Here is a 105,371-nt window from a genome sequence, read left to right as displayed (position 1 = left end):
ACTGTCGCAAAGGGTGAATCAAATACTGCACGATGTCACTCATATGTGGAATCTGATGAACAAACTGAACTAACAAGGAAAACAGACACAGACTCATAGATGGACAGCTAACCGGTCGGTGCAGGGAGGTCAGGGGTGGAAGGATCAAGTGAAAAGGAAAAAGGACTCGTGGACATGGACAACAGTGTGGCGATTGCAGGAAGGAAGGGGTATAAGGGGACTAAATGGTAATGGGAAAAAAATACAATAAAAAATTTTTAAGTTAAACACACAGCCGCCATATGACCCAGCCATTCTGCTCCTCCGTGTTGACCCCGGGGAAAAGAGCAGTGGGAAGGAGAATAAAGCCCCCCATAGGCCCACGCCCTTACTCCAGAGCCTGGAACACATTACATTACACGGCAAAAGGAACTTTGCAGGTGATTAAGTTGCACATCTTGAGATGGGGAGATCGTCCTGGGTCATCTGGGCGACCTAATGAGATTACAGGGATCACTGCCAGTGGAAGAGAAGGGCAAAAGAGAGGCATTGAGGCCACTTGACCAGCCATTGCTGCCTTTGAAGACGGAGGAAGGACCCTGAGCCAAAAAACTCGGGCGGCTTCCAGAAGCTGGAAAAAGCAAGGACACCCTCACCCGCACCCCTAAGAGCCTCCAGAAGGAACTCAGATGTGCTGGCAGCTTGATCCTGGCCCAGTGGGAACCATCTGGGGACTCTGACCCCGGAACCACAGCAGGGTAACAAATCTGTGTTGCTTTAAGCCGCTGCACTGGTGGTGGTTGTCACGGCGACTCTAGGAAACTATGATACAAAGCACACGGGGCCCGGTGGAAGTGAGGCCTGCTTGAGGGTGGTCGGTAAGGTAATAACATGGGTGTGACAATTTATAGTTTTAATTTGACCATTTCACCTAAAGTGTCAGATGGTGTTTTTGAGTGAGATAGTGTTGTTACAGAATTACATGCTTATGAAATAAAGAGCGTTTTCTGTGCCAGACCCCGTACGTCCATACACAGACTTCTGTGCGGGAGTCCACAGCCCAATATCCATCAGCAGGTGGATGAATACACACATTACGGACGGCCATGCGGTGGAACCCTCCTGCTCACCATGCGTACTGTGTAGATGCACCAGCTTGCAGTGTCCGCGTCATTATGGATGAAATGAGACATTCACACGGACTACCGAGTCCTGTGGAGGAAAGGGACAGCGTGGCTTTTCTCTCAGGGAGGCAGGAGCCGGGGCCCTTGCTGCGACTGGTCACGATCGGGTTTCTCTACACATTCCAGGATGGTCCGCATTTACTAGGCACAGGTTGCTTTAGGTGGTTACCTTTTACAGAAAACAAAGGAGCCAGTGCTGCTAGTCACATCACAAAAGAAGAATATTTGCAAATGAAAAGGGCAAAAATGGTTGAACCAGTTACACTCATCCTTAGAAGGTTTACATGGATTTTAGAAAGTTACTGTGCAGTAAATGTTTGCCACTGGGGGCTGGGCCCACGCCACGCAGAATGGTCTCCACACTGTGAGGTTCTCCTTACACGGCATCTGGAAAAGGCAGAGCTAGAGGGACAGGAGATGAAAGGAGGATTTCAGCAGGTAATGGAAATGGCTACAAAGGGGTACAAGAGAACTTTGGGGGGGGGGGTGATAGAAATTCCACACTTAAATTGTAGTGGTAGTTACACAATTGTAGGCATTTGTTAGGACTTATAGAACTGTACCCCTAGAAGGGTGAATTTTACTATAAACTGTACCTAAATAAATTTGACTTAGTAAAAGAAGAGGTGAGGGGAAAAGAGAGAAAGAGAAGAGGAAGGAGGGGAGGGAGAAAGAGGGAGCCCTAACTCAGTTGGTCCCACAAAGCAACAGGTTGTGGTTTGATTCCCAATCAGGGCACATGCCTGGGTGGCGGGCTAGTTCCCGATTGGGGGGGGCTCAAGGAGCACCCGATTGATGGTGCTGTGATGCAAACTGATGTTTCTCTCTCCGTCTTTCTCCCTCCCTACCCCTCTCTCTAAAAACAAATAAATAAAACCTAAAAGGAAAGAATGAGAGGGAGGGAGGGAGGGACACCAGGAGGACCCAAGGCAGCACCTTACAGACCCCACCGAGGAGACAAAAGCCCCTTAGAAGGATCTAAAAGCCGTGCCTCACAAATACTTCCTATTGTGCCATGAGGCTTCTAAGAATCTGAAAGGCATTGTTCCACTGTAGCCTTAGTAGGAGCCCAAGATAGAGAAGGGCTTGTGTTGAAGAGATTTGTTATTTTGACTTTAATGGTGTGAACCTCAATAAGATTCGTAGAAAACCCACAAAGGTTTAACAGACTGGTTCCATGAAAGCAGAGCCAGCTGGGACTAAAAGGAACAGAGATGGCAGTGAAGGAAGTGAGGCCTCTGAGTCCCCGGACTCCGAAAAATAGGAAGCCCGCCCAGAAAACCACTCAGCTGCAGCCAGGCCATATCCAGTGGGAAAAGGAGCTGGCTCAGAACCAAACCCAGGGAGCAATACTGGCTCCTCACCAAGAAACCCGGCAACACCTTCTGACTCTGATTCAGCTGGATTCAGGATTGCTGTCGGTCAGTGACTGCCGCGTAGTTCCCACTCCCTCCTCCTCCGAACGGGGAGTGTCCGCATCAGTTGTCCTCTGCCTGTCTCCCTAGGGCGTTGCACGTGACAGGCAGACAACTTGCACTTTAGTTCACAAGTCCTCAGGCCAAGAAGAAAAGCACTCAAGGAGCTGTATCCAAGGCATTGTATCCGAGAAGCCTCATCTGTACATGGACCAGGTTTAAATAACGTCCGGAGTTTTGATATGAGCCTAATCCTGTAACCATTACAGTGTAGTGGGATAAACCTTTTGGGAGGTCCTGAAGGGGTGTATTTTGCCTTTGAGAGGGATGTAAACTGTGGCCAGAGAGCAGACTTGGAAGAGTGTATTTTCCCAAAATGGTGGCAACAATATTTCCCATTTCATTTGTTCTTCTAGAACTTTGCAACTTTTCCATCAAGAGGTGGAATCTATGTCCCATCCCCTTGAACTTCAGCTGGCCTTTCTGACTGCCTGGATCCTACTGAGTACAGCAAACATGTGACTTCTGAGACTAAGTCTCAAAAATACTCTTGAAACCCAGCCACCATAGTACGAGGAAGCCCAAGCAGCTCTTGAAGAGGTGAACACGGAGAGGAACCAGAATCCTGTCTAGTGCCCCAGCTGAGCGCCTTGCCAACAGTTGGCACCCAGACACCAGCCGCGTGAGTCTTAGAAGTGGACCTTCCCACCCCTGGGTAAGTGGCCTCAGCCGTCCTGCAGCAGAGACAAGCTGTCCCTACTGAGGTCCTGTTCAAATTGCTGATGCTTGCGCCGAATAAACAATTATCGTGTTTTCAAGCCACTAAGTTATGGGTGGTTCGCTTCACTGGAATGAGTAAACAGAGCCCCTATGGAGAGATATTTTGGGATAATATAAAAATGACCCCAGAGCCAAAGCAATAAGAAAAGATTAGTAAATATTTCAAATTGCAAAACTTCTGCATCTGGAAAAGTCATAAACAAAGTTAAAAGGCAACGTTAAAAGTTAAGGACATTGACTTCTGGGACTATTCACTCCTCAAGTCCTCCACAACCTGGTGCTCAAGGAGGTCAAGTCCCAAGGGATCCAGATCTCAGCCACTGTCTGCTCCTTGCTTTGCCCTCCCAGCCCTGGGCTCCTCCTTCACTGTTTACTGTTGTTTCTTCGTGCCTCCAGCTGGTGGCGCAACTGCCCTGAGTAGAAATGGTCAAATCGTGCCGACGGATGCTAACCTTCTCGGAGCAGAGTCTGACTCCGTTCTTCGGATACGGGAATGCTGACTCCCCGTGGGGAAGCTGGGAGTTATCATCCTGAATATCCGGGCTGTCTCCTCAAGGCAAGGGAGGGTGCCCTGGGAGACGCTAAGGTGGGGGAGCTGGGGAACCAGGGGCATCCCTGAACGAGTTCCTGTGTGCCACGTGTGGGTTAAGGATTATGTTACCCGACTGGTGGTCTTTTCCTTCAACTTCTTTACCTGTAAAATGGGAACTTTGGACTTCTCTCTAGCTGCTCGTACAGGTGAAATAACAACACTGATAGAAATAACCAACAGGAATTCTATTACCCACTACTTCCCGAGAGCCTACTGTGTGCCCAGCCCTGCAGGTTTGCAGACATTGGTCACTCAGTCTTTTCACACTGCCATGAGGTGGAAACTGAGTGGATGCATTTGACGTAGAGGAACCTGAGGCCAGGTGGACTGGCCAGCCTCGGGGCTCGGAGAGGTGCGCAGTGGTTTCTAGCCCAGGCGGGGGCTGCAGCTCTGCTCTGCCCTTCCTCTCCCTCCCGGCTCCCGGCTCCCGTCTCACACCCTCCTCCAGGTTGTTTCTTCCTCTTGTCCCCGCTCCTAGGCGAGTCCTCAGTGAAGTTCTGTGCTAGGCATTCGGGGACCACGGAGAGAGGGCCTGTTCAAGTCTGTGCGCCCTCCCAGCCCCGCTCAGTCTGACCCTGCCCCCGAGGAGCCCACAGACTAGCTCGGCCATGGTCCACAAATCTGTTTATAACAGCAAACAACAGGTGGTCCTTCATCTATAGGGGGCCAAATACTAACTCATCCAACTTCTACGCAAGGGAAACCTCTGCACCCGCTGCAGAGAATGAAGCAGCCCCACAGAGCACCAGTGTTCAACCTGTTTTCTCACCGCACATGTACACTAATTACTAAAAATCTGCAGCACACCAAAATATGGTTTTTTGCCAATCTGACAAAAAAAAAAAACAACAGGTTCAGTTTTGATTCAGTAATACCAGACGGCTATTGTGTTGGCTGTTGTCATTGTTTTATTTTTTTTAATTTTTTTATTGATTATGCTGTTACAGTTGTTCTATTCCCCCCTTCATTCCCTTCCACCCTACCCACCCGTGCCCACCATTACTCCCCCCTTTAGTTTATGACCATGTGTCTCAAGTCCTTTAGATTCTATATTTCCCATACTATTCTTGCCCCCCCATCTATTTTCTATCTACTGTCTATGCTACTTATTTTCTGTACCTTCTCCCCCCTTCTCCTCCTCCCACTCCCCTGTTGCTAACCCTCCTTGAGATCTTCATTTTTATGTTTCCACTCCTGTTCTAGCTGTCCTTTTAGTTTGCTTTCGTTTTAGGTGTGGTTGTTAATAACTGTGAGTTTGTTGTCCTTTCACTGTTCATGTTTCTTTAACTTCTTTTTCTTAGGTAAGTCCCTTTAACATTTCATATAATAAGGGCTTGGTGATGATGAACTCCTTGAATTTGATCTTATCTGAGAAGCACTTTATCTGTCCTTCCATTCTAAATGAAAGTTTTGCTGGATAGAGCAATCTTGGTTGTAGGTCTTTAGATTTCATGACTTGGAATACCTCTTTCCAGCCCCTTCTTGCCTGTAAGGTCTCTTTTGAGAAATCCGCTGACAGTCTGATGGGGACTCCTTTGTAGGTGACTGGCCCCTTAGCTCTTGCTGCTTCTAGGATTCTCTCCTTCCTTTTAATCTTGGCTAATGTAATGATGATGTGCCTTGGTGTGTTTCTTCTTGGGTCCAACTTCTTTGGTACTCTCTGAGCTTCCTGGATTTCCTGGAAGTCTATTTCCTTTGCCAGATTGGGGAAATTCTCCTTTATTATTTGTTCAAATAAGTTTTCCACTGGTGGCTGTGCCTTTCCCCCTTCTGGTACCCCTATAATTCGGATGTTGGAGCGTTTAAAGATGTCCTGGAGGTTCCTACGACTCTCCTCATTTCTTTGAATTCTTGCTTCTTGACTCTTTTCTGTTTGGCCATTATTTGCTTTCTTCTGGTCCACTCCATTGATTTGAGTCCCAGTTTCCTTTTCATTGCTATTGGTGTCCTGTGCAGTTCCATTCATTTCAATTAGTTTCGCCTTCATATATTTGTCTAATTTGTCAGTATAATCAACCAGTTCTGTGAGGATCCTGATGACCAGTGTTTTAAACTGTGCGTCTGAGAGTTTTGCTATTTCTTCATCGCTTAGATCTATAGGCTCTGGGGCTTTGAGATCTTCTTGAGCCATTTTTTTGGTCTGTTCTGGCCCTTTAAGTGTGAGAAGCGGCGCCTTGGACTCCCAGGTCGCTGGGTTGTGACGCTGCTGTATTTGGGGGCGTGGTCAGAGCGGGGAAATGGCGGCCCCCTCTGCTGTTTCTCACAGCTGGGTGAAGAGCAGAGCCTTAGGTTGTTCACGGGGCAGGGCCACTCAGAGTCGCTGGGTTATGACGCTGTATGTGGAGGTGGGGTCAGAGCAGGGAAATGGTGGCGCCCTCTGCTGCCTCTTGCTGTGGGGACCCGCTGGGTTCCGGTCCAATTGCCCACTCCCTCGCTTGTCTATCCGCGCACAAATGCTGGACCACAGTCAACCCACAGCCCTGCTCCCTCACTGTTTCCCCCACGGTCGCTCACTTGGTCACTCGCTCGGTCGCTCCCTAGGTCCAACCCTGCGTCTGGATTCCATGCGCCTGAGTCCGTCTGACAGAGTTTTCCTGTGCAACCCCACTCCACCAGCTGCTGGTTTTGCTCCTTACCGGTCAGGCTGAAGAATTTGTTGTTAACGGACTTTAAAAAAGTTCAATTTTCCGTGTTCTGGCTGTGTTTTCTGTTGCTAATATTTAGTTGTCTCTAAACTTGGTTGTGTGAGAAGGCACGGCACATCCACCTATGCCTCCGTCTTGGCGGAAGTCCTCGTCATTGTTTTATTTGACAATCCAAGGGAAGGGAGGTCAGGGCCCCTGACCAAATGGTCAGGCATTGCATGTTTTAAAAACTCTTGTGGCGCACCTGTTGGAAATCACTTCTCTACGCTCCCCCAACTCCATCCTCCCTCTGACCCCACCCTGGCCTCGAGAGGCCATGAGTGTTTGCATCCAGCAAGGCTCTGGAATGAGGGCTCTGTCGGTCCCTCTGGGTGGTCCTTCCCTGTAGTCTGGGGTGAGGGAGGGGGGTATCACTGGGCAGTGCAATGACAGTGCCAACTGTAAAGTTGAAACCATCAGGACCACTTTCTGGTGGCCAGACCTGGGCTCGTATAGATGTGCTTGCAAAGAAGTGCACGCACACCCCTTTTTCTGTCCTCTCCCTCCTCCCCTCCCCACGCACGGAAGCAGGTATCAGCCTAGGAGGTAGGGACACCACTGCCAAAGGTCAGGTTGGCCGTGCCTGCTTTGGCTTTATTTTGGGGCCACCTGCTTTGCAACATCCCGTCTGCAATGTTCATAAACATGTCTGTTCCAATGGGAATCTGCCTGCCCGTCTCTGAGTCTGTCCATGGACTTCACACGTGGACGTCACCATCCGAGTGTGTTAGTCCTCAGGAGAGGGCAGGTGTGTCTGTCTGCCTCTCCATCTATTTCGAGGGTGCCGTTGTGTGTGGAGGTGGCACTGTTTTAGGGGTGTTTCTGTGCCCCTGGAGATTGGTGGCACAGGTGTGAATCTTGGTCACGGCCCTGAAACATACATATAAAGCTGGTTGGGTGTTAAATTTTGTGTCTTTCACCACAATTTAAAAAATATAAGTCTTAACAGAATAGGTCAGGGTCCCCTGGGGGGAGGGGAAGAGTTGGGTGGGAAAGTAGGATGTTAAACGCAGAGGTGGGTGTGTCCCTGTATCCTGCCAGCCCACCCCCCACCCCCCCACCCCCGTCCAACTGGCTTCAGGGTGACGTGAAGGAATGTTTCCCGGGGCATGGATCCCAGGCTATCGAAAGCTCTCCAGGGCTTCCCCACACCTCACACATGCTGGCATCCACTGTGGAGAGAGGGCTGCAGAGGGGGAAGCATGCAGTCTATTCTTGGGGAGAGCGTAGCAGGCCCTGTCGGCACCCCACTTGCAGCTCCCGGCTCTGATGACATCCATGCAGGCCACTGGCTCCCAAAAGGCCTGTGGTTCTCCGGCCACCAGGCCGGGCACTGCCTGCCTATAAGCATCTCTTAAGCAATGACTGATGGAAGCTGGGGAACAACGACCCCAGCTCCCATACCCTCAACTCTCAGGCACATGCTACACCGACTCCCAGGGTCCCCAACAGGACTGAGCCCCCATTGCCCGCAGCTGTCACCTGCTCATCTGTGCTTCTGTATCGGCCCCTTCACTTCCTCATCTGCTTCACTCCCTTCTGGGTGCTTCCTGGGATCACCTTGCAGATAAACTTTGCCACCCCTCCCCCAAACCCAAATCCTTGTCTCAGGCTCTGCTCTGCAAAAGCCCAACCTAAGACAGCGATGATATAACTCATCATCCCAACCAGGACACTTTGCAGAATGAAAATGATTGAGATTAATAACCACACTGGAGCAATAGCCAGGATGTAGAATCATCCTACCCAACAATTAAGGAAAAAACAGCCAGATGTCTTGGATATGCTCAGAGGGATGTGGAAGACACAGAGGAACAGCAAGTGAGGCAGACAAGTGACATCTCAGCAGGTGGCAGGGTGACAGAAGATAACCACCGGGCCCCAGCGGTCTCCCCAACACCCCAGGGCCAAATCCCCAACATGATCCCAGGGAGAAGTGACAAAGGACACCCAGAGCCAACTCAGACAAGGTGTCTGCTGCTCAGCAGAATTAGAGGGGCTCCAACCAGTAACTGAGTTCTATCTATTATAGAAAAAGCAAATGAGTTACGTTTCTGTGATTGAGAACCTGCTACCTGGGGTCCATTTCCTTCTTCATATGTTAAGTGGCAGCAAAAGGTGGTAAAGCTGAATAGCAGGTTTCGGTGGGTGGGTCTGTCTGTGCCCCCGGCACCCCTCCCCCTCCCTCCCCTTCCAGCGCCTCTGAACAACACCAGTCCCTCCATCCATCCTTTTATTCAAAGCCGTTGCCTTGAGCCCCGCCTTCCTAAGGAGGCCCAAGGGGAAATAGGTGTGTCATAAATTAACCACGGCAGGGCATCACCCCAGGAGCCTGAGCAACTGGATGCAGGCCCTCCACAGTCCATCTCGGATTCTCAGCCTGCTGGGACCTGTCATAGTCCCTGGCCACGCAGCCTGCTCATCCTGGGGTCACAGCCTGCAGTTCCTTGTCGTTCTGTCAGTACTCCAGAGCTCAGCAGTATTCCGAATAATCCTCCTCCACGTAGTTAGAGGGGAACCAGCCAACCTAGAAAGAGATGAGAAAGGAGTCAGGGCAGTCTCTACGCTGTTCCTCAGCAGACCAGGCAGGTTTCCTCCCACCTCAGGGCCTTTGCACCTGCCATACCTTCCACCCCCAGAAATATACCCCTCCGACATACACCCGGCTGACACCTCCCGACTCCTACAGTTCCTACTCACATATCACCTTCTCAGTAAGGACTTCCCAGCCACCCTTTCAAACTGCAAACCCCACTCACCCCAACACTCCTTAGCCCTTTTTCCACTTTAGTTTCTCCACACATTTATTGCCATTTATTTGATGGTCCTGGTTATCATTTATGGGCTTCTTATTGGCCTCACAAACACACACAAAACACAAACACACTACAAGAGCTCCACAAGGCAGGGATTTTGTGTCTTATTCACCACTGAGTGCCCAGAGCCTAGAACAGTTCCTGACACAGAGTAGATACTTGATATTTGTTGAAAGGATGCATGGATAAATGAGTGGATGGAATGATAGATGGATGGAATGGTTGACGGATGGGTGCATGCATGGATAAATGCATGGATGAATAGAATGATGGATGGATGGATGCTTTACAGTTCAGACTTTCCTGAACACACCCAAAGGCTCCCTGAAACCTACTGGTCTTCTAATGCACACTAACCTTACCCTCCACGGTCCTTAACAAACTCCTCACCTATGCAATTACCTGGGTCACTTTTTCACATATGTTTTCCCTCAGTAGAATGTAAGCTCTTAACCCATTTCTTTGTCTTTATTCAATAATTATTTCTGAGAAACCATTGCAAGTGAGGCAGTATTCTAGAGGCTAGGAACTCATCAGCAGTAAAATAAAGAAGACATTCTGCCTTTGTAGGACAAAAATAAAATCAGGCAGGAACACAGTTTTGAGAAATCTTGAGGTCTCTCCTGACAGTCTGAATTCGAGCAGGTGAAAGAGCACAAAAGGAACAAGTGGGCTGGTCCCAGCCCTACCTCTTCCTGCACTGAACATCTAACGAGCACCTACTATGTGCCGGGGCCTGTTCCAAGCACTAGTGATATTACAGTGAACAAGACAGGCACGAAAGCCTCAACGATCAGCTTGCCCTTCCATAAGGTGTCCTGACCTGCTCCTGGGGGTGCATCGGGGTCCCCCTGGGCTCTCAAGCTGCCCTGTGACTCCCCATCACAATTCTGACCACTCAGCATGGCAACTGCTTGGTTACAGGCTTGTCCTCTTCAGGAGACTGGGTGCCATGACAGCAGTGATTGTGCTCTGCTCGTTTTTGCCTCCTCAGCACCCAGCACATAGCAGGTGCTCAAAAAATAATGCAAGTTGCACCAATGAATGAAACCCCTATGCCCCTCCCTCCCCTTAACCAGCAAAGACCACCTCCAGCCCACAGTTCCAGTGCAGCGTCACTAAGCCCAGGCCGCCTGGGTGCCAACTCCGCCCTGACTCACCCGACCATAGATCTCCCCTCGCCACCAGCCTTGTTGCCCCTTCTTGTTAAGGATCTTGACAATGTCACCCTCCTTGAGGTTCAGCTCCGATCGGTCCCGGGCACAGAAGTCGTAGCGGACCTTGGCTGTGCCGAAATACTTGGTGCTCCCTGCTGTGTAGGGGAGAACAGAGGTGGCAGGAAGGCCTGGGGTGGACGCCAGCCCAGCGCGCAAGGGGCAGTGGGAGGACAACGCTCTCAGGAAAGTGATGCCAGGATGAAGGGCCCGTGCTTCTGTATGTAGGGCGCTGGGCACCCTGCGCTCTGCGGGGTCACAGTTGTGCTCCCCAAATCATGCTTGCAGCCCAACCAGCATCCATACTTAGAGTACCATTTATAATTTTTTTTAATGGTTTGTATATATTTATAGTAAAAGAAACAGAGGAATGATGTGGAAAAATTCATTCTAAGTTGCAAAATATTAATAATTTTAAGAAGGACCAAGAGTTGAAAAAAGAGAGGAAATGGGAGAAAGACAAGCAGTGGGGAAAAAAGACATAAAAAATATTTTCACAGTACAGTATAAATGATACTGTAATTAATTTGTAGTATTTCTGCAAACATGCTAAGATGGAACACCATATCTATGCCAGGGCACCTCAGTAATATGCAGCTAGAGAGCACATTCATTCAATTTGGTGAGTGACTAGCAGCAATTATTGTCTTGGGGTCCTGATGTTATGTTAGTTTCGTTTTTCAGTAATAAAACAGCTTAATAATTAATTTTTAATACTTCTTTTAAAAAATTCAGACACTACACAACCCATGTGACTTTTCTGAAAAACATATTTTAGAATGTGCACAAGAAAAATGAAATTTAAATCAAAAAAAGGAATTTCGAAAATAAAGAAAAACATGGAGATAAGAAATATAGTCTAAATAATTCTTGATACTATATTTGCAAGTTAATGCAATTGTAATGAAAGGATTTCCAAAATACATGTGATAATTACTTTAATTCACAGCAAACTATATTCGACATTGCAGATAATCACATCAAGCGCAGTGAGTGAGAGATACGAAGAGAAGAGGAAGTTAGGTGAACTGAAGGACTTGCCTTTTCTGCAGGAAAAGGCTGTAGATAATCCTTGATATTGTCACAAAAATATAGGCTTAAAAGCTACAGGTGAGGATTGTTCTGGCCCCTGGTGTCCTCATCTTCCCAAATACAAAAAATTACCCCTGACTCACCTTCCATGCAAGCAAATGAGGATGCCAACCACTCAAGAGCAAAGCGACAGACAAGAGCAGAAAGGGTCCCTGTTGATTCCCAGATACGACCTCTGCATGCCCACTGGAAGCAATGCCCGTGGTATTCCCAAACGTCCCCTCCATGACAGGAAGGAGCCAGGGCTGCAGGTCTCCAGCCTGAGGCATCCTACCTGCTGGTTTGCTGATGGTTCTCCTCTCTGGCTCCTTGAAGGGGAACTGCAGGGTGGTGTCCAGTGACTTGAAGCAGTCCTTTAGGGAATTCTGCTGGTAAAACTCCACCAACTCCTGGACAGGAGACAGCGGGACAGACGCTATCCTAGCAGGCCAACCCGAGAAGGCAGACTTGGAAGGAGACACCTCCATCCCTCATGTCAAGCAAGCCCCACTTCTGGTCACCCTCAAGTGATTCCTTGAATGCTCCTCATGATGGGAACCTCATTCTCTTTTTGCACAGCCAGGACCATTTTATGGGAAAGAGACCACATTGCCTAAAGCCAGCGCCTCTAATAACCAATTTGCTTCATGATAAATTTATATGACAATCTACTTGCCTAATGACCAGCTCACCAAAATCAAACCTACCTGCCCCCAGTGGGTGCCAGGAGCCTTATTTTTATAATTAATTATAATAGTAAATGCCATTAAGCACCTAATATGTGCTGTCCAGGGTGCAACCACACATCATCAAAATCTAATAATTGTGAGAGGTGAATATGGTCATGGTACCCTCACTTTATAAATGAAATAACTGACTCACAAAGAAGCCTAGTTCCTTGCCCTAGGTCCCATAGCTATAAAAGGGAGAGTCCAGAATCCCCCGGGGGGCAGGCAGTGCAGTAGAGCAAGTAAGAGCTGGCTCCTGAAACATGACTGATCTGAATTCAAGCCCCAGATTCACTGCACTCATGAGTATTGATTACGCAAACGCTCAAGCTGAATCTAATAATAAGTAAACAACCACACAAGTCATAACTAAGGGACATTCTGTAAAACAAATGTTTGCATTTTAGAGTTACTAGACTCTGAAGTTGCCAGTGTGGACCCTGAGAACAAAGATACCTACTAAGGACTCCTGGTGGCTAAATGGACTCAAATTTGAAAAAAAAAAAAGATCTTAGCAACCATTTCTGCACAAGGGACTCTCTCACAAACTGCACTCACGGAGAAGCCCACACTAAACTACCTACGTCTGCACTGAACTGCCTGCCTTAACAGTGTTTCTGTCATCTAAGCCAGCCCTTATAAAGGAGTTTCTGGACTCCTATATCAACCGATAAGACTGAGGCTTTTCCCATCCAATCAGATCTGTGCAGATCTGACCAATCAGAGCAGCTCTACCCTGACCAATCAGGACAGTGCCTTTTGAACCAATCAAACTGTGAGAATCAGGAGCCCTTATTTACATGAGGACAGACCAATCAGAGACCAGGGATAGGGGCTTCTGTCTATATAAGCCTGCTCCCCGTGCCTCTTGGAATACACTCTCTGTTTCCAATAAGATATGAAGGCTGCCTTGCTCTGGCAGAACTGAAACCCTGAAGATCGGCTTGGAGTAGAGCAGAGCTGTTAGCCAGAGAGTGAGTGACCTAGTGAGGGGTCTCTTGGTCCAAGGGCTACCTTACAGCCATGCCATTTTCCCAGCTATACTATTCCTCTTGGTGTTGCATTATCACCAAGGATAATCAGCTGACACCAGTATCAGGAAAGACCAAAAATAAAGACTGGGGAACTATGGCAAACTAAAAGAGACTAAGAAGATGAAAACTGAATGTAATGTGTAATCTGTGATTATAACCTAGGGAAAAAATAGCTATGAAAGACATAACCAGGGCAATCAAAGAGTTTGGAAAAGTGGACTGTATACTAGATAATTTTGCATCAATGTTCAACTTCCCAAGTGTGATGATGGTAGTGTGGTGAAGTATGAGTGTGTTTTGTCCGTCCAGATACTCAGGCCAAAGTGTCTGTGGGTGAAGGACCTTGATATCTGCAAGTTACTCTTAAGTAAAGTTCAGATAAATATGAGTGTGTATGTGTAGATGGAGAAAGCAAACCAGAATATTAACAATAAGTGTAGGTGAAAGGCTTACAGGTGTCCATTACATTTTTCCAATCACTTTCCAGAAATTTTCTCAGAAATCAAAAATGAAGATGGGTGAAATTTTTAAGAATAAAAGTTGGAGGAGAAAAAAAAATTGTGGAATAAATTAACACTCTCTAACCCTCTGGGGACGGAGGTTCCCTGTGAGGTTGAAGTGAAATCTGAGATACCTCCCTCCAAAAAAAATGGCAAGTATGTGCATGATTCTGGATTTTCTTGATTTTGAGAATGCACAGACCATGGGTAAGATCCACGCACCTTAAACCAATGGGCTGAAACACCTAAGTGACAGTCCAAAGCTGCAGGACTCCGAACGGAGACAAAACCACTTGAAAGGCACTGGAATTCTCAAATGATCATTAAACAGATTAGGAAGGGCTAAGTCTTCGAGTCTGAGAGAAATGGGGAACTCTGCTCTTTTGTGACACTAGATGACATCTAAACTTGCTGCCGCAAAGGCAAGGACCTGCATCCAGGATTGCTCTATCCGGCAACGCTATCATTTAGATTAGGACAGATAAAGTGCTTCCCGAATAAGGTCAGGTTCAAGGAGTTCATCATCACCAAGCCCTTATTATATGAAATGTTAGACTTATCTAAGAAAAAGAAGAACACAACTATGAACTGTAAAGTGACTACTAACTCACAACTATCAACAACCAAAACTAAAAAACAAAAACTAAGCAAACAACTAGAACAGGAGCAGAATCACAGAAATGGAGATCACAAAGAGGGTTATCAGTGGGGAGGGGCAGGGAGAATGGGGGAAAAGGAACAGGCAATAAGAAGCATAAATGGTGGGTACAAAATACATAGGGGGGAGTTGAAAATAGTATGGGAAATAGAGAAGCCAAAGACCTTATATGTACAACCCATGGACATGAAGTAAGTGAGGAGGGATGCAGGGGGGTGGGGGATGCAGAGCAGAGGGGGATAAAGAGGAGAAAAGAAGAAAAGAAGAAACAAAATCCTGTTTCACCCGTCTGTGAAATAGAAACTCAAGAGAGTGAGTTGAGGGGATTAACTGGGATTTTATCTATTACAGGTCCGGCACTCAGTAAGTCCTCTGTAACTGCTCTCTGTTCTTCTTATTATTATTAATCACTACCACTACATCATCATTGGTCATTAGGGTAATGAATTTAAGGTCAGTTGGTCTCAAGTGCCCTTGAAGGGGCCACTGTGCATATGGACAGATGAGCAGGAGGCAGTCCCACGATGGCGCTTCAGGGAGGGTCCTGCTCGGATTCTGGGGGGCTAGAGTTAGGGGGAGACTGGCCCTTACCGCCAGCCCCCGGAAAGCCTTCTTCTCTGTGATCCGGTATAGTCCTTCTGCCGTCATGATTTTAATGTGCTTGACTTCAACATTATACCTGGATGCAGTGAGAGAGAGGGTCAGATGGTCACTGAGCCCTGAGGCCGGGGACCCAGGCTCATCTGGGCCAAGCCTCCGCCCCAGGCTCCACCCCAGCCACAGAAATAGCCGTCTTGGCTACTTCAGGGAGGAGGCCACTGGAGCCCAGGGACTGAGCTACCTCCTCCTGTCCCTTCCCTGTGCTCAGCCTACACTTCTTCACTTCCTCCTCTAAGGCTTCCGATCTTCTCAGACAATAGGAATGATCTTTCTGGACTCACAGGGTTGTTGAGAAGTCAGAGGGACCTTGTAAAGAAGGGGATGTCCTAGAGCAGCAATTTTCAACCACAAGAGGCACACTGGTGGACCGTGAGGATTTTCAAAGCCTGCGACACCTGACTGTCGAGTCAGGGGCACTGGCCTCGTTTCCCTTCAACTGCCAAGTAAAAGAATGACGACAACCAACACAACAATAGCTGTCCATGTGACTGAGTCAAAATTAGACCTATTTTTTTGTCAGATTGGCAAAAGATATATTTTTTTGGTGTGCTGCCGAATTTTACTGATGAGTTTATGTGCGCCATGAGATGAAAGAGGCTGAAAACCGCTGTTCTAGAGGAGACAGGAGGAGACCGCGCTGTCCCAACACAGTGGGCCACAGAGACGTAAGGACGGGGAAGAGGTGGTCACGTCTGCCAGGATGGAGAACTAGAAAACAAAACCGTCTTCTACTGCAGAAAACCCATGGAAATGCTGAGGAAAAAAGTGCTGAGACCTCAAAAAACAGGGTAAGGGAAATGCCCAGACACCAAAAATAAGGACAAAACTGAAAACTAAGCAGTAAGCATGAACTGCCACCCCAAGGAGTTTGCTGACCTTGGCAACCAAGAAGCTTCTGTCCCCAAGTTCACAGAGACAGGAGAAGAGTTACCTCTAAGGTGGAGGGTTGGCCTGAGACCCGCCCATACCCGGTAAGGCTGGGCTGCCAAAAAGCTACGCCTGCGGAAAAAGAGGTGGGCTAGAAGAACGCCACCCGTCAGCACAGCCCGGGACAATGAGAAGCTTGTCTGTCTCGGCCCCAAAACAGAAAGTCACCCTTGCAAATTCATAACCTCAGTCTGCCCTCATGTAGGTTTGGGGTGTCAGCCAAGGAGGGGATCAGGCTCCCCTCCTTGGGCAAAGAACAAAAGGCATTTTTGGGCAAAAAATAAAGAACAAAAGGCATTTATTTGGGCAAAAAGTTGCAGCCCTGGAGACACAGATTATTCAGGTACCAACCAAAAATTGTGCTCCAGGGGAGGAAGAAGCAAGGCAGGGTCTGTAAAGGCAAAAACCCCAAAGCCTAATTCTTTCTTTCCTGCAAATGAAGGACTGCGGGCTAGGATACCAGGACTTCCTGAGTTTAAACGTGCAACCCGAGGGGGTGAAAACTACAAGGAGGAAGTCAGGTCCACACGTGTGCAGGCAGCAGCCGCTGTGCCGGGACGTTTATGGCTCACTGGAGCTGCGTGGGGCAGCGGGGCAGCAACTCAGCAGCAGCTCTGGGACTCAGGCCCAAGTGGTGCAGAGGCCGCACTTCCCCGAGAGCCTCCTGACTCTGTTTCAGTGAATCTCTTAGCAATGCTTGTTCCATTTTCTTTTTCCATTATCAGAGGTTTTAAAACCATCCATGGGGTCTGAGAAAGTAAGGAATTAACCTAAAATTTTTTTTTAACTAAAAAAGGAATTAATCTGCTGGTGAGTCCCACAGAAACAAATGCAAACTCTCTGGAGGTCCAGGCAGTGAAAGGTTCCCACAGGGGAAGCCCCACTGGAAATGCCAAACTTAGAAAACCTGGGAGGAAATGCGGCACCACGAGAGGGAAACTGCACTCCGCGAACAGGGAAGCATGAGAGACGGGGGCTGCGAGATGCCGGTTCAGGGGACGTTCTGCCTCTTCCCAGGGCAACACCTTTTGGAGGCTCCCTGGGAAGTCTCTCTCTTTCTTGTGGGGTGTCAGTCATTTAAAGGAAATAATTTCTTTAAAGTGCCCAGGACCCCAGGGGTTAAAGGTGGCTCTCATGACTACATCCCCTTCCTGCCAGGCACCTCAATCCCACAGGTCACTGGGGAGGCGGGGAGGGAGGGAGGGAGGAGTTACTTAATGCTGATGGCATATTCCGCTGCGTCCTTCACCCTCTGCCGCACCAAGAACGTCCCGTCTGAGCGGTTGGTGAGGATGCTTTCTGCTCCGGCCCGTTCCATGGGGCCCGCGTACCTGCCAAGACACACGGAGGAGAGAAGTCCACACAGCCCCCATGCCTGGCCCTCCACACAGAGCCACTTTTTCTCCTAAGCCTTGTTATCTTTTTTTAAGTTGGTGACAACCTGGGTCAACAGCACTTAGACACCAACAGAAGCACTGAGGAGGCAATGACCAGAGTCCAGAGGTGGGCAATTTAAACAAGGGGCCAAAAACTCAGCCATCAAGATAAATAACACATAAGTAATATTTCACATTGTTGAAAGAAACTGAAGAAGCCACAAAGAAATGGACAAATACTCCATGTTCATGAATTGGAAGACCAGGCATAGTTAAAATGGCCACATTACTTAGAGCAATATACAGATTGAATGCAGTCCTCATCAAAATTGCAATGACATTTTTTCAAAGAAATAGAACAAAAAATTATCAGATTTGTATAGAACCACAAGAGCCCAACTTGCCAAAGCAATCCTGAGAAAAAAAAGACAAAGTCAGAGGTATCAGCCTCCCTGATTTCAAAGTATACTACAAAGCTACAATAATCAAAACAGTATGGTACTGACAGAAAAAGGCACAGAGAGCAATGGAACAAAACTGAGAGCCCAGAAATGAACCCACATGTATATGAGCAACTAATTTTTGACAAAGGAGCCAAAAACATACAACAGAGAAAAGCAAGCCACTTTGGTGATGGTGTCAGGGGAACAGGAAAGCTTCAGGCGAAAGAATGAAGCTGGACCGCTGTCCGAGAACACGCACCAAAATTAACTCTGAGTGGGCCAAAGACTGAAATGGAAGGCCTAAAACAATGAAAGCACAAAGAAGAAAACATAGGTCCTAAACTGAATGGAACTTGGTCTCAGAGAAGATTTTATTAACTTAACCCTAAAGGAAATGGAAGTAAAAACAAAAATGAATGAATGGGACTATATCGAACTAAAAAGTTTCTGCACACAAAAGAAACCATCAACAAAAGAAAAAGGCAGCCAACCGGATGGGAGATATTTGCAAACAATACCTCTGATAAGGAGCCAATACGCAAAATATATACAGAATTCCTACAACTCAACAACAACAAAGAACAAACGATCTTATTTTTAAAATGGGCAAAGGGCCTGAATGGACATTTTTCCCAAGCAGACATACAAATGGCCAACAGATCTGGGAAAAGTTGTTCAACTTCACTAGCTATCAGGGAAATGCCGATCAAAACCACAGAAGGGTATCACCTCACACCCGTTAGAAGGGCTTTATCAACACGACAAAAAACAACAAGTGTGGAGAGGATGTGGAGAAAAGGGAACCCTTGCGCACTGCTGGTGGGAATGTAAACTGGCGCAGCCGCTATGGAAACAGTATGGACGCTCCTCAAAACATTTAGAATAGAGCTGTCGTACGACCCAGCAATCCCTCTTCTGGGTACCCATTCAAAAAATGTGAAAACATTTATTGGTAAAGTTATATCTACCCTAGTCACACTGACGTACTATGGACACTGACCAAGACATGGAGACAACCAAAGTGCCCTTCCATGGATGACTGGATGAAGAAGATGTGGGACATACATGCAGCGGAATACTACTCGGTCATCATAAAGGATGACTACTGCCACCTGCGACAACGTGGATGGATCCTGAGAGTAATCATGCGAAGGGAAATAAGTCAGATGGAAAAGGACAAGAACCATGTGATTTCACTCGTACACGACGTATGAAACAGAAAGCGGCAGATGAACAAACAAAACAAACGAGCAAAGTCCTAGGCACAGACGACAGGATGGTGGTCACCAGAGGGAAAGGGGGTTGGGAGGGGCGGCTGGAGAGGTGAAGGGGGTGGAATATATGGCGATGGAGGGAGACCACACTTTCAGTGGTGAGCACACAACACAATATACCGATGATGTATCACAGAATTATACACATGAAATTAATGTTATTAACCAAGGTCACTCCAATAAATTCAATTTTAAAAAGTAGCATTTTAACGTAACATTTGTAAAAATCAAGTTGACTACGAAAGCAGTCATGAAAAGGAGCAAAGCTCTGACCCCCACTACAACACAATGAGCCGTGAGCACACGGTGCTGCGCGAGCAGCCAGACATGGAAGGCCACACAGCGTGTGGCTCCACCTGTGGGACACGTCCAGGACAGGCAAGGCCAGCGACAGGAAGTGGGTCGTAGCTGCCAGGGGCTGGGGCAGGGGACGGGGGACTGCTAATGGGGGTGGGGCTTCTTTGTCGAGTGATGAAGATGTTTTTGAGAAAGACAGAAATAATGGTGCACATCACTGTGAATGTATTAAACGCCACTGAATATGATTGTCAATATGAATATACTTCTGTTGTAAATGTAAATATGCAACAAATATGTTAATTACAGATTACATATAATTACAAATAATATATACATGTAAATATTAATATATTTGCTATACATGTGAATATGTAACATAAGTGTTCATTATAGATACATAATTATAGATAATGTATAAGTATGAATATGAATATATGCTATGTAAATGTAAATATATAACATGTATATAGTAGGTACAGATGATATAATTATCCATGACAAATATGCAACATAAATGTAAATATTAATTTACATTTATTAAATTGCACTTAAAATGGTTAATTTTGTTATGCGAATTTCACCTCAATTTAAAAAATGAATGCACCCTGGCTGGTATGGCTCAGTGGACTGAGTGCCCGCCAGCGAACCAGAAGGTCACAGTTTATTCCCAGAGCACGTGCCTGGGTTGCAGGCCAGGTGCCCAGTAGGGGGCGCACAAACCACACATTGGTGTTCCTCTCCCAGTCTTTCTTCCTCCATTCCCCTCTCTCTAAAAATAAATAAATTAAAACCTTTAAAATATATAAATAAATAACTTCCAGCCAAGATGGAAGTGTAGGTAGATACATTTTGCCTCCTCACACAACCAAAAGAAGGACAAAAACAAATTTAAAAACAAAAAATAACCAAAGCTGCCAGAAAACGGAACTGTACGGAAGTCTGACAACCAGGGAATTAAAGAAAAACCTTCATCCAGACCAGTAGGAGGGGTGGAGATGGGCAGCCAGGGTGGAGAGGAGTCGCAGCAAGACGGTGGCTAGAGGACCAGGGTGGGCAGTCCCACGTTTGCATGTGGATAAACCAAGAGGAACAACTGGGGAACCAGACAGACCATGCAACCCAGGGTTCCCGCACAGGGAAATAAAGCCTCAAAACCTCTGCAAAAAAAAAAACCTGTGGAGGTTGAGGGAGCAGGAAGAAACTCCTAGACTCATAGGAGAGTTTGTTGGAGCGACTCACAGGGTTGCAGGATGTACACAAACCCACCCACCCAGGAATCAGCACCAGAGGGGCCCAGTTTGCTTGTGGGTAGTGGGGGACGTGCCTGAAAGCCATCGGAGAGCTAAGCAAGTGGCACTGTTCCCTGTTGGACCCCTCCCCCACAGACGGCATCACAACACAGAGATGTGGGTTGTCCCACCCTGGTGAATATCTAAGGCTCCACCCGTTACTACATAACAGGTGCTCTGAGACAAAAAAAAAAAAAAAATATGGCCCAAATGAAAAACAGATCAAGGCTCCAGAAAAAATACAACTAAGTGATAAAGAGATGGCCAATCTATCAGATGCACCATTCAAAACACTGCTAATCAGGATGCTCACAGAATTGGATGAGTATGGTTGCAAAATAGAGGAAAAAGTGAAGGCTATGGAAAGTGAAATAAAGGAAAATGTATAGGGAACCAACATTGAAGGGAAGGAAACTGGGACTCAAATCAATGGTTTGGAGCAGAAGGAAGAAATAAATATTCAACCAGAACAGAATGATGAACTAAGAATTAAAAAAAGTGAGGAGAGGCTCAGGAACCTCCAGGACAACTTTAAACATTCCAACATCCAAATCTTAGGGGTGCCAGAAGAAGAAGAGAAAGAGCAAGAAATTGTAAACTTATTCGAATAAATAATTAAGGAGAACTTCCCCAATCTGGCAAAGGAAATAGTGTTCCAGGAAGCTCAGGAAGGTCAGAGAGTCCTAAAAATATTGGATCCAAGGAAGTACATACCAAGGCACAACATCATTACATTATCCAAGATTAAAGATAAGGAGAGAATCTTAAAAGCAGCAAGAGAAAAGGAGAAAGTTACCTACAAAGGAGTTCCCATAAGACTCTTAGCTGATTTCTAAAAAGAAACCTTACAGGCAAGAAGGGGCTGGAAAGAAATATTCCAAATCATGAAAGGCAAGGACCTACATCCAAGATGACTCTATCCAGCAAAGTAATCCTTTAGAATGAAAGGGCAGATAAAGTGCTTCCCAGATAAGGTCAAGTTAAAGAAGTTCATCATCATCAAGCCCTTATTATATGAAAGACTAAAGGAACTCATCTAAGAAAAAGAAGATCAAAAATATGAACAGTAAAATGACAACCAACTTAACTATCAACAACTAATCTTTAAAAAAAAACAGAAACAAAAGCAAAAATGAACTAAGCAAACAACTAGAACAGGAACGGAATCACACAAATGGAGGGTTATCAGTGGGGAGGGAGCAGTAGGGAAGGGGGGAAACTACAGGGAATAAGAAGCACAAATGGTAGGTGCAAAACAGACAACGGGGAGGTTAAGAATAGCATGGGAACTGGAGAAGCCAAAGAACTTACATGTACGACCCATGGACATGAACTAAGGTGCGGAAATGTGAGTGGGAGGGGGCTGCAGAATGGAGGGGGGTGCAGGGGGAGGAAAAAATGGGGCACCTGTAATAGCATGATCAATAAAATATATTTTAAAATAATAAAAAAATGGATGCAAAAACACCCATGATGAAGAAAATGTCAAAATTTTAAATAAAGACAAGATCCGATCTGCACTTGATTTAACACAATTCACCTGCTCCTACTCCCAGACGTGTCACATCCTGTCTTTATTTATAATTTTGATGTTTTGTTCATTGTGGACATTTTTTTTGCATCGCATTTGATCTTTTAAAATACTGCACTAAAATGGATCTCAATGTCTGAGTTTTGGTCAGAGAGTCCTAAAAATAGGACTCTCTGTGGATCTCAATGCCTGCGTTTTGGGCACCTCCTTAAGTTTTGCACCCACAGCGAGCGCCTCACTCTCCTCACCCACCGGGGCCCTGGTGATCACTTCCCGGCAGGGGAGGGCAGAGTGAGCACAGCCCACAGAGACTGTGGTTTGAAGCCTGGCTTGGCCACTTAGTTGCTCTGTGACCTCAAGAGCTGATTTTTCCACTCTCAGCCCCAATTTCTCTTGTAAAAGGAGGGGGATAGGATTTGACAAATGGTGATAATGCAGTTGAAGCACCTCACGTGGGAAGACAAGGGCATTATATGCCCATTGCATTATTATGACTTGCAAGAGGCAGTCCAGCCCGGCTGTGGAGTCAGGCCGCCCTGGGCTAGAATCCCATCTCTCTCACTTCTTCACTGTGCGCCACTGAACAGAGTGCTTCTCCTCTCTGAGCCTCTGTTTTCTCCTCTGCAAGCAGGGAGTTAGGAAAAGCACCTACTTGAACGGGCTATTGTGAGAATTAAATGTGCTGACGTAACGCTGTGTTACATCACGTCTAAGATGCCGATGGTTGTAAAGTGTTCTCTCGTGGGCCATCACAAGACACAAATCACTACCCCTAAGATTAGGCAAGGAATGAGACTCCATTGACTGTAAAATGTTAAAATGTGTGTGGGGAGGATACGAACACTTCAGGATTGATGAAATGTGACCAGAAGAGCTCATGGCAATAACGATAGATAATCGAGTGCTTATTGTTTGCCAGCTATGAAGCTTCATGACGACCCTGAAGGAAATATTGGTATGAATCCATTTTCCAGAGAGAAATGCTGAAGCACAGAGAAGCTGATTTACCAGCCAAGGTCACACAGCTGGGAAATGTTGGAGTCAGCATTTGAACCCAGGCCAGTGCACTCCAGAAGCAACACTGTAACCCTCCCCCGCTCACTGCTCTATGTGCAGTAGGTGCTCAGGAAGTATGGGGATCACCATTACCGTAGCCACTATCATGTTCCTGCCAGTGAGACCACATCCTCCATAGTTTGGGACCCTCTTCTATCTGCTCTCTCCTGGCAGCCCCGGATGTAGGGCTGGGCCCAGCCATCAACGCCCAGGGTTCAAAGGATAGATAACGGATGGGTTTGGAGGCCCCTCCCATGGCCAGCACAGGTACCCACCCCAGAGGGACCCCAACTTGAAAGTAAAGAAAGGCGGCTCTACTCACCAGAGGTGAACGGACAGGTCCTGAGGAGGGCCCTGGGGACACAGAGACGGAGACTTAGGGCACAGAGGCGAGGTTGGCAACAGACCGCAGGGCCCTTCGTCCACCCACCCACCCACCGTCATTCACTGAGTGCCCGTCACGGGCTGTCCACTGGGAAGGCAGCCCCAGCACCTAGTGGGAGAGGCTGGTCCCCGATCAGACGGGGCAGGGATTGTCCAAACACTTGTTTTAGCGTGGCCCCCAAGCTAAGAAAGGTTTTTACATTTTTTTAATGGTTGACAAAAGTATTTAAAAGACTAATGCTTTCTGGAATGTGAAGATAATATGAACTTCGTAAGGCAGGGGCCCTAAGTTTGGTTTTATTGGAAATGGCCATGTCCCTCCTTTATAGCTGAGGAAAAGTGTGCCAGTCTCTGACCCGAATGAATGTAAAAGGGGGGGTGGCCCACCCTTCTCCCACCTCAGGCCCATGTGGAGGGCTACGCCCACAGAGACAATGAGAGTGGGGGGGACAGGGGAGAGAGGGAGGCAGACAATGAGAGGGAGAGAGAAGGAGGGAGAGACAAGGAAAGAAAGGGACGACAAGGCAGGGGAATGAGAAAGAGGACAGAGAGAGAAAGAAAAAGGAAGGGAAGAAGGAGAAATGGAGAGAGGTGAGGGAAGGAAGGAGAGAGTGAAAGAAAGGGTTCATGAGGATATGGGTAAATGGGAACTCTAATTGCATTACTGGCAAGTTGGAAAATGGTTCCACCTCTACGGAAAATAGATGGCAGTTCCTCAAAAAGGTAAAAAATAGAATTACCACATGACACAGCAATTCCTCTTCTGGATGTATAGACCCAAAAGAATTGAAAATGGACTCAGATAGGTACTTGTATACCCATATACACGGCAGCATTATTCACAGTAGCCAAAAGGTGGAAATAGCCCTGGCTGGTGAGGCTCAGCGCACTGAGTGCCGGCCTGTGAACCAAAGGGTCACCAGTTCAATTCCCAGTCAGGGCATATGGCTGGGTTGTGGGTCAGGTCCCCAGTGCGGGGGCATGCAAGAGGCAACCACACATTGATGTTTCTCTCCTTGTCTTTCTCCCTCCCTTCCCCTCTGTCTAAAAATAAGTAAATAAAATATTTTTTAAGTGGAAACAACCTGGGTATCTAACCACGAATGAACGGTTAAACAAAATGTGGTCAATCAGACAATGGAATATTAATCGGCCTTGAAAAGAAAGGGAGTTCTGACGGCTGCTGCAGCGTGGACGAACCTTGAAGACACCACACTGAGTGAGAGAAGCCAGACCTGCACAGGAGGCTCCTACAGGAGGCGGAGCCACAGAGACAGGAAGGAGATGGTGGGGGCTGGGGCCTGGGGCAGGGAAGTGGGGAGTCAGTGATTAATGGGGGCAAGGTGGTCAGAACCTGGAGTTTCAGAATGGCCTGCCTTGACGGGCAGCCTGTCCCTATCTCAAGGGCCTCCCCAAGCCTGCCTGCCCCTCAGAGTCCCCCCGGGACTCCCAGACGTGAGGTACTCACATGCACATAGGGCTTGACCCTGTTACAGGGAAACCAGCCAACTTCATTGGTAGCTGTATTCCTGCCCTAAAAAGCCAGGAGGGACAAACACGGAGAGAGAGGTTACAGGCATCTGCCCCTGTGTGTGTCCACCATTCTACCTAATGGCCGCTCTGGCTGCCATCTCTGCCTCCATGGCCTGGATGACCCAAAGACGTGCCAAGCAGTATCAGCTTCCTGGGAAAACAGCCAGCTCGGAAGGGCCAGGCCAGCCCCAGGAATGTCCACCTATAGTCCCCTCCCCAGGTACCTCCTCCAGACCAGCCTTCCCTCTCCGGGGCCCAGTGGGGCCATAACCCCACTTCCCAGGGTCGCCTATACCCATGACCCCGCACTGGGGTCCTTCTCCATCACTCCCACAGCCCAAGCCCGTACCTCCCACCAGTTCTGTTCTGCCTCAGCCTTGGTGAGCTCCACGATGTCTCCAGGGTTGAGCCGTAGAAAAGGGCCAATGGCTCCCGGGGGAGGAGGAATCCCATAGTACTCCTGACAAACCTCCATCTTGGGCAGCCCTGGGGGGAGGGAAAAAACCGCCATCTGTCTCCACAGTGCGCGTGGTACCCAGGGGTTTTGGAACCCAAGTCTCACCACCCACCGGGATAGTAAAAGTTAAAAAGACTGACAAGTGGTGGCCAGGATGGCGAGCACCTGGGACTCTCTTACATTGCTGGTGGGAATCCACTTTGGAAAACTGTTTGGCAGTATCTATTAAAACTAAACTGAACTCTTCCCTGGTGATCCAGCAGTTTCCCAAGAGAAACGAAAACACATGTCCGCTGAAAGTCATAACAAAAATGTTCACTGCAGCCTTGTCCCCAAAAGTCAAAAACTGGCAACAAACCAAATGTCCTCAAGAAAATGGATACACAGAGTATGATATAACCATATGATGGAATACTACACAGCAATGAAAAGGAACGAGCTATTGCTACAAGCAACCACATCAGTGAATCTCACCAGCATTGTGTGGAATAAAAGAAGCCAGATGCAGTAAGAGTACATACTGTATGACTTCACTTTCATGAAGTTCAAGGACAAGCAAAACTAATCTGTGGTGACAGAGTCAGATAGTGGCTCCCTCCGGGAGTAGGTAGGCACTGACTACCGGTGCTGTCCCATCAAACCTTCTGTGATGAAGAAAATGGACCCTAATCTGTGCGGTAACCACTGGCCACTGAGTACTTGAAAGGTGGCTAGTGTGACTGAGTAAAAGAATGTTTAAGGTTATTTAAATTAATTCCTATTTGTACTGGACAGTGCAGGTCTAGAGTGATAGTCATGTTCTACACCTTGATCTGAGTGTTGGTCCCACGGGTGGAAATTTATTGATGCGTGTACAGTTGAGATTAGTCACTTCGTATACCGTGCGGTGTATGTTTTCCCAGTAAGAGTGTACATGTGACGTGTACGAGCATGCGCAGAGGGTATGTGTGCACATGGACACCTACACACACTCGTATATATGGAGATGCGTCAGTGGAAGCAGGGAAACAGACATGAAATCTGAGCCTTCACACCGACTCTGTAGGACTGTTAGCAAAGCCGTTTGCCTCAGCCTCTCCAAGTCCTTCCCACCTCCTCCATAGCACTGTGCCCTCCTGCCCTCCTGCCCTGATGCCTGCACTCCCCTCGCCCGGGACCCCCCTGCCCTCCCCTTCACCTAACTCCTCCTCACCCCACGAGTGTCCACTTAAATGTCTCCACCTCTGAGAAGCCTTCCCTAAAGGCTCAGATTCGTGGGGTCCCCCAGTTTTATGCTCCAGAAAACCCTGTAGTTTACTCGCCATAACTGTAACAGCTTAACCAAAGTCTGTCTCCCACCAACAGCCTGGGATTTGGGAGGGTGAGAAGCACAACCATTGAGTCACTATTTGCCCCAAATGGGACAATAGATGCTGAAAAAAAGTCGCCCATCCCTGCTGTGATTCCACCGAAACCACTGACTGGTGAATGGCTCCAGCCTTCTCTCCCTGTCATTGAACTAAAAAAAATTCTGGCCAAACTGTCTCCCATCCCCGTCCTCCAGGTGGAGGACACTCGGCCGGCACCATCGTGTTACAGCGCGATTTCGTGGCGCAGAATCAGTAGAAGAGGGGATGAAAGGAACTACACAGGCGTGCTAGTCAGCTAAGACTACGGCAGTTTGTCAGCAAGAGACAAAAAAGAGACCGTGAATAAGAAAGGTGGATGGCAGGGCAAGAAAATCTTATCAAGGATTGCTGCATTCCAAGCATTCCCTTCACAGTGTTTGCACAAAGCAGGTAAAGTATTTGAGTTCGTTATATTTACATTCCATTCGGGTTTCTAGGGTGGACACAAATGCTTTATCAGCAGGACAGTACGTGGTCATTGACATAAATGTTGAGATCTGTCCCTGGGCCAGCATCCCTGAAACGAAGACCAGATTTCCTCCTGCCCCACACAGCGCTCCCTGCTGACTCACCCAGCTCATTCCTCTTTTTGTCCTGCGTCCGACGATGTAGCCTATCCTGGAGGGAGACACCAAGAAAGCCAGCATGGCTACCTGTGCCCAACCTGGGCACTCCTCGGCCCCCATCTGAGCACCCGGGGAAGGGCCATGCCCCCTTCGGGGGTCTCCCAGGGCCTCCCGTCATTACCCACCCCCCATGATTTCCAGGCACAGAAAGAAGTATGGAGTCTTACCTTCTTCATAGTTCCAGAAAAATCTATGGGAGAGAAAAGGAAACTTAGGATGGGAACTGCTCCTCACAGAACAAAGCCCACCTCCGCCCTCTCTCCCATGGCACCTTGAGCATGGCGGCCACAGGGCGGGACTCTCCCCAGACACTCTTTGTGTGCAGGCGCCCGGCACCGGTGACAACGGTAGCCCTGATAGAAAGTCCCTCTGACATGCAGAAGGTGAGATAAAGAAGAGTCAGTGACACTGATGGACGCAGCCAATCATTTTACCAGCAAAGTGAAGGGCTGGGTTCTCTCAGAGCAGGAGAGAGATGGAGAAGCTTAAGCTCGTAGGGAGCCTCCGACCTCCCAGCCGCAGGAGCCCATGCAGAGAGGGAGTGCTGGCCAAGCCCAGGACCCGGCCCGTCCTCCCAGACCCCCCACCTCAGCAGCATCTGGCAAGCCTTGCAGGACGTCGTCTCCTCGAAGGAGAACATCTGGAAGTCATGCCCGTTGGCCGTCGCATTCTCTGGGTAGATGTTGGAGCTGGAGAGGGAAGACAATTTCACGCAACGGGTTAGTATTTGACCATGAAAAGGAATGAAGTGCTCGTACATGTTGCAACTTAGATACATCAGTAATTTCTTCGTTTTCATGGCTGATACCATTCCATTGCATGGATGCATCCAATTGCGCGTATCCTTTCACCCACTGATAGACATTTGGGTTGCTGCCACCTTTTGGCCATTGTGAGTACTTCTTGCCAGTGCTGCTATGACATGAGAGGAGCCAGGGACCAGGAGGGGAAGTGGGGAGTAACTGCTTCATGGGTACGGGGTCTCCTTTTGCAGGGGCGGGTGCGAATATGCTTTGGAAGTACAGGTCATGGTTGCCCAACAATGTGATGTACTAAATGCCACTGAAATGTACACTTTCAATTGGCTAATTTTTTGTTATGTGAATTTCACTTCAAGGTGGGGGGGGAACCAAACAAAGGAGGAAGAGGAGGGAAAGGTTCTACCTGGTAACCCAGGCCTGCACCGAACCTTGGCATTCTGGTGATGCCGACCGCCTTAAGCCTGTCTCTCCCATTTCCCAAACGATGACACTGAGGTCCAGAGTGGGCCCACAGAATGTCAGAGCAGATGGGAGACTAGAGCACAGAACTGCCTCCCAGCCCCCGCACCCGTGTGACAGTCCTTTGAAGACATAAACGTGGAGGAGGAGGGAGTCTCACATGGCCATCTCAAACTGTTCCATCCACTTCTTCTTCAATTCTCGTGTCTTGAAGAACAGCTCATAGCCCTGAGCACCTTGGTCCTCAATCAGGAGAAACATGTGAGTCCACTGCGGAGAAGCAGGTTCAGAATGAAGGTACCCACCCTGCAGAGGGTGGGGCCACATGCCCACTAACCCCTGTCCCTATAAGGAGAAAAGGGTGGGGCCACTAACAGCCTCTCTGCCCCTGGAGAATCACACACTCACCACTGTAAAGGGTTGCCCAGGACAACCGAATACACATCCATAAATCTAAAACCACACACACACACACAGAGGCATTCATTCCAAAGGCCAAGTGGAGTGTCTTAAGCACTGAGGTTTTCCAGCAATGGGGTCCCCAGTTCTGGCCTCAGAGTCCCACCTTCTTGTTGTCACGGTCTCCTGAAGAGTCATCTCGAACCTGGAAGCTGTGCAGGTTCACAAAGTCCTTGAGTTCGTAGGAGTCCCCTCGGCGCTTACAGATGAGCAGAGCTTTGTCCAGCAGGAAGGCATACCTGGGAGCAGCAGGGTCGGGTGCCTCTGTCTGGCTCCTCCCCACAGTCCCTGCCCGCTCATTGCCTGATTCCTTCCACCTTCAGGGTCCACCCTGCTGTCCATCTAGGACTCTTACCTTCTCTTCCCAAGTGGCGAACGTGGCCACGCCCACCTGCCCATCTCGACCCAGCCCATATGCAAGCTAGTCTTGCCACCTTCTGGTCTCGGCTCAACCCACACAACCATGCTGGCTTTGTCCTGTACATCTAGACTCCACCTGCTGGTCGGGGTGGCCCCACCCACATGTCTATTTAGAAACCTGGCTCCACCCACACCTAGGCTCTGCCTGGATTTGTGTTGGCTCCACTCACCTGCCTGTCTAAGAACCTGGGCCCGCCCCCCACCCAGGTTCCACCCACCTGTCCATCTTGGAGCGGCGCTCCACAGTGGTGATCTTCAGTTCCCCATCGATCTTGGGCCGGCCATAGTGGGCCAGAGACTGGTCCTAGGTAGTAGGCAGAGGATCTGGCAAGGGGCCACCAAGAAGGAGACCAAACACCCTCCCCACATGGGTACACACCTGGCCCTCCCTGCCCCACACCCTCACCAGGTTCTCAATAGACAGCTGGAAGTTGGTGATCTGCCGCAGGGTCTCATTGTCCCTCTTGACCTCATTCACGCACTGGGCCAGGTCCTAGGGGTTAGCCAGATGTGAGCCTGGAGCACCCCCAAATGACCTGGGTTGGGAGGTCAGCACCTACCAGGGGCTTTCAAGAATCGTAAAGAGGTGTCCACAGCATGTCACAGTCCTTAAGGGGGATGCATGTCACCCTGTGGTGGGGGAGGTGTTGCCCATGTGTGTGTGACTGTGTGTCCAGGTGGCAGTGTGCAGCACTGCCCCAAATGTGTGACTGCCTTCCCTGTGTGTGACCACTCACCCTCATTGCGTCCAGGGCCAGCCGTAGGTTCTCCTTCTCCATTGCGTCCTGCGTGTGTTTCACCAGCTCCTGCACGACCCATGGAGACAGACATCACCTAGGCCTGTCTTTTCCTCCTGGGGATCTTTCCAAACAATCCTGACCCACCAGCTTCTCCTTCCTCCTCCTGCTGTCCCAGGAAGCCAGGGCATGGCTCCAGTGAACCCTCCAGAAGCCAGCCCCACCCCTACTCCTGTGACACAGGGAGGTAGGCATGCCAAGGCCGTAGTCACTGAACCCAGGAGGCCCCCCCACTTGTGCACCTGGAGAAGAAGGTGGTACTTGAGCACCCGCTGCATCGGCACCATCAGCAGGTCCCGCAAGGTGAACCTCCCATTGTTTGCTCGCTGAGAACATTCCTGGGAGATCAGAGAACAAGTAAGCAAGGTGAGGCTGGGGCAGATGTGTATTTTTCTAGAACCAGAAGCATCCAATCTCCCCTGAAGAAATAAAGAAGGAAAAATGCCACGGGGAGAGGGATGGTTGAAGACCCAGCTGGGAGACGGCCTGACTAGGGCTGGAGAAAGAGAGAGACAGAGGGTCCCCACCATGCAGGCAAAGAGGCTGGATGTACAGTGCACACAGGTGATTCCTCACCATCGCTGCCCTATTTATGCCATACCCACTTGACACATGGGTCCCAGTGGGGGTTCAGTCCTGGATCAGGCTCAGTAAGAATCTGGAGCTCAGCCCAGACTTGGTGCACAGCCAGGACTGGGGCTCAGCCCAGGGCAGAGATTCAGTCTGGAGTCAGAGTTGAGTTTAGGGTCATGACCTCAGCCTGGCTCAGCTAGAACCAGGTTCAGGTGGGGTCAGGGCTCAGGGCTTCAGCCCATTTCCTCCTGCTCCACTACCTCCCTTCCCAAACCTCCGATGGGCAGACCCGTGGCTGGGCTGACGCAGAAAGCGATGCCATCTCCAACTCAGTGTCCTCCCCGCTGTCCCCAGGGCCTGTGAAGGAGTGAAAGAGCCCTCCAGGTGGGGTCTGGCCCCAACCTCTAGCTTCATTTGCACGTCCTCCCGGGCGCTAGCCACGCGGTCCAGGTGCTTGCTGGCTGACTCCACCTGGCTGCAGTAGCGGCCATAGATGAGGAACCTGTGGGAGAGGAGGGGTAGCAGTGGCGGGACGGGTAACCGTGGCCGGAGCTGGGGGCAGGCAGTGCTGGGCATCAGTCTGGTGCCCCGTCTTCCCAGCTGAGTGATGCTGAGCCTCCCTCCCCCCATTAAAAGAACAGCGTTTCCCATGGGGGTTATTATAACATTAAATGAAACAACGCACAAGAGGCTCTTAGCACTGGGCCTATCATCGCCGCTCAATGTTCATTTACTTAACAAACTCACTGAGTACACACTGTGTGCCAGGCTCTGTGCTAAGAACCGTAGGCGTTAATGTTTTCCGACCTCACCACAACCCTGGTAGGTACACCCTGTACCACACTGACTTTATAGAGGTGGAAGCAGAAGCACAGAGAAGTTAAGTGGCCTCCCAGAGCCATACTCAGCTTGCAAAAGCCAAAGCTGGGGAGGTGTGTAGCCCCTCGCCCGTGAGCAAAGAAGGAGAATCCCTTCCTGCCTGATGGCCTCCAAGGGCGAGGTCTCTCAAATGCCCGCCTGGGTGTAGGGCTCTAGGCTGGCCAGCTGGGTCTCACCTCTCCTTGTATTTGATGAAGACCTGGTAGAGGGTTGGTGCACTGGCGGTGGCCAGGGCTTCCTTCATCTCCTTTAGGAAGTGAGTGTGCACACGAAGCAGGTCCTAGTCAGAGAGAGGGGTGAGGGCGGGCGGTAGCCTGGGGCTCAGGAGAAGGGTCAGCCACTCGCCCTCTGCTGCCTAACTCTCAATCGCCACCCTCCAGAGACAGATGGGTCCAGCAGATGGCCCAGGGGTGGGTGGAGGAGAGGCCAGGACAGCAAGGTGAGATGGGGGCCGGGGCCGGGCTGGCTCACCTCGATGTTTATGAAGATGGTCTCTATGTCGTCAGGTTTGAGAAACCGTTGCAGGGGCTTCATGAAGTGCTGCAGGGAGGGGAGAGGAGGATGGAGGAAGGTGAGGCCCCTGCCTCCCGCCCAGGCCCAGAGAGACAGGGGCAGGGAGACAGAGGTGGAAAGAGGCAAACACACAGAGAGACTAAGAGAGAAAGAGACAGAGGTATGGAGAGAAAAAAGAGAAAGACAGAGACAAGGAGACAAACACAGGCAGGAAAGGAGATGGAGAAAGCATGTCCACGAGCAAACCTGTACAGGACTGCTCACAGCAACATTATTCACAACAGCCAGAAAGTGGAAACGACCCAAGTGCCCATTGATGGATAACAAAGTGTGGTCCGTCCACGCAGTGGAATATTACTCAGCCATGAAAAAGGGAGACGCTCTGACACACTCACTACGACATGGAAGGACCTTGAAAACATGATGCTCGGTGAGAAAAGCCAGACACCGAAGGCCACACGTTGTTTGATCCCATATATGACACACCCAAAACAGGCAAATTCAAAGAGACAGAAAGTAAACTAGTGGCTGCCAGGAGCTAGGGATGATGGATGATGAAGGGGGGATGGATAAAGAGTATGGGGTTTCTTTGCAGGATGATGAAGATGTTCTAAAATTAAAAGGTGGCGGTGGCACAACCTTGAGTATAGGCCTAGAGCCAGTGAACTGTATGCGTGAAATGGGTGAATTGTATGCTATAGTAATTAAATCTCAGCGAAGCTGTTAGAAAAACAAAGGCCAAAGGAGATAGAGAAAAGAGAAAGTCAAAGACAATAGTAGAGACACACAGAGAGGAGACAGAGGGAAAAAGACACACAAAGAGAGCAAGCAAGACAGGGTGAAGGACACAGAAAACCAGGGAGGAGGAGGGACAAGCAAACACAAAGCGAAGGGAACAGTGGGGCCTCTCGGCAGGGCCCCACAGGCGCGGGACAGGTGGACACGCACCTGCCGGCCCGCTCCCACGCATGCGCCTGGCAGGGGCTGGGCGGGAGCATCGCACCTGTTGGATGGAGCCCAGCGTGTCCGTGTACTTCTCCTCCGTCTGCTGGATCTCTCGCAGGCAGCAGCATCGCTTGTCATACTCTGTCATCTTGGGCTGAAATCAGGGAGGAGAGGCGGGTGTTGGGGTCCCCAGGGCTGCCCCTGCCCCTGCCCCCACCCAGGCCCAGCCCTTCGTCCCCACACACCGGCATGGGCACGGGCTCCGAGCGCATGAGGTCCTCGTAGATCTCGTCGCCCTCCGCCTCCTCGTTCTCCACACAGTCGTATAGGTCCTCATCCTCCTCCACTGTGTCGCTGCAGGATGCGGAGTCAGGCGGGGCCACAGCAGCCCCCAGCCCAGGGACCCCTCAGAGCCATCCCAGATCGAAGTTGTGTCCCCTCAGATCCCAAGGGCAGGATCATGTCTCCTCAGACCCCCAGGGCATAGTCTTGACCCCTGAGGCCCCCAGGGCAGGGCTATGTCCCCAGACACTCACTCAATCTGGTCAGACAGGCCACTGTAGATGTCTTCATCCCCCACACTCTCCTCCTCAGTGGGGAAGGGCCTGGGGGGACCAGGACGGTGTGAGCCAGAGGGCCAGGTGGGGAGGGGGTTTCAATGACCGGGAGGATGGGGTCAGCCCAAAGCTGTCTGTCACCTCAACGGTTACTCACATGATCCCCTTGTTCTGTGCAATCGGGGTCCAGGACAGGGCTGACAGGGTGTAGATGACCTGTGACAAGGGCAGTGTTTTGCTCAGCAAGCGCCTCGCCCACGCAGATGCCAGAACACAGCCTTGGACTCCAAGGTGCTGAGACTGCACCTTAGGGTTAGATTCCCTCACGCCTCTGGGAAACTCAGGATTTCTCCACCTTCCCATCGCCCCACATCAGCATGCCTGTGTTCCCTTCGCTGAGCAGCCGCCACTTGGTCCTGTTGTCCTACTTAATCCTCAGAACTGCTCCAAGAGAATGGGATATTACTCCCTGGAACTCAGAGAGGCATGGCCACATGTCTAAGGTCACACAGCAAGTGGTGAAGCAGGGGCTCGAACCCAATTCCTCACGTCCTAAGCCAGGCTCTTTGCACTCGGTGGCAGCCCGGTACAGCACGTCAGTCCTTTCCCCTAACAGCTCCTACCCTGCCTGGTGTAGACATTCATGGAAATAAATTAAAAACCAGTCTTTGGACTCTATGTACCCAGCTCACCTTCCCAAAATCCTGCACATCGAAGAGGTCAAAGGCCTCAAAGAGCTCACTCCTCTTGAGGCCAAACTTCTCACAGCAGGTAGACAAGAAGGTGCGGATGTTCTTAAGGCACAGGAACTGTGGACAGAACAGAAATGAGGGTGAAACGTAATGGGATGGGGTGAAGCGGAGCCCTGGCAGGCTCACTGGGGGACCGGCACAGAAAGGGACAAGCACAGCCCCCTCCGGAAACCACACCCTCTTTCTGTACCTGTAAAGGTGTACCTGACCAGATCCACCCCTCAGTTTTTGTATTGAAGTAGAATTCACATAACGTAAAGTTAACCACTAACCAGTAACGGAAGGTGCTGTAATACATGCACTGGAATGTTATTCAGCCATTAAAAAGGAATGAGATTTTGATTTATGCTACAACATGGATGAATCTGGAAAACTATGCTCAGTGAAATCAGCCAGACACATTAGGGCAAACACTGTGCGAGTTCACTTATACGAGATCCCTGGCGGAGTCGGATCCACAGAGACAGGCAGTAGATGGTGGGGGGCGGGGGGCTGGGGGAGGGGTGGGGAGTCAGCGTTTAGTGGGAAGAGTGCTTCGGTGTTGGATAAAAAACATCAGGTCTGGATACAGGCATGACAGTTACATAACAATGTGGAAGTATTTAATGGCATTGAATGTATACCTACAAATGGTTAAACAATAAATGTGATCATTTTATTTATATATTATTAACATATCTTCATATACATTTATTTATATTTATAAAACATAGCTCTGACTGGTGTGGTTCAGTAGACTGAGTGCTGGCCTACAAACTGAAAGGTCACCAGTTCGATTCCCAGTCAGGGCACATGCCTGGGTTGTGGGCCAGGTCCCCAGTGGGGACACGCAAGAGGCAACCACACATTGATGTTTTCCTCTCTTTCTCCCTCCTTCCTCCCTCTCTAAAAACAAATAAAGTCTTAAAAAAGGAATAATTAAAAAACATATCATTTTACTTAGACATATATAAGATAAGTGTTACATGTACTTTACCACAATGAAAAAGTTCAAGCATGTTGAAGTGTACACTTCAGTGACATTTAGTACATTCAAAACACTACGCAGTTATCACCCCATCTAGTTCCAAGACATTTTCGCCACCCCAAAAGGAAACCCTACACCCATTAAGTGTTTACTTTCCATGGTTACTCTTCTCCCTTCCCCCTGACAACCACTGATTTTCTCTCTGACTCTATGAATTTACCAGTGTCCATCCACTGGTAAACGGATGAACAAAATGAGGTGTATCCATACAATGGAATATCATTCAGCCATAAAAGGGGCAAAGTACTGATTGGTACACAAAGTGCACACCCTCAAAAACATGATGCTGAGTGAAAGAAGCCAGACACAAATGATCGTATGTTGTATGTTTCCATTTACATGGAATACCCCTGAACTTTTCCATTTCATAGGCCAACACACTCCTTTTTGCTGAAATCAGTCTGGGTTGGTTTGCTGTGACTTGCAACCAAAAGACATCGATAGTCAGACATACAGGATGTTGTGCGGGTTTGGGCGGTATTCGGCTCTGATATGAACAGGCCCTCGCATCCACGCATTTGCCCCATATCAGCTCATTCAAATGTCCCGGTGAGCTCAGCGCTCTCTAAGGTCCCTGAGATCATAAAGAAGTCTAACCAGCCTTCCCACCAACAGCCTCCCACCACAGGCAGAACTGGCCTCTCCCATGGCCCCCGGCACTCTCCACACAGTCGATGTTGACCAAGATTTCTGGAGCAGGTTCGTCAGGAGTCCTGGCTAAAACGCATCTCCCAAAGCCACATACTGCATGATTGCATTCATACAACATGTCCAGAACAGGCAAATCCATGCCCCGGAATATCACTCAGCCATGAAGAAGAGTGAAGCAGACACTCACTACGACATGGATGGACCCTGAAGATATGATGATCAGTGAGAGAAACCACAGAGTGTGCTTCCGTTTATGTGAAATGTCCAGAACAGACAACTCTAGAGATAGGAAGTAGATTAGTGGTTGCCAGGAGCTGGGGAGGGGAGCATTGGGAGTGACTGCTAATAGAGATGGCGCTTCCTTTGAGGATGGTGAAGATTCTATCATTAGATAGTCGTGACTGCTGTGCAATTTTGTGAATATATTAAAAACCACTGAGCTTCCAGTCAAGATGGCAGCGTAGGCAAGACACAGCTCAATTCTTCACACAACCACATCAAAATTACAACCGCCACCACTCAGAACCATCAGAAATCAAGTTGAATAGAAGACTGACAACTATGGAATTAAAGAAACCACACCCATCCAGACTGGTAGGAGGGGCAAAGGCTCAGAACGCTGGTCCCACACCCACGTGTGGTGGATGAAAATTTGGGAGGGATGTGTTGGGAGTGAGGAGTCCCAGTCCCACACCAGACGCCCCCAGCCCAGGGTTCCAGTGACAGGAAGATAAGTCCCCACAACTTCTGGCTGCAAAAACCAGTGGGGATTGATACGGTGGAAGAAGCTGCTGGAACCGAAAGCAGCTTCTCTTAACGAACCGACCTACTCAGAACACAGACTCACCTTCTCGGACTCACTCCCTCTGAGCTCCAGCACCAGGGTGACAGCTTGAAAGGCACCAGTGGCATACGGGGTGAAACCAAAGTGTCTGGCATCAAGGTGCACAGATGCCATTGTCCCTTTTCTAAACCCTCACCCCACAGAGCCGGCAAGCTGGTGCCATATCTGAGACTCCATCAAACTGGCTAACATGGTTTGACTCTCCTTGGAGATCCCTAGAGACTCTGCCCCACCCAACTCACGGGCCCACCCAAGCTGCTTTTCATATGAATGGCTGGTTATAGCTCATGCTTCACAACTTCCTAAATCCTCTCAAACAAGCAACAGCAGGCCTCAGTGAGCCCTGGGCCCAGCACCAGCAGCAGCCAGCCTAGATTCACAGCTTGGCTTCCCCTGGGAATCTCCAAGCCCGGCACAAGTAGCAGCCATCTCAGATTGCTTTGTAGCTTGGGTAGGGTGGTCCCGCGTAAAACACAAGCAGGGGCTGACCTTGGCCTGCACCACCAGGGAAATCCTGGGGCCAGCACACCCAGTTGACAGCTACAGACCAAGTCAGAGCACCACCACTCTGCCCCCGCACAGCTGATCCTCCCCGGAAAGTAGAGGTTGGTGGTAAGTGGTCATAGCCGATCCTTGCAGGTGACTGGCCTGAGTAGGTCCTTTCCATTGATCTGCCAACAGCAACCAAGGCTCAACTACAAGAGGAGGGTGTACGCAGCCCACACAAAGGGCACACCTCGAATACCCAGCTTGGGTGACAGGGGAGGCTGTGTCACTGGACCCTACAGGACAGCTACTACATTAGGATGCGCTACCAAGACACGGAGTCAAAGCTGCTCTACCTAATACATAGAAACAAACACAGGGAGGCTGCCGAAATGAGGAGACGAAGACACATGGCCCAAATGAAAGAATAGATAAAAACTCCAGAAAAAGGAGCTAAACAAAATGGAGATAAGCAACCTGTCAGATGCAGAGTTCAAAACACTGGTTATAGGATGCTCAAGGGACTTACTGAGGACCTCAGAAGCATAAAAAAGATACAATCAGAAAGGAAAGACACACTAACTGAAATTTTAAAAAATTTACAGGGGGACAACAGTAGAGTGGATGAAGCCAAGAATCAAATCAATGATTTGGAATATAAGGAAGCAAAAACAACCAATCAGAACAAAAAGAAAGAAAGAATAAAATAAAAATGAGTATAGTATAAGCAACCTCTGGGATAAATTCAAGACGCCCAACACTGACATCATAGAGGGACCAGAAGAAGAAAAGAGAAAGCAAGAAATTGGAAATCGAGTTGAAAAAATAGTGAAAGAAAATTTCTCTGACTTCATGAAGGAAATAGACATATAAGTCCAGAAAGCACAGACAGTCCCAAACAAGATGGATGTAAAGGGACCCGCTCCAAGACGCATCATAACTAAAATGCCAAAGGTTAAAGATAAAGAGAGAATCTTAAAAGCAGCAAAAGAAAGAAGTTAGTTACCAGGTGGTTGGTTGCCAGAGGGGAGGGTGGTACAGAAGAATGGGGTGAAGAAGTGAGGGGAGTAAGAAGTACAAATAGGCAGTTACAGAACAACCATGGGGATGTAAAGTACAGTATAGGAAAGGGAGCAGCCAAAGGACTTATTCATACGACCCATGGACATGAACGATGGTGGGGGGATTGCCTGAGGGAGTGGGGGTGCTGGGTGGAGAGGGAGAAAGGGAGAAAAATCAGGACAACTGTAATAGCATAATCAATAAAATATAATTAAAAAGAAAAAACATTGAATTGAAGTCTTTAAAACAGTCAATTTTATGGTCTACGAATTATATCTCAATTTTTAAAAATGCATTTTCCAGGTCCTTCCCCCTCAAACCGCCTCAGTCGGTGGGTACCAGAGTTAGGTCCAGTCTCTCCTCTGCCCACAACCCCCCAGGGCTCCCACCTCCCACAGGATAAAAGCCTAAGTCCTCCCTGAGGCCCACAAGGCCCTGCAGGACCTGCCCCCATCCCCTCCCTGCCCTCACCTCCTCCTTCTCTCCACCTCCCCACACCCACCTCCTCTCTGTGCCTCCAACACTCCAGGCTCCATCCTGCCCCAGGGCCTTTTTGCTAGTTACACTCGCTTCTTGAAAAGCACTGTTCCCTGTGTTATGGAGAAATTGTGTCCCTGCCAAAATCCATATGTTGAAGTCCTAACCCCCAGGACATCAGAATGGGACTGTGTTTGGAGACAGGGCCTTGAAAGAGGTGATTGAAGTAAAATGAGGTGGCTATGATCCAATATGATTGATGTCCTTACAGGAGGAGATGAGGACACAGACATGCACAGAGAAAACATCATGTCAGGCAACAGGGAGAAGGCGGCCATCTGCAAGCCAAGGAGAGAGGCCTGAACTTGGACTACCAGCCTGCAGAAGTGTAAGATACAGATTTCTGCTGTTGAAGCCCTGAGTCTGTGGGACTTTGCAATGGCAGCCCTGGCAAACTCAGATCCCTCGATGTCCACAAGTGTCCTTGCCACCTTCTCCAGGTCTTTGCTCAAAGATCACCTTCGCCATGAGGCCCCCTCTGAGCACCATATTTAACATTGCAACCACCCCCCCACTCCGACATTTTCTATTCTCTCTACCTCTCCCAAATAAAAAAGTCACTGATAGGAGGGCAGGGCCACTGCTCTGTTGCTTGGTGGGTGTCCAGCACCTAGAAAGTGGAGTAGACCCCCACAACGTGTTTGTCGACGAAGCCTGGAGGTCTGCCTTCCAGCAAGCTCTCCAGGTGATTCGGTCCACTAACCCTGCTCTCTGACTCTCCAATAACAACATTTGCATGTTTAGCTTCCTGCTCCCTGTGGTGGGGCGCTCAGGTTTATTCTGTTCTCATGACAGCCCTGTGAGTTTTGAATGCCCATTTTCCCTATGAAGAAGCAGGTTCGGAGGGGGAAGGAAAGCTGCCCACGAGGAAAACCGTGGGAGAGCTGGAATTGAACTCCAGGGTGCTGTGAATCTCGAGCCAACTTTCTGGGCCACGGCACGTAGCTGCTTGCGTGAGCGCCAGCTTGTATGTGCTCAACCCCCAGCACTCTGTCTACGTATCTTTAACATATATATACTTCAAGATAAAAACTGTCTCGTATACTGAAGGTATACAACATGAGGACTGGATATCCACAGTGAAATGACTACAGTTGAGCTAATTCGTACACCAGCTCACAGTCACCGCGTTCTGGGTATGGTTTGTGCCCCTGAAACCTGTGCTCTTAGCGTATGCCCCATGTTATCAGTAGTGTTTCCAAGGGCGGTCAACACACCCGGACATGACATCTCTGGACTGACTCACCCTCCATCACTGCCAGTGCACAGCTTTCCATACCTCCTCAGTTCCTCCACCGCCCTGCCCCTGCCAACCACCATTCCACTCTCTGCTTCTGAGTCTGTCTGTCTGTCTACCTGTCTCCATATACCTATCTACCTATCCACTGATAGATGACATGGAATCCTGCAAGGTAAGTACCACTATTATCCTCATTTGCAGATAAGGAAACTGAGGCAGAACCAGGCAGCTCAGACACAAGCCCAGGCAGCGGGACTTCAAGCACTGGGCCTAACAGCATGTATGAATCACTCAGTACACGTTGCTTCTTGGGCTGTGTGTCACAGTCCCCCTCAAATTGCATCTTCCTGATCACTGCCACATCCGCAGTCTACAGAGCATATTCTCTGCAGAGCACAGACTTTTAATGAACTTTAAGGCAAATAGATGTACTTAAGAGAGAACGCAGCATTCTACTGGCAAAGGAAACTAGGACCATTTGCTGTAAACCAAAACCAGTGTAAAATAAATATGATATGAACAGTGTTGCTACACTCTAGCTGGATCCTTTCTCTCTCCGTCAATGCGAGACTGGCCATCGTGAGACACACAGGGACAGCGCAGCAATTCCACATCCATTCCCGGTAAACAGAGAGAGAAAAACCACTCTTGACAGAGTGGGAATGGAAAGGGACGTCCGAAACTGATATAAGGCATCTTTAAAACACCTTCAGCCTTTGTTTTAAATAAAAAGTGAAACATTATACTTAAGAGTAAAATGTTAAAAAGATTGCCTGCAGAATCAGAACCGAGCTAAGGGTGCCCACTATGACCATTTCTATTCGCCAGTGTATTGAAGATCTTTGCCTGTACTGCAGGGCAGGACAGGGAAGGAAGAGGAAGAAATACAATGGTCATTTTTTGCAGGTGACATTGCCAATTGTCAACATAAAAAGCCCCAAAAATGTACAGATAAATAACTATCATTAACAAAATTATTTTGCTATTATGCTAAGTGAAGTAAGTCAGAGAAAGACAAATGCCACATGATTTCAATTATATGTGGAATCTAAAAAACAAAATAAATGAATAAAACAAAAAGAAACTCGTAAACACAGAGAACAGACTGATGGTTGCCAGAGAGAAGGGGATTGGGGGGCTGAGTGAAGGGCTTGTGGGGCTAGGTGGAAAAGGTAAAGGGATTAAGAAGTACAGACTGGGCCCTGGCTGGTGTAGCTCAGTGGATTGAGCATAGGCCTGTGAAGCAAAGGGTCACTGGTTCGATTCCCAGTCAGGGCACATGCCTGGACACAACCTAGTAAGGGACATATGAGAAGCAACCACACATTGATGTTTCTCTCTCACTCTTTCTCCTCACGGTGCCCTCTCTCTAAAAATAAATAAATAAATATTTTTTAAAAAGAAGAAGTACAGATTGGTAGTCACAAAACAGTCATGGGCATGTAAAGTACAGCATAGGGAATATAGCCAATAATAGTGTAATAACTGCGTGTGCTGCCAGGTGGGTTCAAGACTTATTGTGGCGATCACTACATAAGTTACATAAACCTCTAACCACTATGCCATACACCTGAAACTAATATAACATTGTATGCCAGCTATAACTGAAAAAATTTTAATTATTAAATAAATTTTGCAATGTGACTGAATACACTATCAATACATGAAGTTTACTGTGTGTTGGTACATCAGCAATAATCAATCAGGAAAAAAAGTTTTAAGTTAACATTTGTGAAATCCTAGAATAAGCAAAACCAACCTACGGTGATAAAAATCAGATCAGTGGTTGCCCCTGGGGTGGGGAGGGCGGCGGAGATTGACTGAGAAATCCCACAAGTGACGAAAATGTTCTGCGTCTTGATAAGGGTGTGGGCAGCAGAGCGGCCAACAGGTGCTGGGACTGACTGACTGGCAGACCTCAGCATCTCGCCGTGTGAAAATGGGGCTTCGATTTTGAAAGGGTACCATTTACCCGAATCTTAAAAGTCTACAACGAACAAATTTTAAAAGCTGGCAATCTTAACAAATTTAACAAAGAGAAGTGTAAATCCTTTATAGAGAAAATTATAAAATGCTATTGAAAGAAAAGAAAATCTAAATAAATAGAGTGAAATATATACTAATTCTTATCTGGAAAGACTCAATATTGAAAAGTTTTACATTCTCTCCAAAACTGAGCTGTGGATTCAAAGCAATTTCAATTAAAATCCCAAAATGTTGTTTTTTAAAAGTAAGATTTATTCTAAGCCAGATCAAAACTTCATTTTGAAGTTTAAGGATTTTGCTTGTTTTGTTGTTTTTGTTACTTATTAAGTTTATTGGGGTTTTCAATGAACTTGACATGTGAATGTTAAAATCTGTATGAAAGAGCACAGAGTCACAAAGAGCCAAAAGAATTTTGTAAAGAAAAAAGTAAAATTCGGGTACTAGTCCTACCAGATATCAACTTATAAATCTATAGTAATTAAGACACCGTCATTACAGTAGTTGGCCTCCAAGACGACCCCCAGTGGCCACAACCCCCAGTAGCCAGGCCCTGTTTATAACCCCCCCTCGCACTGACCCAACGCTGTCCCTGTGAACTGACTAACAGAGTCTGGTAGAAATACCATCACGTGACTACCATTTAAGGCCAAGGACTAAAAGTAATGGCAGGTTCCACATTGGCCTCTTGAATTGCTACCTGGCTGCCACCTTGAGAGGCCGCGCAGTCGGTCCCAGGCAGAGGCCCACGTGGAGAGGAAGCGAGGTCCGACCTGAGTGAGCTGCCGAGGAAGTGTCCCCCAAGCCCCCCATCAACGGGGGAGGTGGGGGGCTCACCTGGGCTGCAGGCGTCAGGAATCCTGATGCAGAGCATTGGCGAGCATAATGGCTAATCTACATGCCTGGGTTGTGGAGTACGTCGTTGCTACTCAGCAACAGGTAAGTAATGCAGAGGTGAAGACACCCTCACTAGAGGGCCCAGCTATCCTGAAGCAATAAATCGTAAAGGAAAAGATTCAGCTGCATGAAAATAAAGTTCTAGTCATCAAAAAGTTTCATGAAAGGAAGGAAAAGACCACTACAAAGTGATAGTGGACATTTGTTACACATTTGTATCCAAAATATATTGAGATCTCCTAGTGACTCAATGAAGAGACAATGCAACGAGAAAACGGGAGCAACGTGAACAGGCGTTTCACTGAAGAATTACGACGGCTTCCAAACCCATGAAGAGATCACCGACCTCAGGAGTTATCCAAAAATGCTAATTAAAATCACAAATACAGTTTCCTGCCCACCCAATACGCAAAATATTTTCAGTCGGGCAAATACCAAGTATTGGCGAAGAGTTAGGACCCCAGAAACATACACCACTTCCTGGAGCATGAAATGGTTTAAAAACTTTGGAAAACAGCTTGGCGTTATCTGTCTGTTGACCCCAAGATTCCTAGGTGTAAATCATAAAGAAACACTTGCGAATGCACCAAGAGCTGGGTTCCGGGGTTTCCAGAACGAGACTGCTTTGAGAATCAGTCCCACTGCAGCCAACTTTCCAGATGGCCCCAGGGACCCCGCCTCCTGATATTCACACCCTTGCGTGTCTGCTTGAATGTGATAGGACTTCGACTTGCTTCTAATAAATAGAATAAGTGGGAATGACAATGTGGGACTCGAAGCTTCATGCAGGCAGTGGGGCCTCCCTCTCTCTCGCTCCTCGGGGTGAAGCCACGCTGTCAGCAGCTGCATGGAGAGGCCCACACAGCACAGAGCTGAGGTCTTTTGCAGAAAGGAGAATAAGCCGACTTGGAAACTACTCTTCCAGCTCTAAACGGAAGACGGCGGCCCAGACCAGCACCTTGACAAGCCTCATGAGACGCCCTGAGCCAGCACCACCCATCCAAGCTGTTCCCAGATTCTCTTCCTTTTCCATTCCTACCTCCTGGCCCCCAAATGTTCACACTTGGAATGAGTAACACTAATTATAAACTCGATATGGAGGCATGGGGAGTAACTCAAGTTCTTAGTGCAGAGAGCTTTTCAAACACAGAGAGCAGGTATTTTTAAACTAAAGGAAAATAAAACAACAACCCCAAAGGTGCCGAAGGATGGAGGGCAGGAAAGGAAGGGAAAGCAACCGTGAGTCTAAATTTAGTGCTTGTATATTTCTATCTGCGAAATCTCCACACCAAAGGCCAGGAGGGCAGCGATGGGGAGGTACAAGTAAGAGCAGGTAGAATCTAAAATCTAGTAAACAAGGAGAATGTAAAATCTAGGGAAAATTTAGTAAAAGCAGGTGAAAGTGTTATGAATTCTGAATTTAAAACGACTGCAAGTTATCTGTTCTTTATTTTCTTGATGCGTGAGCACGTGGGAATTTAAAAGCCATGCCCCGGTGCATCCTCGCTGCTACCTGGAGGCAGAGGCTAGGCCAGCCAGCACAGAGTTTTCTGTGCGTGAGAATCACCTGGGGGCTTTGGTTTAAAATGCAGGTCCCTGGACTCCAAGCCCGAGAAATTCTGACTCAGCTGGAGTGGTAGGGAAGCCAGGAATCTTCTTCATTTTGCCTGGTCCTCCACATAATTCTGATGCATGCTGGGCTCTGAGGGGAAAGTGGGCTATACATTCCAGGGCACTCTCAAATCAAGGTGTGAAAATTTGACGCTTAAGAAGTCATTTTAGGGCTTCCAGTCAAACTGGCAGAGTAGGGAAATGGTGTACTTGCCTCCTCTATGACCACTTCAAAACTACAACTGAACTACAGAACCATCATTCAGAACCACCTGAAGACTAGCTGAACAGAAGTCCTCTAACTAAGGATGTACAGAAGTCACGTCCAGACCAGAGGAGGGGTGGAGACACAGAACGGGCTGGTCCCACTGCCTCACATGGTGGATAAAAATCAGGAGAAATGTCTTGCCTACAGAGGTCCCCCCTGAGGAGTGAGGGTTCCCAGACCCACGCCAGGCCCCCCAGCCCAGGGTTCCAGTGCCAGGAAGAGAAGTCCCCATAACTTCTGGCTGTGGAAACCAGTGAAGATTGTGGCTGAGTGAGACGGAGGGCTTCCGGAGTCCCAGGCATCCCTCTTAAAGGGCCCACCTGCAGACTTCCTCCCTGATGGTCTCACTTACTTGGAGCTCCAGCACTGTGCGGTAGCTCGAGAGGCACAGGGACTTACAGGGAGGCCTGACTGGTCTGGCTTCAAGGCAAGGGCTGGATGGGCAGCTTTCTGTCAGACGGAAGTGCTGGCACAGGCCATTGTTCCTTTGCTGAGCCCTCCCCCGTTTCTAGATTCTTGACCTTTAGTAACTGTATGAGACAATAAATCTTCGTTTGTTCTTAAATCTTGGGGTAATTTGTTACACGGCTGTAGCTAATGCAAGCCCTGTAATGGAAATGCCCCTAATATCCATCGAGCGTGGAATGAATAAGTAAATTGGGGTAATTCACATAGTAAAACCCTATACCATGTTACAAAAGAATTAACTGCAGCCATAAACATAAACATGAATAATCTCAAAAGCATCATGTTAAATAAAAAAGCAATTCTCATACATATATTATAATTCCATTTATATCAAGTATTGACTTTGGCAAAATTAAGCAGTTAAATGCTTAGGAACATATATATAGCAAAACAATGAAAAAATATCAAGGAATTCATTGCCCAAAAGTTCAGGACAGTGAGTATTTTCGGGGAGCTGGGGAAGCGGGGCGGGAGTGTGTGATCAAGGAAAGGCAAACAGGTTTGTAAGGCCGTTTTTCAAACTGTGAACCATTAGCAGGTCACAGAGTGAGCTTAGCAGATTCCCTTACAATGGCATAAAATATGTTACAATGTTCTCAATGTAGAAAAGATTAGGGATGAAAAGCTTTCATTTCAGTCGTATGTGCTCTTGCTGCGGTGGGCTGGTGGGGTCATGGGGAGCAATGCATTTCTTACTAAAATTATAGTAAAAGAAAAAAAAAAAGGCCTGAGAAACATTGTTTTAAAGATTCCCGAGGAATGGTAATGTTCTAACTCCACACCAGAGCAATGGGTACATTATTATTCTTTAAACATTTCCCACAGGCCCTCCACATCCTCGTGCATATTAACAGTGTTGTGGACCGCTCTGCCTGGTTCTAGGAAGTGTATCTCTACCCCCTGTGGCTAAGGATGAACGAGTGACCTCTGGAATGCCAGCCGTAGGAGACAAAGCCTGTCTCTGGTAGCATATGCTGCCTCAGTTTCCTCCCTGCCCCCAAAGCATGGCCGAAGTCCTTGACGAGTAAGACCCCTCAGAGGAGGGGCAACCTAGGCCAGACATGACCAACTGGGAGGCCATCATGGAAGGACTCCGGGGAGGCTGTGACAAAGAGGGAACAATGGACCCTCATCCCAAGCCCGAGTCCCCATGTTCTCTGGGAGAAGCACTTCCTGGCTCTAATCCCCTTAAGCCTGAATACCTGATGGGGAGGGGTGCAGCTCCTTGCCTGGCCAGAGCGTGTCCTGGGGAACAATCTGGCATCACAAAGACTTCCTCAAAAACCTATGAAACCTGCTCTGCTAAGAGTGCTTTCATTCATATGTTAAGGGTTTGAGCAGGAAACCCTAAAACTCTGTTCCTCACAGACTCTGACTCAAACTAAGCCCTCAGATTTCTTTGAAATATTATCTACTGTTTGATCCTTGCCGCCCTGTGTTCCTGTGTATTACAACCCAATAAAAGCTGTTGGAGGAAGGGACTCGAGGCCTTTTTCCTCTGGGAAACTGGCCACCTCTCCTCCAAGCAGATCACATCATGTCTCAGTCGTGTTTACTCTCATCCGTGACACACAGGAGGACGTGTGGGAAAAGCTGCCCCCACGTGACAGATTTCACGTTAAGAAGAGTATGTGGCAACAGAGCTGAACTGAGACTCAGCATCATGAAACGAGAAGGGCCGGAAAAGAGCCCAGGGAGCCTGGCCTGCACCGCCGTGTGAGTGATGCTCTTCACGAAGTGTGTCCACAGTCGGCCTAAAATCACCCCAGGTGTCCCCTGTAGAAACCGGGGCCACCGTGGGGATAAAAATTACTTACATCACCCTCAGGTTTGTTCTTTGTACAAAATGTCACAGTTGTCTGGGGTTTTACAATACTTATCTTACAAATTGAGCAGCATGCTAAGGTTGCATCCCTATTCTAGTTTGGGGGGTTCCTGGAAGAAGCCCCTGAAAGGAGACTTTGGGGTACATGTAGTATAGCTGAGAGGTGATCGGAGAAGGACTCAGGCAGCAGGGACGTGGGACAGGGAGGGCGAATCAACCCAGGTGGTGTCCCCTAGGACCTGCTGACATCAGCTGGGGCTCGGCCCTTGGGGGTCTCTGATAGATGAGGTCGACATAGCCCAGAACCAATCCATCCGAGACGTAAGAACAGCAGGTACTGATCCCTGAGCCCTGCTCCAGCACCGACTGTGGGTGCCTTGCAGGGTAACTTTGATGCTAAGGATCCTCCTATGGCCAGAGAACATCCTCAGTCAGAGAAACTCAGGGAGCCGTCAAGAACCCTCTCTAGGTGACTGCGGGGGGCCGGGGGGGAGGGCTTCCAAAGAGGTGGGGCACCCACATTGTCTGCCGGAGTCCCGAACTATTCTCCCTGGCCTGCCCCTACCCTCTCATCTGCCAGAGTTTCCTGTTATGTTCCCTGCAGGACTGCCACAGCCCTGGCCAGGTGGCTCCCTGGTTGGAGCATCGTCCCCTGCACCAAAGGGCTGCAGGTTTGACTCCCAGTCAGAACCTATATTTAGGTTGCCTGTTGGGGTGGGCACATCAGGAGGCAACTGGTCAATGTCCTCTCCCTCTCTCTCTCCCCACTCCCTCGCCCGCCCCACCTTCCATTCTCTCTAAAATCATTTTTTTAAATGTCGTCGGGTGAGGACAACCAACAGAAAAAGAATGACTGCCACACAAATGCTGGAAGAAACTGGGATTTCGCAAAGAGCCTGTGTGAGAAATACGGGGTGAGACATTCGGAATCGGGAAGCCTTCCCAGGAGTGTTGGGACAGGGCAACAGTGAGGGGCTGAAGGAGGTCCAAGCACATTTCTCCCGTCAGCAAATTCACTCGGGACCAGGGTCACTGCACCTGTGCTGTGACCCCCACTGGGTTTCAGAGCTTTCTCCCCTCCCACTCCTCCTCAGCGCCTGGAGTCAGGAGGGGCCCCGGGGTGGGAAGGTAGGGAACAGGGCGGAGGACAAACCCAGACAGGCTCCTAATCCAAAAGGACACAGGAAGACCCCGCCTCCTGTGTGTCTCAGGACAAGTCACCTCCCCTCTCTCAACTTGTTTTCTTACCTACCAATGGGGACCGTCAAAACGCCTACTGTGTCCTGCTGCTGTGATTCAACACAGTAGTAACTCGTGTAAAGGGCCGGCGTGGTGTGAGCCCCCAATACCTGAAAATGATCATTATCAGTTTCGCCAGTCATCACCACCATCGCCATGGCCGCCATCACAGTGATCAAGCCCATCGGCACTGGGATTATCGCCGCTACCGTCCTCATCTTCATCATCATCACATCAGTACCACCAACACCTACAGTTTCACCATCAAGACCCCCCCAGCCCTTTGGGCGGAGGCCCCGTTTATTGAGAACTTAGCCTTTTTTAAGTCTTATAAGAAGAGCCTGCTGGGCAGAGCTGTGTCTAACTTTCCCAAAAGAGTTGCTACGCCACCATCTAGGAGATAAGCTCTATTAAGATCTGTCCTTCCTGTCATTTGGACCCGAAACGTTGGAGTCTCCTTTTCTCTATCCTCTGTTTCTCTATGACTCCACTTCCAATCCATCGGCAAATCCTGTTGGCTCCACCTTCAAAGTATATCCAGAACCCCACCCCTCCTCCCCACCTCCACTGCCAGCCCCTGGTTCAAGGCACCGTCATCACTCACCCAGGTCATTGTAACGACCTCCTCACTGGACTCCTTGCTCCTGCCCCTGAACTCCTACCCTTTATTTTAAATGCAGCAGCAGCCAGAGCAATATTGTCAAAACCCTCCCGGGACTCTCATCCCACCCAGATGCAACCCCAGGTTCTCCCCGCAGCCCACAGGTACTGCCCAGCCTGCCCCATCCCCTGCCTCCCTGCACCTCACTTGCTCTGCTCCAGCTACATGGGTCTCCTCACTCTTCCTAAAACATGTCAAGCACGATTCAGCGTCAGGATCTTTGCACTAGCTGTTCCTTTCTGCTTAGGACGTCACTCCCACAATTAACATGGTGCCTCCCTTGCTTGTCTCTTTCACACCTTGGATGAAATGTCCCTTCTCAGTGAGACCTTCCCGATCACTCTAAAACTGCAACATATGCACTCGCGCACACACAGCACTCCCCCTCCTCCTTGTCTTCGTTGTTTCTCCCCTCCTGCAACTTACTGTCTGGAGCGCTATATGTCACTTACTTATTTTGTTATTGTCCGTCTGTCCTCCACCCACTACACACTAGAACATCAGCTCCACAACAATAGGATTCGCCTTGCATTTTGTTCACTGCTGTGACCTCAGCACTTAGTACAATGACTTGCACATAGTCAAGTCATTGGTGGATGAATGAATGAATCACCTTTTGACAGATGAGACACCTGAGGTTCATAGTGGAGACATCACCTGCCCTGGCCACAGAGGTAGGAATGAGGAGCCACACACCGGCCCTCTGGCCTCAGAGGCCGTGGCCCTAACTACTGCGCCATCCTGTCTTTGAACCACACCAGGCTTCCCCCTGGGGCCATGCAGGACCATGATGAGGGGTTCGGCATGTGACAAGAACCACATGTACCGCTTTCCAGCCCAGCTGTCTTTGCAGGACTGTCTTTGCAGTCCTCCCTTTGTGGACTGACTCCAGACAGGACTTGCAGATCACCAAGGGCAAAAGAACAGATGGTCTCATCTGGCCTGTGGGAGGAAGTTCCTTCCAGACTTCAGGGAGATCAGCTGAGCCTTGAGACTCTTTCCCCCCAGTCATGTGACACCGCAAATGGTGGTGGTGGTGGGGGTATGACTCATCAGCCCTCTGGGCTGGAGTGGGGCCAGCTGAAGAAAGGGACTACCTCAGACAGCAAGAGTGACAGAGGTTAGACCACCAGAAGAACTTCCAGGTAGCCTGTGGCGTGGGAGAAGGTGGCAAAGAACAAAAAGCCCTTTAAACAAACATAGGCAGGGTACAAAAGGGCATTTCCTCCTTGTTGGGGGGCAACCCCTTCAGCTCCCCTCCTCCTTTCACCAGAGTATCAGAGTTCAGCTGGCATCTTACCCACATGCAAATCAGCACCCTGGCACTTCCCCTTTGTCTGCAGGCCCCCCCATCAGCACAGCCCCTGTCCCAGACAAAGAAAGAGCTGGAAAGGTTAGCTATTCACTGCCCTTCTTCAGGGTACCAGTGGGCAGGGACAAACCCCTTTTGGTGGCTCCTGCGGGCAGGCGGAGAGCAGGAGAGGGGACCCACAGCTGAGCACACTGCTGTAATCAGCTCCCCCACCCCCCACCCCTGCCCCAGGGAGCGGCCGGAAACAGGAAATGCCTGTTACCAGGGTTTGCTGGGGAGACAGAGAAAGGGGGGCCCTCTGCCTTCAGCCCTTGCAGCCCCTTAATCTTGAGGCTGCAAGACTGCATTGTGCAGACCAGAGAGGGTGAGTGTGCTATGAACCCTCTGCAAAGCCTGTAAGCAGAGGTGCAAAGCATCAGCTCCTCATCCTGGCCTTCTACAGCCCCCCTGCACCAGCCTCTCTTCTCCCCTCTCCCCACCCAAACACATGCCCAACACCTCAGTGTCAACTGAGGGTGTCCAGACAGACTCCTGGCCCAGCTGATGCAGGTTGAGGGACCTTGGATAGATCTCTGTCCCTTCCTGTGCCCAGTTTCCTCACCTAACATTGGGGATGAAAATACCCATCAAATGAATTTCCCCTCTAGCACCTGGGCCTCTAGGCAGGGTTATACATTCATTCAGCAAGTGTGCGCCTACTGTGCACCAAACCCTGGCCCTGGTGGCGGCCAAGACAGAACCCTGTCCTCACAGAGCTTACATGGTCTAGTGAGGAGACAGATGCGGGGCAGGTTTCACCACAGTGGTGAGGAAGTGTGAGTGAAAACAGAGAGCGTGAGACTGGTTCAGTGGGAGCTGTGCCTGATAAAGCCAAAGATTAAGAGCCGGTGAAACAAAGCAAAGAAGCATTCCAGGCAACCCTCCTCACACGCTCCTGGAGGGGACACCAGATGGTGCAAGCACTTTGGGAAAACAGTTCGGCAGTTTCTTAAAAAGTTAAACGTGCTCTACCCTGCCACCTGGTCCATCCCCAGGGAAAACTCAAGAGAAATGAAAGCGAGCGTTCACGTGGAGACCTGCACACAGAAGTTCCCGCCACTTTATCTGTGAGAGCCAGCACGCGGGAGCAGCCCAAGTGCCCATCAACAGAATGGGGAGTGTGTTCCAGGCCAAGGGAACAGCACACGAGAGGACTCTGGCCTTCCAGCCAGCCCTGCATGGATTCAATCAACAGTACCTACTATGTCCAGGGACTGGTCCCAGTGCTGTGGATACAGTTGTGAGCAAAACACGTAGAGATCTCTGCCCCTGCGAGGCTGATATTCTGCAAGAAGGCCACAAACAACCTACTACGTGCATGTGACTACGGCTTGTTAGGAGGTGGTGGGCATGAAGAGAGGGCAAACTGTATACGTCTGCAGAACGGACGACTACTCAGTGATCTTAAGGAGTGAAGAGCTGATACACACCACAGTACAATGAATTGCAAAAGAATGGCGCCGAGTGAATGAACTAGACTTAAAAAGCATTAATACTGTATGATTCCATTTACATAAAACTCTAGAAGATGCACATGCATCCGCAGTGACCCAGAGAGGATTGGGAGTCGCCTGGGGATGGTAGGTGGAGGGACCCAGAGGGTTGGGAGGAAGAAATTTCAAAAGGGTAGGAGGAAACTTCGGGGGGTGAAATGTTCACTCTGGATTATGGGGTTGGTTTCACATGTATGTCACGATTTATCAAATTGTATATTTTAAATATGTCATTGATTGTATTTGAATAGAGCTGTTTATTTCAAGCCAGTGGGAGAGCAGATACCTGCTGTGTCTTTCCCCCAAAACTAGGAGCTTTGGGGGGAGCTTGTAGAGGATGGTGGGGGTGGGGAGAAAGAACGATGGAAACCATCATCGGTCAAAAATGCAAAAGGCGCTCTCCTGTCACATTATCGTCTCTTTGGTCTGAATAAGACAAATATGTGGTCTTTGTCTGAATAAATCTTGGAGGGGGAGGGGGAGAAAATGTTCCAGGCAGCGGGAACAGCATGCCACGGGGCTCTGACATCCGACCCCTCCATGGATTCAGTCAGCAGTTACAGACCGTCTGCTGCGCTCCAGGCTCTTGTCCAAGTGCTGCGGGTGCAGCTGTGATCGGAAGAGGTACACATCTCTGCCCTAGAGAGGCTGACAGTCTAGCAGAAGGAGGCGAAGGAAGTGTTACATGGATAGGAATACAGCTTGCTAGAAGGTGGTGTTAAGGGACAAAAATAAGTAGGAAGAGGGGGTGGGGAATGCCATAAGGGGGCGCAATACTAAATAAGGAGGTCCAAGAAACCTCACTGAAAGAGTAACACTGAATAAAGGAAGGAAGGATCCAGGTGTATATCTGGAGGAACAAGCATTCCGGACAGAGGGAACAGCCAGTGCAAAGGTCCTGAGTCTGGACCCTGCCTGGTGTGATTGAGGAAGAGGTTGGAGGCCAGAACGGGAAAGAGGGAGTGGGAGGGAGGGAGGGAATCCGGGTGGTCTCAGGTGCATATTTATCAAAACAGCTCATGTGATCAAAAGGGCAAGTGGTTGTCACCCTAAACACCCCACCGTTCTACCATATCTCCCAGAGCCCTTGCAAGGGAAGAGTAAATGGTTGACATCTCAGGAAGCATTTTCTCCAACTTCCCCCGGTGACATGTGAATCATAGATCAGACTGAACTCAACAGCCCCACACTGCTTAGGGTGCTTGGATGCTGTGCCTACCTGAGGGTCATGCTAGGTCCCCAGAGAAGATGAGCACAAGACACCCACCCCAAGGTGGAGTTCTGGAAGCACTGTCCACTGAGGAGCCATGAAGGGGCTGCGGTGTTCAGCTTGCTCTAGGGGTGACTTGGGGCAAGCCAGGGACATAATCATGGTCAGCAGATCTCTGCTGGGCTGTATAGAAAGCTGATTAGCTGTGTGTTGGTGGCCCATGACAAGGCGAGTCCTAAGAAAGATCTGGGTTTGATATAAGAGTGAGCTAAACTTCAAAACCAACAGAGCCAGTAAAGCTAAGGAGGGCGCTCACACAGGCAATAAAACCATTGCATATCATCAGTTTTCAGGCAAAGAGCAGTAACAGCAGTGCCCTTTAATTGAGGTAACACACTGAGCTCAAAGAGGCAGTGACTAGCTCAAGGTCTACAAGGGTCATTAGCCTGCTTACTCTGAGCTCCACTCCAAACCCTTCTTCGCCTTTGTTCTGTAGCAAAGGGAACTACATTTCCCAGGCTCCTTTGCGTCTTGGCTTCCAGCCAATGGGAGACCCTTTCAGGAGACCAGAGGACAGAAGGGAGTGAAGTCAGGTTGTTTCTCCCTCTCTTTCTGTGTCTTCCAGCAGCAAATGTGTCTATTCCATGGTCCCTGTTCCCTAAAGACAGCTATTGCCCCAGGTTCTAGCTCACTGAACGGCACTGGGCCCTGGTCACACCACTCCCTTCTGCTGTTCCACCAGCCCAGTGGCTCCTCTCTTCGTATCCCCCATCTGTCTTCTCAGCTCCCCCCTCACCCATTAGCCAATTATCTCAGTTAAATTCTCTCTGAGAGACATAAGATTATTTCTGCCTTCTTGGCTGAACCCTGACAAAACCAGAAATCTGAACCCAAGACTATCTCCATAACCATCTAAAAGGCTCCATATGCCCCTTCAAAGAGGCAAAATCCATATAGTGTATATGGTCACAAGTTTTGGGGGCCTGGACTTGGATTCAAACCCCAGCATAGCTACTTATTCATTCAGGCAATTTACTTAAACTTTCCGTGTTTCCGTTTCCTCATCTGCAAAATTAGGATAATAACATGTAACAGGTTGTGCTTTCCAACGATGACCACAAAAGTATCAGCCATCCTGCACGCTCTTTGAGACTCCCCTGGGAGGTGGAGTCTGACTCTCCTCTCCTCCAATCTAGAGTGGTCTTGCTGGCTTGCTTAGTCACTAAGAATGCAACAAAGTAACACTGCATGATCTCGAAGTAGGTCAGAAGAAACTTTGCAGCGTCTGTCTGGGTCTTTTGAGAAACAAGTATACTCTCTCTCCACCTTCTTCCTCAAAACCCACCATATTGCGAGGAAGCGCAAGCCACACAGAGAGGCCACATGCCCAGGCCGCAGTCAGCAGCCCAGCCCAGGCACCCACCGAGCCAGTGAACAGTTCTCCAGATGATCCCAGCCCCCAGACTGCCAAGGTTTCTCATTACAGAGACAACCAACCGTCACCACCACGTCCTGTCGGAATCCCTGACAGAATCTGCCAGTTATAAAACAGTTTCGTCTGACAACACCATGTCTGGGGCAGTGTTTCATTGTACAGAAGTTCCCTTTACCTACAGTTTCACTTTCTGTGGTTTCAGTTACCCGTGGTCAATCACAGTCCAAAAGTATTAAACAGAAAATTCCACAAGGAAACAATTCCTAAGTTTTTTTTAAAGATTTTATTTATTTTTAGAAGGCAAGGGATGGAGAAAGAGAGGGAGAGAAACATCAGTGTGGGGTTGCCTTTCACACACCCCCTACTGGAGACCTGGCCTGCAACCCAGGCATGTGCCCTGACTCGGAATCGAACCAGCGACCCTTTGGTTCGCAGGCCAGCACTGAATCCACCTGAGCCACACCAGCCAGGGTTACAATTCCCAAGTTTTAAATTACATGCCATTCTGAGTTGTGTGATGAAATCTCATGCTGTCTGGTTCCATCCCACTGGGACGTAAATCATCCTTTGGTCTAGCATATTCACACCGTACATACACTACAAAAGATACTTCGAGAGAAAGAGAGACCATGTTCACTTAACTTTTATTAGAGTACACTGTTCTAATTGTTGTGTTATTATTAGTTATTGTTGTTAATCTCTTACTTTGCCTAACTTAAAAATTAACTTTTATTATAGGTATGTATATAATATGAAAAACATATATAGAATTTGGTTCTCTCCACAGTTTCAAGCATTCACTGAGGATCTTGGAACACACACTTCACAGACAAGGTGGGGAACAATTTTAATAGAAAACTGAGACATAATAGTCCCTACTCCATGGGTTTGTTGGGCAAATAAAATGAGTTAATAAGTACTTAGAACACTTGCACATAGTAAGTGATCAATAAATGGAACCCGTGTTTGTTGTTATTCATTTGTACTTTCTGAACTGCTGATTCCTGTCCTTGATGTGGATACACTTTCCTCTTTGGACCTCTTGACCCTACACCCTCCTGGTTTTACTCCTAAGTCCCTGGACTCTCCTCTGACTTCCTGCTTCTCCTCCCTTCTCTCCCTTACCCCTCGGTGCTGCTGCTCCCAGGGGCTCAACCCTCAAGTCTCTGTCCTCTGTCTCTTGCCTGGCGCCGAGAATTTGTTTCCCACACTAACAGATCCTGCCTGCAGTGCTTTACAACTTCACGTCTATCGACTCTAAGTCCTTGTCACAGCCCGATAAGGCGCGGGTGTCTATCCATCCACCCGTTTGAAGGTGGGAAACCGAGTTATACAGAGGTTCAGTTACCCGTCCAAGATCCCACCGTCGGTACTGGAGCCCAGACACCCATGCAGCTGGATTCCCTGCCCCTCAAGTAAGAAGTCTCGGCCTCTGCCCTCTGCACTACTGACACTGGGAGGGCTGTCCTGGGCGTTACAGAATATTTAGCAGCATCCCTGGTCCCTTCCCACTAAGATGCCAGTGGCACATCTCTCAGTGGTGACAATAGAAAACATTTCCAGGCATTGTCAAATGTCCCCTAGAAAGGCAATGTCTCTCTCCGCCACCCCCCACCTCCGTCCTGGCAACCTCGGTGCTGACTGTTCTGAGCTACCTTCCATTTCCAGTGCAACGCGGCTGAGCAGAACTCTCCAAAACTTGTCCCCCACCCCCTCCGCCTTCCAGCAGTAAATGGTAGCCGTCATGCAGGTCCCTAAGCCCCAGACTTAGAAACCATCTTGTGTCCTTTCATACACCCCACCCTCTCCCTCACCCAATCTGTCGGCAAGTCTGGTCGGCTCAACCACCAAAATGTGAGCTGGACCCACTGTTTCCCACTGCTGGTCCAGGCCACCGCCACTTCTTGCAACTTCCTCCTCCTAGGTCTCCTTGCCGCCACCTCCGTTGCCACTAAAGTGTAGTCCCCAGAGAGCAGCTAGGGGAACCTCTTTAAACCACCAACCTGCTTACACCGCCAAGAATTTACCATCACACTTAAGTTCTGCACACACCCCACAACCACTCCCAAACCTCATCCCCCATCACTCTCCCTTCACGCACTTTCCATCAGCAGATCCTTCATTCAGATCCTACCACAGGGCCTTTGCATGGCCTTTGTCCTCCCTGCCCCATTCTTCCCAGAAGTAGCTCCTCCTCCTTCAGCCCTCAGATTTCCTTGACCACCCTTTGGAAAGCATGCCCCTTCCATTTATCTTCATCTTGACTCCTGGTTTTTGTCTGTGGCATTTATTACAACATCACCGACTTGCCTGTTTACTGTCTGTCATGGATTGAGTGGCAGCCCCCCCGCTCCCCCCTCCAAAAAAAGGTATGTCCATATCAAATCCCTGGAACCTGAGAATGTGATGTTACTTGAAATAAAAGGACTTTGCAAGATGTCATTAATAATTAAGTTAAGGATCCCAAGGTGAAGACATCATTCTGGATTACCCAGGTGGGCCCTAAACCCATTGAGATGTGTTTTCACAAGTGACACACACAGACACGGAGGGACAACCGTGTGAAGACAGAGACAGAGGTTTCCGTGACGCAGCCACACACTAGGGGTGCCTGGAGTCACCAGGACCTGAAAGAGGCAAAGAACGATTCTCCCTTTAGCCTCCTGAGGGAGAGCAGCCCTGCCAACATTTTGATTTCAGTCCTCTGGCCTCCAGAACTGCGAGACAATGCATTTCTGTTGCTTTTATTAAACTCCCCAGTTTGTGGTACTTTGTTACAGCAGCCACAGGAAACAAACACACTCCCCTTGCCCCCTGCAAGGCCGTGAACTCAGGGGAGCGGAGAGTTAATCTCTTGTGTTCTTTCCCATGCCCAGCAGTCAGCATAGTGCCTGCTGCTGATAATAACACAAATGAATATTCTAACTCGAAGAAGCATTCAATCTCTTTTGGACGGTCACCAGTTAGTAAGTGTTTATATTTCTTTGAGGCCCCCTGAGATAGAAAACTTACTCTTCCAAAACAGGGTTTCTCTCACCCAGGGGTGATTCCGCTCCCCGGGGTGACATTTGGCAATGTCTGGGAACATTTTGTTGTCACAATTCTGGAGGGCAGAGTGCCACAGCATCGAGAGAGTAGAGGCCAGGGATGTTACTCAACATCCTACAATGCACAGGGCAGTCCCCAGGACAGGGAGGGAGGAACTCTGGACTAAATTTGGTACTTAATGCTAATATAAACATCAGTTGCTCCTCACATCTATGACCCCTGCTTCGGCTAACAGTCTCTCAGTTTCCCCTTTGTAACTGCCCCCGCTCTTCACTCAGTCTAATTCTTTTGGGTAGAGTCCAATAGGCCTCCAACTCCAGAAGTGGGCAGGTGACCTCAGGCCTGACCAATCAGAGCATCATATTCTCCTAACCACAGCAATTGGTTCAAAAAAGGTCATGTGACTCCACCCTAAAAAATTATGTCCAACCAAAAATAGATCTTGGCTTCAGAGGCCTTTAAAGCGACCCTCCCAATGATACATGGAATTGTGGGAATACAAATCTGTAGCAGCTGGGCACCCCTGTCTGGCTCCATTAAGGGAAAGAATGATTGAAAAAAGAGAAAAACACCCAAAAGGGCCAAGTGAAGAAATGACAGATGGGGCAAGGTAAGGAGAGGGTGGTTTTACTGATATAATAATGCCTGAGTCCCCAGATCCAGCCAGACCTGAAGGCATTTTTCTTCCAAATATTTTTAGTCATACAAGCCAATATTAAGCCAGTTTGATTTGCATATTCTTGTCACAAGATCTAAGATATTTGGTTAAAACTTCTGCAGACTAAGCTCAGAATTGCCTCAAACCTTAAACTTCTCCAACAGAACATCCTTTCTTTCTTCCACTATTGCCCAAGGGACCCGACTCTCAAGTTCTTCCTAAAACCCAGGTCACAAAACACCATCCCTGATATCGAAGTGGAATTGTTCGCCTCAGCCATGTGGAAAGATCTCCGGAAGGCCAGCTATGGTCATCCAACACCTAACTTGGGTCCTGCTCTCTTCCTGGCACTATTAGTACTAGCAAGGGAGACAAAAAGAACTCCTTTTGTCTCCTTTAATATGCCCCAACTTTTCACACTCAATTAGCATGCCGCCTCCTCCGGGAAGCCTACTCTGACTTCTTCTCTCCCCTCTGCTCCCAGTGTCCTGGGCTCCACCCACCCATCACTGACTGTGTTGTGACCACCTGTCTCTTCATTTATTTCCATAAGCTGCATGAGAATCTGTGTCTCATTTATCATGGGATTCTCCATCACTCACAGCATAGCCTAATACAGAGGAATGTCTATGAGGTGGGTGGTATTAACCTTTTTATTACTGTTATTGTTATTTTTACTATTATCTTCACAATTTCCCCCATTTTACAGATGAGAAAACCTAGACCCTTGCTGAAAATCACATAACTAGGAACTCGTAGAGGAGGAATTGATCCAAGGCACTTCACACTCAACCACTAATCAATAATCAGTAAGCACTCAACAAAGGCCAATACCTTAGGGTTCAGTCAGCAAACTCTATAAAGAGCCAGATAGGAATTTTTCTGGCCTGGCAGGTCATAGGGGGGGTCTATGGACAATATGTCAGCCGGTGGAGGTGACCATGTGTCAACTAAATTTTGTTTGCAAAAAGAAGCAGCCAGCTCATGAGTTATAGTATGCTGATCCATATATTAAATGAACGATGAATGGTCAATGAATGAAGTGAATAGTTAAATATTTATTGAGCAGCTACTTATTGTACAGGGCACTGGAGATACAGTCTGTGAACCAAATAGACAAAAAGCCTTGCCCTGACATTCCCGTGGGGAAAACAGATAATAAGCAAATAAAAACTGTGGCAGGTCAGAGGGTGTTAAGTGCTTTGGAGAAAATTTAAATAAGGAAGAGAATGAAAATTGCATGTGTGCAGGGAGGGAAAAAGATGTGATTTTTGATACAGAAACCAGGGAAGAGCTCTCCAACGAGAAAGAGCCCTGCAGGTAAGAGAACAATCACAGTGTACGTGTGGGGAAAGAGGGACCCGTGGAGACAGAGCGGCATGGGCAAAGGCCCCAAGGCTAGACTGCACCTGGAGGGTTCTAGAAACAGTGAGGAGGCCCGTCTGGCTGTAGTAGAGTGAGTGAGATGGAGAGAGGAAGGAGATTAGAGCTGAGAGGTACACAGAGGCCGAATCTTCTGGGGTCGTGGTGAGGACTCCTTATATTGCTCCAAGGGCAATGGGGAGCCATGGGAGGAAGGGGGCAGAGGAGGGGCAGGGCTTTCTAGGATCCTCTGTGAAAGCCTGAAGAGTAACATTCCCCAGTACTGGGCCCAAGAGGAGGTCAGCGAACAGAGCAGAATGGAACAAAAAAGAAGGAACAGAGCCGAATGGTGACCCTCCCCGGCGTCCATCCCCATCAACACAGCAGACGCGTTCAGATGAAGTCTTCTAACCAACACAGCCCGACCCACTTTCGTTTGCTTGTACCCAGGCCCTCCATCCCTAACTAAACCCACTCTGCATGGCTTTTTCAGGTCCTCCTCAGTCCTCATCCCAGCAAAGTTTCCTCCAAACCAGCTCCCTCCAGACCTGCATCTGCAAAGCCAGCCAGGTTTCACCCTGGGGGCATTATATATCCACCCAACCCATCCTCCTTGGCTTCCTGCTAAACTACATTCCCAGCCTCTCTTGCAGTCAGATGGGACCGTGTGACTGAGTTCTAGCCAGTGGAACAAGGATGGAGGTGATGGCACCATTTCTGAGACACAGTGGGCTCCCATGGTTTCCTTTCTCACCCTCCTTCCTTGCCTTCTGGATGAATGGGGAGAGCGGGGCCAGGAGACAGAAGGAGCTGGGGTCCTGGAGAAACCATAAAGAAGGGCCATCCTCTCAACCCCTTAACTGACTCTAATGGGATTGTTATGGAAGCAAAAAGTAAATTCCTATTATCACTGAAGCAATGCCATTTGTCACAGGGCTAGCATCACGTACCCTAACTATACCACATCCCACAGCCAACTTAGACCCATTAGTTTAGCACTTGCTATGCATCAATCACCATGCCAGGCATTCAACGTACTTTATCACATTTGGTCTTCCCGTAACCCAGAGGTAAAGATGCTATCCACATCCCCATTTTGTAGATAAGATAATCAGAGCTCAGATAGGTTAAATAATTTTCTTTCTCCAAGGTCACAATGCTATTAAATACCTGACTTGAAATTCAAAATTAGCCTAATATATAAAGAGCTCCAGGAAATCAATAAGAATAAAAAGGCCAAGAGTACTAGAAGGAAAAAAATAATTGGCAAGTAATATAAAAATTTTTCCAAAAAATTTCACTGAAAGTAAAAATAGCTCTTAAACATAGGAAAAGAGGATCTACTTTACTCACAAAAAGAATAATAGAAATTGAATCATTATGAGCTCCCTTTATCCCCCAAGTTGGCAACCCCAAAAGCTGAGCAACAGAAGTCCATTGGCAAGGCGATGGAGCACCAGCACTCTGACACATTGCTAGTGGCAGGGTAACTGGAACGATCCACCTGGGAATGACCCCATGTGGAGAACAATTTCCCCATATCCAAAACACACACGCATTCTCCTTGAGCAGCAAACTCTTCTGAGAATGTATTCCTTGGATATGCTTGCTCTTATGTGAGGCAGCAAGAGTAACATTTACCTACCTGTAGCCCAGCATTTTTCTAGGTTCTTTACAGTAACTCATTTATCCCTCACAACAATGCTTTAAGATGGAGATGCATTATACCCCTTCTACAGATGATGGGACTGAAGCACAGAGAGGTTAAGTAGCATGCCCAAGGTCACACAGTACAAGAGCTCAAAAATGATTCATGGACAAGGTTATTGATTGCAGTAAGCTTGTAAGAACAAAAGCCAGGCATCCATTGATGGGGATGGAGGTTGGGGAGTGGTAAAATAAATGACCCCCAGCCATGCACTGAAATAGAGGCAGTTCAGAGTAACTGTTAAGAATAAGGGCCCTGGGGCCAGACGCCTGGGTTCAAATTCCCAACTCTGCCACTTTCAAGTTGGGTGCCCTGAAGCAAATTATTTAACATCCTCAGTTTTCCCATATGAAAAATGAGGGTAATAATAGTATCCACCTCATAGGTTCTTGTGGCAATAAAATGAGTTAAGGTATATAAGGCATTTAGACCAGGGATCAGTGTGAGCTTTTTCTACAAAGATCTGGAGAGTAAATACCTTCAGCTCCTCACGCCACACAGTCTCTATGGTAACTACTCAACTCTACAGTTGTAGCTAGAAATCAGCCATAGACAGTACATAAATGAATGTGTGTGGCTGTGTGCCAATAAAACTTTATTTGTAAAAAACATGCTGTGGACAGATTTAGTCCTCTGATTGTAGTTTGCTCTCTGTCCCCTGGGTTACACTCAAGCCTCACACAGAGCACAATATAAGTGGTTTGTTAAATAAATGAACAATCTGGAACATCACGTGGCCATTTTCAAAAAGGAATGAAAACAATCTCTACGTATTGATTTGGTAAAACTCCTGAGGCAATTATTAAAATTAGGAAAGCCACGTACAAAGCAGTGGATAACTAGGGTATGTTCTATCTTTCGTGCTAAGGGAGAAGTGTAGTAAGAACATAAATCCCTATTTGCTTATGTTTGCATAAAGAAATCCTGGAAGAATATACAGTCGACTTTTTTAAAATGTGGTCACTTATGGGGCAAGGCAAGAACTGGGTATCTGAGGGACAGGACTAGAAGTTAAAATTTTCCCCGGATGCCTTTTTATGCATTTTAATACTGGAATTATATGAATGTATTATTTGACCAAGTGGTTAAATAATTTAAGACTCTATTGGGCTCCAGATCTGTCCTCTAGCACGGAGTCCTTAACCTCAGCCCTGTGGACATTTAGGGCAGGATAACTGTCTGCTGCGTGTGGCATCTGTAGGCTGCCGGGCGGAATCCCTGGCCTCTGTCCACTAGATGCCAGTAGCGTCTCCTAGATGTGACAACCAGAAATATCTCCAGAATTTGCCAAATGTCCCCCGGGGGAGGCAAAATCAGCCCAGCTAAGAACTACTACCCTAACCCAATTCCTACTTGTGCGGTAATGCCACACACCCTCTGGTTACCCCAAATTCTTTCTAAAAAGACTTTTTAGTGAGGGTTTATCAGGTACCTGACCCTGTGCCAAGCAGCACTAAAATATGACAAGAAGCCACCCCCCAAAAGTTGCCATTTTTATTTACAGTTCACTGAGGGGAAACTGAGGCTCGGGAGGGGAAGCCAGGGTGGTGGCGCCCGCGCCAAGCTGCCGCCCCAGCCCACCCTCCTGCCCTAACTTGCCTGCCCGCGCCCTTTCCTGCCTCCGCCAGTGGCACCAGCACTCACGGAACTGGGGACCTCGACATCATCTTGGACCCAGTGCCTGTCCCCGCCCCACGTCTAATCAGCTCCCACGTCCTGGTGGATCTTCCCCACAATGACTGTCATATTCGTCCCTTCCTCTTCATGTCATTCGCCTTAAAGTTTCATCTCTGCAACCCAGAATTTGAAGCCTTTGAACGCAGTGGAAGAGAGCTGGGGTGTCTGGCTGTCGCTGCAGCCGCCTCTTAACTCTCTCTAAGACCCAGAGCCCAGGGAACTTCCAGCTTGAAGAGTCTTCCAATCTGACCCCACCCATGAACCATTCCTACCAACCAGGCCCCCTACTGCCCTGCAGGAGTGAAGCACAGCCTGTGTGCACACTCACCATTCCGACCCCAGGGTCTTTGCACTGGGAGTACCCCCAACCAGGCTTCCCCAGATCCACATGGCTCATTCCCCCACTTTCCCTGGGTCTCTGCTCAAATGTCACCTTGTCAGTGGGGCTTCCCAGACACCCCATTCAAAAGTGCAGCCCCCACACTGCGGAGTCCCCTTTCTTGCTTTGTTTTCTGCACAGCACGTACCACCTCCTGACAATTTATTGGTTTCCTTCCTATTTGCTCATGTCAGTCTCTCCCACCAGAATGCAGGCCCCACGACAACAGGAGCTTGCGTGAGCCTTGTTCCCACTGTCTTGGCCTCAAAAAGAGTCTGGCATACATCCTAATTGTTGACAAATGAATGAATATTTCAACATGCTCTTCCCACCCTCTTCCCTGGGAACAACTGAGCAAAAGAAGAGGAGCTATGAGAAGGAAATGAGAGTAACCGGGAAGCCTCCGCACCTTCATTTATGCTGTGGCCCCCGCCCTGGCCCACACCCTTCGGAAGCACCCTCCCTTTCCTCGCCGTGCCCTTCCACATCTCATGGCCCTCGCTCACGTCTGTTGACTGACAGGGACTTGCAAACCTAGAGAGGTTGTTCTTGTGGGACGTCGCTCTGGCTTAATGTTTTAGCTTCCTGCACACATCCCCACTGTGAACGGGGCTGAGCTTCGAATAGACACGGAAGGGGCAGGGGCAGAAGGGAGCAGAGCTCCTAGTGGGAAGGATCAGGTAAGACCTGCAAGGCCTGGGACCTGACACAGCTGGATGCAGGAAGCAGGAACAGTGAGAAAACTCCTACTCACTCTTCAAAACCCTGCACAAATGTCCCCTCTTGTAAAAAGCCAGACTCCCTCAGGAAATGTCTTACCTTTGCCTCAGGACCCCCAGAGATTTGTTCCTCCACCACAGTCCTGACAAGGGGCAGGGGTATTGGTTCTGTCTCCCCCGAGTCTGGGAGCATCTTGAGGGCTAGACCTGGGCCTGGGTCCATGGCATTGCCCAGCACATAGAATTACGATGGTCCCTGGAGTCCCTGCAGCTGCCCTCCTAGACATGAATGCCACACCCCCTTGCTTTTCATCAGAGAACCAGCTTTAGGCAAGATGCATGCAGAGGTGAAAGTTCATCCTTAAATCTATCCACTTTTTTAAAAAGATTTGTATTTATTGATAGTTTAGAGGGAGGGAGATGGAAAGGAAACACCGGGTGCATGGCCCAAAACCCAGGTATGTGTCCTGACCAGGGACTGAACCAGCAACCTTTGGGTTGGCAAGCAGGCACTCCACCCACTGAGCCACATCAGCCAGGGCTATCCGCTTTTTCATTAGCTGCTATTGAAGCCTCACTGGGGTCCTTGCCTCCCTGCAGATCTGGGACCTAACAGGTCCTACAGCTACTTCCTCAAGTGCTGGAAGCCAGAGGAAACAAGCAAATGTAGGCAAATTTAGGATGCCCTGGGGGTGGGGAGGGGTGCAGTGAGGGGTCTCTCGAGCTCCTTCATTCCATCAACAAACCCTGCTTAGGCTAGGAAGAGGGGGGCCACTCACCTCTCTACCCATGGCTCTGCCCCCAGGAAATGTCTCCAGGGAGCCCCTCCATGGACCCCTCCCCCTGAGCAGTCACTTCCCCTCCCCCCACATGCACATGGCACCTCAGACCAGAGAGGCTATGGATGCCCCAACCGTCCGCCGCCCCACCAGCCTGCAGCTCCTCTGGACCAAGGCTTTCACCCTGGCATAGAGCCTAAGGTCTGGCCTGTGGGCCCCCTCAGACCACCGAGGCAGGCAGGGCGCCCCCAACCCCCACCCAGCAGCATGCACCACTTCCACCCAGCACCCATTCAGCCAGAGGGAACCAGAGAAGGTGCTGCAGACAGAGCATCCAGTCCTGTTACCTCCCCCACCCCAACCACATTCAAATGGGGACTTGAATGTATTTCCTGAACTGGGGGCGGTCACAGTCAAATCCGCCTCCTTCTGGACCCTGTGCCCATACAGAAATTGCTACTGAGAAAGAGCAGCTATTTCTAGACTCCCAAACCCCAGAACCCACTCTCGAGGGCTCAGGACCAGGTCCTCAATGTCCCCCAGGGGATGAAGGGAGCTAGGAAGAAGAGAGCCCTGGGTCACAGCCCCCCACCTGCCCAGACTGCCCCAGGCCCAGGCAGGAAGCCAAGGGGAAGGAGATGTGAGGGGAAGGAAGGGGCCCAGGGCCCAGAGGAGGAGACACATGTGGGGAAGGAGGCAGAGGAGGCCCCTCCCCCATAGCTAGAATCTGGGGGTAGAGGGTCAAAAAAACCCTTAGGCACCCTGTTGGCCATCCAAGGGGTTCCTAGGTACCCCCTTAAGCCTCTCAGAGAATGGCACCTGGGGCCTTGAACCCCAGTGAAGTCAGCCTGGGGCTCAGGAGTGGTTAACCTCCAGCTTGCCAGTTCTCAACTTAGAATTGGACTCACTTTGTGCCTATGAACGCATTCCTGTTAACCTGGGGTGGGTCACCCGAGAATCTCTGTGTTGCCATCCACACATCCCCCTGTCCCCTAAGCCAGCAGCGAAGTTTGCATATACCCCTCTACCTTGCCAGCCCAGAGGTTCAGTGCACTAACCCAGCCTGGAATACCCCCACTTCCAACTTTCCGCCCGACAGCCTGCAGTGGGCTCACCTGGGACATCTGGGGGCGCAGGTTGACCTCGCGTAAGTTGATGGCGTGGGGCAGCAGGTTGTTGAGCAGCTGGCAGAGAAGGACCCCATCCCGAAGGGCCTGTGCCAGCTCGCACACCTGGGCCCCGTCCCAGGTCACGCGGTGGCTGGGCGGCAGGACCCGGCACTGGATCAGCCAGTGGGTACACTGTCGCCACAGCTCCATGGCTGCTGCCTTCCCCTGTCGGCCCGCGCTCCCCTCGCAGCTTCCACCACCCGCCCTCTCGCCTGCCTGTGCTACTAGCTACCACTTCCTCTTCTTTGCCTGTAACTGTCGCCGGGAGAGGGGGTGGAGGAGGAGGAGTCGGGGGGTGGGGTGGGGGCGGGGGTAGCACCTGCAGTCCAGCCCTGCCTAGCCCAGCCCCTTCCACGAGGGACCTGACCTGTCTTTCCCCCATTAACACAACGCCTGGGCACTTGGGTGGACGAAGTGGCTGCGGGTGGTCAGGCTAAGTTGACTGAGACCGGCTGCCTGTCTCCATATTCAACCTTTGAGCAGTAACACTTGAAAGTACTCAAAATCCGCTCTCTGCCTCCACACTGGTCCAGCCCCATCACCGCCTGCCTGGACCAGTGCAGTCTCCTCCGCCGTGGTCCCTACATTCCCGCCCTCTTCCACGGGACAACAGCCAGAGGGCGCCTGGGAGCACCCGAGTCAAGTCAGGATGTCCCTCCTCCTGTCACATACCTTCCTCTTTGGGGGGAAAGTCTTCCCAGCAACCGGAAAGGCCCTTTCTGACCTGCCTCCTCTTTGCCCTCACCGCCCCCAACTGCCCATTAATTCACTTGCCACGAAGGCCTCCTGCTGTTCCTCCAACAAGCCAGGCCTGGTCCTGCCCCAGGGCCCTTGCACATGCTTCTCCTCTGATTTGGGCAACTTTATAGCTAGCTGCCTCACCACCTACAAGTCCTTGCTCAATGTCACCTTCTCATGAAGTCTTCCCAAACCGCCCTATTTCAAATCACAGCCTTTTATCCTATTTCATCACACCCTACCCCTACTTTAAGCCCTGATCATCAAACCTAATCTTATACTGATTTATTTATTGTCTATTTAGGCATTTCTCTCTTATGTACTGCTGGGCCCAACCCCTCAGCACCTAGCACATATACATGCTCCATAAATATTTGTTGACTGAATGAATAAACAAGCAAATAAATGGTTGAAAGCTCTACTGGCACCAACTCTGACATTTATCCCAAATCCATGTATTTATCCCCATGGCCCTGGTAACTACCATCTCTCTCCCTAAAGACTTCGCTAGTGTCATTCATTAACTGATTTGTTTAGCAAATATTTACTGTCTTCGTAGCCCTTATTGCCACCTGAAATCATCTATGTGGTCTCTTGCCTACTAGGTTGTGAATAGCCTCCCTGTCCCCCTCAAGCTCACTAACACCACTTGCATTTTTAATGTTTGCAACCACTAGGGGGCGCTAGGCCACTTCACTGGACAAACCCCCTACCTACCCTCTGGCTGTACCAAAAGTAGGCTGGAGGCAGGGTGTCAAGGAAAAGATACTCCCCTGACTGAGCCCCTCTTCCACATGAGGGCGGAAAGTGTAGCCCAGCCTGGAAATTTGCAGCTTTGAGATCCTATAGGTACCAGAACTTTTCATTCCCAAGCATGCTTGGCTCTCTATGCGTCAGTTTCCTCATCTGTAAAATGGGTAACCCTTTAGCGTTATGGTAGGGATCAGAGATGGTGGGACTGCCACACAAAAGAAAGGAAGACAGGATGGCCTTCGGGGCTCTACATTTGAATCGACCACTCACAAACCGGCTCTGTTTGGGCATATGGCTTAGCTGTCCGGCGCCTCTGTTTCTGTGTCTGGAAAATGGGGGTGATGAAAGTAGTACCTACCTCATTGAGTGACCTAGGTAAAAATTAAATGCGTCGAAACAGGACAAGCAAGCAATACAGTCCTGGCATACAGCCAGTGCTCATAAACGTTCACTGCGACCACTGCTCTTTCCTCCCTCCCTCCCTGCCTTCCTCTCTTCCCCCTCTCCCCCAATGTGGCCAGGGCGGTCTCTCCTGTTCCCGACCCCCCCCCCCCCAGCTTTCTCATGCTTGTCTCCAAGCATCATGATGGAAGCTCCACCATCTCCTTCCTCCCACTTGGAAAACTACCTGAATGTTCCCCCACCCTCTCTGTGTCTCTTCAGAGTCTAGCTTGACTCCATCGTGCTTGTCACTGGGGGAGGCGGTCGTGTTTTCCCGCATCTCTCTAGGAAACCCAACACTCAGCTGGGGTTCCATTCCCGGAAACTTCCTCCTGCACGTCACAGCCGCTGCCACTCCCCGCCAAGCGAGAAAACTCGAGGTTCCGGGGTTTCGTCCCGGAACCCCGAGGGACAAAGGGATACTCCCTTTCCGCGTCCCGAGGAGCCAGGGGGTACTTAGAATCATCCTGAGGTTAATAAGGAACCGAATTCTAAGAAGCCAGACGAAGAGGGACCAAAGGACGACTGGGCGTGGCCAGTCGGAGGGGGCGGGGCTATGTTCTAAGGGGACGGGCCAACTTTAAGGGACGGACAGTTTCCCCAAGGTGGTGGGTGTGGTCTATGAAGAAGAAGGTATTATCTAAAGGGGACGTGGATAGTGCGAAAAGTTCTAAGGAGGCGGAGCGGGAATGAGGGGGCGAAGTGAGGTTTAAGAGCCTGCAATTGGAGGCGGGGTCAGAGGGGGCGTGGTCTTGAGGGGCGGGGTGGGAAGGGCCCGGAGCCCCGGAGCCTCAGGCTTGAGTTCCGCCCCAGCCTCCTCGGAGCTCCGCGGGTCCCGGCCCAGGTGAGTGGAGGGCCCCCGGGCAGATCCAGGACCAGGGGTTTATTCCAGTGGGGAATCCTCTTTTTTTCAGGTGAGACCACCGGCACTCAGGGAGGACCTGGGTGTCTGTCCACGCGGGTCCGCGGACTTAGAATGGGTTACCAAATGCCCGATGGGGTCGTTCTGCATCACGCGTGCTCGTGTACCTGGGTGTACCTGGGAGTGCTCCTCTAAGCGTGTTTCCTTTGCATCACGGACACCCTCCCCGCTTCCACTTTCGCCTGACCGATCTTTTTAAACCACAAACCAGATTGTGCCCCTCCCTTACATAGCTTGCATTCCATCAGACTGAAATGAAATTTTGGGGTCCACCGTTTCTTGCATGGTCTCACCCCTGCTGACCTCACTGCTCACCACGTAGCTCTTCGCTCACTGTGTTCCAGCTCCACTGGCCCTACTTGATGTCAAATGTAAAAAGCAAGCTCCACGTCACCTTTGCATTTGCTGTAGCCCCCACCTGAACTGCTGTTTTTTCCAAATTGTTGCGTAACTGTCTCCTTCCCTTTACGGAGGTCTCAGCTCCAATGTCACCTTCTAAGAGAGACCTCCTTGAGTCAGCTCTTTGAAGTAGCCTGCCCTCTCCAGCCATCTTATCACGCCTCCCTGTTTTACCAGCTTCCTGGATTACTTTCTGGATTTATTCTTGTTTTGTTGCGTGTCTGTCCACCAGACAGCGAAGGGTGAGGGCAGGTCTCTAACCTAAGTGCTATTTTCAGGGTCTAGAACAGCACACAGTAAGTGCTCAACCAGCTGGTGGTTGCTCAGTGTCAGGTTTGTCCATCTGTGTCCATATATCTATGTGCTTGCTGGTGGCTGTCCCCTGCAATGTGTATACCCATATATGGTCTATAGGGCATGAATACCCCCTCTCTCTTTTCCCTAATCTTGTCCCTACCTCACCCCCTCTCTTGATTCTGTCCCCTTCCTCTCTCCTCTGCCCAAGTGTCCAGAAACTATTCCAAAAGACATGGGGTGTCTTTTGCCCACCCTGAGCTTTCCCCACCCCACAGAGTTTCAGTGATCCACCTCGGTGCCTACTAAAGAGACATGAGACGGAAGAAGCTGGAGTTGGGGAACTCTTAAGACAAGGCTGGGCCCGGCCCAGAGGACAAACAGGATGTGCACAGGCATCCAGGAGACACGCCTGGGGCTCAGGTATGCATCACCTGGGGCCAGCTCCAGGCCCAGCTCCCCGCCCCGTAAAGTCACCTAGGGCTGGTCTGGGAACTTCCTGTGCCTTTCAGGCCCTCAGCCAGGCTGACTCAGGATGTAAGAATCCTGGTGCTCTTTTCCCACAGACCCTGGCCAGGCCCCAGAGACCTTGTAGGGTAGGGAGTGAGAAGTGGACCCCTTACATTCTTTCTATCCAGGGCGGATTTTCTCCACCAGATGGATACTGAGACAGACCTACATGATTTGATGAGTGCCAAAGTGTCTGAGACCTAAATTTGACCATAATAATGAGGGAATATATTGGGTCCAAAATTGCATTTGCTGACATTTCTATAAAAATGTGGGCTTTCAACATCCTTAAACGTAGTGTTACATTGGAAGGCCATGTATAGGTTAGATTTGCTTACATCCTAAGAATCCTTGTGTGCACATAGGTTGCTTAGAAGCTATAGACATTAGTAAATTAAATTACTTCCCTACTGGAACGTTCTTACACCCTGAGAACCACCGGGTTCCCTCCCTCAAAATCTTTCCAGTCCTACTGACGGACGGAGTCCTTCCTAGGCCTTCCGATGGAAAGCCTGCATCCACCACTCAGAGCTTCACATCCCATCCCTGGTTACATCTTTCTGCTTGGCTCTCTCTGAACTATCTACACACTCATCTACTTGTTTTTCTTAATCACCACCTCCCCCACTAGAACGGCAGTGGTCTGTAGTCTGTTTTATTTACCGCTGGGTCTCTAGCACCTAGAACAGTGCCTGGCATGCCGTGGGGGCCACATAAATATTGGTTTGAGTGAATTAGTTAATTGAATTTCTACAACGGAGCATTATGTCATCTGCATAAAATACCATTGCATTCGAAAGCGGTGCCTGGGCCTTCTCCCTTTGCAAGAATCCCAGTGAGTGTCTGGCCGTTTCCATGAAATCACAGCCGACTCTAAGGTAAAGTTACTCACAGCCTGAGCACAGGCATACACAGTAGACCCTTGAGCTACATGGGTCCACTCATATGTGGGTCTTTTTAAAAATAAATACTGGAAATGCATTTTCCTTATGATTTTCTTAACAACATTTTTCTTTTCTCTAACTTACTTTGTTATAAGAATACAGTATCTAATACAAATAACATACCAAACGCGTGTTGATCGACTATTTATGTTATCGGTGAGGCTTCTGGTCAACCATAGGATATTAGTAATTAAGTTTTGGGACAGTTGAAATTTATGTAAAGATATTTGACTGTACAGGGGTCAGAGCCCCTAACCCCTGCACTGTTCAAGGGTCACCATACAATGACCCTTGACCCAAGGGTGTATGTCTAGATTTTACCTGTATGTCTGGCACACACACACTCACACACACACACACATTCATTCTGACTATGAGTAACTTGTTTAATTAAAATGAGTATTTATATAATATATACTTATACAGAGAAAGGTGCATTTTAAGATTTGATAGGATATGGGCTGTTGTCTCCAAAATTAAGAGGAATACAAAAACAAATTCAAAAAAAATGCTAAGAGGAGCATAGAAGGGAAGGGCTGACCTAGCCACCCAGGAAGCAGGAATAATTATTCTCATTTTACAGACGTGGCTGGTTAAAAGTGCAGAACTCAGCCCCAGCATTGACTGCTTCGAAAAGCTCCATGCAGGTGCCACGGGATGGAGAGGACTTTGCCAGCCAAACCTGGTACCACGGCCCCCTGTCCCGCCAGGTGCTGCCTCCTGCAGAGCCTCAGCACATTGCAGTGGGGAGCCTCTCCCACCTTTGACCTGCTGGGGACTCCTGGGTCTCAGATGAGGGATTTAGGATCAAGGTCTTTTGGAAGGGGGACCGGGGACTAAGGACTGTCTTGAAGCTTGGTTGGTGTCGAATGTCACTCCTTATATTTAAATTGTCACTTTCTTTGGGATAGTGTTGAGGATGGTAACAGAGGTTGAAGAAGGTCCTAACTCCCTCAAAGCACCCCTTAGCTCTCTTTGTCTCTCTTTCTTTCTGGGTCCCAAGCACCGATGGCCACCAGGGCCCCATCTCCCTCTTAGTTCAAGGCTCCCCACCCTCATCTTTAGCTCTCAGGAATCCTGGGACCCAGGGTACCCTATCAAATCATGAGAGGCGGTATAGGTTAGTGGTTAGTATCCCACACCCTAGAGTCAGACATCCTGGAATTAAATCCCAGCCCTACAATTTACATTCTGTGTGATCTAAGCTAAGGTATTTCATTCTGTGGACCTCAGTTCGCCCATGTGTAAAATGATGATCTTGTTTAACCTTGGTAAAGGGTTAAATGAGTTCACATGTTTTACACCTAAAGCAGCACCTAGCACCCAGTAGGGCTGCACACATGTCTACTGCATGTATTGTTCAGTCCTCAGGCCCTATCACCAGCTCTGCTTTGCCTCTCTGGTGTCAGAGCCTTCGGCCCGTCATCACACCAGCCATCACGGCTGTCATAAGACAGCTTGAAAATTTCATAAGGGGGGATTCATGGGCTACACTATGGAATAATCCAACTAATGTATTATTTTGAAGCCACAGTTGCAAAGCAAGCCAATACGTTTACTCAGATTGGGAGTTGCATCGGTCAGTATCAGCTAGCAGCTATAACAGACCTATCTAAGATGTCACTGACTAAACACAATACACATTTTCTTTTGACTTTTTTTTATTGTTGATATTGTTACAGATGTCCTCAATTTCTCCCACCTTCTTCCCCCTCCACCCAGCCCCCCGCCCCAGCCTTCACCACATTGTTGTCTGTGTCCACGGGCTATGCATATATGTGCTTTGACTAATCTCTTCCAGTCCCCAACTCCCCTCCGAGATCTGTCAGTCTGTTCCATGTATCCATGCCTCTGGTCCTATTTTGTTTGTCATAGTATTTTGTTCATTAGATCCCACATATAAGTGACGTCTATGGTATTTGTCTTTCTCTGACAGGCTTGTTTCGCTTAGCATAATAATCTCCAGGTCCATCCATGCTGTCACAAAGGGTAAGAGTTTCTTCCGTTTCATAACCATGTAGTATTTCATTGTGTAAATGTATCGCATCTTTTTTATCCACTCATCTACTGATGGGCACTTGGGCTGTTTCCAGATCGGAGCTATTGTAAATAACACTGCTATGAACATAAGGCTGCATATTATGTCACAGTCCAAGGTGCTTGAAGAGTGAGGATATGGAATTCCAGAATTCCATAGGGTCCCCAGTCAGGACCCTAGTTCTTCCCATCTTGTGGCTCAGCCTTACCCTCGGGCTTTGGTAACATTGGCTGACAAATAGGGGACAGAACCTGTAGGATTTTGCAGGAAGTTTATTATGGGCCAGGTGTGGGCAGTCCCCACTGCACTTCTGCCCTTGTCACATTGGCCAGATCTTATCACATGATAGCTGTAACTGCAAGGGAGCCTGGAAAATGTAGTCCAGAGGTGTACCCATGAGAAAAGGGTAAATGGTTTGGTACAAAACTATCCAGTCTCTGGGATGGCTTTTCTTGCATGGAGGTGGGGTGGGGGTGGGGATGTGCCATTACCTACTGGTCTGGGCTCATGCCTAAACCCTCTGCCCCCATCCTTCATCCCCAGAAGGCTGAGGCTCTTCTCCAGCAAGATAGTGACTTCTTGGTTCACCCATCTCCGTCCCATGGGGGCCACCTGGTGATCTCCTGCCATTGGCAGGGCTCAGCCCTGCACTTTGAGGTGCTCAGTGTGGCCTTGCGTCCCTGATCAGGCTAGCCCGCATCCCTATTTCAGCTGGAAGATGAGCATTTCTCAAGCCTGCCTGCCCTGGTTCGCAGCTATGTGATTGGCCAGAACTCACTGACCCAAGCTACAGGGGCTGTGGCCTCCAGGCTGGTGATGCGAGACTATTCAACACAGCTTGGGCCAGGACACCCTCCTAGATGGCCTGATTCAGGGAGAGCTTTTTAGGTACTCAACAGACTCCCAACCTACCTGGCGATACCAAAAACCCCTGGGTTCCTTCACATCAGCACTATTGATCCTTGGGGCCAGATCACTCTCGGCTATGGGGGCTGTCCTGTGCATGTAGGGTGTTGAGCAGCACCCCTGTTCTCTACCTACTAATGCCAGTAGACTCTTCCCCGCTCTACTCCGTAGTTGTAACGGACAAACAATGTCTCCTGACCTTGCCAAGTCCCCAGGGGTAGAGAGCACCCTGGCTGAGACGCAACAAACCTGAGTGACAGCGGGTAGTGGTTTCTGGGCAATGGTGGGCTGCCCTGCTCAGGCTGGGTCTCCACACCCACCCTGTCTCTTTCGCCCAGGGCTAGGCAGTGGAGCGACAGTTAGCCCGCAGGCCTGGAGCATGTGGGGCAGTCAGGAGAAGGCCACTGTGGGCCAGGTGAGAGTCTGCCAGGACAGCCATGGCTCAGAGATTTCTTTGCCCCTCACCCCCTGAGTGATCTTAGGGAGGTGACATAACCTCCTGGGAAACGGGGACAATGATGCTCTCAAAGTTGTTACGGTGGTTAAAAACACATGGGAAATTTATAGGTGCTTACAATGTGGGTTTACAGTTATTCTCAGAAGCTCTGCGTGTTCTGACCTTGGCTGACCTCCCTAATAACTCCCGTCTCTGCCCACAGTGTGGTGGGCGTCACGGTCTTCCTTTCTGTTGCTAGAATGTTTCAGATTTGTTCCTGCCTCAGGGCCTTTACACTGGCTGTTCTGGCCATTGGAGAGCCCATCCCCCTGATCTTTTTCTGACTCCTTCTCCTATAACATGAGTTCCTCAAAACAGCTTCCGCTAATCATCCCGCCTAAAGAAGATGCCCCCTCCTTCATGCCTGGTCTGCCCCACCTGCCCTGTCAGTCTCCCAGCCCATTCAACAGGGGCCCTCTCTTCATGCCCGGCTCTGTACTAAGTGCGGAAATACATCAGTGAACACGAGAGGCAAAGATTTCTGCCCAAGTGGAGTTAACATCTTGTTAGAAGAGAGACCAGGAACAACAAAAATAAGTCAATTATGGATGATTTGGGGTAGAATTTAAAGTACAATTAGCCCTGACCAGTGTGGCTCAGTTGACTGTCATTCCACAAAATGAAAGGTCACTGGTGTGATTCCTGGTCAGGGCACATGCCTGGGTTGCAGGTTTGGTCCCAGGTCTAGTTGCATATGGGAGGCAAGCGATTGTTATTTGTCTTTCATATCGATGTTTCTCTCCTTCTCTTTCCCCTTCCCTTCCCTTCTCTCTAAAAGTAAATAAATAAAATCTTTAAAAAGATAATTAAAAGGATACCAGGGAGCCCTGGCCAGGTAGCTCAGTTGGTTGGAGCATCATCCTAATGCACCAAGGTTGTGAGTTCGATCCCCAGTCAGGGCAGATAGAAGAACCACCCAGTGAGTGCATAAGTAAGTGGAACAATAAGCCCATGTTTCTCTCTTTCTCTCTCCCTTGCTCTTTCTCTATAAAATCAGTAAATTTTAAAAAATTTAAAAAGAGATACAACAGAGTACGGGAGATTTTACATAGTAGTCAGGAAAGGCCCCATGAAGAAAAATTTCAAAGGGTAAGGAAAAGAAGTATGTGGATAACGGGGTGAGAGTGGCCCAGGCAGAAAGAACAGTGCAAAGGTCCTGTGGCCAGAACCAGAGTCTGAACTACTCATTCAGCCAAAAAGAGGTGAGTGTAGCTGAAGAAGTGGCAGTGAGGGGGAAGTCAGAGGGAGATCTGAAACCCAGATTTTGAGAGCTTTTTTGGCTACGGTGAAGACTTTGGCCATTACTCAGGGTGAGCTGGGAACCACAGGAAGGCCCTATAATATGGTCTATTTAAATGCTTTGTTAGTACAGCATCTCCCAGAAGTCTCGGCATAGTTTTAAGTTCTAATAATTTTTAAAGTAAACATGCCACAAGTTTAACAAACGACATCATTTGAAAGTTTGATAAATTCTGTTGCTTTTATGTTTATGTAGTTTTGTGAATTTTGATTAACATATTTTTATCTTCTACCATCAATATTTTACCATCTTCAATCAGAGGGGCACGAGCAAAGGATTCAGATTTAAAATATGATATTCAGAATTTGCAAAACTACATAAGTACCAAAGAAAGTTTATTTTCAAATCAGGGGTGTGTAGCATTGATACTAGGGAAGTTGTTAAAGTTCAAAGCCATGGAAAAATAGGTACGAATACCTGGGTACTGACTGAATGAGTGGATGAACTGGGACCCACTCAACTGTCTTCTCTGTGTACCTCCTGTACCCCCTCTTCTATGGCCCCCAGGGGCCTCCGCTGTGCCCATACTTGCTCTGTCTTACATAGGTAGTGACCCTGTGTTGCTGAAGACCCTGAGTCCCCTGGGATTCACTGCGGACAGTCTCAGGGCCTTGGATGAGCAGCTCCTTGCCAAGCCACCAACCCAGCCCCCTCAAACACCCTCACTAGTGCGGCCTGATGCCTCTGGACAGCTGCCAACGTACTAGGAGCTGGTGTCCCAAGTGTTCAGTGCCCAAGGAACATCCCCAGGCCACAGCTGCCCAGAGCCAGAAGCCCCATGGTGGGAGGCTCGGGAGCAGGAGGAGGAGAGATGTTTTCCAAGACCACAGGCAGAGGTGGCTTTCTGCCCACCTGGCGCCCCCTTCAGCCTGCTGGGCTCCCAGAATCAGCCCCTGGAGCCAGAAGTCCAGCGTGCTCTCCAAGGTCTATTCCTGGAGCACCGTGCTGGGAGCACTGCCCCCCACTTACTACTGGCAGGCTGCAAACTGAGTCGCATACAAGGGCCCTTCTTGCCAGGCAGTGGAGAGGCCCAACTGCACCTCTCACACCCCTGTACTCTGTTCACTTGTCCTCTTTGCTCCCCCCACACAATGCCCCGCCCCCAGGCTGCTGGCCCACTGGGAGTGACCAAGGCTCAGCAGGATGCCATGGGGGGTGCCTCTGGCCTGGAGCTGCTCACACTTCCCCACAGCCATCGCTTGAAGTCAGAACTGGTGGAAAGGTGAGGCAGCTATCTGGAATTCCCAGGGTCTCCAAATCTCCCCACTCAGGGAGGGGAGATGGGCAATGACACCTCCCGTCCTTCCTCACTCCGAAATACAAAACCTCCCCACTACCCCCATACCCTTGCCCTCTGCCTCCACAGGCACGAGGAGATGGTGCTGGCTGGTGCGCTGGCATTGCTAAGCTGCACAGAATCGCTGAAGCAGCTCGTAGGCGCCCTGAGGGGCCTGGTGGAGCTGGCACTGGTGTTGCGGCCAGGGGCGGCAGGGGACTTGCCTGGACTGGCTGCGGTCATGGGCGCCCTGCTCATGCCCCAGGTGCGTGGGGTGCAGGGATGAGGGGAACGCCTGAGTGCAGGCGATGAGGAAGAGGAGGCTTCTTACCAGGGTTCTTACCCCAGGTGTCCCGGCTGGAACGCACTTGGCGCCAGCTCCGAGAAGCCATACCGAGGCCGTGCTGGCCTTCGAGCAGGAGCTGAAGCTGCTGATGCGGCCGCTGAATGAGAGCACCAGTAGGTGGCATCATTTGGAGCCGCACGCCTACTCTAACTCAGAATTCTAGCCAAGTGCTAGGCCAAATCCCTGCCTCTATCCGTAGCCCTGCCCATTCACTATTGGCTCCGCCCTATTTCGCCCTAGGCCCTGCCCTCCAAACCAAACTGGGCCCGGGACCCAATCTCTAGGTCCCGCCCCCTCTGTGCCCTAGGCTCTGTCTCTTTACCATAGGCTCCGCCTTCTCATCCTAGGCTCCACCCTATGCACTGGGCTTGGTCCTAGCCCCAATCCCTAGGCCCCACCCCTGCCCTGTGCCACGCCCTTGACTCAAACTCTGCAAGGCTGAAGCCTACTTGACCCAAGTCCCACCCGCAACTTGAATCCTAGGATGCCCAGCCCAATGTCTCACAGTCTTCACCCTAGGCTCTGCCCTTTGCCCCGTACCCACCCCACACCCTTCAACCCACAGGACCCTGAGACCCTGGAGAGGTGGCGCTACCTCACGTGGTACTAGTGGTGCGCCTGCTGGAGGGCAAGGAAATCCCCGAAGCTGGACAGGAGCTACAAGCAGCTGCTACGCTCTCTGCAGGGGGTGCATCACATGGCCCAGGACACGCCCAAATTCCCGTAAGGCTGCAGCCCAGCACCTGCAAGGTGAGCACCCCCTCTGCGCTGTGCTGCCCTAATCGGGTGCCCCCAAATCCTGCTAGGGACCGGAGCCTCTCGCCACACCTCCCAGAGTCCCACACAAACTGGATGGCTCCCCTTAGGGGCTCTCAAGCCTGTTCTGCAACCAGCAGTGATGAAAGTGACCTACGACCAAAAGGGGGAGATCTGCCCCCCACAGCCACGCCCACAGGTCACACTCGCACCCATCCCAACTCTCCCCAAGTTTGTTGTGCAGGTTGGCCTGGGACCCCAAATCCTGACTCTGGGTGTCTCTATCTCCAGGCACAATCCCTAAGATACAGCCCCTAGCAGCTCAAATCAGGAACAGCACCTCCATGCACGCTGGCCCAGCTCACCTCCACCAAGCCCCTCAGCCACGCCCTTCCCCAAACCTCCAAAGAGGCAGCAGCCCGGTCCCCACCAACCCTACCTAATTATTGAGAGTACTTGGAACGGAGTCCCGCAAGGCCCCTGCTGGGTCAAAGTCCCCAGGGGATAAGAGAAATGTGAGGAGGGGCAAGGAAGGGGACTGCCCCCCCCCCCCCCCGGCACCGAGCCCCGCCCCCAGGATTCCAGCCGAACCTGGAGCTGCAGGAGCCGCACTGACTTTGTGCGGAGGCTGCTCTTGGGGGGTGGGGGGGAGAGTACCCCGTGAGCTGGTCGTCTGGAGAAGCTTCAGCACATCCTCAGTGCCCTGTTGCAGCACCTGGAGCCTGACTGCTGAGTGCAGAACCCCCTCTTCACACTGGGACACTCGGACTTCTGGGGACCTCAGCAGGACACCAAGGAAGTCATCCCAGGTTGCTCACACAGCCAAACAGGGTGAGGACCCCTCCCCTGACTTGCAGAAGGGAGGGGGCCAGGTTTGCTAGACCCACCCTGCCCAGTAAAAATAAACTGGGATCCTGGGGTGAGGGAAAGCCTCCTACCCGGCACTAGAAGACACAGATGTCTGGAGGCCTGGCTGCCCTCCCCCTCCCACCCCCACCCCCACACATCCCACAAATGGTGAACTGGTAGCTTCTAATGATAAGAGAACTTGCAAAGAGGCCAGAGTTCAAATGCGTGACTTCTAGCCCTGACTGGTGTGGCTCAGTGGGTTGGGTGTTGTCCCAAAAACCAGGTCACTGGTTTGATTGCCAGTCAGGGCACATGCCTGGTTTGCAGGCCAGGTTCCCGGTTGGGGGCTTGTGAGAGGCAACTTATGTTTCTCTCCTTCCCTTCCCCTCCCTCTAAAACTAAATAAAATTTAAAAATAAATAAATAAAAGTTGTGTGACTTGAGCAGATGGCTTGCCCTCTCTGTGCCTTCCTTCAACACAAAAGTGAAGCTGCACTTTCTAAGGGTTATGGGAATTACAGCTCAATGTTTAGAGGCAATGGGTGGAGAATGCCTGGCACACAGTAGGTGCTCAATAAATGCTACCTGTTCTCAGTGAGCTGCCATGAACATGAAAAGAATGATGTTTAGTGTCCTTTCCCTACACTGGTCATGGATAAGGACCCAACTCTCAAGAAGGGACAGGGTGTGTCCAAGGTGTGCCCAAGTTTACCGCCCCTTCCTCATTCCCTGTGCAGCCTGTAAGGAGGGTGGCATTTGAATATCCGGCCCTAGTACCTAAATTTCCTAATAAAGCAGGGACTCTAGGAACTTCACATACTTTTTTTTAATATATAAAACGAAACAGCCCTAGCCAAGTGGCAGGAAGAAAAGATTTAAAACATGACTATGTACATCAACGGTAGAAGGCACAGCGGGTCCATCTGAGGTGAGGGGTGGAGGTGGGGGGCAGCAGGTTACACAGGTCTCAGCTGAAGCCACGGGGGCAGAATAAAGTGCGTAGGTCCTGGGGGCCCCCCCGTGGCCCAGAAGCAGCAGCCGACAGCCTCCCTCTTCCCACCTCTGGCAGGGTTCAGTTGAGCGTGACTCGGAGGTAGGAGGTGGGCACGTACCCTTCACCTCCCTGTTTCCGCCTGACCCGAGTCCAGCCATCACCCTTGTCCTCTTCCATGAGACTTAGGTCTTCACCCTCAGCCATGGAGATGGTGCCCTCGCTGGACCCTGTCATGGGGGTGGAGGCAGGCTCAGGTCTGCTTCAGGCAGATTTGAACAGAGCCTAGCCAGACACCCCTCAACACCACCCAAACTGATGCTCACCTTCAAAGTGATAGATGGCCACACAGTGACCTATAGGGGATGCAGGCTCCTCCTCAAAATCCTCATCGAACTCTGTGTAGATGGGGGTGTCCTGGCCTTCCTCCAGTGGGGGCTCTTCAGAGCTGGTAGGGGAGAGCAAAGCAGTGAAGCAACGCCTCCCATTTCCCCGGGGGGCAGACCCACTGTGGCCATCCACTCACCTCTCCTTGTTGTCCTGTGATTCCCTGTTGCTGCTGCTGCTGCTGCTGCTGCTGTCGGGAGGGGCACTAGCTGGGGGGTCCGGAGGCCGAGTGTGCCGGCTCAGACTGTCCCCCCGGTTGCTCAGGACCCGGCTCTCAGCTTCTGCCAGCCAAGCCTGAGAGAAGACCATGCGGTCAGTTCCAGGGCAAGGCTCTGGGGTCAGCGCGCTCTGGGCTCAGATGTTTCCTGAGATCACCCATGCACACCCAGAACTGTGATGAGAAACAGCTGGAGCCTCCCCACAACACCTCCCTGTCCCCCAGGCAGTGACTCAGGCTGGCCGGCCCCCGCCCCTCCCCAGGGTCTTCGCTGACCTCATACTTCTGCACTTCCAATTTCAGCCGTTCGATGTTGTTCAGAGTTTCTGCAATCTGGGGCTCCAAGCTGGCGGGGTCCCCCATCTGGGGTGTCTTCTCATATACATCCTTCATTTTCTTCAGAGCTTCCCTAAGACCAGACAGGAGGAGGAAAAACAACAGCCCTACGTGATTTAACAAGCAAACAATAATGCGCTTTGCTTCAGGGAGCAAATAGCCAAAGACAGTGGTTCAAGCCCACATGCTAGTAAGTGCTTCAATGTCTGGGCTCAAATCCCAGTCTGGGCATTTCCTAGTTGTGTCATTTGGGGTTGTTTTGAACCTGTCTCAGTATGCTAACCTTGACAATGGGGATGATGTTATATATATCTCATGGGAATGGTTGTGAAGATTAACAACAGTGCCTTTATTTATTCAGATGCACACTGAGGGTTGCACGGCGGGCACTGTTCCAGGCATCAGAAATGTAACACCAAGCAAGTCAGCCAGGATCCTGCCCTCTGTTCACACACAGTCTCTCAGGAAACCTTGGGAACTCCAGCGAATCCCTGTAAAGAGTTTGGAGTAGTGCCCGGTACACAGTAAGTGTTCTATTATTGCTAGGTGTTATTCTTATCATCAGTCTCTGGGCCCTATTTCCTCCAAAACTAAATATACAAGCAGTAATAGTTATGAGCATAGATTTCTGGAAAATGTCAAACATGGGTTCAATTTCTTTCCAGTTCTAATATGACCCATATTACAGATGCCGAAACTGATGCACAGAGGCAAAACAGCTGGAATTCAAGGTCAGTCTGTCTTGACTCCAGAGCATGTACCCTCAACCCCTAACTTGACACCAATAAAAACCCTTTTAAACAAGATGGCAAAACAGAATTTGTCTGCCTGTCTGCAAGTGGCAAACGTCATTTCTATTATGTAAGAGTACTGGGAAGAGGATCTTGCTGTTTGGAAAGAATGAATACAAACTTTTATTAATCTGCCAGATTTGTTATTGTTAATATTTTAAGTGTTTGAGTTAGCTAATAGATAACCACATGTCATTTTTTAGCCCATTAATGTAGTGAATGAGACTCATAAGCTTTTTAAAAATATTTTTAAATGTTTTATTGATTATGCCATTACAGTTGTCCCATTCCCCCCTTCATTCCCCTCCACCCTGCACACCCCCTCCCCCACCAGTCCCCCCCTTTAGTTTATGTCCATGTGTCTCAAGTTCTTTGGATTCTATATTTCCCATACTATTCTTGCCCTCCCCCCATCTATTTTCTATCTACTGTCTATGCTACTTATTCTCTGTACCTTCTCCCCCTCTCTCCTCCTCCCACTCCCTTGTTGCTAACCCTCCATGTGATCTCCATTTCTATAGTTCCGCTCCTGATCTGTCTGCTTAGTTTGCTTTTCTATTAGGTGTGGTTGTTAATAACTGTGAGTTTGCTGTCCTTTCACTGTTCATCTTTTTTATCTTCTTTTTCTTAGATAAGTCCTTTTAACATTTCATATAATAAGGGCTTGATGATGATGAACTCCTTGAACTTGATCTTATCCAAGAAACACTTTATCTGCCCTTCCATTCTAAATGAAAGCTTTGCTGGATGGAGAAATCTTGGATGTAGGTCTTTGGATTTCATGACTTGGAATACTTCTTTCCAGCCCCTTCTTGCCTGTAAGATCTCTTTTGAGAAATCAGCTGACAGTCTGATGGGAACTCCTTTGTAGGTAACTGTCCCCTTATCTCTTGCTGCTTCTAGGATTCTTTCATTTTAATCTTGGCTAATGTAATTATGATGTGCCTTGGTGTGTTCCTCTTTGGGTCCATCTTCTTTGGGATTCTCTGAGATTCCTGGACTTCCCGGAAGTCTATTTCCTTCACCAGATTGGGGAAGTTCTCCTTTATTTGTTCAAATATCTTTTCCACTTGTTGCTGTTCCTCTTCCCCTTCTGTTACCCCTATAATTCAGATGTTGGAATGTTTAAAGATGTCCTGGAAGTTCCTAAGCCTCTCCTCATTTTTTTAATTCTTGTTTCTTCATTCTTTTCTGTTTGGTCGTTTTTTATTCCTTCTGGTCCACTCGATTGATTTTAGTCACAGTTTCCTTCCCATCACTATTGGTTCCCTATGCATTTTGTTTCATTTCACTTAGTGAAGCCTTCATTTCTTCATCTAATTTGTGACTAAAATCAACCAGTTCTATGAACATCCTGATCACCAGTGTTTTGAACTGTGCATTTGATAGGTGGGTTTTCTTGGTCACTTAGAAGTATTGGTTCTGGGGCTTTGAGGTGTTCTTCTTCTTGACCCATAATGTTTTGGTCTGTTTGTGCTTGTTAGTATGAGTTGCGGAGCCTTGGATGTTCATCAGGGCGGGGCCACCCAGTTTGCTGGGTTGTGACACTGTTGTGGGGGCGGGGTCAGAGAGGGGTAATCGAGTTTTTTTTCCCCTGCTCTCAGATTTTGGTCCCCTCTGCTGCTTCCCACAAGTAAATTGGGCCCTTCTGGTGCTATTTCCCAGATGTGCGGGCTTGTACACCCTCCAGAACCCTGTGGGTCTCTCCAACGAACTCTCTGTAAGCCTAGCAGCGTCTCCCAGAACCTCGACCCCTGAAATTTTTTCCAGTTGGTGCTTTTAGGCTTTATTTCTTGGCGCTGGGGTCCTGGGTTGCACGGTCTATCTCACTAATTGATCCTTTGCCTGGTTTATCTGAGTGTGAATGTGTGACCGTGGTCAGCCAGCCACCTTGCACCCTCACTGGGTCTGCCCATTGGCACCCTGCGCCTGGGATCTGCCAACCACTGCCTGCACGCCTGGGTCAGTCAGGCCACTTTTTCCTGCACCAGCCACTGACTCCGCCCCTCTTACTGGTCTGGATGAATGGTTTGTTGTTGTCGGACTTCAGTACAGTTTAATTTTCTCTTTGTTTTGGTTGTGTTCTGGTTTTTAAATATTTGCTGTTCATAAACTTGATTGTGTGAGGAGGTACAGTGTTTCCACCTACACCTCCATCTTGGCTGGAAGTCTGCTTTTTTTTTTTTAAATATTGAACTGTCTTTGCATTGTGGGGTTAACACCCGACTACTTGTGACTTTTTTAAAGTCTTTTTAAAAAGCTGTTTTATTATGATAAAATGTACATAACATGAAACTTCCCACTTGAACCATTTTTGGTTCATTTATGCCAAATATACAGCTCCAAGGCACGAAGTACATTCATTGTTGTGCAACCATCACCACGGCATGAGGTATTACTTTTAAAATACACCACTGGGCCCTGGCCGGTGTAGCTCAATGGATTGAGCACGAGCTGGGAAGCAAAGGGTCACCAGTTTGATTCCCAGTCAGGACACTGCCTGGGTTGCAGGCCAGGTCCCCAGTAGGGAGCACATGAGAGGCAATCACACATTTATGTTTCTGTCCCCCTCTTTCTCCTTCCCTTCCCTCCTCTCTAAAAATAAATGAATAAAACCTTAAAAAAAATACACCACTGGATTTGCCTGGCTAGGATGTTGCAGCAGAATTAAGATCATAAGTGAATTAAAATGAACCCATAATTTTATTTTCTTAAATTCTTGCTAACTGATTATGAAATCGAAACACCACCAGCCTCTAAAATGAGCTGGTGGCGTTCACTCATTTGGGGTGTACTGGAACGAGTTGTATAACATGGAAAGTAACTGTTTCTTACAAGGGGGTAGGAATTACCTATATAGCCACCAGGGCCCAGGGCTTGTTGGGAGAGGTTTGAGTACTATTCGATGTACACATGTCCCTGACTTACCATGGTTTGACTTACGATTTTCAACTGTGTGATGGTCTGAAAACTATACCCGTTCAGTAGAAAGCATACTTAGAATTTTTATCTTTTTTAGGCCTAGTGACAGGCAGTACGCTACTCTGTCATGAGGCTGCCAGCAGCAGAGAGCCACAGCTCCCGGTCAGCCTCGATCAGGAATGTGAATAAGTGACACATTTATAATAATACAGTGTGGTATTATAAATGCATTTTGACTTTTGGTATTTTCAATGATAGGTTTCTCAGGTGTCACCCCATGGTAAGTTGAGAAGCGTCCGTAATTCTTTATGTTTTTTTCTTCTTCGTCCGCCTCCCTCTCACCTTACCTCTGGTCAACCTCCTTCTGTAGTTCACGATTTCGTTCCTCCAGCTGCTGTTGAAGCCGCTTTCTCCGCTGCTCTGGAGGCAAGTGGCTAAAGTCTTCAGTCACCACTGTCTACAAGGTGGAAAGAGAACTGAGTTCGGATCACTGAGTCCGAGCTCCCAGGCTCTAAGACGTTCATAGGCTACACCAGTCCACCTTCCTCCCCACCCAAGGTTCTTGGGGGGCAAGGCCATGCACAGAGCAAAGCAGGTCCGAGTTCCGCAATGGGAGGAGGGGCCCAGCCAGCAGCAGGAAGCGAGCCCAGGGTCCCGCCACCCGGCCGCTGGGCAGACTGGGGCCGCCCCTCCTCCTCCCCTGGAGGCCTCACTTACCCCACGGCTACCTCGAAGGCTGCGGAAGGATGCTAGCCGCGGTTTGACCGACTTACTGATCTCACTCAGTATGGCCAAGGGGTCGAGGCCGGAGCGGGGGGACGGGGGTCCATTAGGCAATGCCGAGGGCAGGGGGCCCCCCAGGGGGGAGAGGGGTGGAGGACGCGGCTACCCGTGGGGACCGTGGAGGGGGTAGGTCAGGAGGGATGGGAGAATATAGAGAACGAGTACAAATGTGGACGGATGGAGGGACGCAATAAAGGAAAAAACCAAATGGAGAAAAGAAAAAAAACGGTAAGAAAACCACAACTCAAGATGCACAATTACACACAGAAAACGCATGCAAAGAACACAAAAATCTGGGAGGTGGCAGGAGGGCATGAGACTGTGAGCCAGAAGGCCAGACCCCTTCTTCCCCCAATAGCTCCCACATTCCCTGCACCCCGTGTTCACTACCTAGGATGGGGTTAAGCCCCTGTTTCTGTCTCCCCACCCCCAGCTTTCTCAGCTCACAGTCTAGAACGCGGAGGGAGATGTGTGCAGCAGTCAAGGCCAAGCAGAGAAAAGGGTCAAAGGCATGAAATATCAGAGGATTACAGGTGGAGTTTCAGCAGGGTAGGGAGGAGTGCCATATACAAACTGAAGCGGGGTAGCAAGGGTCAAAGGTACAAACTAGGCAGGGGGCAGTTGCTGAAGGTATAAACCAGGAGTGTCCAGGTATGTGTTTGACATTGAAAACCAAAAAACCCAAGATAAAAACAGCCTGGATGTCAGGGCCCAGCCCCATAAAGTGGGACGGAGAGAGGCCCAGGGGACGTCACCAGGGCCAGCATCCGCGCCCTTGACCAGCCCTCAATGCCACAAGCAGGTCTTCTCCTAGCATCCTGAGAAGCAGCAGACAGACGCCACAGCCCCCCTCCTTCTCCTGGCCCCCTGTCAGCCTCAGGGGACTCCCAGGCCAATCACCGCCTTCTTTCCCTCTAGCCTGGGATAGCAGCCAAGAGGAAAATTCCTGCCCGGGACTCAGAGTTCCAGCGGCTGGGGCTGACTCAATGGGCCCCCTCCACACCGTCACTATCCCCACTCACACCCCTTCCCCAAGAACCCTGGCCCCCACCTTGTTCTTTTTGCCAAAGGGCCAGCGTTTGGCACGGCTACGGGCCGGGCCTCGCAGCTCAGGCCGTCCGTCTGAGGGGGTGCCCAGGCTGCTATCCGAGGGCGCGCGGTTCATGGGCTGGCTGAAGTCTTCAAATTCCACGTCGCCTGGGCGGGCAAAGCCTGACTTGTGCAGCTCGATTAGAACCTGGGAGTCCTGGAGGGAGGGTTCGGGGAGGGCAGAGGGCAGTCAGGGGCAAGACTAGGTACCTAGTTTTCAGGGTCCTCCTGCCCACCCCAGGATCAGGCACCCACGTTCTTGGTGTCCACAGCAGCTGCAGCCACCTTCATGCCCTCCAAACACTTGGCGATGATGGGCAGCACCTGCAACTCGGCCTCTGACAGCAGCCCATACCCAGCCCCCAGGTGGGTGGCCCGGCGCTCGTCCATGTCCTGTAGCTTCTACAGGGACAGGGCAGGGGTGCTAATCGTGGGGCTGAAGCACAGACACTTCCAACCCAAGGTGGTCAAGGGAGAGACAAGGGGCCAGGGTGGTTTCAGAGGGGACATGAAGGAACCCACTAGCCCCCTGCCTAGGGAGTCAAAAAATGTTTCTCAAAGGAGGCAACAATGGAGCCAGGAGAAAAAGCAGACCCAGCATAGATAACTGCTAATCCCAGGATTAGGAACGAGAGTGGAATAGAAGACTGACAAAGAAGAGGGAAAATTCGAGATCTTTCAGAGGGGTTGTTAGAGCTGGGGCTTAGAAGAATGAATAGGATTTTCAAAAGGAAAGACAGACATCCCTGGCAGGAGGAACAACTTCAGTGAAGGCAGAACTCACTATTACTGTCTCTAAATCCCTTTCAGTTCAGAGACTGGGACACTGCTTCTGGGGTTTGGACAAATGGGTAGGAAGGAGATGGTTAACAGTGAGGTCTTTTTCTGGGAAGGTGGGGCTGAGGGCTTGGAGCACTCACATCGAATATCTGGGGCATCTGGGAAAAATAGAAGTGGGCCTGGTCTCGGTTGAACCGCTGTAGTTGGGCTGCGTACTCGTTTTTGCTTTCTTCTGCCATGTGACTCCGAAGGTGAGCTTGTTGCTTGGCCTGAAGAATATCACAGTGGGGGTCACTGGCAGATTCTGGCCCTGTCCCATCCCAACCCCTAAACCTGTCCCAGATCCCACAGGCACCTTCTCCACATCGGCCTTTGTGGCATTGATATCCTGGTCTAGCCGCTCTGCAGTCTGGGCCGCCTTCTCAGCCTCCCGGCAATCACGCTCAAATTTCCGTTTACTCTGTGTGGGGGACAGAACCAGAATAAGGGGCCTGCCACCATCCCTGATGGCAAGGGGGTATGGGAAGCTAAGATTTCAGGGACTGGCAGGAAGTCACCCAGTAAATGGGGGGGTGGGGGGGCGCAATGGACATTGTGGAAACCCTCAGGGAAGAGAGTGGTCCTGGCCAGACAAAGGGGACAGCTCTGGGTCAGCAACCCTCACCATGTTCCCCGGGACCATAGCCATCCTCCACACCCACCAACTCACATTCTCCAACTGTTTGAAGCCACTTTCCAGCTGCTGCTGGGCCCGACGGCCTTCCTGTAAATGCTGCGGGAAGGGGAGCGACAGGCTTAGGTCACGGCAGGGGCCCTCAGGAAGGCCCAGGGAGGAGACCACTTACCATCTTCCTCTCCTGTTTCATCTCTTGTGAGTATTTAGCCAGGTCAAGACACACACGGACGCTGAGGTTCTCGGCCACCAGCTCCCGCTGGCCCGCAAAGTCATTTACTTCCTGGAGAATCTGCACAAAGGACTGCTGCTGGCTGAACCTCGGGGCAAGAGGGGGGCAGGGAACCAGAGGTCAGGCCCCAGAACCCATCTCCATGAGAAGGGGTAAGACCCAAGACATTCACCCCTGAAGCAATGACAAATTCTGGCCCATATCCCATATCCCTAACTCTTGAGTAGGATGAATTTTGGAACTCAGAATTTGGGGGTTTAGAAAGGAGACACAATGCTTATACCATCTTTTTTTGCATCGCCCCAGTGCGGTCAGGGGCAGCTTCCTGCAATCTGGGGGCGTCAAACTCATTTTCACCGGGGACCACATCAGCCTCCCAGTTGCCTTCAAAGGGACGAAATAATTTTAGGACTGTATAAATGTAACTACTCCTTAACTGTTGGAGTTGAAATTACATTTGGCCCTTTGAAAGCAACCAAGAGGCTGATGTGGCCCAGGGTGGAAATGAGTTTGACACCTCTGCTGTAGTCAAATATTATAAATACCTTTGCAGTGAGAAGTATTAATATTTACACTGAATGGGATAAAAACCTAGCCCATAATTAACCTGATCGGTATCAAGTGAGCTCAGGTCACAGGTGGCCTCCAGATAAGTTACTGGAAAAACTTAATTTCTAGAACTTCGTAGATTCTGAACGGGAGACCCAGGTTAAAGTGAAATGCTCCTACTTACTATGGGCTGGGCACTGTTTTAACACATTAACTCAGTTCATCTTCACATGAGCCCTATTAGGGCATGGTCATCGTGCCGATTTTACAGACGAAGAAAACAGAGACACAATACTGAAGTCACTTGCCCAGAGTCACTTATTTAGTAACTGCTGGAGCTTTCCCCATTTAACAGGTGGGGGGAAATGGAAGCAGAAAACTTGAATCAATTGCCCAAAGCAGTTTGGCTACTTAGGATTCAACCCTGGAGCCTGTACCTAAGCTCTTACCTCTAGTTGAGAATCAAGGTGAGAGGGGAGGGACCTGAATGAGTGGCCCAGCTAAGGGAGAGCAAGTGGGATCAACGCTACCTGTCCCCCCAAATCTAGCCTCACACCTCCTCTCCATCCTTACTTGGATTCAGGGTCATCTTTGACAGGTCTCTTGGGCAAATATTTTTTCACCAAGCTCCTAAGGGGAGAGAGAGGCAGGAAAGTTGAGCCCCCAGCCCCCCAAACGCGCCCTGTAACACCAAGGGAAGTTCGCCCTCGGGTCTCACCGCAGCTGCTTCGCATAAGCCTGCTCCACCTCGGTCCGCTCTTTCACAAACTTCACATATCTGTCCAACAGGTCCAGCCCCCACTGCGTGTGCCGCTCTATCACCTCAAATTGATCCTGACAGAGGGTGGGGGTGGGGAGGACCAGGTCAGGACCCCGCCTCTAGACACCAGGGAGCTTCAAGGCTGGAGCTAGGAGAAGGAGTGGCTTCCCAGACCCGCCCCTGCGCGGCTGGGGCGGGGAGGCAGGAAACCGGCGGGAACCCCCTCCCCTTCCCGGGAAGGGCCAGGGAACAGGGGCGGGGCCCTAGCCGGACGGCAGGGTCCCCGTCTCCGTACGTCCCCCGACTGCCAAGAGGGGTGTGGAACGGGCAGGGCCACTCCCCTAATCCCCCCAGATTCCGGAAAATCCGGCCGGCCCGGCGTGAGTCAGGGCTAAAGGAACAGGGTTCCCTGCCGCTTCAGGGGGGGCTCAGAATGACCAGGGGGGCAGACACCAAGTTTCCCGGGTCGACATGCTCTCTGGTACCCCGCTGTACTTAATTTACCCCACTGACTCCACTGCACCTCCAAAAGAAATCCTACAGTTGAGGAGGGGGGGGCGATCTAGTCACCTCGCTGCACCCAGGAACCCAGAGATGCCACCGCCCCCAGAAAGAGGAGGGGTCGGAGGTCCGGGCTAGGATAGGGGGAAATTCCTGGGGCTTCCAGAGCTGAGTTTAGAGGGTGTCTGGGGGCGGCCCCTCCTGGTGCCTGGAAAGGGCTGGGGGAGGAGAGCCAGCCTCACAACTCCTTCCCCCATTAGAGCGTCCCAAGCCCCTAGGTGTTGACTGGAGGCGACGCAAAGGGCGGTCAGAACTTCTAAGTCCCACGTGGGGTAGAAAGTGGCCAGACGGTCCCCTCCCCCTCACCAGCCGGACAGGCGGGCGGCGGGCAAGAACCCAGGGGCCGTAAGATAAGCCGGCCAGCCCAGCCTGGACGCTCAAAATAGGTGACCTCACTCGGCCGCCCCGGCCTGGTCCTAGGACTCCTTTCTCCTCACTCTGACCCTGTGACTCAGTTTCCCTAGGCCGCACCTGCAAGGTCGCCCTTCGCCCCCGGGCGTCCTGAGACGCCCCGGGAAACTCCGAGAGAGGGCGGAGCGGGGATTCCAGGGATCGGTAGAAGGAAAAGCGTGGAGCTTCGTCTAAGATACTGCGGGGGCAAAGGCGGGAGTCTGGACCCCAGTAACAGAGGAACTTGGAAACAATCCGATTGGACTCACCCACAGCTCGGTCCCCCAATCCATGCTGCTCCGGCCGAGGCCGCAACCAAGACCGCCGAGCCGGGTCTCCGCAAGCCAGCTACCCGCCACCCGCCGCGGGGAGACTCAGCCTAAGGCGGTACGCCCGGTCCCGCCCCACCACGCCCAGGACCCGCCCACTCTCGGCTCTGCCACGCCTCTTCAGGCTCTGCCACGCCCCGGCCCTCGCGGAGCTCTTCACTGAGACCTAAAGGCGTGGCCCCCAGGAAGGCGGTCCCAAATAACGCCCCGCCCCCTCTCGAAGCTACGTAGTCTCAGAACTGTGTTAGACAGACGCCTTAAAGGATCCCCATCCATTTTGCAAAATCCCCAGGCGCTTCTTATCCTCCCTAACCCTGCCCCGCCCGAACTGTTCTAACTTTCCTCTTTCCCTTCAGTCATTTCGTAAAGGGTCAAGACACTAAACCCCATCTAAGAGGTCCTTCCTCCACCCCTTCGCAGGGAGAATCTGAGGTCACCCAGCTCTTGCGGGCCGGCCCGGCTCCAGACGTCTATGCTCATCGTACTAATGATCTAGTCCCTCCGGCCGCAGGGCGGATAGGAGGACTTCGATCCTGCCCAGGACATGCCTCCGCCAAGGCCGGGTCCATTAGCACCCCCACCGCATCCTGCCTTCCCTTCCCTAAAGTCTGCACCGACCTGAGGACGGGCCGTCCTTGGGGCACCGGGCCCAGGCCTTCCCTCAGCTCACGCTCAGTTCACGCTTGCACCTGCCCATTTTTCAGTCGCATCCATCAAGGCCCAATTAGGTTTAATTGTCTGTACTGACTGGAATTCCGACTCCTCCCCTCCGCCCAGACACTCGGGCCTGGGGCTGGGAAGTGTTTTGGCACCCTCATAAAAAGTTCGTTCACACTTTGTTAATCCCTTTGAGGCACAGGGATGAAAGGGGAGAGATCCCAAACAGCTCCCACCCTTATTCTCTTCCGCCTGCAGTACTTTCTCTGTGGCTACAGAGGTGACAGATGCTCTGTTGCAGCTGGGAGTTCTGGCTCCAAGGACAAGTTAGGTTCTGAGCTTCCGGATTCCCAGTACACATCACATACCAGGGAGCCCTGGACAATAGCTCCCGGAGTCCACACAGTGAGAGATGGCTCTGTGGGAACCTGGCCCCACCTGCTGGTGGCTTTTGAACTAGAAAACCCCAAGTTCCCAAGTGGGTTGCGCTGGAGTTTGGCGAGGCTGGAGTCTGGTCTGGGTAGCTCAACCTGGGATTAGGATACCGACTCAGGTCTCGGACTCAGATTAGAATTGGGATTTATGCCAGCCAGATTGGGACTGAAGTGGGGATAGAATCAGATAGATCAGAGGCTTAACAGAGGGGTCAGCAGCCCACTAAGGGGTGTAACACTCAAACTAGGGTCCAGCGGTCAGGGCTCAAATGGGGTTCACGCTCAGCCCAGGTGGGTGGTCCAACCACAGCAAAGGCTCAGTGTAGGTCGAGGGTCAGAGGGGCATGGGGAATTTGGGTTCAGGCTGAAGTCGGGCTCAGCTGCTGGAAGGGGACTCAGCCTAGGGTCTGGGTTCAGCCCATAACGAAGACCACCAGCCTGGGATCTCGGGGTGGGCCTCTAGTTGGCTCACCCTGGGATGAGACTTCTCCTAAAGCCGGGATTTAGGCCGGGGTCATAGGTCATCCTAGGGTAAAGAGTTAGCCTCGGGCTAGGTTTAGGTCTCTAGGGTTGGTCAAAAAGATTAGAACAAGACAAGCCTCACAGAAGATGCGCGTGTTTACCAAAACCGTGAACTCCGGCCGCGAGCCACATCCCGAGGGAAGGAAAGTGGAAGCTGGTTCTTGGGAATCTTGGGAAAGGTAGTTTGCTTAATGCTTTGTTGAGCTGTTTGCTCCCTCTGCATTCTGGGTACTGTAGTCCTGCGCCGATCTGTCGCTTAAGAGTGGGCGGTCAGATATCAGGTCTATTACAATTGGTTGATGAATTGTTTATCAAATTACATCCTGTACAGTTCTAGAGATCGTTGACAGTGAAGGCGGGGCTAAGTAAGACCAACACTCCCGTTCCGAGCCAGTGCTGTCCGTTTGGTGTCGTAGAGGGCGGGCTTGAGAGGAGGCAATCGTTAATTTGTTGGGTGAGCTGGAAAAGCCCCAAGGTCGGCCCCCACTGTGAGGTGATTGGCTCATCGGTAGGCGGGCCTGAGAGCGTCAAAGGCGGTTTCAGGGGAGGAGGGCTCTTGATGGCTCCGGAGGTAGGGGTACGCCGGCCGGATCCCGGTGGAGTGGGGGCAGAGGCTATTTCTGCTGCTGCGGTGGGCGCATCCGCCGGCTGACGCTATAACATGTCCCAACGTGCGGCGGTCTGGAGCTTGGGGCGCAGCTTTGTCCCAGAGAAGCCTCTAGCTTGGTGTCGTCTAGTTCTATTTCCCCCGTTCCTAACGCAGGATGGAGCGGTCCAGCGCTCGGGTTGCTGGGACCGGAATGTAGTCGTCCCGGGAGCATCCTCAGTTCTCCGGCTGGAGTTACCTGGTCGACCACGCTAGGATTGCGCCCCACCCCCGATGGGCACGTCTGCATCTTCCCGGGACCCGCCCTCCCCCTCAGACTTAGCCCTCCAAGGGGCGCTAAGTACCCTTGGCGCCATCCAGGAGAGTCCTCGGGTGTTCTAGAACGGGGTCCTCTGGGCACTCGTTGGAATCTTGGGGACTCAGGGATCTAAAAGTTGCTCGGGGGTTAAGGGCCAGGCACCACAATAATAAATAACTGCTTTCAGGTTGGTACTTACCTGCCGTGGGCACTTCCAGGTGCCCCAGGCTTTGTTCCTGGACTGTCAGAACAGTGACCGGAGGACCCCGAGCCACTATTCCCCTGCCTGAGGTTGGTCTGGGGAAACAGCCTCCTGTTCTATCATTCCTACGGAACTGATTGAGCTGTCCTAGAAAAAGGGGTGCCCGGGCTCTTGGGTGATCTTTGTGCCAGAGTCCTAGGTCTGGGCTGGTGGGAAGAAGTTGAATTGCCTCTGGTTCCTTGGTGTCTGGCAGGGCGAGAAGCTACCAGACATCCACCTGAACAGCTTCTTCTTCCTTTTTTTAAAAAAAAAATTTATTTACTTACTTATTTTTAGAGAGGAGGGAAAGGAAGGAAAGACGGAGAGAAACGTCAATGCGTGGTTGCCTCCCGAGCGCCCCCTACTGGGGACCTGGCCTTGCAACCCAGGCCTGTGCCCTGATTGCGAATCAAACCCGCGACCCTTTGGCTTGGAGCAGGGCGCTCAATCCACTGAGCTACACCAGCCAGGGAAAAACAGCTTTCTCTTTCTACACACCAAGGGCTTTCTGCAGGTGAATGAAACTAAGCCTCCTGCGGCTGGACCTTGAGGGGACAAAAGAGGAGACTCCTGTGGTGAGGGACTTTAGGGGGTTTACTAGAGGAGGGTGAAGTGCACAAGTGTCCAAGCCCACCTCCCCCTAGTTCTGGGTTCACATCCTACCTCTGCCTGGCATCCATATGATCTTGGGCAAGTCCTTTGATCTCTCAGACCTTCCTCAGAATTTCCTGATCCAGAACATGGGAATAATAATATCGCACGCAATACGTGTTAGACACTGAGCTGGGGTCGGGGAGAATGCATAGCAATGAACACCACAGCCCCAGTTTCTGCAGTCAAAATGAGTAGCTAGAATTGATCATATGCCCAGTTGGTACCATGTACCATGCAAAGCAATTTCTATGGGTTTCCTTCCCTGTAGCCACCTCTCAGCGTTGCTGTAAAAATTTTAATCCTGTAAGGCAATTTTACAAGTGTTTACACAGGCTTAGAGGCATGTCACTGGCTCAGAGTCAGAGCCTGCATGCCAATCCAGGTGTGCTGGATTCCACAGTCCAAGGCAGGAAACCATGAATATTTTATTTGATTTTTAAAAACTATTTCTTTTGACATCAACGTTTTATTTGGGGAAAACAGGGATGGGCCAGGTCCAGAGGACCAGGGAAGGTCTCCCTGAGGAAGGGACATGCAAGCTGAGTGGCACAGGTTGGTTTGGAGTTACAGCAAGAGGGTTGGGAGGTGTGGGCAGGATGGGTTATAGGAAAATTGAGTGAGTGGATGTTCAATGAATTCAAGGTTATGTTAAAAGAGGTGGCTTTAGAGGGTCCCTGCTGGAGTCCCTCACATTCTCCCCTTTACTTTCTGCCGCCAGGTGGGGTTCAGTCTGACCCGTATTCAATCTGGCAGAGTTTGATCCTCCTCAGTGAGTAGACGGGGTGGTGGAGAGGCCAGGATGGTGGAGGATGGATCTGTCTTCTACATCTGGAACCCAAAGTCCCTGTTCTTTCCCAGGGGTGGGAGGAGAGGGCAAGCAGAGATTCTCCCTTGCAGGGTGGGTAGGGAGGAGACAGGGTGGGACTGGATCAGTGGGAAGTAGTAACCAAGGCTCCCTCTTACCCACTCCCCAGCGACTGCCCTCCCCTGTCACATCTCCACCCTCTCCTGTTTCTCTTCCTTATCAACACCAAGGACCTGCAATGAGTTGAGGGGCCAGGGGCTCCCCTAAAGACCCATCATCTGTATTTTCCTAGGTATAATACCCACATGAGTTGATCAGGTGTAATGAGAAGCCAGGTGAAAAGAACTTTGCTACCCTTAGAAAGAAAGCCACATGCTGTTTAATTCCCCTTCACACCTTCTGATTATGGCAAAGAGGAAGAGGGGGTGGGATGCCCATTGAGTGGTGGGGTCTCAGGGTGAAAGGTCCAGACACAGTGGTACTGTGAGAGTTCAATCATTCATGCTTGTTGAATGCTCCCAGTGCACCAGGCAGCTCCTCCTGCAAGCTTTACAGGTGTTATCCACTCCTTACTCTGTAATTGTGCCCATTCTAAAGATGTGAAAACTGAGGCCTGGGAACTGGGGTTCGCACCCAGGCATCCTGGCACAAAGGTCCAAAGGGACCTCTGTATATATAGAGATGTTGCCTCTCTACACATGCAGCATTTTTTTAAATAAGGTAAAGTGCGTCATTGTCACAGGAAGTGCCAATATAATTTCTGGTGCAGGCAGTGCATGGATGGGGCAGCCATCTTGGTAGGTGGTAGCCAAATGCTGGAACTTTGTGACCACTGATTCAGCCCAATGCTGGCCCCCAGGGAGGAGACCTAGAGGGCCCTAGGAGCCATTGAGTCCCTTTGCACAGGTGACATGCTTGACCAGAGCCTTAAGCCTCATGGCTCCTCTGTTCCCTGTCCCCCATCCTCACTCCAGGGTGCAGGTGCAAAAGTATGGGAGCAGAAGAAGCTCTTCATCTCTCCTGGGATCCTCCCCAATTTGCTCTCTGAATCAGGGCTCCTGAAGCCAGACCACCAGGCCATCCCCAAAATGACAGTGGTGAAGCAGGCTACCGGATGGGCAGGGAGGGGACAGGGGTGGACAGGGCTGCTTTGTGCATTCCCCCCACTTTCTGCTGTTTCTCCGTCCACCATCTCTAAACTCGTCCACTCGCCCCCTGCAGGGACCACTGCTGTGCTCAGCAAGACCAAGGCAAAACCTGCAGTGTCACAGGAGACCAGCAGGTTCTTCTACCGGGGGCACGAGCAGCACCAGGTGTTAGTCCCATGGAGTCAGACCGGACCTCGGTTCAGCCACCCCGGTACTTGAGTTCTGGCTAAGACAGAATTCAGAACCAAGACACAAACTATAAGAGAGTTTATGGAGAAAGTCACAGATGTAGAAGAGACCTGCAAAAGAAATGGGCTCAGGAAACAAGTGACAGCAAAAGAAGGGCTGTTGGAGCTTATGGGGAAGAGAGCAAAGTACACACGGAAAGATGCGAGCCACTCACCTTAGGGATCGAGAGCGTGCGCTGGGCTCTTCCTCTTGAGGGCTTTAAAGGCAGGGGTTCTAAGAGAGGATCTTAGAATATTCATCAGCTTTCCAGGTGTGTACTTTCAGGGTTGTGGTCCCTACTGCTTGTTTGGCGCCAGGGCAGGGGGTCATTAGTCAATGCAGCTGGTCCAGAGGCAGCCAGGGTGTCACTTGATTGGTATTTCTGCTCTTCTGGTCCTGGAGCTGAAACATGACTGAGGCCTAGATGTTATCCCAAGGGGTTAATGCTTACGGGTGTGGTGCTGCAAGGCCTGGACGGAGTCGTGTGAGGCCCCTCTCTGACCCCTTGTTCCTCTTCCAAGGGGGTCTACCACAGGACTAGTGACAAGTGGGGGGGCAGGTCCCAACTGCATGACAGTGGTATGAAAGGTCAAGGTGTCTAAATCACATGACCAGCAGTATGCTCAGAGAGGAAAGGTTACCCTGTGGGTAAGGTCTTGTTTTCCCAGTTTTGCCCCTTGCTGGGCACCCGAGGCTTTCTGCCCTGGAGAGCTTGTGTACCTGGCCCCTTGTCCTTGCAGTGCTCATGTCCGTCTAACTCCCTCCCACAGTTTGGGGAAGCCAGGGCAGGAAAGAGTCAGGCCTTGGGGCTTGGAAGTGGTGATGGGGACCTGGGCCAGCTGATGTTCAGTGGAGGGCTCTCTCTCCCCTTGGGGCCTCAGTGCAAAGGACAAGAAGCTGGGGGCTCTGGGCCATTGCAACAATTCCCACAACTACAACATGAATGTTCTGTGAGCGCCCACAGCTCCCTTGTCGTCCCAAGCTCTTTCCTCCATCTGCCCCACTACCCAGTTCCACATGGCGATTGGCTTGAGGGCCAAGGAGGACCAATATAGCCTCAGTTTCCACACCTGCTGTAGCCTGATGCTGGGGTAGGAGCGGCCATTGGACATCACAGATAGTAGATGGGATGGGAGCAGGTTCACAGCCCTAACTACAGTTTAGGTGTGCCACGCTGAGTTTAGTTTTGTCAGGTCCTCCTGGCAGCTGTGGTATGGAATGAAAACTGATGTACCCATTTGGGACGTAGGAAGACTGAGGCTCAGAGAGGGGGAGTCGGCCAGCTAGAGAGGGAGAGCTGGAGACTCCCACACATGGTTCCGTAAGTCCTGAGCTAGCATGCAACTCCTCCCACCCCCCAACTACCCCCTTCCTAGGTAATGGTCCAGGAGAAAAACCCCGAGGGCTTCCTGTGGATGGTGGAAATGCCCCTTTCAAGCTGTCTGTGGTCATGTCTGCCTGCTTCCTGGCTGCTGGCTTCTTCTGGGTATCTGTCTTCTGCAAGAACATGTAATGCCCTTTCCCCAGGGGGTCTCACTTCCCTTCACCACTCCTTCCCATCCCTTCCCCTGACGGATGCCTCCTTACCCCTTTCTGTCCCTGACCCCCCCCCCCCCCCGCCAGGCCAGGTGCAACGTCTTCAAGATCCACTGGCTCAAGGCAGCCCTGGCTTTCACCAAGTGCCTCGCTCCTTTTCCACAGTGTCAGAGTCTGGGCCTGGGTCCAGGGACTGCCTGGGCTTCCTGGGTCCGACAAGCAGCCTGAACAGGCCACTCCTCAAATCTCCACAGACCCTGGGCGTGGCAGTTCCACGTGTCCATCCATTTTATCATTTTCGATAGCTGTCTATCCCCTTCATCCATCTACCTGTCCTGACTGTCTGCATGACTGATTGTCTCTTTGTTCATCCATCTAACTAGGACCTTTCCTCCATTGCTGTAGCTGTGACTGGCCATCACTGTCCATCCCTCAGTCCAGCCATTACTGGGCCGTGACTGTCCATATCTGAGCCCACTCACCATCCTGATTGTCACCATCAGTTCAGTCAGCTTTCTAGCCGCCCATCTGAAAATGATTGTTCGTGTTCCTAAACCACCACCATCCACCTGTTATAACCCCTGTCCGGCTGTCCATCTGTCTACCTCCAGATCAACTACTGTTTTATCAACAGCTGAGGCCACCCCATCAACGGCCTCACTGTCGTGCACTACATCACACACAACAGTGACCTCTGCTGGGCAGGTGGCAGGCAGTGGAGGAAAGGGCTGGGTGCCCCATCTCACCACACCCCTCCCGACCTCCAGGCTGAAGGCTGTCCTCTTCACCACCATTGCCTTGATCAGTTCCAGCTGGTCCCTTGTCAAGAATGTTCTGTCCGACAAGAAGGTCTTTGGGATCATGATCCTGATACAGGTCCTTATGGGGCCCCGTGTGGGCAGCAGGCAGGCACACCTGCACACGCGGGCGGGCCTGCCCACCCCATCCCTGCCCTACAGGTTCTGGCCAACATGGCCTGCGCCATCGTCCAGTCCGGTGAGGAGGGCGTCAGTGACTATGGGCTTCTCTTTCTGGTGGATCATATCTACTGTGATGCCATCCTCTTTCCTGTGGTTTGGTGAGGACTCTGCCCCCACCCTCCTCCAGGCCCAGACCCCGCCCCCCACGGACATGGGTGGAGGCAGCACCGGCTGTTCCCTGGGTCCCCCACTCCTTCCCAGGCCCATCGGCATCTTCAGGGTGTATTTGGCACCCACCGGAAGGGTGAAGCCCTGCTCTCTGGGGCCTGCTGTGCTCCAGGCCCTTCGTGCCACCCCCGGATGGCCCTTCCCTGTCCTCTGACTGCCCTCCTGGCTTCTCTACCCCCCCACTGTCTCCTGCATATCCCCCCCCAGACGTTCTGCCCCATGTCCTCCCTGTGCCCAGCGGGCCTCCACCCTCCTCCCACTGGTCCTGCCTCCAGCCCCCGTCCCCTCACTCCAGCTCTCTGTGCACATTCCTCAGTGGCAGGAACCTGGCCAGACTGAAGCTGTTCAGTGTTACTGTGCCATGGTAGGAACAGCGTTTCCCCCGTGAAGGAAGTGTTGAGGGGGAGGACAGCCACCCATTGGCACACCCTCCCTAACTGCCCCCCCCAATTTTATCTGAGCCCCTCCACTCAGCTCTCTGCCTACTCTCTGTGGACCCCACCCAGGCATCCCCAGTGGGTCCTCTGATCTCTCACCAGGCCCTATGCCCACACCTGTCCCTTGCAGGTCACCTGTTACATCTATTTCACACGGAGCGTTGCCATCCTGCCTGTGGGTGGCCGTGCCTTTCTGGTGGCAGTGGCTGTCCCAGGTGAGCGCAGACACCTCAGGTAGGGTGGAAAGGGCGGCCAGACAATGGAGATGGGGGAGACAGGTGTGTTTCTAACGCCTCGCTCATCCCCCAGACCTTGCTCACCATAGGTTACAAGTTCCAACAGGCCGGACACACACACCCCTCAAAGTAAGTGTGAGCCCCAGGCCAGAGTGGACAGGGCTCTGATAGGTAAGACCAGAGGCTGTGGCATCCGATTGGGTGGAGGTGGGGGGGCGGGGCCTGGCAACTCTTAGGCCAGCTGGCAGTTCTGGGAGCGGAGTGCGGGAATAGCTTCGGGGGGGCAGTGCCAGAAGGTTCAGAGGATGGATTTGGGAGGCCCCTGGGGGCAGTGCCTGGCACCCCTGAGCTCCAGGATCACCTTGCTGTCTGCCTCTAGGGTGATCCATTCTGGGTTCCAGGAAGGCCCGTCCCAAGTCAACTAAACAGCCAGTGGGTAGGAGCTGTTGTGATCATCCCCCCCACCCTGCCCGCTCCCATCTCAGACCACGCCTTTTCACCTTCCTGCTTTCTCCTCTGCTCACATGTGCCTCACCCTGGCTTTTCCCCCAAAGCGTGGGGGTTGAGAAGGAGGAGGGCCTGTGTGCATACGGCACCAACTCCCTCAGGAGGTGATCCCAGAGCCCACTCAGGAGAAGACGGACACCCCCCTCTTCCCCGAAGTATAGAGGAGCCCTGTCCCCACACAGGACCATCCCCTGCTTCCAGCTATGCAGTAACAACCAGTCTGGCCCTGGCCAGGTGACTCGGTTGGTTGGAGCATTGTCCCGTACAACGGAGGGTTGAGGGTTCCACCCCCCATCAGGGCACATACCTCAGTTTGGGGTTCATCCCCAGTCAGGGCATGAAGCAGAAGCAACCTATAGATATTTTTTTCTTGAAATCGATAAACATATCTCAGGTAAGGATTTAAAAAAACATTAAAAAATGATCAATCTGTTTTGCTGTCCTGGTTTCTTGCCTTTCTGGGGGCTGAGGTCTGACCTGGGCTGTGTTTACAATTTAGAAACCTGTACTATTCACTGGAGGGGCAGTTGCAGTACCCATCACTTTGCACACCCAATAACTATGAATTGAGCAAGTACTGTGAGCGAGCCCTATGCTGAGCGCTGAGGACAGAGTGGTGACCGAGACCCACCCAGTCCCAACATTCAAGAAGCTCACAGTCCCTGAGGGTAGGGAGGTTGGCGGAGGGACAGGGAGAGGGACACATCATCAGACAGTTTCATCACAGGGCTCCGGCTCAGCCTGGGAAGTCAGGGAAGTGCATAGAGAAGTGCTGGGGAGGGTGCTGGTCCAAATGAGGGAACAGCACGTGCAGCAAAGGCTGGAGGTGAGGGAGAATGGTGCTTGAAAGACCCACAAGTGGCTCAGGTGAGGAGTATAAGTAGTAGTAGCTATCCGTGGACCTTAACTCATGACAGAGCTTGTGAGGCACAGAGAGGCTAAGTAACTTGCCCAAGGTCACACAGCTAAGGAGTTAGTGGGAGATTCAGGACTCAAAACGTCAGTGACCACACCTGGATCCTCCCTTATTTGCTGTGTGGCCCTGGATTAGTGGTTTAATCTCTATTTTCTCACATGTATGTATAATAGGGGTCACTGAGTATCACATGTGGATGTATTTCTGGCTCAGTGCTGTGCCCAGCAATGCAGCCTGACCTTTCATGGACTGCCCAAACCTTGGGGAGAGACCTCAGGTTAGAGACAGACCTGTGCAACACACCTGTAGACAGACTCCTGAAATGCATTTTGTCCTCCCCACCCCAGCCTCATCCTTAAAAAAAAAAAAAAAAGATTTTATGTATTTATTTTAGAGAGAAGGGAAAGCAGGGAGAAAGAGAGTGAGAAACACTGACAGGCTGCCTCCCACGCTCCCAGCCCCCAGCTGGGGAACCTGGCCCACAACCCAGGCGTGCACCCTGACCGGGAATCTAACTGGAAACCTTTCGGTTGGCAGGACAACACCCAACCCAGTGAGCCACACCAGCCAAGACCCAGCCTCTCCCTTTAATTAGCGCACCCAGGACTCCTTCTGAAGCTTTGAAGAAACATTCCTCAGTGGGAGCCCCTGGCATAGGACAGGGGTCAAGGAACCAGGCTGGGGTCAAGGCCTCCTGCAGGCAGAAACAAGTGTAACTGGGGCTCAGATGAATAAATAACCCAGCCAGACAAGGAAGTGGGAAGACATTGCAGGTTGAGGAAGTTATTTGAGGAAGGAAGAGGAGTCCAGAATAGCTTTCAAGTCCCTCTGCAGGGTTGGCTGGGGCAAGTGGGAGGGCAAGAGCAGCTGGCAGAAACCTCAAAACAGGCAGACACACTTGGACTTTGTGCCAGGAACTGTTTGCACCAAGGAGGGGTTCGAAGCAAGGAGGGACATGGTCGTACAGGATCGACGTTTCGTCCGCATGAATGCTGGGGTAGGCAGAGTTACAGCTCCCTAAAAACGTCTTCATCCTAATCCCCAGAGTCTGCGAATGTGTTGCATGACATGACAAAAGACGCTTTGCAGGCACGATAGTAAAGGATCTTTGAATGGGGGCTTATTCTGGATTATTCAGGTGGGCCCAGTGTCATCACCGGTCCTTGGATGAGGGAGGCGGAAGGATGAGTCAGAGAATGGGCTGTGAGGATGAAGACAGGCTGGAGTGATGTGCTCTGAGGACGGAAGAAGGAGCCAGGAGCCAGGGAATGTAGGCAGCTTCCAGAAGCTGGACCAGACGAGGAACAGATTGCCCCCTAGAGTCTGCAGACGGAACTAGCACTGCCTATGCCTTCATTTTAGACTCCCGCCTTCTGAACTATAAGATAATGAATGAATAGATGTTGTTTTAAGCCCTGCGCTTAGAGTCATTTATTACAGCAGCAGTCTGAAACTCACACAGTCTAGGAGCACAAACTCTGGAGTCCAGCTGTCTGGGTTCAAATCCCAGGTCTGACCAACTGGAGGATCTTGGGCACATGGCCAAAGCCCTCTGTTTCTTCATTTGTAAAGTAGGGATAGAAGGAGCACCTAAGGCCTGTGAAATAAACCAGATGAAATAGACAAGATGCTGCCATCTAAACCTTATGGAGACATTTGCTGCAGCAGCATGTATTCACACATTATACATCATAACTTTGTGAAGGGACACAAAGGTCTGTTTTAGGAAAAAATCCTTAGTTAGCATGGTAGAGATTAACTGGAAGGGGCAGGTCTACAGCAGAGAAGCCAGGGAGCGCAGGGGTGGAGAGAAGGGATGGGCTCCGAGAAACAGTCCCAGGGTCGGCGGGGGCTGGACACAGAGGGTGAAGGAGAGGGAGAGGGCGGAAGGGAGTGACCCCGGCTGGGAGGCCCGTTGGGCTGCCCGCAAAATCAGGCACCAGAGAATAGGAGCAGGTGTCAGCAAAAGCATACGGGTCGAGCACATCCACCGCTCACTATGTGCGGGTGCCACACTGAGTGTTCCACTTGCCTGATGCCACCTGCTTGTCACCCCAAGACTAGGAGGGAGGTACCATGACTGAAAGTCCAGTGTACAGATCAGGAACACTCTGTGAGAAGTCAAAACTAGAATGAAAACCTGCCTGCTGTGTCCTCCCAGGATGGGGGTCCCTGGTGCCCAGGCCTCTACTGAGTGTGCATGAGGTCATGGGGTGAAGGAGCCATAGGGCAGGTGGATTGATTCAACCAGGTCAAGGTTACCTATGAGTTAATGAGTAATGAGTGGGACGGGGGCGGTCAGGGGAGACCTGGCTGTGGGTCGTGGAGAGTGTAGCAAGGATCCTGTCTTGAAAGTGGGGGGCCAGGAGTGCAGGGGGCTTCTGGTCATTTCCAGGCCTGGCAGTGCCTGTGTGGGGAAAGGACGGGGCTGCGGCAGGGAGATAACTGCACCCAGACAGGGGTGGGGTGGGAGCGGGGTGCCCAGGCTCCCCACCCAGAAGTCATTTCCACTTCCTCTTCTCTCCTGGTACCCCAGCTAATGTCAGGCAAAGCACAGGGCACCCAGCTAAATTCGAACTTCAGGTAAAAAACAGGTACTCCGTCAGTACAAGCACGCCTCAGACGGCCCACTTACTGTCTGCCCAGGCAGCCTCGCCCTGCCTCCTTCCACGCCCAACCTCTGGGCCAGGTGGGCCTGCTACCTAGAAGTCCCCCCACAAGCCACCTCCCCTACCCCCGCACCTCTGGTTTATCTTGCTCACCACCCCCCTCCCAAATTTCACACACAAAAGTCAAGAAGCACCTCTGCTCTCACCTCTGTCCCTCCCACTGGGTGTCCCACTGAACTTTCCCCTCCGTCCCTGGGGTCTAGGGGCTCTGGGGCATCTCAGCTCCTTCCATTGCCCAAACAGCAGGGACTCTGATCAGTCTCGCTGTTCAGATGGATTCACTGAGGCTCTGAGAAAGGAGGAACCAAGCCTTGCAGGGACAAAGACCAGGCTCAAGGTGGTCGAACCGCAGAGCCTGACCATTGAAAGCTATAATGAACCAGGAAATGGGGCGGGAGTGTGGGGGGATCATGGGAGGAAAATAAGGGCAGTTTTAGGGGGGGCTGGGAGGCTGGGGAATCCTGGCAGACACCCCTACCCCAGCTTCAGAAGAAGCTGATTTGATCCTGATTCTAGAGAATGAGCAGGTGTTTGCACTCTGACTGCTCTTCTGCAGAAAGGGTGTTGCAATCGCAGCACACAGAGGCCGGATTTGTTTTGCTTCTCCACCTCCCTCAACTCTGGGCACTGGGGCAAGGCCTGGGGGAGGGGGAGAGCAAGAGCATGGTTTACAGGAACTCAGAACCGGTTGCTGTTAACCCTTTCTATGGGACTTTGGACACCAGTCTTCCAGGAATCAGGATCCCCTACCCGCTATGCTTGACCTCAC

At 50.3% G+C, this 105,371-nt stretch overlaps 4 protein-coding genes and 1 long non-coding RNA gene across 8 annotated transcripts; 3 read left to right on the top strand and 2 right to left on the bottom strand.

The window, feature by feature from the left end:
* Window positions 1–8,853: 8,853 nt before the first annotated feature.
* On the bottom strand, window positions 8,854–67,035 carry VAV1 (vav guanine nucleotide exchange factor 1). Of its 2 annotated transcripts, none has more exons than XM_037154336.2 (27): window positions 66,748–67,035; window positions 34,955–35,071; window positions 34,420–34,478; window positions 34,242–34,310; window positions 33,951–34,059; window positions 33,764–33,859; window positions 32,719–32,787; window positions 32,424–32,527; window positions 31,771–31,870; window positions 31,038–31,133; window positions 30,736–30,804; window positions 30,405–30,491; window positions 30,217–30,302; window positions 29,685–29,817; window positions 29,280–29,389; window positions 28,487–28,588; window positions 28,171–28,268; window positions 28,067–28,089; window positions 27,846–27,891; window positions 25,778–25,914; window positions 25,364–25,429; window positions 23,834–23,865; window positions 17,457–17,573; window positions 15,247–15,334; window positions 12,031–12,145; window positions 10,611–10,759; window positions 8,854–9,161 (listed from the first exon to the last, which is right to left on the bottom strand). In XM_037154336.2, exons 1-27 carry the CDS (start codon window positions 66,949–66,951, stop codon window positions 9,108–9,110), a joined length of 2,535 nt encoding a protein of 844 aa, XP_037010231.1. In that variant the 5' UTR covers window positions 66,952–67,035; the 3' UTR covers window positions 8,854–9,107. The 2 variants fall into 2 exon arrangements, with proteins under 2 accessions (XP_037010231.1, XP_037010230.1); XM_037154335.2 differs by having other exon boundaries at window positions 10,611–10,762; window positions 66,748–67,034.
* A 2,501-nt stretch (window positions 67,036–69,536) lies between these two features.
* Window positions 69,537–80,191, top strand: SH2D3A (SH2 domain containing 3A). The gene is given in 12 exon segments (XM_053658759.1): window positions 69,537–69,577; window positions 70,627–72,512; window positions 75,085–75,161; window positions 77,050–77,764; window positions 77,909–78,083; window positions 78,167–78,197; window positions 78,200–78,277; window positions 78,730–78,805; window positions 78,807–78,885; window positions 78,887–78,914; window positions 79,498–79,525; window positions 79,527–80,191. Coding segments are annotated over 11 exon segments (1,467 nt in total). The 5' UTR covers window positions 69,537–69,577; window positions 70,627–72,459; the 3' UTR covers window positions 79,654–80,191.
* A 386-nt stretch (window positions 80,192–80,577) lies between these two features.
* Window positions 80,578–91,626, bottom strand: TRIP10 (thyroid hormone receptor interactor 10). Of its 3 annotated transcripts, none has more exons than XM_053658602.1 (15): window positions 91,500–91,626; window positions 90,238–90,353; window positions 90,093–90,149; window positions 88,911–89,052; window positions 88,775–88,837; window positions 88,421–88,525; window positions 88,206–88,334; window positions 87,541–87,687; window positions 87,248–87,442; window positions 86,131–86,298; window positions 85,761–85,870; window positions 81,641–81,773; window positions 81,287–81,441; window positions 81,087–81,208; window positions 80,578–80,990 (listed from the first exon to the last, which is right to left on the bottom strand). In XM_053658602.1, the coding sequence occupies exons 1-15, from the start codon at window positions 91,521–91,523 to the stop codon at window positions 80,842–80,844; spliced, it is 1,815 nt and encodes a 604-aa protein (XP_053514577.1). In that variant the 5' UTR covers window positions 91,524–91,626; the 3' UTR covers window positions 80,578–80,841. The 3 variants fall into 3 exon arrangements, with proteins under 3 accessions (XP_053514577.1, XP_037010236.2, XP_037010237.2); XM_037154341.2 differs by having other exon boundaries at window positions 88,911–89,058; window positions 91,500–91,625; XM_037154342.2 differs by lacking the exon at window positions 86,131–86,298 and having other exon boundaries at window positions 88,911–89,058; window positions 91,500–91,625.
* LOC119056024 (uncharacterized) lies at window positions 81,768–82,452 on the top strand. The gene is made up of 3 exons (XR_005083806.2): window positions 81,768–81,890; window positions 82,062–82,224; window positions 82,389–82,452. It is a non-coding gene; the product is annotated as an uncharacterized LOC119056024 (long non-coding RNA).
* A 3,210-nt stretch (window positions 91,627–94,836) lies between the features above and the next one.
* Window positions 94,837–99,771, top strand: GPR108 (G protein-coupled receptor 108). The gene is given in 12 exon segments (XM_053658465.1): window positions 94,837–94,893; window positions 95,691–95,726; window positions 96,752–96,879; window positions 98,035–98,098; window positions 98,165–98,268; window positions 98,529–98,581; window positions 98,584–98,662; window positions 98,782–98,832; window positions 98,834–98,855; window positions 99,301–99,376; window positions 99,411–99,565; window positions 99,649–99,771. Coding segments are annotated over 12 exon segments (948 nt in total).
* The last annotated feature ends 5,600 nt before the right edge of the window (window positions 99,772–105,371 follow it).

This window comes from Artibeus jamaicensis, unplaced genomic scaffold, assembly GCF_021234435.1.
Source record: "Artibeus jamaicensis isolate MK-2021 breed Jamaican fruit bat unplaced genomic scaffold, CSHL_Jam_final scaffold_537, whole genome shotgun sequence".
NCBI classification, from domain to species: Eukaryota; Metazoa; Chordata; class Mammalia; order Chiroptera; family Phyllostomidae; genus Artibeus; species Artibeus jamaicensis.
Note: the sequence above shows the minus strand (reverse complement) of the source record. Positions and strands in the feature narration are given on the sequence as shown.

Coding starts and splice junctions, on each gene's coding strand:
- VAV1 (XM_037154335.2), bottom strand. CDS start 66,951: ATGGAGCTGTGGCGACAGTGTACCCACTGGCTGATCCAGTGCCGGGTC. Junction 35,072..66,747: donor TGCGCCCCCAGATGTCCCAG/GTGAGCCCACTG, acceptor TTCTGTCCACAG/TTCCTGTGCCTTAAGAACAT. Junction 28,269..28,486: donor GCTTGCCAGATGCTGCTGAG/GTGGGGGGTCTG, acceptor TCTGCATGTCAG/AGGGACTTTCTATCAGGGCT.
- TRIP10 (XM_037154341.2), bottom strand. CDS start 91,523: ATGGATTGGGGGACCGAGCTGTGG. Junction 89,059..90,092: donor AAAGATGACCCTGAATCCAA/GTAAGGATGGAG, acceptor TCTTGCCCCGAG/GTTCAGCCAGCAGCAGTCCT. Junction 80,991..81,086: donor GGCCATCTATCACTTTGAAG/GTGAGCATCAGT, acceptor CCCCCATGACAG/GGTCCAGCGAGGGCACCATC.